This window comes from Melanerpes formicivorus, unplaced genomic scaffold, assembly GCF_026170545.1.
Source record: "Melanerpes formicivorus ecotype bairdi unplaced genomic scaffold, bMelFor1.0.p_v2 SCAF_9, whole genome shotgun sequence".
Lineage (NCBI taxonomy): Eukaryota > Metazoa > Chordata > Aves > Piciformes > Picidae > Melanerpes > Melanerpes formicivorus.
In genome coordinates, this window is record NW_027142361.1 from 6,296,297 (window position 1) to 6,440,475 (window position 144,179).

The following is a 144,179-nucleotide window of genomic DNA, read 5'->3' on the forward strand; positions in this document are numbered from 1 at the left end:
TATGGTAGCATACCATTTGGCCTCTTTGGATTCCAGCTCATACTGTAGCTCCATCATGTCTGGTACTGCTGCACTCATTGGTGGTGTCACTTCATTTAGGGCTCGGTAGTCTACCGTCAGACGCCAGTCTCCATTCTGCTTCCGCACAGGCCACACTGGACTGTTGAAAGGTGAATGAGTTTTGCTGACGACTTTCTGACTCTCCAACTGACGAATCAGATTCTGAATGGGCAACAAAGAGTCACGGTTGGTTCTGTATTGTCTGTGATGCACAGTCTGAGAAGGAACCGGCAATTTAATGTCCTGTATCTTATGTTGTCCCACAACTGCAGATTCATCAGAAAGTTCAGGTCTGGCAGATAGCTTCAATTTTTGTCCATCAGTTTCTATAGAAGCTACTCCAAAAGCCCATTTGTAACCTCTAGGGTCTTTGAAACGCCCTTCTCTCAGAAAATCAATTCCCAAAATACAAGGTGCATCAGGTCCGGTCACAACTGTATGCTTCCTCCATTGTTTACCAGTTAAACTTATATTAACCTCAACCTTACTTAACTCTTGAGATCCACCAGTGACTCCCAGAATGGTTATAGACTCTGATCCCTGATAATTTGATGGTATTATGGTGCACTGAGCTCCTCTGTCAACCAAGGCCCTGTACTTCCGAAATTGTGAAGTGCCAGGCCACTGGATGTACACATCCCAATAGATTCTATTATCTCTGTTATCCCTCTACTCCCCCTGGCGGGAGGCAGGGCACCCCTAGTTATGGGGAACATGCGCACATGTGCATTGCACATAGTGTGCAGGGTTATAACTTTGCATGTTATAACTGGAGCCACTGTTGGAGCCATAAGAGTCATTCTGGGGAACTGTGGAAGTAACAGCTACCCTTCTGGTATTGCTACCTCGGGTTCTGCCACTTTGCAATTCCCTCAGTCTCCTGAAAAGATTAGAAGTTGGTTGGCCATCCCAGCGGTTCATGTTCTCACCAAACTGATCACGCAGAGTTATCCAAATAGTTCTACGTGATTGCCTTAGTGGTCTGTTTTGGAATGACCTGTTTTGGAATGTCCTGTTTTGGAATGACCTCCTTGGAGGACGTGTATTCCTCACAGATGAAACTTGTACCCACCTGGGGGAAGAATTGAAATTATCCTTCTGTGCCAATTGGTATATGGAATCTTTCAGATCCTTCATGCAATTCTGAATATCACCAGACATAGTTTTAATGGCCGAAACCAAAGAACCACGTGTCATGCTATCCTCCAATTGTCTCATTTGATCACTGAATTGGCCAACCGTGGGAGAAGCTCCACCATAACTTCTTGACACAATTCTGCTTGCCAGAATGTTTGCATAATTGGAAGGAGCAAGTTTGATGGTGTTTTTAGCAAGACCAATACCCACAGGAATGTCATCAGGATTCAGAGTTTCATGTTCATCATAGGCAAATTCTCTCAAGCGCTTAATTCCCTCATCAATGGTAGTCCAGGGTTTAGGATTCCATGGAAGATCATCTCGGGAAGGGTATCTCAGGGCAACCGCCATTAAAAGGCGTATCCACAGATTAACCTTACCGAGAGCTTCGCCTAGATGTCTATCTATTCCATTGTCCCTTGAGAGAGTTCCTAACTGAGCTGCTGACTTGTCTCCAACTGTTAGAGCTGAAGCACCTGTATCATAACACCTACTAAGCCAAGCTAGAACTGGCTCCTTATCTGCCCTGGTGAAATCTTTACGGACATTTCGCAATTCCTCCCGTGGTGAAGAACAGTCTGAAATATCATCTTCCTCCTCGTCTCCCTGAATTCTTTGCCCATATAATCCTGCTGTCATTCTCCTAAGGATTTCTTTAAGCTGAGAACCACCTTTGCCAACTGCTTTCCTAACTTCATCTCTATCCTGCTTTGATCTCACTAGGTTAGCTAGATCTTTAAAACAAACCTTCTCTTCCTCCTGAGCAGGATCTTTTAGAGTAGAGGGCCCCTCACCAGGATCAGTCTCCAGCTCCTCTTCTTCTCCATCTTTGGCCTTTGCACCTCTAGTCTTTAAAGGAGCCACCTTAACTGGAGCTGTGTTTGAATTTACAGCCACCTTAATGGAAGCTGACAAGTCCTGAGATAAATCAGCTGCTGGGGCAGTGACTTCCAGTCCCACCGAGGGAGTGGGCGGAAGTGACGTTGCTCCGTTAATGGCCGACGGAGAAGAAGAAGAAGGAGAAGGAGTGGGAGAAGGAGTAGGTGCCATGTTGATACCAGCTGCCGCCTTTGGCAGCTTGCTGGAATCAGCAGAGTCATTTAGAGCTGCTTTACCAATTAACTTTTTAGCCTTCTTTCTGACTGACACAGGTTCTCCACAGTCCTCATCACTAGATGACTCTGGGACTGATCGAGAGCCACGGCGTTTTCTTTTTGATCTAGTTTTAATAACAAAACAAGCTCTGGACACCTTTCTCTCTCGCCGCAAAGAAATCAGGAGATAGACGTTAATTATCACCATCAGTAGAATTATACACATGAAATAAATCACCTTTGGATCCCAGGCATCACCTAAAGTTACTCTCTCCTCAGGCGGAATCCTAAAACCCTTTATCTCAATTGGGAGAGTGGTGGAGGTAACATTCCTGTATCTCACTGGCCATAGGAAATTAATACATTTTCCATACCATAAGTTAACTCTATACATAACCCACATATAAATTGTCCGCACCAAATATTTACCCAGGTAATCCAAAATCAAACCCAAACAATATCTGTAAACCAGAGCCCCAAAAATTGAAAAGAATAATTGCTCCACAAACCACAATACCTTCATGTTTGCTAATTCAGCTAGAAAACACTAAATCAGTCAAATAATAAATTAAACTAATTATCTGCCCCACGTTGGGCGCCAATAAAAAAAATGTGGTGGGTGGAAGGGTAAGGCCAAGAAGCCTCCTCCCTTCCCCCTTGTAAGGTAAAGGGAAAGAAACTTGAAGGGAAAGAAAAAAAAACTCACAAGCTGAATTAGCAAAGCAGTGGAGCTATATTTACAAAGCAATGTAGGGTATGCAGGGGAATATTTACAAATTTACAATATCTACAACATATACAAAGATATACAACAGAGTAACACAGAAATGAGAGTAACCCCCCTCGGCAGAGAGGGGGTTCCCCACCTCCGCTCTCCCCTCTCTCCCCCCCCTTTTCCCAGAGTGGGATAGAAAGAGAGAGAAAAGAGAGGAAAAATAAAATGTTAGAAGCAGTTTTGTGTTAATTGGAAAAGCAGTTAATACAGGCCTTATCAAGTTTGTCAGTTTGAAGGCCGAAGCCTTGGCAGAAAGCCCAGCACAGAAAGCTGCTGCACTGTGGAGAGGCGGAAGCAAGACTGACTGATAGAGTGCCAGAGTGCCCAGGATAGTCCTCCTGCACTCCCAGTTCAGAGGGTGCTTCCTCCCACTTTACCAATGAAATTAGTTTAGATTGTTCTTTCCGTTTACCAACTTCCGTCCACCATATTCCCTTTCTTAAGGGGGCAACGTCTACCGGCCACACATGACACTTGTTTCTTTGGTTTCAGCCATTGAAACTCTGTGTGGAAAAATTGAGAATTGCATAAGAGAGTTAAAAGATGAATTTAGAAATTCCATATCCCAATTGGCACAAAGGGATAGTTTCAATTCTCCCTCCAAGTGGATGCAACTTTCATCTGTGAGGAATACACGTCCTCCAAAGAGGTCATTCCAAAACAGATCAAATCAAAACAGACCACCAAGGCAATCACGTAGAACTATTTGGATAACTCTGCGTGATCAGTTTGGTGAGAACATGAACCGCTGGGATCGCCAACCAACTTCTAATCTTTTCAGGAGATTGAGGGAATTACAAAGTGGCAGAACCCGAGGTAGCAATACCAGAAGGGTAGCTGTTACTTCCACAGTTCCTCAGAACAACTCTAGTAGCTCCAACAGTGGCTCCAGTTATAACATGCAAAGTTATAACCCTGCAAACTTTGTGCAATGCACATGTGCGCATGTTCCCCATAACTAGGGGTGCCCTGCCTCCCGCCAGGGGGAGGAGAGGGATAACAGAGATAATAGAATCTATTGGGATGTGTACATCCAGTGGCCTGGCACTTCACAATTTTGGAAGTACAGGGCCTTGGTTGACACAGGAGCTCAGTGCACCATAATGCCATCAAATTATCAGGGATCAGACTCCATAACTATTCTGGGAGTCACTGGTGGATCTCAAGAGTTAAGTAAGGAGGAAGTTAATATAAGTTTAACTTATAAACAATGTATTTTGGGAATTGATTTTCTGAGAGAAGGGTGTTTCAAAGACCCTAGAGGTTACAAATGGGCTTTTGGAGTAGCTTCGATAGAAATTGATGGACAGAAATTGAAGCTATCTGCCAGACCTGAACTTTCTGATGAATCTGCAGTTGTGGGACAACATAAGATACAGGACATTAAATTACCGGTTGCTTCTCAGATTGTGCATCACAGACAATACAGAACCAACCGTGACTCTTTGTTGCCCATTCAGAATCTGATTCGTCAGTTGGAGAGTCAGAAAGTCATCAGCAAAACTCATTCACCTTACAACAGTCCAGTGTGGCCTGTGCGAAAGCAGAATGGAGACTGGCGTCTGACAGTAGACTACCGAGCCCTAAATGAAGTGACACCACCTATGAGTGCAGCGGTGCCAGACATGATGGAGCTTCAGTATGAGCTGGAATCCAAAGAGGCCAAATGGTATGCTACCATAGACATTGCTAATGCATTTTTCTCTATTCCCATAGCAGAGGAATGCAGGCCTCAGTTTGCTTTCACCTGGAGAGGAATCCAGTACACTTTCAACAGACTGCCAATGGGCTGGATCCACAGCTCAAGCATCTGTCATGCAGTGATCCATGATGCTCTGGAGAAAGGCGGTGCTCCAGAACACATCCAGTTCATCGACGGCTCAGTAGCTGATCAGGAACGCTCGTCCGGAACCGCTCTGCTTAAGCTGTGAGTTTCTCGGGGTTTTTCTTCTGCTTTCCTTTCGGGGCTTCGCGGGTCGGGAGGACTGCTGGTAGGGGGAGGACCCAGCAGGATCGTGATCACGAGAACCTGCACGGGGCACGGGAGCCTGACGTCAGCCGCGGCAGTTTTTAAAATCCGCCCGGGCTGTGCGCGCGGCGCCATTTTGGCTCAGTAGCTAGTCTAGCAGCTGGGTGACAAAAAAAAAAAAAAAAAAGACAAAAAAAAAAAAATCCCAAACAGAAAACCCAAACCTTAAACGTTGCATCATGGTCGTCACTCGGACGAAGTGTAAAAAAGCAGCGTCTGCCCAGACAGAGCTGTTTCACCAACATGCTGGAGTCCAGGCTGTCAGCTGCAGAGAATGCTTCAGCCTGGCACTTGGAATAGAGGGGGAGGGAGAGGACACCTGTGTCCGGTGTGAGCAGGTGAATTTTCTCCTCAGCATGGTGGCAGAGCTGAAGGAGGAGGTAGCTAGGCTAAGGACCATAAGGGAAAGTGAAAGGGAGTTAGACTTGTGGGAGAAGGCTCTGCAGATCTCCCCTGCTGAGGGAAGGGTTCCTGGAGGCGGAGAGGGATGGATACATGTCCCTGCCAGGGGTGGCAAGAGAAATCCACCCCGACCCTCTCCTCCTCCTCTGCTGCCCTTGCATAATAAGTATGAGGCCCTGCAGGCTGAGGGCAGTAAGGATGAGAGGGCTGAGGCTGAGGAGCAGCCATCCAGAGGGGAGCCTAAGGCTAAGCGGACCCCACCAGCTGTAACGGCCAGCTCTGGGGGGAAGCCTAAGCCCAAGCGGTCCCCACCTGCTATAATTACTAGCTCCACAAAGAAAAGGAGAAGGGTTATAGTTGTTGGGGACTCTCTCCTGGGGGGTACTGAGGGACCCATATGTCGTCCCGACCCGTCCCACAGGGAGGTCTGCTCCCTACCGGGGCAGGGGTTAGGGACATTGCGAAGAGATTCCCTAAATTAATCCAGCCCACTGACTATTACCCTCTGATGGTAATACAGGCTGGGAGTGATGAGATTGACAGGAAGGGCACCAGGGCAATTAAGAAGGAATTCAGGGCCCTTGGACAATTGATTGATGGGGCAGGAGCTCAAGTGGTGTTCTGCTCAATTCCTTCAGTGACGGGGGTGTACGCTGAGAGGAATGGGAGAACCCACACCATCAACAATTGGCTCAGGGGATGGTGCCAGAGGCAGAACTTTGGGTTCTATGACCACGGGGCAACTTTCACTTCACCTGACCTGCTGGGTCCTGATGGGGTGCATCTATCTAGAAGGGGTAAGAGAGTCCTGGCACTGGAGTTGGCAGGGCTCATTAGGAGGGCTTTAAACTAGGTCTGAAGGGGGTGGGTGAGGCAATCGGTCCCTCTGCAGAGGTAAGAGTAGGGCGCAAGGTAGGGTCAGTTGAGAAGTTAGGAACCCAGCTGCGATGCATGTACACCAATGCACGCAGCCTGGGCAACAAGCAAGAGGAGGTGGAGGTCCTAATCCATCAGGGCGACTATGATGTAGTCGCCATCTCAGAAACTTGGTGGGACAGCACCCATGATTGGAGTGCTACAATGGGGGGTTACAGGCTCTTTAGGAGAGACAGGCGAGGGAGAAGAGGAGGAGGGGTGGCTCTGTATATTAGAGAGTCAATCTCTGCCACACAACTTGAGGTGGAAGATGAGGTAGTTGAGAGCCTGTGGGTCAAAATCAGAGGACAACCTAACAAGTCTGACATCCTTATTGGAATCTGTTACAGACCACCCAACCAGGATGAGGCGGCTGATTAGTTGTTCTACAAGCAACTGGAGGCCGTCTCAAGATCATCAGATCTTGTCCTTGTTGGTGACTTCAACCTCCCAGATATCTGCTGGGAAATTAATTCAGCAGGGAGGAGGCAGTCCAGAAGATTCCTGGAGCGAATGGAGGACTGCTTCCTGACACAGCTGTTAAGCGAGCCTACCAGGGGACAGGCTCTGCTTGACCTGCTGTTCTGCAATAGGGAAGGGCTGGTGGGGGACGTGAACGTGGGAGGCTGCCTAGGGTGCAGTGACCACGAGATAGTGAAGTTTTCAATATGCAGGGAGATAGGGAGGAGCACCAACAGAACCTTCACCTTGGACTTCCGAAGGGCGAACTTCAGCCTATTTAAAAAACTTGTCTGCAAAGTCCCCTGGGTACCAGCCCTCATGAACCAAGGGGTTCAGGAGGGTTGGACCTACTTCAAACAGGAGCTCTTGAAGGCACAGGAATTGGCGGTTCCCACGTGCCGGAAGGCAAGCCAGCGGGGAAGGCGACCAGCCTGGATGAGCAAGCAGCTCCTGGAGGATTTAAGGGGGAAGAGGAGGCTGTATCACCTTTGGAAGGAGGGGAAGGCTTCTCGAGGTATGTTCAAGGAAGCTGTTAGATTATGTAGGAATAAAATTAGGGAGGCTAAGGCCCAGCGGGAACTGAAGCTGGCCACCTCAGTCAAAGACAATAAAAAGCATTTTTATAAATATATTAACAATAAGAAGAGGGGCAGGAAGAACCTGCACTCCCTAGTGGACCTGGAAGGGAACACAGTGACTGAGGATGAGTATAAAGCTGAGGTCCTGAACACCTTCTTTGCCTCAATTTTTAACAGCAAGGCAGGAGTTCAGGACGAGTGGTCTCCGGAGCTGGGCGTTGGGGTTGGGGAGCAGAGTAATACCCTGGAAATCCATGAGGAGTTAGTTTGGGACCTGCTGAGCCACTTGGATATCCACAAGTCCATGGGACCAGATGGGATCCATCATAGGGTGCTGAGAGAGCTGGTGGATGTGCTAGCTAGGCCACTCTCCATCATTTTCCTCCAGTCCTGGCTCACCGGTGAGGTCCCAGATGACTGGAAACTGGCCAACGTGGTCCCTATCCACAAGAAGGGTCGGATGGAGGAACCTGGAAACTACAGGCCGGTCAGCCTGACCTCAGTGCCAGGGAAAGTGATGGAGATGACTATCCTGGCGGCAATAACTGCGCACCTGAAGGATGGCCAAGGGCTCAGGTCCAGCCAACATGGATTCAGGAAGGGCAGATCCTGCCTCTCCAACCTGATCTCTTTCTATGGTCAGGTGACCCGCCTGGTGGATGTGGGGAGGCCTGTGGATGTGGTCTACCTAGACTTCAGCAAGGCCTTTGACACCGTCCCCCACAGCAAACTGCTGACTAAGCTGTCAGCCCGTGGATTGGACCATTACACTCTGTGCTGGGTTAGGAACTGGCTGGAGGGCCGGGCCCAGAGAGTGGTCGTGAACGGTGCCGCATCCAGCTGGAGGCCAGTCACCAGTGGTGTCCCCCAGGGATCAGTGCTGGGCCCTGTCCTCTTCAACATATTCGTTGATGATCTGGATGAAGGGGTAGAGTCAGTCATCAGCAAGTTTGCAGATGACACAAAGTTAGGGGCAGATGTTAGTCAGTTAGAGGGTAGAAAGGCTCTGCAGAGGGACCTCGACCGACTAGACAGATGGGCAGAGTCCAATGGGATGGCTTTCAACAAGTCCAAGTGCCGAGTGCTGCACTTTGGCTACGGCAATCCCATGCAGAGGTATAGGCTGGGGTCGGAGTGGCTGGAGAGCTCCCAAACAGAGAGGGACCTGGGTGTGCTGATCGACAGCCACCTGAAGGGGGCCTACAGGAAGGCTGGGGAAGGACTTCTCAGGATATCAGGTAGTGATAGGACTAGGGGGAATGGAATGAAGCTGGAGGTGGGGAGATTCAGGCTGGATGTGAGGAGGAGGTTCTTCACCATGAGAGTGGTGAAACCCTGGAATGGGTTGTCCAGGGAGGTGGTCGAGGCCCCGTCCCTGGGGGTGTTTAAGAGCAGGCTGGATGAGGCTCTGTCCAGCCTGATCTAGTGTGGGGTGTCCCTGCCCATGGCAGGGGGGTTGGAACTAGATGATCCTTGTGGTCCCTTCCAACCCTGAATGAAACTATGAAACTATGAAACTATGAATATGAGCCAGCAGTGTGCCCAGGTGGCCAGGAGGGCCAATAGCATCCTGGTCTGCATTAGGAATAGTGTGGCCAGCAGGAGCAGGGAGGTCATAGTGCCCCTGTACTCTGCTCTGGTTAGGCCGCACCTTGAGTACTGTGTCCAGTTCTGGGCCCCTCAGTTTAAGAAGGACATCGAAACACTTGAGCGTGTCCAGAGAAGGGCAACAAGGCTGGTGAGAGACCTTGAACACAAGCCCTATGAGGAGAGGCTGAGGGAGCTGGGATTGTTTAGCCTGGAGAAGAGGAGGCTCAGGGGTGACCTCATTGCCCTCTACAACTACCTGAAGGGTGGTTGTAGCCAGGAGGGGGTTGGCCTCTTCTCCCAGGCAACCAGCACCAGAACAAGGGGACACGGTCTCAAGCTGTGCCAGGGGAGGTTCAGACTCGAGGTGAGGAGGAAGTTCTTCACCGAGCGAGTCATTCGGCATTGCAACTGGTTGCCCAGGGAGGTGGTTGAGTCATCGACCCTGGAGGCGTTCAAGGGGAGATTGGACGTGGCACTTGGTGCCATGGTCTAGGCACGGGGTCTGTGTTGATAGGTTGGACTCGATGATCCTCGAGATCCTTTCCAACCTAAGTGATACTGTGATACTGTGATGATATCATCGTCTGGGGTAAAACTGCTGAGGAAGTCTTCGAGAAAGGTAACAAAATCATTGACGTTCTTCTGAATGCAGGTTTTGCCATCAAGAGAGAAAAGGTTAAAGGACCTACCACAGAGATTCAGTTTCTAAGAGTGCGGTGGCAGGATGGACGCCGACACATTCCAGTGGATGTCGTAAATAGAATCTCTACCATGGCAAATCCCACAAACAAGCAAGAGACCCCACGTTTCATGGGGATAGTGGGATTTTGGAGACTGCACATTCCTGGATACAGTCAGATTGTGAAACCTCTGTATGATGTGACTCGAAAGAGAAACCATTTCCACTGGGGACCTGAACAACAGGCAGCCTTTGACCAGATAAAGCTAGAGGTAATTCCAGCAGTGGGTCTGGGACCTGTCCGAGATGGTCCAGACATTAAGAACATTTTGTACATGGCTGCAAGTGACAATGGTCCAACCTGGTGCTTGTGGCAGAAAGCTCCAGGTGAGACACGTGGACGACCTCTTGGTTTCTGGAGTCGAGGTTACAGAGGTTCAGAGGCTAATTATACTCCAACAGAGAAAGAAATTTTAGCTGCCTATGAAGGAGTAAAGGAATCTTCTGAAGTGATTGGAACTGAATCACAACTTCTTCTAGCTCCCAGATTGCCAGTTTTGAATTGGATGTTCAAAGGCAAAGGCTCCACACCACATCATGCCACAGACTCAACATCGTCTAAGTGGATGGCTCTGATAACACAGAGAGCTCGGATGGGAAATCTTGAAAGACCTGGTCTAGTGGAGGTGATCTCAAGTTGGCCTGAAGGTACCAACTGTGCTAAACCTCCAGAGGAGAAAGAAACTCATGCTGAGGAAGCTCCTCCTTACAATGACCTTTCTGTTGTCTTGTTGGAAACAAGCGAAGGTGGAAGTCTGCAATGTGGAGTCCAACACACCAAGTTACAAAGGCGAAAGATGGAGAAGGAGAATCCAGTCAGTTCGCAGAGTTAAAAGCTGTCCAGCTAGCTCTCGACGTGGCTGAACGTGAGAGATGGCCAAAGCTTTATCTCTACACCGACTCATGGATGGTAGCCAATGCTCTGTGGGGTTGGCTAGAAAACTGGATAAAAGAATGGTTGGGAGAGGAAAGGAAAACCCATTTGGGCAGCAGACCTATGGCAGGACATTGCTGATCGAATCGAGAGAATTCCAGTGAAGGTGAGACACATTGATGCTCACATTCCTAAGAGCAAAGCTACTGAGGAACAGCAACACAACCATCAGGCAGATGTAGCTGCAAGAGTTTCTCAAGTAGACATGGACTCTAGTCTTGATCTCAACTGGAAACACCGAGGTGAGATATTCTTAGCTCGGTGGGCTCATGATTCGTCAGGACATCAAGGCAGAGATGCAACATACCAATGGGCTTGTGACAGATCCATAGACATTTCCATGGATGCTATCACACAAGTCATCCATGACTGTGACATTTGTGCTGCTATTAAGCAGGCAAAACGACTTAAGCCCTTGTGGTATGGTGACAGATGGTCCAAGTACAAGTATGGTGAAGCTTGGCAGATTGACTACATCACTCTACCACGTTCTCGTTCTGGTAAGCAATACGTGCTTACTATGGTAGAGGCAAACACTGGATGGTTGGAAACTTATCCAGTTCCACATGCAACTGCACGCAACACCATTCTCGGTTTAAGAGACAGATCCTGTGGAGACACGGAACTCCAGAGAGGATTGAGTCAGACAACGGAACTCATTTCAAGAACAGCCTTGTAAAGAACTGGGCAAAAGAGCACGGTATTGAGTGGATATTCCATATTCCCTACTATGCACCAGCGTCAGGGAAGATTGAATGCTACAATGGTTTGTTGAAGACCACTCTCAAAGCCATGGGAGGTGGATCTTTGAAAAACTGGGAAAAACATTTAGCACAAGCAACCTGGCTGGTAAATAGCCAAAGCAGAGTTTGAATTGAATCTAGCCAGGGAGATTAAAGGGAACACTAAGAACTTTTACAGGTATATTAATGGGAAGAAGAAGACTAGGGAAGGTGTGGGCCCCCTCAGAAAGGAAAATGATGACATGGTCACAAGTGATGAGGAAAAGGCTGTGGTACTTAATAACTTCTTTACCTCAGTCTTCACTGCAAGGGCCTCTAGCCACACTCCTGATGTTATGGAAGTCAAAGCCAGGGACGGGGAGGAAGAACTGCCCATTGTAAGTGCAGATCAGGTTCGTGATCATCTGAAGAACCTGAAAGTGTTCAAGTCCATGGGACCCGACGGGATACACCCAGGGGTGCTGAGAGAAATGGCAGATGATGTTGCTAAAGTCCTCTCTATTATATTTCAAAAGTCATGGCAATCTGGGGAAGTCCCCACAGACTGGAAAAGGGGAAACATTGCCCCCATCTTCAAAAAGGGTAAGAAGGAGGAACCAGGGAACTACAGGCCAGTCAGTCTCACCTCTGTGCCTGGAAAGATCATGGAGCAGATCCTCCTGGAGTCACTACTCGCTCAAAAGAATAGTGAAGAGGTGATTGGGAACAGTCAGCATGGCTTTGCCAAGGGCAAATCCTGCCTGACCAACCTGGTGGCCTTCTATGAGCAGGTGACAAAATTAATAGATGAGGGGCGAGCAACTGATGTCATTTACCTGGACCTGAGCAAAGCCTTCGACACTGTCCCGCACCACATCCTGGTCTCCAAACTGGTGACACATGGGTTTGATGGGTGGACCACTAGATGGATAAGGAACTGGCTTGATGGCCGCACCCAAAGAGTGGCTGTCAATGGGTCCATGTCCCAGTGGAGGCCAGTGACAAGCGGAGTCCCTCAGGGATCAGTCCTGGGACCCGTCTTGTTCAACATCTTTGCGAGTGACATGGACAGTGGCATTGAGTGCACCCTCAGCAAGTTTGCTGATGACACCAAGCTGTGTGGTGCAGCAGACACGCTGGAGGGAAGGGAGGCCATCCAGAGGGACCTTGACAGGCTGGAGAGGTGGGCACAAGCCAACCTCATGAGGTTCAATAAGAGCAAGTGCAGGGTCCTGCATCTGGGTCGAGGCAATCCCAGGCACAAATACAGGCTGGGCAGTGACTGGCTGGAAAGTAGCCCTGAGGAGAGAGACTTGGGGGTGCTGGTGGACAAAAAGCTCAACATGAGCTCTCAATGTGCTCTTGCAGCCCGCAAAGCCAATCAGATCCTGGGCTGCATCAGGAGAAGTGTGGCTAGCAGGTCGAGGGAGGTGATCCTCCCCCTCTACTCAGCCCTGGTGAGACCCCACCTGGAGTACTGTGTCCAGTTCTGGAGCCCCTATTACAAGAGGGATGTGGAGGTGCTGGAACGTGTCCAGAGAAGGGCCACGAGGATGATCAGAGGGCTGGAGCACCTCTCCTATGAGGACAGACTGAAGGAGTTGGGGCTGTTCGGTCTGCAGAAGAGAAGGCTCCGAGGTGACCTAATTGTGGCCTTCCAGTATCTGAAGGGGGCCTACAGGAAGGCTTGGGAAGGACTTCTCAGGATCTCAGGTAGTGACAGGACTAGGGGGAATGGAATGAAGCTGGAGGTGGGGAGAGTCAGGCTAGATGTGAGGAGGAGGTTCTTCACCATGAGTGGTGAAACCCTGGAATGGGTTGTCCAGGGAGGTGGTCGAGGCCCCGTCCCTGGGGGTGTTTAAGAGCAGGCTGGATGAGGCTCTGTCCAGCCAGGTCTTGCGTGGGGTGTCCCTGCCCATGGCAGGGGGGTTGAAACTATATGATCCGTGTGGTCCCTTCCAACCCTGAATGAAACTATGAAACTATGAAATAGTAGAGGTTCTGTGAACCGAGCTGGACCTGCACATTCAGATTTGCTGCGGAAAGTAGAAGGTGATAGAGTTCCTGTTGTTAGAGAAAAGAATCTGTTAGGTAAAACTGTTTGGGTATTTTCACCCTCAGGAGAGGCTAAACCTCTCCGAGGGGTGATTTCAGCTGAAGGTCCGGGTCACACTTATTGGGTAATGCAAGAGAATCGTGAAATTCAGTGTATTCCACAAAGAAATTTATCTTTAGCTGAAAGAGGTTAACTTCGAACTGCTGTACAGCTACATCGCGTCCAAAGGAAGAATCAACGAGACATCTACGGTGCACGAACCCTGAGATCCCTGAGAGGCCTGAGTCAACTAAGAGACCCTGAGAATCCCTGTTTCCCTTTTCTTTGCTTCGTCGGCGAAGAAATGAACTGTTTTCCATTTTTTTCTCATTTTCTGATTTTCTTGGACTTTTGAATCATCTACATCTGAGCATAGCCGGAATGGACTATGAACTTTACTCATGAACTGTAAATATCGTTTTGGATTGGATGGACAGTATGAACAGCCAATGAAATTGTTTAGAAGGGGTGGACTGTGACCGGTTGAGGCTGTGCCTTTAACAAAGGGAATATGGTGGACGTATGTTGGTAAACTAAAAGAAGGATCTAAACTAATTTCATTGGTAGAGTGGGAGGAAGCACCTGCTGAACAGGGAGTGCAGGAGGGTATCCTGGGCATTCCAGCACTTTTCTATCAGTCTTTCTTCCACTCCTCCGCCGAGCAGTAGCAGCTCTCTGTTCTGGGCTTTCTGCCAAGGCTTTGTCCTTGAAACTGATAAGGCCTGTATTAATTGCTTTCCAATTAACTCAACTGCTTCTAACTTTCTTTCTCTTTCTCTCTCTTTCTAACCCGCTCTGGGGAAAAGGGGGAGAGAAGGGGAGAGCGGAGGTGGGGAACCCCCTCAGCAGAGGGGGGAACTCTCATTTCTTCAGGTGACAGTATCACAGTATCACAGTATCACTTAGGTTGGAAAGGACCTCGAGGATGATCGAGTCCAACCTATCAACACAGACCACATGACTAGACCATGGCACCAAGTGCCACGTCCAATCTCCCCTTAAATGCCTCCGGGGTCGATGACTCAACCACCATAGGCCTGCACCATAGGCCTGCAATACTGGAACAATAAAGGAACAATACTCGATCATATTGGCCAGCTGTATTGACTCCAATCTCCATCCCATTAGCCAGGACTTAGAGACTAACAGGATAAATGTGCAGAATGTGCTTTCTTTACTGCTGACTCATCTCTGTATTTTCCTTTATCCTCTGTATATTTATTGCTCTGTGATGGTGTTTTCCAATACCTCTGTAACATTTCAATGTACAGGCCAGTGGGCCATAGTGTACAAATAAGAGACCAGTGAAGCCTATTCTTTTAATACTTCCGGATTTCTGGGTGTATCCCTCCATTGTTCATTTTTATAAGAATGCAGTACTGAGGACAGAAGGGAGCATGGGATAGCAGATGCCGAAGGGAAGTGTAGCCAACCCTTGGTCATTCAGTGCTAAATTACACTGCCAGTGTTGCTTTATGGGTTTACTGCAGGATTTACTGTGGCTGCTCCCCAAACAGTCTATTTGCAGAAACAGTGCAGGATGCACAGTATCACAGTATCGCCAAGGTTGGAAGAGACTGGAAGGATCATCGAGTCCAATCTGTAACCACAGGTCTCATGACTAGACCATGGTACCAAGTGCCACGTCCAATCTCCCCTTGAACACCTTGAGGGATGGTGACTCCACCACCTCCCCGGGCAGCCCATTACAATGACTAATGACTCTCTCGGTGAAGAACTTTCTCCTCACCTCAATCCTAAACCTCCCCTGGCGCAGCTTGAGACTGTGTCCCCTTGTTCTGGTGCTGGTTGCCTGGGAGAAGAGACCAACCCCTTCCCGGCTACAACCACCTTTCAGGTAGTTGTAGAGGGCAATGAGGTCACCCCTGAGCCTCCTCTTCTCCAGGCTAAACAATCCCAGCTCCCTCAGCCTCTCCTCATAGGGCTTGTGTTCAAGGCCTCTCACCAGCCTTGTTGCCCTTCTCTGGACACGTTCAAGTGTCTCGATGTCCTTCTGAAACTGAGGGGCCCAGAACTAGACAAAGTACTCAAGGTGCGGCCTAACCAAAGCAGAGTACAGGGGCACTATGACCTCCCTGCTCCTGCTGGCCACACTATTCCTAATGCAGGCCAGGATGCCATTGGCCCTCTTGGCCAGCTGGGCACACTGCTGGCTCATATTCAGGCGGCTGTCGATCAGCACCCCCAGGTCCCTCTCTGTTTGGGAGCTCTCCAGCCATTCTGACCCCAGCCTGTAGCTCTTTATGGGATTGCCGTAGCCAAAGTGCAGCACTTGGCACTTGGACTTGTTGAATGCCATCCCATTGGACACTGCCCATCTGTCCAGTCGGTCGAGGTCCCTCTGCAGAGCCCTTCTGTCGTAGGGTTGGGGGAAAGGCCGGGGCCTTCTCCCCCCCCGTAAGTAGAGGGAAGAAAATTGAAATGAAAAAAAAACGCACAGCCAGATTAGCAAAGGACTGTGGGCTGTATATTTACAAAGCAGTTTACGGAACACAGGGAAATATATACAGAATTTACAGTATTTACAATATATACAGAAATATACAACAAAGTCACACAGAAATGAGGGTTCCCTCCTCTGCTGAGGGGGGTTCCCCACCCCTGCTCGCCCTTCTCTCCCCCTTTCCCCAGAGAGGGTTAGAAAGAGAGAAAAAGAGAAACTGTTAATTAAAAAGCAGTTATGTGTTAGAATGTTAGAAGAGGCCTCACGCTTTATATGCTCCAAGGTCAAGCCTGGCCGAAAGCCCAGAAAGCTGTGAGCTGCAAAGGGGAGAAAGCAAGACTGACCAGAAAGCTGCTGTACTCCCAGTACAAAAGGTGCTTTCTCCCAATCTACCAATGAAATTAGTTTAGATCCGTCTTTCGTTTACAAACATTCAACCACAATATCCCCTTCCTTAAAGGCATAGCCTCAAACGGTCACACCTTCAAACCTCTAACTGACTAACATCTGCTCCTAACTTGGTGTCATCTGCAAACTTGCTGATGACTGACTCAATCCCTTCATGCAGGTCATCAATGAAGATGTTAAAAAGGACAGGGCCCAGCACTGATCCCAGGGGGGCGCCACAGGTGACTGGCCGCCAGCTGGATGTGGCACTATTCACCACCACTCTCTGGGCTGGACCCTCCAGCCAATTCCTAACCCAGCACAGTGTTGCGGTCCCAGCCTCGAGCTGACAGCTTAGTCAGCAGTTTGCTGTGGGGGACGGTGTCAAAGGCCTTGCTGAAGTCCAGGTAGACCACATCCACAGGCCTCCCCACGTCTACCAGACGGGTCACCTGATCATAGAAGGAGATCAGGTTGGAGAGGCAGGACCTGCCCCTCCTAAATCCATGCTGGCTGGACCTGAGCCCTTGGCCATCCTTCAGGTGCGCAGTTATTGCCGCCAGGATAATCTGCTCCATCACTTTCCCTGGCACTGAGGTCAGGCTGACTGGCCTGCAGTTTCCAGGTTCCTCCATCCGACCCTTCTAGTGGATGGGGCCCACATTGGTCAGTTTCCAGTCACCTGGGACCTCTCCAGTGAGCCAGGACTGGAAGAAAATGATGGAGAGCAGCTTGTCCAGCTCATCTGCTAGATCTCTAAGCACCCTAGGATGGATCCCATCCGGTCCCATGTACTTGTGAGTGTCTAAGTGGCTCAGCGTGTCCCGAACTAATTCCTCATGGACTTCTGGGGCATTACACTGCTCCCTGACCCCATCACCCAGATCAGGAGGCCACTCGTCCTGAACTCCTGCCTTGCTGTTAAAAATTGAGGCAAAGAAGGTGTTCAGGACCTCAGCCTTTTCCTCGTCTTCAGTCACAATGTTCCCCTCCAGGTCCCATGAATGGTTCTTCTTGCCCTTCTTTTTAGTGTTAATGTATTTGTAAAAATGTTTTTTATTATCTTTCACAGAGGTGACCAGCTTCAGTTCCTGCTGGGCCCTTGCCTTTCTGTAGGACGACGGAGATTGGGAATCAATACAGCTGACCAATGTGATCGAGTATTGTTCCTTTATTGTTCCAGTGTTGCAGGCCTATGGTGCAGGCCTGAGGTGCAGGCCTATGGAGCAGGCCTGTAGTGCAAGTATAGCACTGTAAAGTGTAGAAGAAACAGGAGACAGGAAAGGCAGAAGAAGAAGTGCGTAGCAAGGCAACTGCTACAACTTATACAAACTCGGAGAGCCTCGTTGGCATAGCTCCATTGGTTCCCTATGAGTGACCACACATTGCACAATTACAGATTATTGGTCCAACTAGTAATGACACAACGAGGTTGTTGATGCAGGTGCATGTCCTGTTGTCCCAAGATAACTGTCCATGTTTATAGCTACCAGTGTCTTGTTTTAGTTACATGCTGCAGGCACAGCACTGTTTTGCTCCACAGCTAGCTGATTCTGCATTTATGGCCTACCACCATGTCAGGCTCTAGGCCTGCACTGCCAGATTGCTCACACTGCTCGTCGCTGGCATTGCCACACCTTTCTAATGTTTTTCCTACATAATCTAACAGCTTCCTTGAACATACCTCGAGAAGCCTTCCCCTCCTTCCAAAGGTGATACAGCCTCTTTTTTCCCCTTAACTCCTCCAGGAGCTGCTTGCTCATCCAGGCCGGTCGCCTTCCCCGCCGGCTTGCCTTTCTGCACGTGGGAACCGCCAGTTCCTGTGCCTTCAAGACCTCCTCTTTGAAGTAGGTCCAACCATCCTGGACCCCTTGGTTCATGAGGGCTGGTACCCAGGGGACTTTACAAACAAGTTTCTTAAACAGGCTGAAGTTCGCCTGAAGTCCAAGGTGAAGGTTCTGTTGGTAGTCCTCCCTATCTCCCTGCATATTGAAAACTTCACTATCTCGTGGTCACTGCACCCTAGGCAGCCTCCCATGATCACGTCTCCCTCCAGCCCTTCCCTATTGCAGAACAGCAGGTCAAGCAGAGCCTGTCCCCTGGTAGGCTCGCTTAACAGCTGTGTCAGGAAGCAGTCCTCCATTCGCTCCAGGAATCTTCTGGACTGCCTCCTCCCTGCTGAATTAAGTTCCCAGCAGATATCTGGCAGGTTGAAGTCACCCACAAGGACAAGATCTGATGATCTTGAGACAGCCTCCAATTGCTTGTAGGATAATTCGTCACCCTCCTCATCCTGGTTGGGTGGTCTATAACAGACTCCAACCAGGATGTCAGGTTTGTTAGGCTGCCCTCGGATTTTAACCCACAGGCTCTCAATCCCTTCTTTCTCCACCTCAAATTGTGTGGCAGAGAGTGACTCCCTAATATACAGAGCCACCCCTCCTCCTCTTCTCCCTCGCCTGTCTCTCCTAAAGAGCCTGTAACCCCCCAGTGCAGCACTCCAATTGTGCGCGTTATCCCACTGTTTTTCGGAGATGGCGACTACATCATAGTCACTCTGGTGGACCAGGGCTTCCAGCTCCTCTTACTTATAGCTCAGGATGCGTGCATTGGTGTACATGCACTTCAGCTGGGCTCCTGGCTTCTCAATTGCCCCTAATTTGTGCCCTACTCTTTCCTCTGCAGAGGGACCAATTGTCTCACCCACCCCCTTCAGACCAAGTTTAAAGCCCTCCTAATGAGCCCTGCCAACTCTAGTGCTAGGACTCTCTTACCCTTTCCGTATAATTGCACCCTGTGACCGGTTGAGACTGTCCCCATAAGAAAGGGAATATGGTGGATGGAAGTTGGTAAACTAAAAGAAGGATCTAAAGTAATTTCATTGGTAGAGTGGGAGGAAGCACCTTCTGAATAGGGAGTGCAGGAGGGTAATCCTGGGCATTCCGGCACTTTATCTTCAGTCTTGCTTCCGCTCCTCCGCAGGGCAGCAGCTCTCTGTGCTGGTTTTGGCCAAGGCTTTGGCCTTGAAACCGATAAGCTACCAAGGCCTGTATTAACTGCTTTCCAATTAACACATAACTGTTTCTGATTTTTTTTCTCTTTTCTCTCTCTTTCTAACCCGCTCTGCGCAAAGGGGGGAGAGAGGGGAGAGCGGAGGTGGGGAACCCTCTCAGCAGAGGGGGGAACTCTCATTTCTGTGCTACTTTATTGTATATCTTTGTATATATTGCAAATATTGTAAATTTGTATATATTTCCCTGCATATCCTATATTGCTTTGTAAATATACAGCCCCACTGCTTTGCTAATTCAGCTGTGAGTTTTTTTTCCTTTCCCTTCAATTTTCTTTCCCTTTACTTTACAGGGGGGAGGGAGGAGGCTTCTTGGCCTTACCCTTACAACCCTACGACATTTTTTTTTCTTGCCTTACCCAACGTGCGGCAGATAATCAGTTTAATTTATTACTTGATTGATTTAGTGTTTTCTAGCTGAATTAGCAAACATGAAGGTGTTGTGGTTTGTGGAGCGATTATTCTTTTCAATTTCTGGGGCTCTGGTTTACAGATATTGTTTGGGTTTGATTTTGGATTACCTGGGTAAATATTTGGTGCGGACAATTTATTTGTGGGTTATGTATAGAGTTAGATTATGCTATGGAAAATGTATTGATTTATTATGGCCAGCGAGATACAGGAATGTTACCTCCACCACTCTCCCAATTGAGATAAAGGGTTTTAAGATTCCGCCAGAGGAGAGAGTAACTTTAGGTGATGCCTGGGATACAAAGGTGATTTATTTCATGTGTATAATTCTGCTGCTGGCGATAATTCACGTGTATCTCCTGATTTCTTTGCAGCAAGAGAGAAAGGTGTCCAGAGCTTGTTTTGTTATTAAAACTAGATCAAAAAGAAAACGCGGTGGCTCTGGATCAGTCCCAGAGTCATCTAGTGACGAGGAATGTGGAGAATCTGTGTCAGTCAAAAAGAGGGTTAAAAAGTTAATTGGTAAAGCAGCTCTAAATGATTTAGCTGCTGATTCTGGCAAGCTGCCAAGGGCGGAGGCCGGTATCAACATCACGCCTACTCCTTCTCCTACTCCTTCTCCTCCTTCTTCTTCTCCGTCGGCCATTAACGGAGCAACGTCACTTCCGCCCACTCCCTCGGTGGGACCCGAAGTCACTGCCCCAGCAGCTGATTTATCTCAGGACCTGTCAGCTTCTATTAAGGTGGCTGTAAATTCAAACACAGCTCCAGTTAAGGTGGCTCTTTTAAAGACTAGAGGTGGAAAGGCCAAAGATGGAGAAGAAGAGCTGGAGACTGATCCTGGTGAGGGGCCCTCTACTCTAAGAAATCCTGCTGAGGAGGAAGAGAAGGTTTCTTTTAAAGATCTAGCTAACGTAGTGAGATCAAAGCAGGAAAGATATGAAGTTAGGAAAGGAGCTGGCAAAGGTGGTTCTCAGCTTAAAGAGATCCTTGAGAAAATGACAGCAGGATTATTTGGACAAAAAGTTCAGGGAGAAGAAGAGGAAGATGATATTTCAGACTGTTCTTCACCACGTGAGGAATTGTGAAATGTCCATAAAGATTTCACCAGGGCAGATAAGGAGCCAGTTCTAGCTTGGCTTAGTAGGTGTTATGATACAGGTGCTCCAGCTCTAACAGTTGGAGACAAGTCAGCAGCTCAGTTATGAACTCTATCAAGGGATAATGGAATAGATAGACATCTAGGCAGAGCTCTCAGTAAGGTTAATCTGTGGATACGCCTTTTAATAGCGGTTGCCCTGAGATACCCTTCCCGAGATGATCTTCCATGGAATCCTAAACCCTGGACTACCATAGATGAGGGAATTAAGCACTTGAGACAATTTGCTGTTAGAGAGCTACTCTATGGTGAACATGAAAATCTGAATCCTGATGACATTCCTGTGGGTATTGGTCTTGCTAAAAAGATCATCAAACTTACTCCTTCTAATTATGCAAACATTCTGGCAAGCAGAATTGTGTCAAGAAATTATGGTGGAGCTTCTCCTACGGTTGGCCAATTCAGCAATCAAATGAGACAACTGGAGGATAGCACGACACGTGTTTCCTTGGTTTCGGCCATTGAAACTCTGTCCGGAAAAATTGAGAATTGCATGAGAGAGTTAAAGGATGAATTTAGAAATTCCATATCCCAATTGGCACAAAGGGATAATTTCAATTCTCCCTCCAGGTGAATACAAGTTTCATCTGTGAGGAATACACGTCCTCCATGGAGGTCATTCCAAAACAGGTCATTCCAAAACAGACCACCAAGGCAATCACGTAGAACTATTTGGATAACTCGGTGTGATCAGTTTGGTGAGAACATGAACCGCTGGGATGGCCAACTGTGGTGGGGTGGAAGGGTAAGGCCAAGAAGCCTCCTCCCTTCCCCCTTGTAAAGTAAAGGGAAAGAAAAATTGAAGGGAAAGGAAAAAAAACTCACAAGCTGAATTAGCAAGTCAGTGGAGCTATATTGACAAAGCAGTGTAGGATTTGCAGGGGAATATTTACAAATTTACAATATCTACAATATATAAAAAGATATACAATAGAGTAACACAGAAATGAGAGTAACCCCCCTCGGCAGAGGGGGTTCCCCACCTCCGCGCTCCCCTCTCTCCCCCCCTTTCCCCAGAATGGGATAGAAAGAGAAAGAAAAGAGAGGAAAAAAAATGTTAGAAGCAGTTCGTGTTAATTGGAAGGGAGTTAATACCGGCTTTTATCGGGTCTTTAAGGCCGAGGCCTTGGCAGAAAGTTGAGCAGAGAAAGAGAGCTGCTGCACCGTGGAGAGGCGGAAGCAAGACTGAAGATAGAAGTACCAGAGTGCCCAGTTCAGAAGGTGCTTCCTCCCACTTAACCAATGAAATAGTTTAGATTATTCTTTCCGTTTACCAACTTCCATCCATCATATTCCCTTTCTTAAGGGGGCAACGTCAACCGGCCACAGTCCACCCCTTCAAAACAATTTCATTGCCTGTTCACACTGTCCATCCAATCCAAAACGATATTTACAGTTCGTGAGTAAAGTTCATAGTCCATTCCGGCTATGCTCAGATGTAGATGATTCAAAAGTCCAAGAAAATCAGAAAATGGAAAAATGGAAAACAGTTCATTTCTTCACCGACGAAGCGAAGAAAAGGGAAACAGGGATTCTCAGGGTCTCTTAGTTGACTCAGGCCTCTCAGGGATCTCAGGGTTCGTGCACCGTAGATGTCTCGTTGATTCTTCCTTTGGACGCGATGTATCTGTACAACAGTTCGAAATTAATCTCTTTCAGCTAAAGTTACATATCTTTGTGGAATACACTGAATTTCACCATTCTCTTGCATTACCCAATAAGTGTGACCCGGACCTTCAGCTGAAACCACCCCTCGGACAGGTTTAGCCTCTCCTGAGGGCGAAAATACCCAAACAGTTTTACCTAACAGGTTCTTTTCTCTAACAACAGGAATTCTGTCACCTTCTACTTTCCATAGCAAATCTGAATGTGCAGGTCCAGCTCGGTTCACTGAACCTCTGCTATTCACCAGCCAGGTTGCTTGTGCTAAATGTTTTTCCCAGTTTTTCAAAGATCCACCTCCCATGGCTTTGAGAGTGGTCTTCAACAAACCATTGTAGCATTCAATCTTCCCTGACGCTGGTGCATAGTAGGGAATATGGAATATCCACTCAATACCGTGCTCTTTTGCCCAGTTCTTTACAAGGCTGTTCTTGAAATGAGTTCCGTTGTCTGACTCAATCCTCTCTGGAGTTCCGTGTCTCCACAGGATCTGTCTCTTAAACCGAGAATGGTGTTGCGTGCAGTTGCATGTGGAACTGGATAAGTTTCCAACCATCCAGTGTTTGCCTCTACCATAGTAAGCACGTATTGCTTACCAGAACGAGAACGTGGTAGAGTAATGTAGTCAATCTGCCAAGCTTCACCATACTTGTACTTGGACCATCTGTCACCATACCACAAGGGCTTAAGTCGTTTTGCCTGCTTAATAGCACCACAAATGTCACAGTCATGGATGACTTGTGTGATAGCATCCATGGAAATGTCTATGGATCTGTCACGAGCCCATTGGTATGTTGCATCTCTGCCGTGATGTCCTGACGAATCATGAGCCCACCGAGCTAAGAATCTCACCTCGGTGTTTCCAGTCGAGATCAAGATTAGAGCCCATGTCTACTTGAGAAACTCTTGCAGCTAGATCTGCCTGATGGTTGTGTTGCTGTTCCTCAGTAGCTTTGCTCTTAGGAATGTGAGCATCGATGTGTCTCACTTTCACTGGAATTCTCTCGATTCGATCAGCAATGTCCTGCCATAGGTTGGCTGCCCAAATGGGTTTTCCTTTCCTCTGCCAACCACTCTTCTTCCAGTTCTTTAGCCAACCCCACAGAGCGTTGGCTACCATCCATGAGTCGGTGTAGAGATAAAGCTTTGGCCATCTCTCACGTTCAGCCACGTCAAGAGCTACCTGGACAGCTTTTAACTCTGCGAACTGACTGGATTCTCCTTCTCCATCTTTCGCCTCTGCAACTCGGCGTGTTGGACTCCACACTGCAGACTTCCACCTTCGCTTGTTTCCAACAAGACGACAGGAACCGTCTGTGAACAAAGCATATTTCTTTTCATCATCAGAAAGGTCATTGTAAGGAGGAGCTTCCTCAGCACGAGCTACTTTCTCCTCTGGAGGTTTGGCACAGTTGATACCTTCAGGCCAACTTGAGATCACCTCCACTAGACCAGGTCTTTCAAGATTTCCCATTCGAGCTCTCTGTGTTATCAGAGCCATCCACTTGGACCAGGTTGAGTCTGTGGCATGATGAGGTGTGGAGCCTTTGCCTTTGAACATCCAATTCAAAACTGGTAATCTGGGAGCTAGAAGAAGTTGTGATTCAGTTCCAATTACTTCAGAAGATGCTTTTACTCCTTCATAGGCAGCTAAGATTTCTTTCTCTGTTGGAGTATAATTAGCCTCTGAACCTCTGTAACCTCGACTCCAGAAACCAAGAGGTCGTCCACGTGTCTCGCCTGGAGCTTTTTGCCACAAGCACCAGGTTGGACCATTGTCACTTGCAGCTGTGTACAAAATGTTCTTAATGTCTGGACCATCTCGGACAGGTCCCAGACCCATTGCTTGAACTACTTCTTGCTTTATCTGGTCAAAGGCTGCTTGCTGCTCAGGTCCCCAGTGGAAATGGTTACTCTTTCGAGTCACATCATACAGAGGTTTCACAATCTGACTGTATCCAGGAATGTGCAGTCTCCAAAATCCCACTATCCCCAAGAAACATAGGGTCTCTTGCTTGTTTGTGGGATTTGCCATGGTAGAGACTCTATTTACCACATCCACTGGAATGTGTCGGCGTCCATCCTGCCATCGCACTCCCAGAAACTGAATCTCTGTGGTAGGTCCTTTCACCTACCACAAAACCTGCATTCAGAAGAATGTCAATGATTTTGTTACCTTTCTTGAAGACTTCCTCAGCAGTTTTACCCCAGACGATGATATCATCGATGAACTGGATGTGTTCTGGAGCACCGCCTTTCTCCAGAGCATCGTGGATCACTGCATGACAGATGCTTGAGCTGTGGATCCAGCCCATTGGCAGCCCGTTGAAAGTGTACTGGATTCCTCTCCAGGTGAAAGCAAACTGAGGCCTGCATTCCTCTGCTATGGGAATAGAGAAAAATGCATTAGCAATGTCTATGGTAGCATACCATTTGGCCTCTTTGGATTCCAGCTCATACTGTAGCTCCATCATGTCTGGCACCGCTGCACTCATAGGTGGTGTTACTTCATTTAGGGCTCGGTAGTCTACCGTCAGACGCCAGTCTCCATTCTGCTTCCGCACAGGCCACACTGGACTGTTGAAAGGTGAATGAGTTTTGCTGACGACTTTCTGACTCTCCAACTGACGAATCAGATTCTGAATGGGCAACAAAGAGTCACGGTTGGTTCTGTATTGTCTGCGATGCACAGTCTGAGAAGCAACCGGCAATTTAATGTCCTGTATCTTATGTTGTCCCACAACTGCAGATTCATCAGAAAGTTCAGGTCTGGCAGATAGCTTCAATTTTTGTCCATCAGTTTCTATAGAAGCAACTCCAAAAGCACATTTGTAACCTCTAGGGTCTTTGAAACGCCCTTCTGTCGGAAAATCAGTTCCCAAGATACAAGGTGCGTCAGGTCCGGTCACAACTGTATGCTTCCTCCATTGTTTACCAGTTAGACTTATATTAACGTCAACCTTACTTAACTCTTGAGATCCACCAGTGACTCCCAGAATAGTTATGGAGTCTGATCCCTGATAATTTGATGGCATTATGGTGCACTGAGCTCCTGTGTCAACCAAGGCCCTGTACTTCCGAAATTGTGAAGTGCCAGGCCAATGGATGTACACATCCCAATAGATTCTGTTATCTCTGTTATCCCTCTCCTCCCCCTGGCGGGAGGCAGGGCACCCCTACTTATGGGGAACATGCGCACATGTGCATTGCACATTGTTTGCAGGGTTATAACTTTGCATGTTATAACTGGAGCCACTGTTGGAGCCATAAGAGTCATTCTGGGGAACTGTGGAAGTAACAGCTACCCTCCTGGTATTGCTACCTCGGGTTCTGCCACTTTGCAATTCCCTCAGTCTCCTGAAAAGATTAGAAGTTGGTTGGCCATCCCAGCGGTTCATGTTCTCACCAAACTGATCACGCAGAGTTATCCAAATAGTTCTACGTGATTGCCTTGGTGGTCTGTTTTGGAATGACCTGTTTTGGAATGACCTGTTTTGGAATGACCTCCTTGGAGGATGTGTATTCCTCACAGATGAAACTTGTATCCATCTGGAGGGCAGAGGGGGTTCCCCAGCTCCGCTCTCCCCTCTCTCCCCCCCTTTCCCCAGAATGGGATAGAAAGAGAAAGAAAGGAGAGGGAAAAAAATGTTAGAAGCAGTTCGTGTTAATTGGAAGGGAGTTAATACCGGCTTTTATCTGGTCTTCAAGGCCGAGGCCTTGGCAGAAAGTCGAGCAGAGAAAGAGAGCTGCTGCACCGTGGAGAGGCGGAAGCAAGTCTGAAGATAGAAGTACCAGAGTGCCCAGTTCAGAAGGTGCTTCCTCCCACTTCACCAATGAAATAGTTTAGATTACTCTTTCCGTTTACCAACTTCCGTCCACCATATTCCCTTTCTTAAGGGGGCAACGTCAACCGGCCACACCAACCAACTTCTAATCTTTTCAGGAGATTGAGGGAATTGCAAAGTGGCAGAACCCGAGGTAGCAATACCAGGAGGGTAGCTGTTACTTCCACAGTTCCTCAGAACAACTCTTGTAGCTCCAACAGTGGCTCCAGTTATAACATGCAAAGTTATAACCCTGCACACTATGTGCAATGCACATGTGCGCATGTTCCCCATAAGTAGGGGTGCCCTGCCTCCCGCCAGGGGGAGGAGAGGGATAACAGAGATAACAGAATCTATTGGGATGTGTACATCCATTGGCCTGGCACTTCACAATTTCGGAAGTACAGGGCCTTGGTTGACACAGGAGCTCAGTGCACCATAATGCCATCAAATTATCAGGGATCAGACTCCATAACTATTCTGGGAGTCACTGGTGGATCTCAAGAGTTAAGTAACGAGGAAGTTAATATAAGTTTAACTGGTAAACAATGGAGGAAGCATACAGTTGTGACTGGACCTGATGCACCTTGTATCTTGGGAATTGATTTTCTGAGAGGAGGGCGTTTCAAAGACCCTAGAGGTTACAAATGGGCTTTTGGAGTAGCTTCTGTAGAAATTGATGGACAAAAATTGAAGCTGTCTGCTACACCTGAACTTTCCGATGAATCTGCAGTTGTGGGACAACATAAGATACAGGACATTAAATTGCCGGTTGCTTCTCAGACTGTGCGTCACAGACAATACAGAACCAACCATGACTCTTTGTTGCCCATTCAGAATCTGATTCGTCAGTTCGAGAGTCAGAAAGTCAATCGCAAAATTCATTCACCTTTTGTGGCCGGTTGACGTTGCCCCCTTAAGAAAGGGAATATGGTGGACGGAAGTTGGTAAACGGAAGGAATAATCTTAACTAATTTCATTGGGAGAGTGGGAGGAAGCACCTTCGGAACTGGGAGTGAACTGGACATTTCCAGTACTTTTCTATCAGTCTTGCTTCCGCTCCTCCACAGAGCAGCTCTGTCTGTGCTGGGCTTTCTGCCAAGGCCTCGGCCTTGAAGACAGATAAAGGCCGGTATATTAACTCCTTTCCAATTAGCACAAACTGCTTCTAACATTTTTTTTTCCTCTCTCTTCTTTCTCCTTCTATCCCATTCTGGGGAAAGGGGGGGGAGAGAGGGGAGAGCGGAGGTGCGGAACCCCCTCTCTGCTGAGGGGGGTTACTCTCATTTCTGTGTTACTCTGTTGTATATCTTTGAATATATTGTAGATATTGTAAATTTGTAAATATTCCCCTGCATACCTTACATTGCTTTGTAAATACAGCTCCACTGCTATGCTAATTCAGCTTGTGAGTTTTTTTTCCTTTCCCTTCAATTTTTTATTTTTTTTCCTTTTACCTTACAAAGGGGGAAGGGAGGAGGCTTCTCGGCCTTACCCTTCCAAACCCACCACACCTTTCAACAGTCCAGTGTGGCCTGTGCGGAAGCAGAATGGAGACTGGCGTCTGACGGTAGACTACCGAGCCCTAAATGAAGTGACACCACCTATGAGTGCAGCAGTACCAGACATGATGGAGCTACAGTATGAGCTGGAATCCAAAGATGCCAAATGGTATGCTACCATAGACATTGCTAATGCATTTTTCTCTATTCCTATAGCAGAGGAATGCAGGCCTCAGTTTGCTTTCACCTGGAGAGGAATCCAGTACACTTTCAACAGATTGCCAGTGGGCTGGATCCACAGTAAATCGAGTCTCCACCATGGCAAGTCCCACAAACAAGCAAGAGACCCTACGTTTCTTGGGGATAGTGGGATTTTGGAGACTACACGTTCCTGGATACTGTCAGATTGTGTGTGGTGGGTTTGGAATTGTGAAACCTCTATATGACGTGACTCGAAAGAGAAACCATTTTCACTGGGGACCTGAACAACAAGCAGCCTTTGACCAGATAAAGCAAGAGGTCTGGGACCTGTCCGAGATGGTCCAGACATTAAGATCATTTTGTACACGGCTGCAAGTGACAATGGTCCAACCTGGTGATTGTGGCAGAAAGCTCCAGGTGAGACACGTGGACGACCTCTTGGTTTCTGGAGTCGAGGTTACAGAGGTTCAGAGTCTGGTTATTCTCCAACGGAGAAAGAAATTTTAGCTGCCTATGAAGGAGTAAAGGAATCTTCTGAAGTGATTGGAACTGAATCACAACTTCTCCTAGCTTCCAGATTACCAGTTTTGAATTGGATGTTCAAAGGCAAAGGCTCCACACCACATCATGCCACAGACTCAACGTGGTCTAAGTGGATGGCTCTGATAACACAGAGAGCTCGAATGGGAAATCTTGAAAGACCTGGTCTAGTGAAGGTGATCTCAAGTTGGCCTGAAGGTGTCAACTGCGCTAAACCGCCAGAGGAGAAACTAACTCGTGCTGAGGAAGCTCCTCCTCACAATGACCTGTCTGACGATGAAAAGAAATGTGCTTTGTTCACAGACCGTTCCTGTCGTCTTGTTGGAAACAAGCGAAGGTGGAAGTCTGCAGTGTGGAGTCCAACACGCCGAGTTGCAGAGGCGAAAGATGGAGGAGGAGAATCCAGTCAGTTCGCAGAGGTAAATGCTGTCCAGCTAGCTCTCGACGTGGCTGAACGTGAGAGATGGCCAAAGCTTTATCTCTACACCGACTCATGGATGGTAGCCAATGCTCTATGGGGTTGGCTAAAGAACTGGAAGAAGAATGGTTGGCAAAGGAAAGGAAATCCCATTTGGGCAGCAGACCTGTGGCAGGACATTGCTGATCGAATCGAGAGAATTCCAGTGAAAGTGAGACACATCGATGCTCACATTCCTAAGAGCAAAGCTACTGAGGAACAGCAACACAACCATCAGGCAGATCTAGCTGCAAGAGTTTCTCAAGTAGACATGGACTCTAATCTTGATCTCGACTGGAAACACCGAGGTGAGATATTCTTAGCTCGGTGGGCTCACGATTCGTCAGGACATCAAGGTAGAGATGCAACATACCAATGGGCTCGTGACAGATCCATAGACATTTCCATGGATGCTATCACACAAGTCATCCATGACTGTGACATTTGTGCTGCTATTAAGCAGGCAAAACGAATTAAGCCCTTGTGGTATGGTGACAGATGGTCCAAGTACAAGTATGGTGAAGCTTGGCAGATTGACTACATCACTCTACCACGTTCTCGTTCTGGTAAGCAGTACGTGCTTACTATGGTAGAGGCAAATACTGGATGGTTAGAAACCTATCCAGTTCCACATGCAACTGCACGCAATACCATTCTCGGTCTGGAGAGACAGATCCTGTGGAGACACGGAACTCCAGAGAGGATCGAGTCAGACAACGGAACTCATTTCAAGAACAACCTTGTAAAGAGCTGGGCAAAAGAGCACGGTATTGAGTGGATATTCCATATTTCCTACTATGCACCAGCTGCAGGGAAGATTGAACGTTACAACGGTTTGTTGAAGACCACTCTCAAAGCCATGGGAGGTGGATCTTTGAAAAACTGGGAAAAACATTTAGCACAAGGAACCTGGCTGGTAAATAGTAGAGGTTCTGTGAACCGAGCTGGACCTGCACATTCAGATTTGCTATGGAAAGTAGAAGGTGATAGAGTTCCTGTTGTTAGAGAAAAGAATCTGTTAGGTAAAACTGTTTGAGCATTTTCACCCTCAGGAGAGGCTAAACCTATCCGAGGAGTGGTTTCAGCTGAAGGTCCGGGTCACACTTATTGGGTAATGCAGGAGAATGGTGAAGTTCAGTGCATTCCACAAAGAAATTTAACTCTAGCTGAAAGAGGCTAATTTCAAACTATTGTACAGCTACATCACGTCCAAAGGAAGAATCAACGAGGAAATCTACGGTGCACGAACCCTGAGATCCCTGAGAGCCCTGAGTCAACTAAGAGACCCTGAGAATCCCTGTTTCCTTTTTCTTTGCTTTGTCGGCGAAGAAATGAACTGTTTTCCATTTTTCTCATTTTCTGATTTTCTTGGACTTTTGAATCATCTACATCTGAGCATAGCCGGAATGGACTATGAACTTTACTCATGAGCTGTAAATGTCATCCTGGATTGGATGGACAGTATGAACGGCCAATGAAATTGTTTAGAAGGGGTGGACTGTGACTGGTTCAGACTGTCCCCTTATGAAAGGGAATATGGTAGACGGAAGTTGGTAAACTAAAAGAAGGATCTAAACTAATTTCATTGGTAGAGTGGGAGGAAGCACCTTCTGAACAGGGAGTGGAGGAGGGTATCCTGGGTATTCCGGCACTTTATCTGCAGTCTTGCTTTCACTCCTCCGCAGGGCAGCAGCTTTCTGTGCTGGGCTTTCGTCCAAGGCTTTGGCCTTGAAACCGATAAGCTACCAAGGCCGGTATTAGCTGCTTTCCAATTAACACATAACTGTTTCTGATTTTTTTTCTCTTTTCTCTCTCTTTCTAACCTGCTCTGGGCAAAGGGGGGGAGAGAGGGGAGAGCGGAGGTGGGGAACCCTCTCAGCAGAGGGGGGAACTCTCATTTCTGTGATACTTTATTGTATATCTTTGTATATATTGTAAATATTGTAAATTTGTATATATTTCCCTGCATATCCTATATTGCTTTGTCAATATACAGCCCCACTGCTTTACTAATTCAGCTGTGAGTTTTTTTTTCCCTTTCCCTTCAATTTTCTTTCCCTTTACTTTACAGGGGGGAGGGAGGAGGCTTCTCGGCCTTACCCTTCCAACCCTACGACACACCCCATCAGGACCCAGCAGGTCAGGTGCAGTAGAAGTTGCCCCATGATCAACAAAACCAAAATTCCAGTGCTGGCACCATCCCTTGAGCCTATTGTTGATGGTATGGGTTCTCCCTTTCCTCTCAGTGTACACCCCTGCCACTGAGGGAACTGAGCGGAACACCACTTGAGATCCTGCCCCATCAATCAATTGTCTGAGGGCCTTGAATTTTCGTTTTTAATTGCCTTGGTGCCCTTCTTGTCAATTTCATCACTCCCAGCTTGTACTACCATCAGAGGGTAATAGTCAGAGGGCTGGATTAATTTAGGGTGTCTCCTTGCGATGTCCCTTACCCGCGCCCTGGGTAGGGAGCAGACCTCCCTGTGGGATGGGTCAGGACGACATATGGGTCCCTCAGTACCCCCCAGGAGAGAGTCCCCAACAACTATAACCCTTCTCCTTTTCTTTGTGGAGCTGTTCGTTATAGTTGGTGGGGACCGCTTGGCCTCAGGCTCCACTCCACATTGCTGCTCCTCAGCCCTCTCATCCCCACTGCCCTCGGCCTGCAGGGCCTCATATTTATTATGCAAGGGCAGCGGAGGAGGAGGAGAGGGCCAGGGTGGATTTCTCTTGCCACCCCTGGCAGGGACCTGTATCCATCCGTCCCCATTTCCGGGGACTCTTCCCTCCGCAGGGGAGATCTGCAGAGCCTTCTCCCAAAAGTCTAACTCCCTTTCGCTTTCCCTTATTTACCTCAGCCTAGACACCTCCTCTTTCAGGTCGGCCACTTCGCCCTTCAGCTCTGCCACCAGACTGAGGAGAAAGTTCACCTGGTCACACCTGACACAAGTGTTCTCTCCTTCCCCCTCTATTCCAAATGCCAGGCTGAAGCACTCTCTGCAGCTGGCAGCCTGGACTCCATCATGCTGATGAAGCAAGTCTGTCTGGGTAGATGCTGTTTTTCTACCGTTTGTCCGAGTGACTATCATAGTTCAAAGTTTGGTTGTTTTTTTTTTTTGGTTTTGGTTTTTTTGCGCAACCAGCAGAAAGGCTAGCTCCTGAACTCCTGAACCAAAATGGCGCCGCGCACACAGCCCGGGCGGGATTTGAACCTCCCGCGGCTGACATCAAGCTCCCATTCCCGCGCAGGCTCACGAGAGCATGATCCTGCCGGACCCCCCCCTATCAGGAGTCTTCCCGACCCACGAAACCCAGAAAGGAAGGCGAAAAGCCAAGCAGAAAACTCAAAATTCAAGCGGGGTCCGATCGGCTCCCAAACCAAAATGGCCAGTGTATGAACATCTCCATGACTCTGTGCTTGACAGGGCTGAGGATGACAGCTTTCCTCTCTGGTAATGTGCCATATTTATATTTTTGCCTGTTAGAGGATTGTCTTTGTTACAGGAGTCTTGCAGCCCTAAAAGCTGCCTCATGGCTCACCTACCCTGAAGAGGGTAAATATAAACTAGGGGTTTAACCCTTTCTTAAAATTGGCAAAGGTGTTACTGGCTACTTTAACTTCCTGCAGTCGCCACAATTTTTACCTTAACTTTAGCTGTTAAAGAATAACCACTGATACTTGCTTCACCTGGCTTTTGCTGCTGTACTCTCAGCTTGAGCACTGTGGTTCATTAAGATTTTTCAGTGTATTCTAGAGCATAACTTCTTTCCCTGTTTGGCAGGAAAGCTGTAGTTGGAGGCATGTCTGCAGGTGCCATCGGACAGTTTTTCACCAGTTCGACTGATCTGGTGAAGGTGCAGATGCAGATGGAAGGAAAAAGGAAGTTGGAGAGAAAGCCATTACGGTCAGTTCCTCTCAAAACTGGCAGGTTTTTTCCTGTCATTGATTACTCTTAGGTTGAGGGTGTGGCTCCTTCTGTATTCTACCATCTCCGCAGCTGCTTGGAGCCCTTTTGGGGGGAAAGCAGTACCTGGGAAGCACACAATGGTTCTGGGTAGTGGAGAAAGTGGGGAATTCTAGACTTCCTCCTTAGTCCATGTGACCGTTTGAGGCTGTGCCTTTAAGAAGAGGGACATTGTGGCTGAATGTTTTATAAACAAAAGACAGGTCTAAACTAATTTCATTGGTGAAGTGGCAGAGTACTGCCTTAAGTTTTGATTCCCAGAGAGACTTGGGGCAGTCATGTACTTCTTCCCCCTCCTTTCGCATCTTGCAGCTTCTGGGCTTTCGGCCAGACTGACCTTGGAACCGATAACCGCAAGGCCTGTACTAAACTTACTAACACATTTGCTCTAATTATAACTGCTTTTAATTAACAATTATTCCTTTTCTCTCTTTTTAACCCTCTCTGGGGAAAAGAGGGAGAGAATGGGGGTACAGGGGGGAAAACCCTTCCTCCTGGCGGGGGAGGGGAATGTCATTCCTGTGTTACTTTGTTGTATATTTCTGTATATATATTGTAAATACTGTAAATTGTGTATATATTCCCCTGCATATACTAAACTGCTTTGAAAATATAACACATTGTTTTGCTCATCCGGCTGTGCTTAGCTGTGGTTTTTTTCCGTTCACTTACGGGGGGGGAAGAAGTCTTGAGGCCTTCCCCTCAACCCTCGACATTTTTTTCTTGGCGCCTAATGTGGGGCAGATAATTAGCTTGATTTATTTCTTTATTGATTTATTCCTTTATAACCGGATTAGCAAAACATGAAGGTGCTGTGGATCTTGGAGCACATTTTCTTTTCAATTTTTGGGGCTCTGGTTTACAGATATTCTTTGGGTTTGATTCTGGATTACCTGGGGAAATATTTGATGCAGACAATTTATTTGTGGTTTACGTATCGGGTCAGACTCTGGTATGGAAGATGTGTGGATTTTTTCTGGCCAGCGAGATACAGGAATGTGAACTCTAGCACTCTCCCAATTGACATAAAAGAGTTTAAGATCCCAGTAGGAGAAAGGGTAACTTTAAGTGATGGCAGGGATCTGAAGGTGATTTGTTTGATGTGTATAAATCTCCTGCTGGTGATGGTGATTGCATATTTGCTGTTTTCCTTCCGTCGGGAGAGAAGGGTATAGAAAAAGTGTTTTCTTATTAAAAATAGAACAAAGAGAAAGCAGCGTGGCTCTGGGTCAGTCCCAGAGACATCTAGTGATGAGGAGCGTGGAGAATCTGTGTCAGTTAAAAAGAAAGCTAAAAAGTTAATTGGAAAAGCTGCTCTGAATGGTTTTGCCGCTGATTCTGGCAAGCTGCCAGGGGTGGCGGCAACTGCCAACAAGGCGTCTCCTCCCTCTCCTCTTCCCGCACCTTCTTCGGCCATTAACGGAGCTGGGTCATTTCGGTCTTCTTGTACGGTGGGACCGGAAGCCACTGCCCCAGCAGCTCATTTGCCTGGAAACTTGACAGCTTCTGTTAAGGTGGCTGTAAATTAAAACACAGCTCCAGATAAAGTGGCTGTTTTAAAGACTAGAAGTGGAAAGACCAAAGATGTTCCAGGAGCTAATGGAGAAGAAGAGGTGGAGACTGATCCTGGTGAGGGACCCTCTACTAGAAAAGATCCCGCTGAGGAGGAGGAAAAGATTTGTTTTAAAGATCTAGCTGACTTAGTGAGAGCAAAACAGGATAGAGATGCAGCTAGGACATGAGCTGGCAGTGGCGGTTCTCAGCTTAAAGAGATCCTTGAGAGAATGGCAGCAGGATAATTAGGACAACAAGTTGAGGAAGAGGAGGATGACATTTCCAACTGTTCTTCACCAAGGGAAGAATTACAAAATGTCTGAAAAGATTATACCAGAGCAGATAAGGAGCCAGTTCTAGCTTGGCTTAGTAGGTGTTATGATACAGGAGCTCCAGCACTAACGGTTGGAGACAAGTCAGCAGCTCAGTTAGGAACTCTCTCAAGGGATAATGGAATAGATAGACATCTAGGCAAGGTTCTCGGTAAGGTTAATCTGTGGATACGCCTTTTAATGGCAGTTGCCCTGAGATACCCTTCCCGAGATGATCTTCCATGGAATCCTAAACCCTGGACTACCATAGATGAGGGAATTAAGCGCTTGAGAGAATTTGCTGTTAGAGAGCCACTCTATGGTGAACATGAAACTCTGAATCCTGATGACATTCCTGGGGGGATTGGTCTTGCTAAAAAAATTATCAAACTTGCCCCTACTAATTATGCAACCATTCTGGCAAGCAGGATTGTGTCAAGAAATTATGGTGGAGCTCCTCCTACGGTCGGCCAATTCACTGATCAAATGAGACAATTGAAGGATAGCATGACACACGTTTATTTGGTTTCAGTCATTGAAACTATGTCTGGAAAAATTGAGAATTGCATGAAGGATCTGAAAGATTCCATATACCAATTGGCACAAAAAGATAATTCTAATTCTTCCTCCAGGTGGATACAAGTTTCATCTGTGAGGAATACATGTCCTCCAAGGAGGTCATTCCAAAACAGATCAAACCAAAACACGAATGCAGTCACGTAGGACTATTTGGATAACTCTGTGTGATCAGTTTTGTGAGAACATGAACAGGTGGGATGGCCAACCAATTTCTAATCTTTTCAGGTGACTGAGAGATCTGCAAAGTGGCAGAACCCGAGGTAGCAATACCAGAAGGGTAGCTGTTACTTCCACAGTTCCTCAGAACAACTCTAGCAGCTCCAACAGTGGCTCCAGCTACAGCACTGCACACTGTGCTCAATGCACATGTGGGGCATGTTCCCCATAACTAGGGGTGCCCTGCCTCCCGCCAGGGGGAGGAGAGGGATAACAAAGATAATGGAATCTACTGGGATGTGTACATCCAGTGGCCTGGCACTTCACAATTTCGGAAGTACAGGGCCTTGGTTGATACAGGAGCTCAGTGCACCATAATACCATCCAACTATCAGGGATCAGAGTCTATAACTATTTTGGGAGTCACAGGTGGATCTCAAGAGCTAAGTTAGGTGGAAGTTAATATAAGTTTAACTGGTAAACAATGGAGGAAGCATACAGTTGTGACCGGACCTGACGCACCTTGTATCTTGGGAACTGATTTTCCGACAGAAGGGCGTTTCAAAGACCCAAGAGGTTTCAAATGGGCTTTGAGAGTAGCTTCTGTAGAAATTCATGGACAAAAACTAAAGCTGTCTCCCAGACCTGAGCTTTCTGATGAATCTGCAGTTGTGGGACAACACAGGAAACAGGACATTCAACTGCCGGTTGCTTCTCAGACTGTGCATCACAGACAATACAGAACCAACCATGACTCTTTGTTGCCCATTCAGAATCTGATTCGTCAGTTCGAGAGTCAGAAAGTCAATCGCAAAATTCATTCACCTTTCAACAGTCCAGTGTGGCCTGTGCGAAAGCAGAATGGAGACTGGCGTCTGACAGTAGACTACCGAGCCCTAAATGAAGTGACACCACCTATGAGTGCAGCGGTGCCAGACATGATGGAGCTACAGTGTGAGCTGGAATCCAAAGAGGCCAAATGGTATGCTACCATAGACATTGCTAATGCATTTTTCTCTATTCCCATAGCAGAGGAATGCAGGCCTCAGTTTGCTTTCACCTGGAGAGGAATCCAGTACACTTTCAACAGACTGCCAATGGGCTGGATCCACAGCTCAAGCATCTGTCATGCAGTGATCCACGATGCTCTGGAGGAAGGCGGTGCTCCAGAAGACATCCAGTTCATCGATGATATCATCGTCTGGAGTAAAACTGCTGAGGAAGTCTTCGAGAAAGGTAACAAAATCATTGACATTCTTCTGAATGTAGGTTTTGCCATCAAGCGAGACAAGGTGAAAGGACCTACCACAGAGATTCAGTTTCTGGGAGTGCGGTGGCAGGATGGACGCCGACACATTCCAGCGGATGTTGTAAATAAAGTCTCTACCATGCAAATCCCACAAAGAAGCAAGAGACCTTACGTTTCTTGGGGATAGTGCGATTTTGGAGACTGCACATTCCTGGATACAGTCAGATTGTGAAACCTCTGTGTGATGTGACTCGAAAGAGAAACAGTTTCCACTGGGGACCTGAACAACAAGCAGCCTTTGACCAGATAAAGCAAGAGGTAGTTCAAGCAATGTGTCTGGGACCTGTCCGAGATGGTCCAGACATTAAGAACATTCTGTAGACATCTCCAAGTGACAATGGTCCAACCTGGTGCTTGTGGCAAAAAGCTCCAGGTGAGACACGTGGACAACCTCTTGATTTCTGGAGTCGAGGTTACAGAGGTTCAGAGGCTAATTATACTCCAACAGAGAAAGAAATTTTAGCTACCTATGAAGGAGTAAAAGCATCTTCTGAAGTAATTGGAACTGAATCACAACTTCTTCTAGCTCCCAGATTACCAGTTTTGAATTGGATGTTCAAAGGCAAAGGCTCCACACCTCATCATGCCACAGACTCAACGTGGTCTAAGTGGATGGCTCTGATAACACAGAGAGCTCGAATGGGAAATCTTGAAAGACCTGGTCTCGTGGAGGTGATCTCAAGTTGGCCTGAAGGTATCAACTGTGCTAAACCACCAGAGGGGAAAGTAACTCGTGCTGAGGAAGCTCCTCTTTGCAATGACCTTGCTGATGATGAAAAGATATATGCTTTGTTCAGAGACGGTTCCTGTCGTCTTGTTGGAAACAAGTGAAGGTGGAAGTCTGCAGTGTGGAGTCCGACACGCCGAGTTGCAGAGGCGAAAGATGGAGAAGGAGAATCCAGTCAGTTCGCAGAGGTAAAAGCTGTCCAGCTAGCTCTCAACGTAGCTGAATGTCAGAGATGGCCAAAGCTTTATCTCTACACCGACTCATGGATGGTAGCCAATGCTCTATGGGGTTGGCTAGAGAACTGGAAGAAGAATGGTTGGCAAAGGAAAGGAAATCCCATTTGGGCAGCAGACCTGTGGCAGGACATTGCTGATCGAATCGAGAGAATTCCAGTGAAAGTGAGACACATCGATGCTCACATTCCTAAGAGCAAAGCTACTGAGGAACAGCAACACAACCATCAGGTAGATCTAGCTGCAAGAGTTTCTCAAGTAGACATGGACTCTAATCTTGATCTCAACTGGAAACACCGAGGTGAGATATTCTTAGCTCGGTGGGCTCATGATTCATCAGGACATCAAGGCAGAGATGCAACATACCAATGGGCTCGTGACAGATCCATAGACATTTCCATGGATGCTATGACACAAGTCATCCATGACTGTGACATTTGTGCTGCTATTAAGCAGGCAAAGCGAATTAAGCCCTTGAGGTATGGTGACAGATGGTCCAAGTACAAGTATGGTGAAGCTTGGCCGATTGACTATATCACTCAACCACATTGTCATTCTGGTAAGCAATACGTGCTTACTATGGTAGAGGCAAACACTGGATGGTTGGAAATTGATCCAGTTCCACATGCAACTGCACGCAACACCATTCTCGGTCTGGAGAGACAAATCCTGTGGAGACACGGAACTCCAGAGAGGATCGAGTCAGACAATGGAACTCATTTCAAGAACAGCCTTGTAAGGAACTGGGCAAAAGAGCACAGTATTGAGTGGATATTCCATATTCCCTACTATGCACCAGCTTCAGGGAAGATTGAATGCTACAACAGTTTGTTGAAGACCACTCTTAAAGCCATGGGGGGTGGATCTTGGAAAAACCTGGAAAAACATTTAGCACAAGCAACCTGGCTGGTAAATAGTAGAGGTTCAGTGAACCGAGCTGGACCTGCACATTCAGACCTGCTACAGAAAGTAGAAGGTGATAGAGTTCCTGTTGTTAGATAAAAGAATCTGTTAGGTAAAATTGTTTGGGTATTTTCGCCCTCAGGAGAGGCTAAACCTGTCTGAGGGCTTGTTTCAGCTGAAGGTCCGGGTCACACTTATTGGGTAATGCAAGAGAATGGTGAAATTCAGTGTATTCCACAAAGAATTTTAACTTTAGCTGAAAGAGTTTAATTTAATCTGTTGTACAGGTACACCGCATCCAAAGAAAGAATCAACGAGGAATCTACTGTGCACAAAGCCTGAGAGCCCTGAGTCAACTAAGAGACCCTGAGAATCCCTGTTTCCCTTTTCTTTGCTTTGTCGGCGAAGAAATAAAATCTTTTCCATTTTTCTCATTTTCTTATTTTCTTGGACTTTTGAATCATCTCTATCTGAGTATAGGCAGAATGGAGTACGATCTGTAAATATTGTCGTGGATTGGATGGACAGTATGAACAGCCAATGAAATTTTTTAGAAGGTGTGGACTGTGATCGTTTGAGGCTGTGCCTTTAAGAAGAGGGACATTGTGACTGAATGTTTTATAAACAAAAGACAGGTCTAAACTAATTTCATTGGTGGAGTGGCAGAGTATTGCCTTAAGTTTTGATTCCCAGAGAGACTTGGGGAAGTCTTGCACTTCTTCCCCCTCCTTTCACATCTTGCAGCTTCTGGGCTTTCGGCCAGACTGACCTTGGAACCGATAACCGCAAGGCCTGTACTAAACTTACTAACACATTTGCTCTAATTATAACTGCTTTTAATTCACAATTATTCTTTTTCTCTCTTTTTAACCCTCTCTGGGGAAAAGGGGGAGAGAAGGGGGGTACAGTGGGGAAAACCCTTCCTCCTGGCGGGGGAGGGGAATCTCATTCCGGTGTTACTTTGTTGTATATTTCTGTATATATATTGTAATTGTGTATATATTCCCCTGCATATCCTAAATTGCTTTGTAAATATAGCACATTCTCTTGCACATCCAGCTGTGCTTAGATGTGGTTTTTTTTTCCCTTCACTTACAGCGGGGGGGAAATAATGCTTGAGGTCTTCCCCTCGACCCTTGACAGTCCATTTATATTTGCCTTCTTATTCTGATGTATTGGTCCCAGAGGCCACAAACACTCCCCCACTCTGCGTGTGCAGCGTGTTCATGCCAGTATTCTGCTGGGAGGAAGGAAGGATGTTTTCTGGAGAACGGAAGCTGGAAGAATGGATGGGGGAAATGGCTTGTGAGGGTTGCCTGAAGATGGCAGGGCTCAAGACCTTCCTGCAGGTACCAGGACATGCTGCTCTTTGCATCCAAAACCACAGGAATCATTTGGTGTCTCATATATTTAGCACTGAAACCCAGCTGTGGGGTTAAAGAGTCATCTGTCATTAGCAACCAGACTGCTGCTTACCAGGGCTTGTCAAGCACTGGAACAGGCTGCCCAGGAAATTGGTTAAGTCATCATTTCTGGAGGTATTTAAAAGACTTGTACATATGGTGCTGAGGAACATGGTTTACTGGTGACATGGCAATGCTGAGTTGACAGTTGGACTCAATGATCTAAAGGTCTTTTCCAACCAAAATGATTCTATGGTTCTGTAAAAAAATCAAAGATGGGTCAAAAAATGGGCCTGGAGAGCCAGATCCTTGTAGGTATAAATTGCCTTTCCTATATGAGGACCTGGTACAACAAAACACTGGAATATGCAAAGATTTTTCCATACCTTGGCTCTCTACTTGATACTTGCACATTGATTTCAGGTTTCGAGGAGTGTACCACGCATTTATGGAGATCCTGTCTGAACGAGGAATACGGGGCCTTTAGGCTGGATGGGTTCCAAACATCCAGAGAGCTGCTTTGGTGAACATGGGAGGTAAATTTCATAATCTGGTCTGCAGCATGTAGGGCCACATCTAAGATTCAGAAAGGAGAGGTCAGCTACTCTTCTGTTTTTGTCTCTTTGTTATCTACACTGGGGACCTGTTTGAAATACACTGCAGGTGACCTCTGCCTTGAGTGTTTTGTTCCTGTGGAAATCAAGTTGCTTCAAAAATAACAGTTTGTGCCTGAGCCTGTGGGATGGTAAACTGGGAGCCGAGAGCATTCCACAGGCAGCAGAGCAGGGACCTTGTCAGCCACAACTCAGCTCCCTACCGCCCAAGCAAGGTGAGCAGGGCAAAGCCAGCACAGGCAGCCAGGTTCCACCATGATCTAGATCCTCAGAAAGTGGAGGAGCAGGATCAGAATAAGCTCAAGCAGGAGCATCGCCTGTCTTCAGCAACCTTCCCCCTTTATACTCGCTGTGAGGTTTATGGTCTGGAACACACCTGTGAGCCAGCTTGGGTCACCTGCCCCAGCTGACTCAAACCTGGTAACAGCCCGCAGCCCATGGCTGGCTTCTGGTGAAACCAGGACAGGTTAATGAGTTATTTTGCAGAATTTTCCATTTGGGATCCATTTTATCATTTGTAGAGTAAATCAGAGAAGAAAGTAGTGAAAAGACCACATACTCACTTGTCTAACTACAGGACCTAGGTGCCACAACCATCACTAGAAACTGGGGGGTGAGTGCTAACTGTACCAATGGGAGGAACTGCACTGGAAGCTTAGGTCTTGCCAAGCCTCCACCCTGCATCAGTAATGAAGAGCACAGATTCCACTGCCTCCTGACAATACTGGGTTTTCTCATTATCCTCTTTCTAGATCTCACCACTTATGACTCAGTGAAACACTTTTTACTTCTGAACACACCACTTGTGGACAACAGCCTGACTCACAGTGTTGCCAGGTGCCATATTCCAAATTACCTCTTCCACTGTGGAGTATTTCTAGCCTTCCTCTATGATCTGCCTCTCTGTGCTAGACTCTAGTCTTTGGTCATGATACTGTTAATCAAATCTACCTTTGTAACTACTTGAGAACATCTTTGTACAAAAGACACAAGACAAAGGAGGCAGCCATTGCTACAAAACTGCCCTCCATAGAAGTGCCTTGCTAATGCATTTAAAAACCTCACATAGTCTGTGAGAGCACAGGGGCTTTTACTTCGCCAGAACTGACACTATTTTATCTAACCTATTTTTAATGTTTTCAAAAATGTAAGAATAAGCAATATAAACTCTACAGAACAACTTCTTTTCCTCCCTTAAATTATGAAGAAATCTTCTTTATATAAACAATGTAGTAAATTGCAGGTGGGTCCTGCCTCATAACCGGACACAGAGTGAGGGAACCAATACCAGCAAACCTCCTCCCAAATCAAATTTGTGTTAAGCTATGAGGTATTACATGATTTTGTGATACAGCATCCTGGTTTGTATCAGAAACAGTGTGGCCAGCAGAACTAGGGAAGTGCAATTGTCCTCCTGTACTTGGCACTGGTAGGGCTACACCTCAAATACTGTGTTCAGTTTTTGGCCACTCACTACAAGAAGGGCATTGAGGATGGTGAAAGGTCTGGAGAACAGATCTTATGAGTACTGGCTGAAGGAACCAGGGTTGGTTAGCCTGGGAAAAAGGAGAGACAGGTGGAAGATCATCTTTTCTCTCTACAACTACCTGAAAGGAGGTTGCAGCAAAGCAATAGAACAAAAGGAAATGGCCTCAAGTTGCACAAGGGGAAGTTTAGGGTGGATATTAGGAAAAATTTCTTCCCTGCAAGGGTCATCAACCACTGAAACAGGCTGTCCAGAGAGGTGGTGGAGTCACCATCCCTGACGGTATTTTAAACACGTAAATGTGGAACTGAGGGACATGGTTTAGTGGTTGACTGTCAGTACTAGTTTAACAGTGGGACTTAATGGTTTTAAAGGTCTATTCCAACCAAAACAATTTCATACCTGTTTTAATATATATTAATAGAATTGCAATCATGATGCTTCAATTATCATGATAAATCCTAGTTTGTTCTTTAAGTATCTGTCACTGTTGGCAGTTGCTGTTCTGGCCTGGTAGCTGCTGTTCTGGGAACTCAAGATGATGTGGTCAAAACCTGGGTAATGAACCAGCTGAGAGATTGTCACGGTCCGGAGACATTAGATGTCTCGGTCCGGAGACACAGTTCTTTTAAATATTCCCGTGTTGTGAAATTAAAGGCACAAACGAGGCCAAAGTATCAACAGCTAGACTATTTATTACATAAAGTGGACATAAGAAAGGAAGAGGGAGAAAATAAAGAGGGAGAGAGAGACGAGAGATAGAAGAGGAAGAGAAGAGGAAAGGAATTATATTACCACACCCCTCATCCCCCCCAAGACAGTTAAAGTCTGTGGAGGAAAGGTGCTGCAGGAGATGTTGGGTTTGTAGAGAAACCGTGGTGAGGCTTTTGCTGGAGAACAGCTGTGGTACTCTGGGGAGATGTTGGGTTGATACAGGAACAGTGCTGAGGCTCCTCTGGGCAGCCTGGGTCTGTAGAGAAAGGGTGCTGAGGATTTGGCTGGAGCTGTGGTCCTCCGGGCAGCTTCTTTTCTCTGGAGCAGCATTGTCCCGGCTTTCTCTTCTCAGCGGCCTGGCCCGTCTCCTGTGTTTTCCTTCATCTCCGTTTTTCTCCCCGTTTTTCTCCTCTGTTTCTCTCCTCTGTTTCTCTCTCCAAACCAGTAGTTGCTCGAGTCTTTTATACAGTTTTTTAGTCCTCAGGCAGGTGTTGGTATGTCAGGTATTCCAGAGGCAAGGAAATAATCCAGGTATCTTTCTGTGTATTGCTGTGTATGTGGGCAAGATTTTTGGATGGAGGCGAGGGGGTAATCTCCGTCTACCCCATCTCCATCCAGACAAGTCCTCCCACATTCCTTTACACAGGTGGTGGGAACCATCGTATCACCCTGCCCAAGGTACTTGATGGGCAGAAACCACCCTGCCCAGAAAGCGTGATGGCTGGGTCCTTGGGTCCATTGTTGTAGTCCCGTGTTATCACGATGCAATCACAAGCTGATTTGCATCCAGGATTGGTGGACAGGATTCTTTCCACCTTCTTTCCAGTGGCTCTGCTATCACTTTATCTTTGTTGACTCACATAGAGAGAGACAAACTTATTAGACTCTCACAGAGATAAGCAGGGAAGGTAGGGACACTTTGGAGACCAATTTTTCAGTGGAAGAACACCTAAGTCTCATTAATTTCAATTGGAGTGAAGTGCTAAGTCTCTAATTTGCCCTTCCTCTTTCTGATGATCATTTTATTGTTTTAGTTGTCTGGGGAGGTTTAATTTCTGATGATACTCCAGTGAGCTTACTGAAGAGCTCTTGCTTGTACAGATTTAACAGATACAGATTAATTTTCAGAGCCAGGGGTTATAGCAGGTTTTTTAATTGCATATTTGTAATCCTAACACTATTTGTTCTCCTTGCACATTGCTAGAGGTCTGCTGTATAAATCTTCCATGGATTGCTTGATTCAAAGTGTACAGGGTGAAGGGTTTATGTCTCTGTACAAAGGCTTTATACCAACCTGGATGCGAATGGTAAGTGCCTTTTAACTCTATAAGATAGCTGAACAATGTGGCATTAAAATGTAAAGAGTTCTTTCTGTGTCAGCACTTTCCCAAAACTTTTTGGGTCTCTTGATTAACTGCAGTTAGCATAGTTGAATGCAGTGGATGACACAACCTCCTCCACATTGCATACTGCACCCCTTCAATTTGGAAAATGCTGTTCTGATTAATTACTAGTGATTTTCCTTGCTTTTTAAATAATTTTAGGCTCCCTGCTTTTTCCCTTCCCCAAACTCTCCATTATTCCCTTCTTACTCCTCACTGTGGACTTGTTGTGGGTTTGCATCCTTTGTAATTTCATTCCTCCTTCTCTCCTGATCCCAAAATTACTTTATTACTGCATTATGCCCAGGTCTCTGTTTTCCTCCTCTTGTATTCAGGATGGTGCTTTCTCCTGCATACTTCTGGGGCATTAAAGCAATGTCTTGGGGAAGAAGAGGCTGTATCACCTTTGGAAGGAGGGGAGGGCTTCTCGAGGTATGTTCAAGGAAGCTGTTAGATTATGTAGGAATAAAATTAGGGAGGCTAAGGCCCAGCTGGAACTGAAGCTGGCCACCTCAGTCAAAGACAATAAAAAGCATTTTTATAAATATATTAACAATAAGAAGAAGGGCAGGAGGAACCTGCACTCCCTGGTGGACCTGGAGGGGAACACGGTGACTGAAGATGAGGAGAAGGCTGAGGTCCTGAACACCTTCTTTGCCTCAATTTTTAACAGCAAGGCAGGTTTCGGAAAGCATGCACGGACTCCCATGTTGGTGAGGCAGGAATCGTTTATTGGTACAGAACAAGCAGCTTATATAGGAAAAATCGAGCAGGGTAAGCAATTCCCTGACATTCTTGCACCACTGCTGCTAATTGGGTTTTCTCCTTTGATATGCAGCTGTCCATTGTTATCTTCATCCCATATCAGGTTGGTCTTCTCCAGCATGGAGACAAGCGTCCTCTTGTCTGGCACGTCAGGTTGTTTACCATGGTCAGCTCTTCTTTATCATCAAGCCATCCTTCCAGTATCAGTGGCCTGTTGTTCTTTCTTGTCCTGAAACCTTCCATAGATACTTTCTGCTTTCCTACAACTCCCCATTTTTATATTGTTTAAAACAGCAACCATCACTTGTGTTCTGACCATCCTTTATTCCTAAAAGCTATGATTACAAATACCATTAACACTACAATTACAATACCAATCACTACCAGGATTCCACCTATAACCCACACTCGTAGATTCAGACCTGAGAACCAATTTTTTGGATTCAACCAGCTAAGATCTTTGTTCAGTGCTTGCCATGTTGAATCAATCCGCACCTGTTGTATATTTGCTAATTGCAGTTCCAGCTGATGCTTCAATGTTTGGACATTATATTTCAAGGAGCTATCGAAGGCCCCTTGTAAGTGTGATCTTACTGAGTTCCAATCATGCTGAGAGTCATTCCAAGACAAGGATGTTACACACATGTCCTTCTTATGATATTCCCAATCACACTGCAGCATCATATGGGTCTGCAAGGCAGATTGTTGGTCTCCTAACCAAACAACGCTGGCCTCAAGTGCATATAGCCTTGCCATTATTTCCTCATCTATAGCTTCCTGCATCTGCAAATCATTTGTCACATTGGTTAATAAAGTTCTCACTGTGTCTGCAGTTTGTATACCCTTTGTCAAAGCTGTAACTGAAGCAGCAGCAGATGCTAATATTATCACAGCTGATATTATAGCAAAAATTAACCATCCCACAAATCTTTTTGCCCTTTTTCTAGAATCTTTTAGTCCCTGGTCTAATAGCCTGATGACATGGTCCAATCCATTCTCACTCTCCCATCCTCTTGTCATATTCACTGGAATCCATACCTCTGCCCTTCTTCAGAAGGGAATAATCATGCTCCGCTGATCAATGTCTTTATCAATAATACAAGTCTTAAAAGTAATATTGCTACAACTAAGATGATATATGCTTGATTTGTTATAGACTATAAAATCAATGCCTATTCCTAATACATATGGGTGGGTAGTACACACAGTAGCAAAGGAACTACGTAGTACATGTTCTACTAAAATGCCTTTACATGAGAGGTCTTTTATTTTGTGACAAGGCAAGTCCTTCTGACAATGCATCAAGGAATCTTCAACATTAGAGTTTAAATGAGAAACACAACCTCAAAACATACAAAACTGCTACTGCCAGGTTTCACACACACACACCTTTTTTTTTTTTTTTTTTTTTTTTTTTTTGTGTGTGATTTCATCTTTATCCTTTTACAATTTTTTGGTGAGCTACTGGATCATGCTTCACCCCCTGCTCACCACTTAGGGGAGAAGCCCTTAGCTGCTCTGGGAGGCACACCACTCCCCTCACCTAATGGTCCTACCAAGAGGAGAGCAGTGGGTTCAGCCCTCTCCTTGGGCTCATGCCAGCAACTCACAACCACTTCTAATTGCCTCGTGGCTAGTCCATCTATCGCTTCTGTTTGAATACCTTTCTTCTGACCCATCAGGAGACAAAGGGGGGATTCAAAATGATGTTTTAGTTCTGTTAAGATATCATATGATAGAGAGTGATACACGGGAACAGTCCCACCTCCTGGTCTGTTTTCCACCACTACTGGCAGCACACGCATCTGTAACATTTCTGTATTTATAAAACCCTTATCATCTTTAACCATCAAAACATCAGAAATTGAAATCTGCAATCGTGTAGCTACACTTGGAACATGTTCATAAATCAACAATCCATTAGACATTTTAACACCATCCTGCACATTGCCTCCTTGATAAAGCATCCCGTTATCCCTCACCCCCATATTACTCATAATAGCGGCAGGAGGTACACAAACACCTCCATAAGGTGGTGGGGGGGTAGACAAAGCCCCCGCCTGCTGGGGTATAGGAACCGAATGAGGCTGAGAGTAAAAACCTGCTGGAAAAGGAAAGGGATAGGGAACAGAGTTAAGAACTTCAGTAGTGGTATTTAAGGGAAGAGAGGAAGATAAACTTGGTGCTGTGGGTTGGAAAAGTGGCTGGTTTGATTTGTCGAGCGATTCTTGAGTAACAGAGCTGTCAGAATCAAAAGAAATTAGTTTTTCATCAGTTACTTGAGTTGGTGGTTTTAACTTTGCATCTGGTTTTCTTTGTTTCTTCTGCTCCGCTTGAGGATTTGTTTCTTCTGTAGCTGCGACGGCTGCCTTAAGCAGACGTACCTGTGGATATAAACCTGGCTCCTTTTCTGTAGCGGTGGAGCCCTGATCAAAAGGATCATGTGGCTCTGGGTCTGACTCAGAGCCGCTGTCCCCGTATTTTGTATTTGCATCAGGCAGTGTCTTAGACTTCTTAAGGGGCACGTCAAACGGCCTCTTTCGCTGTTGAACTAGGAGCTTTTGTGACCGTGTTCCCATTAGCGGGTCATCAGTGCCTATTCTTTCCTCCCCCGTGTGCCCTGCGGCCACTCCTCTTGTTTCTGTCTGTGTTGTGTTGTTTGTAGGAAGCTCATCCTGCTTCTGAGGGCCCGCACGGGTAATGGGAGTGTTTAGAGTCCCCGAGGGTGAAGTGCTGTTGGATTTACTCATTAGCGTGGTCAGCGCTAGCCACAGTATGCGCCACGTTATTAAAATGTCCGGTGAAAAATCATCCCCGGATTTTTGTGCTTCTGAGAGAGTTTCTCCAACCCTGTTCCACTCTGTTAATTCGTATGTCCCTGATTCAGGATACCAGGGACAATTGCGATTTATCCACAGCAAAAGAAGGGTAAGTTTTTGAGAGCTCAGTCTGTACCCTTGCTCTTTGATAATTCGCATAAGCACATCATGGTGCAATTGCTGTGATTTTGTGGCTCCCTGGCCCATATTCTTCCCCGGCCGCAGTCCCCGTACCTGACCTGCAAGTGTAGGGGATGGACGCGTCGTTTGCTCACTTCTCCCGTTCGGCTCACTGGGGGTGCAATCCGAGGGTGAGTCTGGACAAAGACCTCACTGAAATTCCCAATACGGGCGCCAGTATTTCGGAAAGCATGCACGGACTCCCATGTTGGTGAGGCAGGAATCGTTTATTGGTACAGAACAAGCAGCTTATATAGGAAAAATCGGGCAGGGTAAGCAATTCCCTGACATTCTTGCACCACTGCTGCTAATTGGGTTTTCTCCTTTGATATGCAGCTGTCCATTGCTATCTTCATCTCATATCAGGTTGGTCTTCTCCAGCATGGAGACAAGCGTCCTCTTGTCTGGCACGTCAGGTTGTTTACCATGGTCAGCTCTTCTTTATCATCAAGCCATCCTTCCAGTATCAGTGGCCTGTTGTTCTTTCTTGTCCTGAAACCTTCCATAGATACTTTCTGCTTTCCTACAGGCAAAAGTTCAGGACGAGTGGCCTCCGGAGCTGGGCGATGGGGTCGGGGAGCAGTGTAATGCCCCGGAAATCCATGAGGAATTAGTTCGGGACCTGCTGAGCCACTTGGATATTCACAAGTCCATGGGACCGGATGGGATCCATCCTAGGGTGCTGAGAGAGCTGGCGGATGTGCTGGCTAGGCCACTCTCCATCATTTTCCTCCAGTCCTGGCTCACAGGTGAGGTCCCAGATGACTGGAAACTGGCCAATGTGGTCCCCATCCACTAGAAGGGTCGGATGGAGGAACCTGGAAACTACAGGCCAGTCAGCCTGACCTCAGTGCCAGGGAAAATGATGGAGCAGATTATCCTGGCAGCAATAACTGCGCACCTGAAGGATGGCCAAGGGCTCAGGTCCAGCCAGCATGGATTTAGGAAGGGCAGATCCTGCCTCTCCAACCTGATCTCTTTCTATGATCAGGTGACCCGTCTGGTGGACGTGGGGAGGCCTGTGGATGTGGTCTACCTGGACTTCAGCAAGGCCTTTGACACCGTCCCCCACAGCAAACTGCTGACTAAGCTGTCAGCCTGTGGATTGGACCATTACACTCTGTGCTGGGTTAGGAACTGGCTGGAGGGCTGGGCCCAGAGAGTGGTAGTGAACGGTGCCACATCCAGCTGGAGGCCGGTCACCAGTGGTGTCCCCCAGGGATCAGTGCTGGGCCCTGTCCTCTTCAACATATTCATCGATGATCTGGATGAAGGGGTAGAGTCAGTCATCAGCAAGTTTGCAGATGACACAAAGTTAGGGGCAGATGTTAGTCAGTTAGAGGGTAGAAAGGCTCTGCAGAGGGACCTCGACCGACTGGACAGATGGGCAGAGTCCAATGGGATGGCATTCAACAAGTCCAAGTGCCGAGTGCTGCACTTTGGCTACGGCAATCCCATGCAGAGCTATAGGCTGGGGTCGGAGTGGCTGGAGAGCTCCCAAACAGAGAGGGACCTGGGTGTGCTGATCGACAGCCACCTGAATATGAGCCAGCAGTGTGCCCAGGTGGCCAGGAGGGCCAATGGCATCCTGGCCTGCATTAGTAATAAGTGTGGCCAGCAGGAGCAGGGAGGTCATAGTGCCCCTGTACTCTGCTTTGGTTAGGCCGCACCTTGAGTACTGTGTCCAGTTCTGGGCCCCTCAGTTTAAGAAGGACATCGAAACACTTGAGCGTGTCCAGAGAAGGGCAACAAGGCTGGTGAGAGGCCTTGAATACAAGCCCTATGAGGAGAGGCTGAGGGAGCTGGGATTGTTTAGCCTGGAGAAGAGGAGGCTCAGTGGTGACCTCATTGCCCTCTACAACTACCTGAAGGGTGGTTGTAGCCAGGAGGGGGTTGGCCTCTTCTCCCAGGCAACCAGCACCAGAACAAGAGGACACAGTCTCAAGCTGCGCCAGGGGAGGTTTAGGCTCGAGGTGAGGAGGAAGTTCTTCAGCGAGCAAGTCATTCGTCATTGGAACTGGTTGCCCAGGGAGGCGGTTGAGTCATTGTGGTGGGGTGGAAGGGTAAGGCCAAGAAGCCTCCTCCCTTCCCCCTTGTAAGGTAAAAGGGAAAGAAAAAAAAATTGAAGGGAAAGGAAAAAAAACTCACAAGCTGAATTAGCAAAGCAGTGGAGCTTTATATTTACAAAGCAATGAAGGGTATGCAGGGGAATATTTACAAATTTACAATATCTACAATATATATAAAGATATACAACAGAGTAACACAGAAATGAGAGTAACCCCACTCGGCAGAGGGGGTTCCCCACCTCCGCTCTCCCCTCTCTCCCCCCCCTTTCCACAGAATGGGATAGAAAGAGAAAGAAAAGAGAGGGAAAAAAGTTAGAAGCAGTTCGTGTTAATTGGAAAGGAGTCAATACAGGCCTTCTATCTTATCGGTTTCAAGGCCGAAGTCTTGGCAGAAAGCCCAGCAGAGAAAGAGCTGCTACCCAAAGAAGAGGCGGAAGCAAGACTGAAAATAAAGTGCTGGAAAAACCCAGTATACCCTCCTGCTGTCCCAGTTCAGAAGATGCTTCCTCCCACTCTTCCAATGAAATTAGTTTGGATTATTCCTTCCGTTTACCAACTTCCGTCCACCATATTCCCTTTCTTAAGGGTACAGCCTCAAACGGTCACAGTCATCGACCCTGGAGGCGTTCAAGGGGAGATTGGACGTGGCACTTGGTGCCATGGTCTAGGCACGGGGTCTGTGTTGATAGGTTGGACTCGATGATCCTCGAGGTCCTTTCCAACCTAAGTGATACTGTGAAATACTGTGAAATACTGTCTGTACAGTAAAGCCAAGGGAGCCTGGGAACCAGAATGTTAGTTTGGGCAAGGGACAATTCTCAGGATTAAATTTAGAAGTCTGTAAGAATTTAACAGTGTGACTGTGTCTAGACTCTGCCAGTGGGCTTCAAGGTCCTGACACTGTTTAAATTACCAGTTTATGAACAAACCTCCTTCTCTAATTTAGCTCAGTGCAACAGTGGCCAGCAACTTCTGGTAAGAGCAATTACAGGAAAGTGCTGCTCAGTCCCCTGAACCAGAGCACATTCAGTATTGATGGGCTCTTTGTGAGTTTACTACTCAAAATTTCCATGGAACATCAGCCAATGGAGATTTCCCAAAGGCTTGGAATTTTGGGAATGTTTAATGAGTGTTGCAGAGGAGCAGGAAAAGGTCTTTTCTAGGCACAAGGCAACATTTTGCCAAACATTAATTACTCTAACAAAATAATAAAACTTGAAAAAAAGAGCATCTCAACTAAATGGGTGGAGAATATAGATTTTATGCAAGGAGAATGATGTATGTGACCATTTGAGGCTGTGCCTTTAAGAAAGGGACATTTGCTGGAAAACTCTGGCTGAATATTTTGAAAACAAAGATAGGTCTAAACGAATTTCATTGGTAGATTGGTAGAATGCAACTTTAAGTTTTAGTTCAGTTGGAATTTTTTCTCAGTTCCACTCTGTTCTGCCTTTCCAGCCTGTCTGCTTATGAGCAAGTAGCCGGAACAACCTTGGATAACAGATAAGAACTAATCCCTGCATGCGCTTTGAGGCCTAACAAAATTTCATCCTTATTAATTACCTTTTCTCTCTCTAGCCCTTTTTGGAAAAAAGGGAGGTAGGGGGATAGAGGGGGTACAGAGGGGGAACCCTCCTCTGTCCGGAGGAGGGAATTTTGTCCTGTATTATTTTCTTTGCTGTGTATTTCTGTATATATTGTAAATACTGTATATATTGTGTATATACAACCTGCATTCCATATTGCTTGTAAATATAGAATATCCTTTGCTTCTTCATCTGAGCTAGCTGTGGTTTCTTTCTTTGTGGGGGAGGGAGATCTAGGCCTTCTCTCAACCACCACATTTTAAATTGGCCGCCCAACTTGGGGCTTGGGGATAAACTATCTTGATTTATTGTCTGCTTGAGTCGGAGTAGCAAACATGAAGGTGTTTTGGATTTTAAAGCATCTGTTTTTTTCAATGTTTGGGGTCCTGATCTACAAGTATTTTTTAGGTTTGATTCTTGATCAAATAGGGAAATAGCTAATGCATAAATTTTATTTATGGTTTAAATATAAGATTCAGCTTCTCTATGACCAGTGCATGGCATTCTTTCGGCTTAATAGATATGGAAATATAACATCTAGCACTCCGCCAATTGAGATAAAGGAGTTTAAGATTCCAGTAGGTAAAAGAGTAATTTTAAGTGATGGCTGGGATCCAAAGTTGATTTTTTCGATGTATGTAATCCTGTTATCGGTGATAATTAATGTGTGCTTGTTAGTAGCTTTGTACCAGGAGAAGAAGGTATCTAAGGCCTGTTTCATTATAAAGCGTAGATCAAAGAGAAGGAAGCATAGCTCTGGCTCTGCTCCAGAGACTTCTAGTGATGAGGAGAGTGGAGAATCTGTATCAGTTAAAGGTAAAGCTAAAAAGTCTATCAGAAAGGCTGCTTTGAACGGTGCTGTTGCTGATTCTGGCAAGCAGCCAGGGGCGGCAGCAGCTCCCAACATGGTGGCTCCCCCGTCTTCAGCAGCCATTAACAAAGCAAAGACATTTCCTCCTTCTTCCACAGCAGGACCGGAAGTGCCCTCCAAAGTAGCTGATCTGTCTCAAAACCTGTCAGCTTCTACTAAGGCAGCTGTAAATTCAAACACAGCTCCAATTAAGCAAGTAGCAGTTTTAACAACAAGGAGTGGAAAGGCCAAAGCTGATTCAGGAGCTGATGGGGTAGGACAGCAAGGTACTTCTGCAGGGGAGGAAGAGAAAATTTGTCTTAAAGATATAGCTGAGTGTGGTGGGTTTGGAAGGGTAAGGCCGAGAAGCCTCCTCCCTTCCCCCTTGTAAGGTAAAAGGGAAAAAAAATTGAAGGGAAAGGAAAAAAAAACTCACAAGCTGAATTAGCAAAGCAGTGGAGCTATATTTACAAAGCAATGTAGGGAATGCAGGGGAATATTTACAAATTTACAATATCTACAATACATACAAAGATATACAACAGAGTAACACAGAAATGAGAGTAGCCCCCCTTGCCGAGGGGTTCCCCACCTCCGCTCTCCCCTCTCTCCCCCCCCCCTTTCCCCAGAGTAGTTCGGAAAAGAGGGAGAAAGTAAAGAGAAAGAAGTTAAAAGCAGTTTTGTGTTAATTGGAAAGGAGTCAATACAGGCCTTCTATCTTATCTTCAAGGCCGAGGCCTTGGCAGAAAGCCCAGCACAGAAAAAAAGCTGCAGCATGAAGAAGAGGCGGAAGCAAGACTGACAGAGAAGTGCTGGAAATGTCCAGTTCACTCCCAGTTCCGAAGGTGCTTCCTCCCACTTCACCAATGAAATAGTTTAGATTATTCCTTCCGTTTACCAACTTCCGTCCACCATATTCCCTTTCTTAAGGGGGCAACGTCAACCGGCCACAGTCCACCCCTTCTAAACAATTTCATTGGCTGTTCATACTGTCCATCCAATCCAAAACGATATTTACAGTTCGTGAGTAAAGTTCATAGTCCATTCCGGCTATGCTCAGATGTAGATGATTCAAAAGTCCAAGAAAATCAGAAAATGAGAAAAAAGGAAAACAGTTCATTTCTTCGCCAACGAAGCGAAGAAAAGGGAAACAGGGATTCTCAGGGTCTCTTAGTTGACTCAGGGCTCTCAGGGATCACAGGGTTCGTGCACCGTAGATTCTTCGTTGGTTCTTCCTTTGGACGCGATGTAGCTGTACAGCAGTTTGAAATTAACCTCTTTCAGCTAAAGTTAAATTTCTTTGTGGAATACACTGAATTTCACCATTCTCTTGCATTACCCAATAAGTGTGACCCGGACCTTCAGCTGAAACCACCCCTCGGACAGGTTTAGCCTCTCCTGAGGGTGAAAATACCCAAACAGTTTTACCTAACAGATTCTTTTCTCTAACAACAGGAACTCTATCACCTTCTACTTTCCGTAGTAAATCTGAATGTGCAGGTCCAGCTCTGTTCACTGAACCTCTACTATTTACCAGCCAGGTTGCTTGTGCTAAATGCTTTTCCCAGTTTTTCAAAGATCCACCTCCCATGGCTTTGAGAGTGGTCTTCAACAAACCCTTGTAGCGTTCAATCTTCCCTGAAGCTGGTGCATAGTAGGGAATATGGAATATTCACTCAATACCGTGCTCTTTTGCCCAGTTCTTTACAAGGTTGTTCTTGAAATGAGTTCCGTTGTCTGACTCAATCCTCTCCGGAGTCCCGTGTCTCCACAGGATTTGTCTCTCCAGACCGAGAATGGTGTTGCGTGCAGTTGCATGTGGAACTGGATAAGTTTCCAACCATCCAGTGTTTGCCTCTACCATAGTAAGCACGTATTGCTTACCAGAACGAGAACGTGGTAGAGTGATGTAGTCAATCTGCCAAGCTTCACCATACTTGTACTTGGACCACCTGTCACCATACCACAAGGGCTTAAGTCGTTTTGCCTGCTTAATAGCAGCACAAATGTCACAGTCATGGATGACTTGTGTGATAGCATCCATGGAAATGTCTATGGATCTGTCACGAGCCCATTGGTATGTTGCACCTCTGCCTTGATGTCCTGACGAATCATGAGCCCACCGAGCTAAGAATATCTCACCTCGGTGTTTCCAGTCGAGATCAAGATTAGAGTCCATGTCTACTTGAGAAACTCTTGCAGCTAGATCTGCCTGATGGTTGTGTTGTTGTTCCTCAGTAGCTTTGCTCTTAGGAATGTGAGCATCGATGTGTCTCACTTTCACTGGAATTCTCTCGATTCGATCAGCAATGTCCTGCCACAGGTTGGCTGCCCAAATGGGTTTTCCTTTTCTCTGCCAACCACTCTTCTTCCAGTTCTTTAGCCAACCCCATAGAGCATTGGCTACCATCCATGAGTCGGTGTAGAGATAAATCTTTGGCCATCTCTCACGTTCAGCCACGTCGAGAGCTACCTGGACAGCTTTTACCTCTGCGAACTGACTGGATTCTCCTTCTCCATCTTTCGCCTCTGCAACTCGGCGTGTTGGACTCCACACTGCAGACTTCCACCTTCGCTTGTTTCCAACAAGACGACAGGAACCGTCTGTGAACAAAGCATATTTCTTTTCATCATCAGAAAGGTCATTGTAAGGAGGAGCTTCCTCAGCACGAGTCACTTTCTCCTCTGGAGGTTTGGCACAGTTGATGCCTTCAGGCCAACTTGAGATCACCTCCACTAGACCAGGTCTTTCAAGATTTCCCATTCGAGCTCTCTGTGTTATCAGAGCCATCCATTTAGACCAGGTTGAGTCTGTGGCATGATGTGGTGTGGAGCCTTTGCCTTTGAACATCCAATTCAAAACTGGTAATCTGGGAGCTAGAAGAAGTTGTGATTCAGTTCCAATCACTTCAGAAGATGCTTTCACTCCTTCATAGGCAGCTAGAATTTCTTTCTCTGTTGGAGTATAATTAGCCTCTGAACCTCTGTAACCTTGACTCCAGAAACCAAGAGGTCGTCCACGTGTCTCACCTGGAGCTTTTTGCCACAAGCACCAGGTTGGACCATTGTCACTTGCAGCCGTGTACAAAATGTTCTTAATGTCTGGACCATCTCGGACAGGTCCCAGACCCATTGCTTGAATTACTTCTTGCTTTATCTGGTCAAAGGCTGCTTGTTGTTCAGGTCCCCAGTGGAAATGGTTTCTCTTTCGAGACACATCATACAGAGGTTTCACAATCTGACTGTATCCAGGAATGTGTAGTCTCCAAAATCCCACTATTCCCAAGAAACGTAGGGTCTCTTGCTTGTTTGTGGGACTTGCCATGGTAGAGACTCTATTTACCACATCCACTGGAATGTGTCGGCGTCCATCTTGCCACCGCACTCCCAGAAACTGAATCTCTGTGGTAGGTCCTTTCACCTTGTCTCGCTTGATGGCAAAACCTGCATTCAGAAGAATGTCAATGATTTTGTTACCTTTCTCGAAGACTTCCTCAGCAGTTTTACCCCAGACGATGATATCATCGATGAACTGGATGTGTTCTGGAGCACCGCCTTTCTCCAGAGCATCGTGGATCACTGCATGACAGATGCTTGAGCTGTGGATCCAGCCCATTGGCAGCCTGTTGAAAGTGTACTGGATTCCTCTCCAGGTGAAAGCAAACTGAGGCCTGCATTCCTCTGCTATGGGAATAGAGAAAAATGCATTAGCAATGTCTATGGTAGCATACCATTTGGCCTCTTTGGATTCCAGCTCATACTGTAGCTCCATCATGTCTGGTACTGCTGCACTCATAGGTGGTGTTACTTCATTTAGGGCTCGGTAGTCTACTGTCAGACGCCAGTCTCCATTCTGCTTCCGCACAGGCCACACTGGACTGTTGAAAGGTGAATGAGTTTTGCTGACGACTTTCTGACTCTCCAACTGACGAATCAGATTCTGAATGGGCAACAAAGAGTCACGGTTGGTTCTGTATTGTCTGTGATGCACACTCTGAGAAGCAACCGGCAATTTAATGTCCTGTATCTTATGTTGTCCCACAACTGCAGATTCATCAGAAAGCTCAGGTCTGGCAGATAGCTTCAATTTTTGTCCATCAATTTCTTTTGAAGCTACTCCAAAAGCCCATTTGTAACCTCTAGAGTCCTTGAAACGCCCTTCTCTCAGAAAATCAGTTCCCAAGATACAAGGTGCGTCAGGTCCGGTCACAACTGTATGCTTCCTCCATTGTTTACCAGTTAAACTTATATTAACCTCTACCTTACTTAACTCTTGAGATCCACCAGTGACTCCCAGAATAGTTATAGACTCTGATCCCTGATAATTTGATGGTATTATGGTGCACTGAGCTCCTCTGTCAACCAAGGCCCTGTACTTCCGAAATTGTGAAGTGCCAGGCCACTGGATATACACATCCCAATAGATTCTATTATCTCTGTTATCCCTCTCCTCCCCCTGGCGGGAGGCAGGGCACCCCTAGTTATGGGGAACATGCGCACATGTGCATTGCACATAGATTGCAGGGTTATTACTTTGAATGTTATAACTGGAGCCACTGTTGGAGCCATAAGAGTCGTTCTGGGGAACTGTGGAAGTAACAGCTACCCTTCTGGTATTGCTACCTCGGGTTCTGCCACTTTGCAATTCCCTCAGTCTCCTGAAAAGATTAGCAGTTGGTTGGCCATCCCAGCGGTTCATATTCTCACCAAACTGATCACGCAGAGTTATCCAAATAGTTCTACGTGATTGTCTTGGTGGTCTGTTTTGGAATGACCTGTTTTGGAATGTCCTGTTTTGGAATGACCTCCTTGGAGGACGTGTATTCCTCACAGATGAAACTTGTACCCACCTGGAGGAAGAGTTGAAATTATCCTTCTGTACCAATTGGTATATGGAATCTTTTAACTCTCTTATGCAATTCTGAATATCACCAGACATAGTTTTAATGGCCGAAACCAAAGAACCACGTGTCATGCTATCCTCCAATTGTCTCATTTGATCACTGAATTGGCCAACCGTGGGAGAAGCTCCACCATAACTTCTTGACACAATTCTGCTTGCCAGACTGTTTGCATAATTAGAAGGAGCAAGTTTGATGATCTTTTTAGCAAGACCAATACCCTCAGGAATGTCATCAGGATTCAGAGTTTCATGTTCACCATAGAGTAGCTCTCTAACAGGAAATTCTCTCAAGCGCTTAATTCCCTCATCTATGGTAGTCCAGGGTTTAGGATTCCAGGGAAGATCATCTCGGGAAGGGTATCTCAGGGCAACCGCTATTAAAAGGCGTATCCACAAATTAACCTTACCGAGAGCTTCGCCTAGATGTCTATCTATTCCATTGTCCCTTGAGAGAGTTCCTAACTGAGCTGCTGACTTGTCTCCAACTGTTAGAGCTGAAGCACCTGTATCATAACACCTACTAAGCCAAGCTAGAGCTGCCCTGGTGAAATCTTTACGGACATTTCGCAATTCCTCCCGGGGTGAAGAACAGTCTGTAATATCATCTTGATCTTCATCTCCCTGAATTCTTTGCCCATAAAATCCTGCTGTCATTCTCCTAAGAATCTCTTTAAGCTGAGAACCACCTTTGCCAGCTGCCTTCCTAACTTCATCTCTATCCTGCTTTGATCTCACTAGGTTAGCTAGATCTTTAAAACAAACCTTCTCTTCCTCCTGAGCAGGATCTTTTAGAGTAGAGGGCCCCTCACCAGGATCAGTCTCCTCCTCTTCTCCTCCATCTTTGGCCTTTCCACCTCTAGTCTTTAAAGGAGCCACCTTAACTGGAGCTGTGTTTGAATTTACAGCCACCTTAATGGAAGCTGACAGGTCCTGAGATAAATCAGCTGCTGGGGCAGTGACTTCCGGTCCCACTGAGGGAGTGGGTGGAAGTGACGTTGCTCCATTACTGGCCGACGGAGAAGAAGAAGAAGGAGAAGGAGTGGGAGAAGGAGTAGGTGCCATGTTGATACCAGCCGATGCCCTTGGCTGCTTGCTAGAATCAGCAAAGTCATTTAGAGCTGCTTTACCAATTAACTTTTTAGCCTTCTTTTTAACTGACACGGGTTCTCCACACTCCTCATCACTAGATGACTCTGGGACTGATCGAGAGCCATGGCGTTTTCTTTTTGATCTAGTTTTAATAACAAAACACGCCCTGGACACCTTTTTCTCTCGCCGTAAAGAGAACAGTAAATATGCAATTACCATCACAAGCAACAGATTTATACACATCAAATAAATCACTTTTGGATCCCAGGCATCACCTAAAGTTACTGTCTCCTCAGGCGGAATCTTAAAACCCTTTATCTCAATTGGGAGAGTGGTGGAGGTAACATTTCTGTATCTCACTGGCCATAAGATATTAATACATTTTCCATACCATAATTTAACTCTATATATAACCCACATATAAATTGTCCGCACCAAATATTTGCCCAGGTAATCCAAAATCAAACCCAAACAATATCTGTAAACCAGAGCCCCAAAAATTGAAAAGAATAATCGCTCCACAAACCACAATACCTTCATGTTTGCTAATTCAGCTGGAAAACACTAAATCAATCAAATAATAAATTAAACTAATTATCTGCCCCACGTTGGGCGCCAATAAAAAAAATGTGGTGGGTTTGGAAGGGTAAGGCCGAGAAGCCTCCTCCCTTCCCCCTTGTAAGGTAAAAGGGAAAAAAAAATTGAAGGGAAAGGTAAAAAAAACTCACAAGCTGAATTAGCAAAGCAGTGGAGCTATATTTACAAAGCAATGTAGGGAATGCAGGGGAATATTTACAAATTTACAATATCTACAATATATACAAAGATATACAACAGAGTAACACATAAATGAGAGTAGCCCCCCTTGCCGAGGGGTTCCCCACCTCCGCTCTCCCCTCTCTCCCCCCCCCCCTTTCCCCAGAGTAGTTCGGAAAAGAGGGAGAAAGAAAAGAGAAAGAAGTTAAAAGCAGTTTTGTGTTAATTGGAAAGGAGTCAATACAGGCCTTCTATCTTATCTTCAAGGCCGAGGCCTTGGCAGAAAGCCCAGCACAGAAAAAAAGCTGCAGCATGAAGAAGAGGCGGAAGCAAGACTGACAGAGAAGTGCTGGAAATGTCCAGTTCACTCCCAGTTCCGAAGGTGCTTCCTCCCACTTCACCAATGAAATAGTTTAGATTATTCCTTCCGTTTACCAACTTCTGTCCACCATATTCCCTTTCTTAAGGGGGCAACGTCAACCGGCCACACTGAGTTATTGAGATCATCAGAGGATCAAGATGAAGCTCTTGGTAGGACAGCAGCTAGTGGTGGTGCTTCTCAGCTTAAAGAGATCCTTGAGAGAGTGACAGAAAGATCATTTGGACAACAAGTTGAGGAAGAAAAGGCAAAGGAGGAAGAAGATGACCTTCAGGGATGTTCGTCACCTCGGGAAGAGATTAGAAACGTCCGTAAGGATTACATCAGAGCAGATAAGGAGCCAGTTCTAGCTCGACTTAGTAGATGTTATGATACAGGTGCTCCAGCTCTAATGGTTGGAGACAAGTCAGCAGCTCAGCTTGGAACTCTTTCAAAGGATAATGGAATAGAGAGACATCTAGGCAAGGTTCTTGGTAAGGTTAATCTGTGGGTACACCTTTTAATGGCGGTTGCCCTGAGATACCCTTCCCGAGATGATATTCCATGGAATCCTAAGCCCTGGACTACCATAGATGAGGGAATTAAGTGTTTGAGAGAATTTGCTGTTAGAGAGATACTCTATGGTGAACATGAAACTCGGAATCCTGATGACATTCCTGTAGGAACTGGTCTTGCTAAAAAGCTCATCAAAATTGCTCCTTCTGATTATGCAACCATTCTGGCAAGCAGAATTGTGTCAAGAAATTATGGTGGAGCTCCTCCTACGGTTGGCCAATTCACTGATCAAATGAGACAATTGGAGGATAGCATGACACGTGTTTCTTTGGTTTCAGCCTTTGAAACTCTGTCTGGTGAAATAAAGAATTGCATGAAAGAGCTGGAGGATGAATTTAAAAACACCATATCCCAATTGGCACAAAGAGATAATTCCAATTCTTCCTCCAGGTGGATACAGGTTTCATCTGTGAGGAGCAGATGTCCTCCAAGGAGGTCATTCCAAAACAGATCAAACCAAAACAGACCACCAAGGCAATCACGTGGAACTATTTGCCCTTTTATGCAACCAGCAGAAAGGCTAGCTCCCGAACCAAAATGGCGCCGCGCGCACAGCCCAGGCGGGATTTAAACCTCCCATGGCTGACGTCAAGCTCCCGTTCCTGTGCAGGCTCACGAGAGCATGATCCTGCTGGACCCCCCCTACTAGGAGTCCTCCCGACCTGCGAAATCCCAAAAGGAAGGCGAAAATTCAATCAGAAAACTCACAATTCAAGCAGAGCGGTCCCAAGCACCAGGTCCAATCGGTTCCCGAACCAAAATGCAAAATTACTTTATATTCTACTGACTATATTTTGGCTTCCATGGGATTAAAGACTGTAAAAAAAAATAGCATAAGTCATCCTATTAGTCTGTGAGCAGAAAAAAAATATATAACAGAAATATATAATATTCCTATGAAGATATCTGAAATTTGCATTCCAATAGTATAAACCAGCCAAAGTTGAGGTCAAAGTCTGATGATCATGGAGAATATAGTGCTTCCTAAGGAGCAGAAATTCCATAGAAATGTTTCAGTATCACAGTATCATAGTATAACTAAGGTTGGAAGAGACCTCAAGGATCATCGAGTCCAACCTATCAACACAGACCTCAAGACTAGACCATGGCACCAAGTGCCACGTCCAATCTCCTCTTGAACACCTCGAGGGATGGTGACTCCACCACCTCCCGGGGCAGCCCATTCCAATGACGAACGACTCGCTCAGTGGAGAACTTTCTCCTCACCTCGAGTCTAAACCTCCCCTGGTGCAGCTTGAGACTGTGTCCCCTTCTTCTGGTGCTAGTTGCCTGGGAGAAGAGACCAACCCCTTCCCGGCTACAACCACCTTTCAGGTAGTTGTAGAGGGCAATGAGGTCACCCCTGAGCCTCCTCTTCTCCAGGCTAAACAATCCCAGCTCCCTCAGCCTCTCCCCATAGGGCTTGTGCTCAAGGCCTCTCACCAGCCTTGTTGCCCTTCTCTGGACACGTTCAAGTGTTTCGATGTCCTTCTTAAACTGAGGGGCCCAGAACTGGACACAGGACTCAAGGTGCGGCCTAACCAACGTTCCTTGTCCTCAAAGATTTTAAAATCAGACAAAAAAGACATGAAAAAGCAGAAGTGTCACTAGGCCTCTGAACCAACAGAGGTACCTACCACAAAGAGTTTATGTGACTTCCAAGGACTTTCCAGGAAGGTGAGGTTAATTGATGAGGTGAATCTCTGTGTACTGTGTTTTAATCTTGGGTTCGAGATGTCCTTTGGCACTGTCCATAAAGAGTATGATACCAACTATGTATTTCACAGATATGTCATAAGTGATTTTTGTAGTGCTTTCAGATGATTACAGAAGAGAATCACAGTATCACAGTATCACAGTATAATTTAGGTTGGAAAGGACCTTGAGGATCATCGAGTCCAACCTATCAACACAGACTTCATGACTAGACCATGGCACCAAGTGCCACACTCAATCTCCTCTTGAACACCTCCAGGGATGATGACTCAACCACCTCACTGGGCAACCCGTTCCAATGACAAACAACTCGCTCGGTGAAGAACATCCTCCTCACCTCGAGCCTAAACCTCCCCTGGCGCAGCTTGAGACTGTGTCCCCTTGTTCTGGTGCTGGTTGCCTGGGAGAAGAGACCAACCCCTTCCCGGCTACAACCACCTTTCAGGTAGTTGTAGAGGGTAATGAGGTCACCACTGAGCCTCCTCTTCTGCAGGCTAAACAATCCCAGCTCCCTCAGCCTCTCCTCATAGGGCTTGTGTTCAAGGCCTCTCACCAGCCTTGTTGCCCTTCTCTGGACACGTTCAAGTGTCTCAATGTCCTTCTTAAACTGAGGAGCCCAGAACTGGACACAGTACTCAAGGTGCGGCCTAACCAAAGCAGAGTACAGGGGCACAATGACTTCCCTGCTCCTGCTGGCCACACTATTCCTAATGCAGGCCAGGATGCCATTGGCCCTCTTGGCCATCTGGGCACACTGCTGGCTCATATTCAGGTGGCTGTCGATCAGCACCCCCAGGTCCCTCTCTGTTTGGGAGCTCTCCAGCCACTCTGACCCCAGCCTGTAGCTCTTCATGGGATTCCCGTAGCCAAAGTGCAGCACTCGGCACTTGGACTTGTTGAATGACATCCCATTGGACACTGCCCATCTGTCCAGTCGGTCGAGGTCCCTCTGCAGAGCCTTTCTACCCTCTAACTGACTAACATCTGCTCCTAACTTGGTGTCATCTGCGAACGTGCTGATGACTGACTCAACCCCCTTATCCAGATCATCAATGAAGATGTTGAAGAGGACGGGGCCCAGCACTGCTCCCTGTGGGACGCCACTGGTGACTGGCCGCCAGCTGGATGTGGCACCGTTCACTACCACTCTCTGGGCCCGGCCATCCAGCCAATTCCTAACCCAGCACATAGTGTAGTGGTCCAAGCCACGGGCTGACAGCTTAGCCTGGAATTTGCTGTGGGGGATGGTGTCAAAGGCCTTGCTGAAGTCCAGGCAGACCACATCCACAGGCCTCCCCACATCCACCAGATGGGTCACCTGATCATAGAAGGAGATCAGGTTGGAGAGGCAGGACCTGCCCTTCCGAAATCCATGCTGGCTTGACCTGAGCCCTTGGCCATCCTTCAGGTGCGCAGTTATTGCCACCAGGATAATCTGCTCCATCACTTTCCCTGGCACTGAGGTCAGGCTGACTGGCCTGTAGTTTCCAGGTTCCTCCATCCGACCTTTCTTATGGATGGGGACCACATTGGCCAGTTTCCAGTCATCTGGGACCTCACCGGTGAGCCAGGACTGGAGGAAAATGATGGAGAGTGGCCTGGCCAGCACATCTGCCAGCTCTCTCAGCACCCTAGGACGGATCCCATCTGGTCCCATGGACTTGTGAGTGTCCAAGTGGCTCAGCAGGTCCTGAACAAATTCCTCATGGATTACCGGAGCACCACTCTGCTCCCCGACCCCATCGCCCAGCTCAGGAGGCCACTCGTCCTGAACTCCTGCCTTGCTGTTAAACATTGAGGCAAAGAAGGCGTTCAGGACCTCACCCTTTTCCTCATCTTCGGTCACCATGTTCCCCTCCAGGTCCAATAGGGAGTGCAGGTTCTTCCTGCCCTTCTTCTTATTGTTAATATATTTATAAAAATGCTTTTTATTATCTTTGACTGTGGTGGCCAGCTTCAGTTCCAGCTGGGCCTTTGCCTCCCTAATTTTATTCCTACATAATCTATCACCTTCCTTGAACATACCTCAAGAAGCCTTCCCCTCCTTCCAAAGGTTATACAGCCTCTTCTTCCCCCTTAAATCCTCCAGGAGCTGCTTGCTCATCCAGGCCGGTCACCTTCCCCGCCGGCTTGCCTTCCGGCACGTGGGAACCGCCAGTTCCTGCGCCTTCAAGAGCTCCTGTTTGAAGTAGGTCAAACCCTCCTGAACCCCTTGGTTCATGAGGGCTGGTACCCAGGGGACTTTACAAACAAGTTTCTTAAACAGGCTGAAGTTCGCCTGAAGTCCAAGGTGAAGGTTCTGTTGGTAGTCCTCCCTATCTCCCTGCATATTGAAAACTTCACTATCTCGTGGTCACTGCACCCTAGGCAGCCTCCCATGATCACGTCTCCCTCCAGCCCTTCCCTATTGCAGAACAGCAGGTCAAGCAGAGCCTGTCCCCTGGTAGGCTCGCTTAACAGCTGTGTCAGGAAGCAGTCCTCCATTCGCTCCAGGAATCTTCTGGACTGCCTCCTTTCTGCTGAATTAAGTTCCCAGCAGATATCTGGGAGGTTGAAGTCACCAACAAGGACAAGATCTGATGATCTTGAGACGGCCTCCAGTTGCTTGTAGAACAATTCATCAGCCTCCTCATCCTGGTTGGGTGGTCTGTAACAGATTCCAATCAGGATGTCAGATTTGTTGGGCTGTCCTCTGATTTTGACCCACAGGCTCTCAACTCCCTCATCTTCCACCTCAAGTTGTGTGGCAGAGAGTGACTCCCTAATATACAGAGCCACCCCTCCTCCTCTTCTCCCTTGCCTGTCTCTCCTAAAGAGCCTGTAACCCCCCATTGTAGCACTCCAATCGTGGGTGCTGTCCCACCAAGTTTCTGAGATGGCAACTACATCATAGTCGCCCTGATGGATCAGGACCTCCAGCTCCTCTTGCTTATTGCCCAGGCTGCATGCATTGGTGTACATGCATCGCAGCTGGGTTCCTGACTTCTCAACTGACCCTACCTTGTGCCCTACTCTTACCTCTGCAGAGGGACCGATTGCCTCACCCACCCCCTTCAGACCTAGTTTAAAGCCATCCTAATGAGCCCTGCCAACTCCAGTGCCAGGACTCTCTTACCCCTTCTAGATAGATGCACCCCATCGGGACCCAGCAGGTCAGGTGCGGTGAAAGTTGTCCCATGGTTGAAGAACCCAAAGTTCTGCCTCTGGCACCATCCCCTGAGCCAATTGTTGATGGTGTGGGTTCTCCCATTCCTCCCAGTGTACACCCCTGCCACTGAGGGAACTGAGCAGAACACCACTTGAGCTCCTGCCCCATCAATCAATTGTCCAAGGTCCCTGAACTCCTTCTTAATTGCCTTGGTGCCCTTCCTGTCAATCTCATCGCTTCCAGCCTGTATTACCATCAGAGGGTAATAGTCAGTGGGCTGGATTAATTTAGGGATTCTCTTTGCAATGTCCCTAACCCCTGCCCCTGGTAGGGAGCAGACCTCCCTGTGGGATGGGTCAGGACGACATATGGGTCCCTCAGTACCCCCCAGGAGAGAGTCCCCAACAACTATAACCCTTCTCCTTTTCTTAGTGGAGCTGGTCGTTATAGCTGCTGGGGACCGCTTGGGCTTAGGCTCCTCTCTGGAGCTGGTCGTTACAGCTGGTGGGGACCGCTAAATATAAAAGACCAGAGAATCAACAGCATGCTAGGATGTTTGGCCTCAAAGGGCCATGACTGATAAAACTATGCATTGTGATAAAGAAAGTCCATTTTTTATTAAAGACAGGCTGACAGTGTCCAGAGCTAGGTTAGGGTTGTAACTTAGGTTTGAGGGCAAATTGGACAAATGCTCAGACATATTAATAGTAATATCCTGAGGCTGATTTCATGAGATTCAGGAATGTCTGAAACAGAGAATAGGCCCCTTACAGTATTAGATCCATCTGCTGTTTTGATGCTAAACACATACATAAAACTATCAGAGAGGTAGAATTCAACATTCTATTCAGGTCATCTTTACTTTTCAGGTTTAATTAAAATAAAGCAATTCCAGCTAATAACAGGTTAGGTGCTCTTCAGTGATTCAAATAAATTCTGGAACCTTAATGATATCTCATTAGGGAGCAGTGTTGAGCATGTTGAATGTTGGACTGTCTGGGGTGAAGTCTTCAAAAATAAACCCTATTATTTTCATTGAGATTCTGCTATTGCTGAACAGTAAAATAAACCTCATTGACTCAGGCTGGATAATCATGAGGTCAGCATTAAACTCTTTGTAAAATCCCTAAATCCTCTATTCCTTTGCAAAGAATTATTTTGTATAATTGACTTACTAGGCCTCATCATTCTGGGCACAAGCCCATCGTCCTAGTTTAGAGAGGGACAGATTGCTCTGTTGCTCCAAAAGGGGCAAAAGAATAATGCTCACACAAATGGATTGGATAGTAATGGAAAGTTTACATGGAAAAGCAATTCAACTACAAAGCATAGCAGTGAGCATGGCAAAACATATAAAGTTCAAAGAAACTCCTAGTCTAATATTAACACACAAGTTCCTTTACACCAAATAAAAAACCCAACACTCCCCATCTCCCTACCTGGGGTTCACCAAAATCCCAGGGCTCTTTGTGCCCCTGACCCCCCCACTCTTGCTAGGCTGATTTCAGGCTGGCCAGGCCTGAATTGCCCCCCACTTTTTACCCTAAACAGGCCAAGATTGCTCAGGGGGAAAAAAATTACTCAGGCCAAAGAGACCTGTGGTACTCCCCCATAGTTACCAGATAAGGGAGTGTCTCCCACAGGAGCAGAGAGGGAAGAAAGAGAAAGATGATAACTTTGCAGCCAGATTTATAAGGGTGCAAGATTTATGGGTAGAAATACACTGTTTCCTGTGTCCATCCACTGGGCTGGACACTGGAGGTCTCAACTCTGTGGCTTCTTTTTTTGAGGTGCCCAGGCTCCTAGTAGGTAAGATACTACTCTTTGCTTCACAAAACTCACCAAGGCCCTCCTATAAATGGAATCCTCTTTCCCATTTATGAGAGTGAATCCTCTTTCCCCAAGCAGCTGAATGAATTAAAGCAGTTGTTCTTGAGAAAGCTTTTATTTTATATACACATATATCTAAAACCAAATCAACTGGTAGCATCATTCTCAGGAACCTATTCAATCAGTTCCTGATCTGTGATGAGCCCACTGAAGAAGTAAATTTCACTTCAGGAGGTTTTTTTTCAGTGAAAATGTCATGTGAAGCTTGAGAGATGAAGAGAATAAGGTTCAAAACAGACCACATAATAGTTAAATTATTTTTATATATTTTTAATGTAATAGCCCTCAAAGCAACAAAGCTAATTCAATCTGATTTCCTATGCCTTGGGATATCAGAGATAGATTATCTAGTATCTCAGAAAGGGTAAACAATGACTGACACTCTCTTTCGTCATGTGTTTACTCATAAGACAAATCCTTTGATAATCACATTTCAGCCTTCTCCTCAGAGAGGACTCTCAAACAGCCCCAACCTGAAACCTTTGATGATTCAATATCTTTAGCTGTCTATCTGAAATTAGCAAAAAGAAAGAAAAAATTAAAAGGCAAACAATAAATTTTCAAAGAAGTTCCTGAGTTTTGGGTTGGGTTTAGTGATGTTTGGTAGAGAAAGGACTCATAGTCAATGTAAATCCAGTACAAGTGATGTCCTTTTGACTGCTTGTAGAAACCATAATACACTAACCTTAAAGTCCCAATTTTGCATTCTTCAGAGCTGTAAGCAGTTTTTACTCATGGTCAGACCAGGTCTGGCTGCAACCACTACATTTGCTTCCAATTAAGTAAATTGAAACTTTTGTGCAAGCATGCTTCTACAGAGTTCCTGAATTATGTGCATTAGCGATCAGTGCTTCCTCAGTTGGGACAATAATTAGAAGTGGGGGTTGAACCAAGATTCTTGGAAGCAAATAATCCCATTCTTGCATTAATTTTCAACCCAAACCCAGATGCAGCTCTGAATTTCACAAATGAGGTCCCCCTCAACAATGAGCAGAACTAAAGAATAAACCTTTATTAGAATAAACCAAACAAGGTTGGAAGAGACCTTCAAGATCATCATGTCCAACCCATCAACCAATCCAACCCACCCAAACAGCTAACCCATGGCACCAAGCACCCCATCAAGTCTCCTTCTGAATACCTTCAATGACGGCGACTCCACCACCTCCCCGGGCAACCCATTCCATAGCGCAATCACTCTTTCTGTATAGAACTTCTTCCTAACATCCAACCTGAACCTCCCCTGGCGCAGCCTGAGACTGTGTCCTCTTGTTCTGGTACTGGGTGCCTGGGAGAAGAGACCATCATCAGCCTGTCTACAACCTCCCTTCAGGTAGTTGTAGAGAGTGATAAGGTCACCCCTGAGTCTCCTCTTCTCCAGGCTAAGCAGCCCCAGCTCCCTCAGCCTCTCCTCATAGGGCTTGTGTTCCAAACCCCTCACCAACTTTGTTGCTCTTCTCTGGACTCGTTCCAGCAAGTCAACATCCTTCCTAAACTGAGGGGTCCAGAACTGGACACAGTACTCGAGGTGTGGCCTAACCAGTGCAGTGTACAGGGGCAGAATGACCTCCCTGCTCCTGCTGGCCACACTGTTCCTGATGCAGGCCAGGATGCCATTGGCCCTCTTGGCTGCCTGGGCACACTGCAGGCTCATGTTAAGCCTACCATCAACCAGCACCCCCAGGTCCCTCTCTGCCTGGCTGCTCTCTAGCCACTCTGACCCCAGCCTGTAGCACTGCATGGGGTTGTTGTGGCCAATGTGCAGAACCCGGCATTTGGATGTGTTAAATCTCATGCCGTTGGATTCTGCCCATCTGTCCAGCCTGTCGAGGTCCCTCTGCAGAGCCTCTCTACCCTCCAGCAGATCAACTCTTGCCCCCAGCTTGGTGTCGTCAGCAAATTTACTGATGATGGACTCAATGCCCTCATCCAGATCATCAATAAAGATGTTAAAGAGCACAGGGCCCAGCACTGATCCTTGGGGCACACCACTAGTGACTGGCCGCCAGCTGGATGTGGCACCATTCACCACCACTCTCTGGGCTCGGCCCTCCAGCCAGTTCCTAACCCAATGCAGTGTGCTCCCATCCAAGCCATGGGCTGACAGCTTGGCCAGCAGTTTGCTTTGGGGGACGGTGTCAAAGGCCTTGCTGAGGTCCAGGTAGACTACATCAACAGGCCTCCCCACATCCACCAGGCGGGTCACCTGATCATAGAAGGAGATCAGGTTGGTCAGGCAGGACCTGCCCTTCCTAAATCCATGCTGGCTAGGCCTGATCCCTTGGCCATCCTCTAAGTGTTGTGTTATTGCACTCAGGATGACCTGTTCCATGATCTTGCCTGGCACTGAGGTCAGGCTGACAGGCCTGTAATTCCCTGGCTCATCCAACCGGCCCTTCTTATGGATGGGCACCACGTTGGCCAGCTTCCAGTCCTCTGGGACCTTGCCAGTGAGCCAGGACTGCTGGAAAATTATGGAGAGTGGCTTGGCCAGCTCATCTGCCAGCTCTCTCAGCACCCTAGGATGAATCCCATCTGGTCCCATGGACTTGTGGGGATCCAAGCTGCTAAGGAGAGTTCCAACCACCTCCTCATGGAACACAGGGAAACTGTGCAGCTCCCTGGCTCCTTCTGCTAGCTCTGCAGGCCAGCTGACAAGAAGACGTTCTGCCCTTCTAGTAAAAATTGAGGCAAAGAAGGTGTTAAGTATCTCTGCCTTTTCCTCATCCTTTGTTACAATGTTCCCCTCCGTATCCACCAAGGAGTGGAGGTTGTCCTTCCCCTTCCTCTTACTATTAATGTATTTATAGAAGGACTTTTTTTTGTCCTTCACAGTAGAGGCCAGTTTAAGCTCCAAGTGTGCTTTTGCCTCCATAATTCTCTTCCTACGAGACCTAGCAACATCCTTAAACATTCCATGGGTTGCCTCCCCTCTCTTCCAAAGGTGATACATCCTCTTTTTTTCCCTCAGTTCCATTAAAAGTTCATGAACCATCCAGGCTGGCCATCTGCCCCGGCGGCTCATCTTCTGGCACATTGGCACAGCCTGTCCCTGAGCCTTCAACAATTCTTCCTTGAAGCAGGTCCAGCCCTCCTGGACCCCTTTATTTTTAAGGGCTTTATCCCAAGGAACCCTCTGAATTAGTTCCTTGAGTAACCTGAAGTCTGCCCTCTGGAAGTCCAGAGTGGAGGTCTTGCTACCTCTCTTAGCTTGACCGAATACCGAGAATTCAATTATCTCGTGGTCACTGGACCCCAAACACCCTCCAACCACCACATCGCCCACCAGTCCTTCCCTGTTGGTGAAGAGGAGGTCAAGCATAGCCTTGCCCCTGGTAGGCTCTCGCAGCACCTGGGATAAGAAGCTTTCCTCCATGCATTCTAAAAACCTTCTAGACTGTCTCCTCTCTGCCATGTTGAGTTCCCAGCAGATGTCAGGCAGGTTGAAGTCGCCCATGAGAACAAGGTCCGGAGATCTTGAGACAGCCCTAAGCTGCCTATACAATGCTTTGTCAACATCTTCCTCCTGGTTGGGTGGTCTATAACAGACTCCAATCAAGGTGTCTGCCCTGCTGGTCTTCCCTCTAATTCTTATCCACAAGCATTCAACCCGATCGTCCCTAATCTCCATCTCAATGGCATCTAGTGCCTTCCTGATGTAAAGGGCCACCCCTCCACCCCTTCTTCCTCGCCTGTCTATCCTGAAGAGCTTGTAACCGTCAATTGCAGCGCTCCAGTCATGTGAGTCGTCCCACCACGTCTCTGTGATGGCAACTACATCATAATTTTCCTGCTGCATCAAGGCTTCCAGCTCCTCCTGTTTGTTACCCATGCTTCGTGCATTAGTGTACATGCACTTCAGCTGGGCTGCTGGTTTCACCTCCGACTCTAGCTTGTCGCCTCCAGACTCTTGTCTGAGGGGACTATTTTCAGCCCCTTTCCCCTTCGAAACTAGTTTAAAGCCCTGTCGATGAGACCCGCCAATTCCCTACCCAGGATCTTTTTATCTTTGGGGGACAGTCCGTTCTCATATACAGTGATCTTTCCCCTTCTCTGGGACAGATGTACTCTATCTGTTGCCAGCTGGCCTGGTGCAGTAGAAAGTTTCCCAATATCAAAAAACCCCAAATTCTTTTGACTGCACCAGCCTCTAAGCCACTTGTTAACTATAGCTGCTGACCTGTTCCTTACTGTATTCCCTCCTGCAGTTAAGGGTATTGATGAAAAAATTATTTGTGCCCCTGACCCCTCAACCAGGTCTCCCAGGGCCCAGAAGTCATCTTTGATAGCCCTGGGAGTTCTGGTTGCAACATCATCATTCCCTAACTGCATAACTAGTAAGGGGTAGTAGTCAGAGGGCTGTACCAGTTTAGGCAGCCTACTGGTAACATCATTAACTTGGGCTCCTGGCAGACAACAGAGTTCCCTATGAGATGGGTCAGGCTGACATATAGGGCCCTCCATTCCCCTCAGAAGAGCAACAAAGTTGGTGAGGGGTTTGGAACACAAGCCCTATGAGGAGAGGCTGAGGGAGCTGGGGCTGCTTAGCCTGGAGAAGAGGAGACTCAGGGGTGACCTTATCACTCTCTACAACTACCTGAAGGGAGGTTGTAGACAGGCTGATGATGGTCTCTTCTCCCAGGCACCCAGTACCAGAACAAGAGGACACAGTCTCAGGCTGCGCCAGGGGAGGTTCAGGTTGGATGTTAGGAAGAAGTTCTATACAGAAAGAGTGATTGCGCTATGGAATGGGTTGCCCGGGGAGGTGGTGGAGTCGCCGTCATTGAAGGTGTTCAGAAGGAGACTTGATGGGGTGCTTGATGCCATGGGTTAGCTGTTTGGGTGGGTTGGATTGGTTGATGGGTTGGACACGATGATCTTGAAGGTCTCTTCCAACCTGGTTTGGTTTATTCTAATAAAGAAGGGAATCACCAATAACAATTACCCTCCTCTTTTTATTGAGGGAACAGGTCCTGATGCCAGCAGAAGACTGTTTAACCTTAGGCTGCTTAGCCTTAGGGAGAACCCCAGATGGTGTGTCCTCCAGCATCAGGACCACCTCACCCTCAATTTCCAGTGCTCCATATCTGTTTTCTAAGAGCAGCGGGGAAGGTGAGGGGAGGCAAGGAGGTTTAACTTTGCGTCTTTTGAGAGTAACCTGCGTCCATTCACCTCTGCTTTTTGAACAACCAGCCTCTGCTGGGGGAGCCTGCAGAGCCTGCTTACTCCGATTCAACTCTTTCCTCTTCTGATTCACCTCTTTCCTCCTTTGGTCCATCTCCTTCCTCCTCTGGTTCATCTCTTTCCTACATTTCCTTACATTTCTAAGGCTAGCAAACTTATCCCTCAGTCTGGCCACCATATTAAGCAGATAGTCAACCTGCTCACACCTTATACAAGAGTTGCCCCCACTACCCTGCGTCTCAAGTGCCAGGCTCCAGCATTCTCTACAGCCAGATACCTGGACAGCTACCTGCTTCTGTTCTACCTCGGTCTGGGTCGACACTGACTTTTTTAGGGAGATTTTGCTGCGAGTTACAACCATGGCTGTCCCTGGCCACAGCACCTACGGCCAATTTAAAAACAAAAAATGGGCGGCGCGTGAGCGTGCAAGAGAATACGGGAGAGCTGCCCGACGAAGTGAACCCCCCGAACCGCAGCAGAGCCTTTTAAATTCAGCCGCTCCCGCCACTGGGATCACGAGTCTGACCACGTGAAAGAGCGGCTGCTCCTTCCCCGCGGCAAAACTCGGCAGCGATGGCGATTCCCGCAGCCCGAAAAGGAGAGCAGCGGCTGGTCCCCGGCGGTTGCTGGTCTGGGTGCTGTCTCGAGGAAGCTGCCCGACGAAGTGAGCTTCAGATCAGATCCCCCAAATTCAAGGTTTTTAAAATCCAGCTCTTTATTTTGTGGTTTGGACCCCAGTTTCTTCTTAGAGATATTTTTGAAGTTGAAACCTATTAACAGGAAATAAGTTTCTGGTGTTTTTCTCCTCCAAAAATATTTCTATATATCTTTCAGCTGGTCGAATTACCCTATTTGAAATGAATTTGTAATTTGCTGCAACTGAGTGGCCTGCATTAGGAATAGTGTGGCCAGCAGGAGCAGGGAAGTCATTGTGCCCCTGTACTCTGCTTTGGTTAGGCTGCACCTTGAGTACTGTGTCCAGTTCTGGGCCCCTCAGTTTAAGAAGGACATTGAGACACTTGAACGTGTCCAGAGAAGGGCAACAAGGCTGGTGAGAGGCCTTGAACACAAGCCCTATTAGGAGAGGCTGAGGGAGCTGGGATTGTTTAGCCTGGAGAAGAGGAGGCTCAGGGGTGACCTCATTGCCCTCTACAACTACCTGAAAGGTGGTTGTAGCCGGGAAGGGGTTGGTCTCTTCTCCCAGGCAACCAGCACCAGAACAAGGGGACACAGTCTCAAGCTGCGCCAGGGGAGGTTTAGACTCGAGGTGAGGAGGAAGTTCTTCACCGAGTGAGTCGTTTGTCATTGGAACGGGTTGCTAGGGAGGTGGTTGAGTCACCGTCCCTGGAGGCGTTCAAGAGGAGATTGGATGTGGCACTTGGTGCCATGGTCTAGTCATGGGGTCTGTGTTGATAGGTTGGACTCGATGATCCTCGAGGTCCTTTCCAACCTAAGTTATACTGTGATACTGTGATACTGTGAGTGACCTGCTTGTGAGGCTGTATCTGATCATTTGCAGACCCTGTTAAATAACAGCTTGTGCATGGCTTTAGCAGATGTTTTAGCTAACATAATTTCTACAGGTATATAAAATAACATTTGGAATAAGAAAACATAATGGCCTCAAGATTCTCTGTTCATTTTTGCAAAGTCATTTGCTTCTAGATGTTACAGTACAGCAGCAAAGGACCATACAGTGAAAAATTATGATAGGTGTAAACTAAGCTCAATAATAATATTTAAATAATATTCCAGTAACTCTACTAATGTATGTATAAAATAAACTGGATATATAAAAATGGACTGGATATTAGAAAGAAATTTTTTACAGTGAGGATGGTGAAACACTGGAACTCGGTGACTGGGGAGACTGTGGGGGGGCCTCCATGGAAGTGTCAAGGCCAAGTTGGATGAGGCCTTCAGCAACCTGTTCTAGTGAAAGGTATCCTTGCTCATGGAGTGGGGGTTGGAACTAGATGATCTTTAAGGTCCCTTCCAACCCAAACCACTTGATGATTCTATGATAGCTACAAAGGGGGAGATCTAATATTTCCTGATAAAGAAAAACAGTTTGATCAGCACTGATTTGGTCATACAGAATAGAATACAGAATACAGAATTAACCAGATTGGAAAAGACCTTGGAGATCATCAAGTCCAACCTATCACCCAGCTCCATCTAATCAACTAAACCATGGCACCAAGTTCCTCACCCAGGCTCTTTTTAAACACTTCCAGTGATGGTGACTCCACCACCTCCCTGGGCAGCATATTCCAATGGCCAATCTCTTTCTGGGAAGAGCTTCTTCCTAACATCCAGCCTCCAGAGAATATTTTATATAGTCATCAATAAAGCTGTTCTTCAAAAGGCAACAAACAATTCCATAATGTACTTTCAGGAGATAATATATTTTAAAGGATATGCATTGTCAGAACTAAGAGGCAAAACTTTGCTCAACAACACTTGTATTTCATTCCAGATGATAAAGAAATAGTAACTGGGTTCACAGCTTATGTTTTTCGATTCTGAAGGAGTGAAATTTCAGAGCATAACTTCATAAATAAGCAGTTATTCACCTTACACTTCATCTGTAGCTGATTGAGGGAGTTAGAAAACCTGGAAAGCAAGGGGCTGCTCTGCAATAGCACAAGGGCACTCCACAGTGTCCCTTGCAATCCTGATCCCAGGATGTGCACCTCAGGTGCATTCATACAACAGGAAAGATATGCTCCACAGGTTTTCCCACAATTTTTACTATCAGGGAATAAACTGGAATGTTACTTGATGCTCTCTCTACCCGTGGACCTGCATTTCCTTTGAAAGGAAATCCTGATGCACAAGTGAAACACAACCCCATCTACTCCCCTCATGAAGCTGGAATGAGGCCATGGTGTCTCGTGAACTCATGCGCCTGCAGGGTTTTGCTGTAGGACCTGTCAGTGTTATCATGTTGGCCCAGCCAAAGAGCTCCTATGGGAAGCTTCTGCTTTGAATCATCCTCTACAAGAAACTACTGCTTTCTGCCAACCATGGAGGAAACCTAAGACCATTTTTTTGTGCCCAGAGTTAGCCTTTGTTATCACAGTGTTAGTCTTTGTTATCACGATTGTTAATAATTTATCCTCTGTAAATTACATGACACTTTGCTCAGCTAGCATTAATTCTGCTGTGAACATCAGCAAATACCTTTGCATGCAGACTTGTGAGTGTTCTGCATGTGTATTAGAGAGGAAATACAGCATCATCCAGACCAAAATTAATATATATCAGAAAGTTGTGCCAAAATTCTTCATCAGATATGTTTTTCTTAAATATTGCAAACCACAAAAAGAGGATACAAGCTTCACAAATGTTTACAGTTCTCACTCCAGTTTTAATTTCCAATCTATTATCCTACCTCCCTATATTCCTTCTCCTAGTATTTAGGATAGTGCAGTTTTCCAGTTCAAACTAAAGCCGATTCAAAATCATTATTAAGTAGTGGGAATAAGCTCTGCTCATTGACTTCTGTGAGTACTGTAGAAAGAATCCCCAGTGCTATAAGAAAATATATATTTAAAAAAAAAAAGTCCAGAAAATTAAGAGAGAGCTTATAAAACCCTCAAAACATACAAAACTATCACTGCCAGTCCTGCAGCACCCACATACAGGAGTCTAATTTATATTAATTGTTCCAAGCATCATTTACCAAGGAAAATTGCAGTCATTACAGATACATCAATGAGTTGGTCAGGAACACTTTTGTTCTACTTTTCAAATTAAAACATATTGATTACTTCATACAATTTTATTTTATTTTTTCCATGAGGAAATGTTAGGTTTTGGGGAAATGCAAATGTTTTTTGAAGTAATTCAGACTTTATGTCCAGGAATTATAATTTGATGGCTCAAAATTAATTTTCATAGAGAAAGAATAGCAACCTAAATCACAAAGTATATATTGAAAACAACAAAAACATCTCTAAATTGCCAAAACAGGATATTGCAGCTGATCTGAATCAAACCCTTACCTTCAGGATTTACATCCCATGATGTTTTTAGATTTTGACTTCTTTGTTCTGATTCAGGACATAAACATTTTTCCATACTGTTACATTTGGCCAGAATGTCAAACCTATTTCCTGCCTGCTTCTTTTTTACTACCAGACTGATGGCAGTTCTCCTAGCACAGTCACAGCTGCAAGATATTGGCTCTACTGCAACTGTAAGACTGCTTTTGTGAAGATACTTTATGTCAGTTCCACAGACTCAAATGATAACTGTTCTGCAAAACCAATGTTTTACTTGCTAGGATAATTGTAGATATATAGTTTCATACACACACACACACACAAATCCCTCAGATCTAGCTTGTATTATAGTATTAGTCATAAATTTAGAGTAGATTTTCCTCTCTTTGCATCAATGAAACCACTGAAAGCATTCCTGTAATTCACCAAAGTGCAAAGGGTCTCTCAAGTCCCACGCGGGCAATTTTAAGGTTAGCTATAATCCATATTTTAATGCTTGAACATAATGATGGGAGATGTACTAATACCATGGAAATGGTCTTAAATATTCCCTGTTCCAAAAAAAGGCAGAATTATTAGATGTTAATAGATTTGCTGTATTCACTCTACTAATTTTGTGTCCTATTCCTAATCCTTTCATGATATCTTTGTTCCTGCTCCAGTTGCTGACTCAGAGCACATATAAGACTGCTTGAATTCCTTCTCTGCTCCAGAACTTTGATGTGGGAAGAGCTGGAGGCACCATGTACTGTATTCCTTTCCCTCAGATGGATGTGCTCCTCTCTGTCCCAAGCATGATGCTACAGCACAGAATAGTAGGTTTCAGTGAGATTTTATGGCATATCTGCAATAAAAATCAGTTTACCGGCTAAACTTATATTCTAAGGAAATCTGGCATGCCACAACTCACGTCCACAAGGGTAAAACATCTCTGCAAAAGCAGAGTGGCTGTGTTGAAATCATGTACTGTAAGCCACATCTGCCACACAAAAGCCTCATAGCATATCTGGGTATGGTTAGGAAGAGCCCTGCCTGGCAGGACTCCATCATGCCCAGGAGCACACTGACAGCAAAATACTACTGGCAGCCATGGGATGTTGCCAAAGTCCTTCTGTGGCCGGTTGACGTTGCCCCCTTAAGAAAGGGAATATGGTGGACGGAAGTTGGTAAACGGAAGGAATAGTCTAAACTAATTTCATTGGACGAGTGGGAGGAAGCACCTTCTGAGCTGGGACTATACTGGGTTTTTCCAGCACCTTATCTTCAGTCTTGCTTCCGTCTTTGCTTCGTGCAGCAGCTCTGCCTGTGCTGGGCTTTCTGCCAAGGCCTCGGCCTTGAAGACCAGATAACAGCCGGTATTAACTCCTTTCCAATTAACACAAACTGCTTCTAACTTTTTTTTCCCTCTCTTTCTCTTTCTATCCCATTCTGGGGAAAGGGGGGGAAGAGAGGGAAGAGCGGAGGTGGGGGACCCCTCTGCCGAGGGGGCTTACTCTCATTTCTGTGTTACTCTGTTGTATATCTTTGTATATATTGTAGATATTGTAAATTTGTAAATATTTCCCTGCAAATCCTACATTGCTTTGTAAATATAGCTCCACTGCTTTGCTAATTCAGCTTGTGAGTTTTTTTTTTTTTTCCCTTTCCCTTCAATTTTTTTTTTTTTCCCCCTTTTACTTTACAAGGGGGAAGGGAGGAGGCTTCTTGGCCTTACCCCTTCCATCCCACGACATTTTTTTTTATTGGCGCCCAACGTGGGGCAGATAATTAGTTTAATTTACTGTTTGATTGATTTGGTGTTTTCCAGCTGAATTAGCAAGCATGAAGGTATTGTGGTTTGTGGAGCAATTGTTCTTTTCAATTTTTGGGGCTCTGGTTTACAGATATTGTCTGGGTTTGATTTTGGATTACCTGGGTAAATATTTGGTGCGGACAATTTATATGTGGGTTATGTATAGAGTTAAATTATGGTATGGAAAATGTATTAATTTATTATGGCCAGTGAGATACAGGAATGTTACCTCCACCACTCTCCCAATTGAGATAAAGGGTTTTAAGATTCCACCTGAGGAGACAGTAACTTTAGGTGATGCCTGGGATCCAAAGGTGATTTATTTCATGTCTCTAATTCTGCTGATGGTGATAATTAACGTGTATCTCCTGATTTCTTTGCGGCGAGAGAAAAAGGCGTCCAGAGCTTGTTTTGTTATTAAAACTAGATTAAAAAGAAAACGCCGTGGCTCTAGATCAGTCCCAGAGTCATCTAGTGACGAGGACTGTGGAGAACCCGTGTCAGTCAAAAAGAAGGCTAAAAAGTTAATTGGTAAGGCAGCTCTAAATGACTTGCTGATTCTAGCAAGCAGCCAAGGGCATCGGCTGGTATCAACATGGCACCTACTCCTTCTCCCACTACTTCTCCTTCTTCTTCTTCTCCATCGGCCATTAACGGAGCAACGTCACTTCCACCCACTCCCTCAGTGGGACCAGAAGTCACTGCCCCAGCAGCTGATTTATCTCAGGGCTTGTCAGCTTCTATTAAGGTGGCTGTAAATTCAAACACAGCTCCAGTTAAGGTGGCTCCTTTAAAGACTAGAGCTGGAAAGGCCAAAGATGGAGAAGTAGAGGAGGAGACTGATCCTGGTGAGGGGCCCTCTACTCTAAAAGATCCTGCTCAGGAGGAAGAGAAGGTTTGTTTTAAAGATCTAGCTAACCTAGTGAGATCAAAGCAGGATAGAGATGAAGCTAGGAAAGCAGCTGGCAAAGGTGGTTCTCAGCTTAAAGAGATCCTTAGGAGAATGACAGCAGGATTTTACGGGCAAAGAATTCAGGGAGATGAAGATCAAGATGATATTACAGACTGTTCGTCACCACGGGAGGAATTGAGAAATGTCCGTAAAGATTTCACCAGGGCAGATAAGGAGCCAGTTCTAGCTTGGCTTAGTAGGTGTTATGATACAGGTGCTTCAGCTCTAACAGTTGGAGACAAGTCAGCAGCTCAGTTAGGAACTCTCTCAAGGGATAATGGAATAGATAGGCATCTAGGCGAAGCTCTCGGTAAGGTTAATCTGTGGATACGCCTTTTAATAGCGGTTGCCCTGAGATACCCTTCCCGAGATGATCTTCCATGGAATCCTAAACCCTGGACTACCATAGATGAGGGAATTAAGCGCTTGAGAGAATTTGCTGTTAGAGAGCTACTCTATGGTGAACATGAAACTCTGAATCCTGATGACATTCCTGTGGGTATTGGTCTTGCTAAAAAGATCATCAAACTTGCTCCTTCTAATTATGCAAACATTCTGGCAAGCAGAATTGTGTCAAGAAGTTATGGTGGAGCTTCTCCCGCGGTTGGCCAATTCAGTGATCAAATGAGACAATTGGAGGATAGCATGACACGTGGTTCTTTGGTTTCAGCCATTAAAACTATGTCTGGTGATATACAGAATTGCATAAGAGAGTTAAAAGATGAATTTAGAAATTCCATATCCCAATTAGCACAAAGGGATAATTTCAATTCTTCCTCCAGGTGGATACAAGTTTCATCTGTGAGGAATACACGTCCTCCAAGGAGGTCATTCCAAAACAGATCATTCCAAAACAGGTCATTTCAAAACAGACCACCAAGGCAATCACGTAGAACTATTTGGATAACTCTGCGTGATCAGTTTGGCGAGAACATGAACCGCTGGGATGGCCAACCAACTTCTAATCTTTTCAGGAGACTGAGGGAATTGCAAAGTGGCAGAACCCGAGGTAGCAATACCAGAAGGGTAGCTGTTACTTCCACAGTTCCCCAGAACGACTCTTATGGCTCCAACAGTGGCTCCAGTTATAACATGCAAAGTTATAACCCTGCACAATATGTGCAATGCACATGTGCGCATGTTCCCCATAACTAGGGGTGCCCTGCCTCCCGCCAGGGGGAGGAGAGGGATAACAGAGATAACAGAATCTATTGGGATGTGTATATCCAGTGGCCTGGCACTTCACAATTTCGGAAGTACAGGGCCTTGGTTGACACAGGAGCTCAGTGCACCATAATACCATCAAATTATCAGGGATCAGAGTCTATAACTATTCTGGGAGTCACTGGTGGATCTCAAGAGTTAAGTAAGGTAGAGGTTAATATAAGTCTAACTGGTAAACAATGGAGGAAGCATACAGTTGTGACCGGACCTGATGCACCTTGTATTTTGGGAATTGATTTTCTGAGAGAAGGGCGTTTCAAAGACCCTAGAGGTTACAAATGGGCTTTTGGAGTAGCTTCAATAGAAATTGATGGACAAAAATGGAAGCTGTCTGCCAGACCTGAACTTTCTGATGAATCTGCAGTTGTGGGACAACATAAGATACAGGACATTAAATTGCCGGTTGCTTCTCAGACTGTGCACCATAGACAATACAGAACCAACCGTGACTCTTTGTTGCCCATTCAGAATCCGATTCGTCAGTTCGAGAGTCAGAAAGTCGTCAGCAAAACTCATTCACCTTTCAACAGTCCAGTGTGGCCTGTGCGGAAGCAGAATGGAGACTGGCGTCTGACGGTAGACTACCGAGCCCTAAATGAAGTGACACCAACTATGAGTGCAGCAGTACCAGACATGATGGAGCTACAGTATGAACTGGAATCCAAAGAGGCCAAATGGTATGCTACCATAGACATTGCTAATGCATTTTTCTCTATTCCCATAGCAGAGGAATGCAGGCCTCAGTTTGCTTTCACCTGGAGAGGAATCCAGTACACTTTCAACAGGCTGCCAATGGGCTGGATCCACAGCTCAAGCATCTGTCATGCAGTGATCCACGATGCTCTGGAGAAAGGCAGTGCTCCAGAACACATCCAGTTCATCGATGATATCATCGTCTGGGGTAAAACTGCTGAGGAAGTCTTCGAGAAAGGTAACAAAATCATTGACATTCTTCTGAATGCAGGTTTTGCCATCAAACGAGGCAAGGTGAAAGGACCTACCACAGAGATTCAGTTTCTGGGAGTGCGGTGGCAAGATGGACGCCGACACATTCCAGTGGATGTGGTAAATAGAGTCTCTCCCATGGCAAGTCCCACAAACAAGCAAGAGACCCTACGTTTCTTGGGGATAGTGGGATTTTGGAGACTGCACATTCCTGGATACAGTCAGATTGTGAAACCTCTGTATGATGTGACTCAAAAGAGAAACCATTTCCACTGGGGACCTGAACAACAAGCAGCCTTTGACCAGATAAAACAAGAAGTAATTCAAGCAATGGGTCTGGGACCTGTCTGAGATGGTCCAGACATTAAGAACATTTTGTACACGGCTGCAAGTGACAATGGTCCAACCTGGTGCTTGTGGCAAAAAGCTCCAGGTGAGACACGTGGACGACCTCTTGGTTTCTGGAGTCAAGGTTACAGAGGTTCAGAGGCTAATTATACTCCAACAGAGAAAGAAATTCTAGCTGCCTATGAAGGAGTGAAAGCATCTTCTGAAGTGATTGGAACTGAATCACAACTTCTTCTAGCTCCCAGATTACCAGTTTTGAATTGGATGTTCAAAGGCAAAGGCTCCACACCACATCATGCCACAGACTCAACCTGGTCTAAGTGGATGGCTCTGATAACACAGAGAGCTCGAATGGGAAATCTTGAAAGACCTGGTCTAGTGGAGGTGATCTCAAGTTGGCCTGAAGGCATCAACTGTGCTAAACCTCCAGAGGAGAAAGTAACTCGTGCTGAGGAAGCTCCTCCTTACAATGACCTTTCTGATGATGAAAAGAAATATGCTTTGTTCACAGACGGTTCCTGTCGTCTTGTTGGGAACAAGCGAAGGTGGAAGTCTGCAGTGTGGAGTCCAATACGCCGAGTTGCAGAGGCGAGAGATGGAGAAGGAGAATCCAGTCAGTTCGCAGAGGTAAAAGCTGTCCAGCTAGCTCTCGACGTAGCTGAACGTGAGAGATGGCCAAAGCTTTATCTCTACACCGACTCATGGATGGTAGCCAATGCTCTATGGGGTTGGCTAAAGAACTGGAAGAAGAGTGGTTTGCAGAGAAAAGGAAAACCCATTTGGGCAGCCAACCTATGGCAGGACATTGCTGATCGAATCGAGAGAATTCCAGTGAAAGTGAGACACATCGATGCTCACATTCCTAAGAGCAAAGCTACTGAGGAACAGCAACACAACCATCAGGCAGATCTAGCTGCAAGAGTTTCTCAAGTAGACATGGACTCTAATCTTGATCTCGACTGGAAACACCGAGGTGAGATATTCTTAGCTCGGTGGGCTCATGATTCATCAGGACATCAAGGCAGAGATGCAACATACCAATGGGCTCGTGACAGATCCATAGACATTTCCATGGATGCTATCACACAAGTCATCCATGACTGTGATATTTGTGCTGCTATTAAGCAGGCAAAACGACTTAAGCCCTTGTGGTATGGTGACAGATGGTCCAAGTACAAGTATGGTGAAGCTTGGCAGATTGACTACATCACTCTACCACGTTCTCGTTCTGGTAAGCAATACGTGCTTACTATGGTAGAGGCAAACACTGGATGGTTGGAAACTTATCCAGTTCCACATGCAACTGCACGCAACACCATTCTTGGTCTGGAGAGACAGATCCTGTGGAGACACGGAACTGCAGAGAGGATTGAGTCAGACAACGGCACTCATTTCAAGAACAACCTTGTAAAGAACTGGGCAAAAGAGCACGGTATTGAGTGGATATTCCACATTCCCTACTATGCACCAGCTTCAGGGAAGATTGAACGCTACAACGGTTTGTTGAAGACCACTCTCAAAGCCATGGGAGGTGGATCTTTGAAAAACTGGGAAAAACATTTAGCACAAGCAACCTGGCTGGTAAATAGTAGAGGTTCAGTGAACAGAGCTGGACCTGCACATTCAGATTTGCTACGGAAAGTAGAAGGTGATAGAGTTCCTATTGTTAGAGAAAAGAATCTGTTAGGTAAAACTGTTTGGGTATTTTCACCCTCAGGAGAGGCTAAACCTGTCCGAGGGGTGGTTTCAGCTGAAGGTCCGGGTCACACTTATTGGGTAATGCAAGAGAACGGTGAAATTCAGTGTATTCCACAACGAAATTTAACTTTAGCTGAAAGAGGTTAATTTCGAACTGCTGTACAGCTACATCCCGTCCAAAGGAAGAATCAATGAAGAATCTACGGTGCACGAACCCTGAGATCCCTGAGAGCCCTGAGTCAACTAAGAGACCCTGAGAATCCCTGTTTCCCTTTTCTTCGCTTCGTCGGTGAAGAAATGAACTGTTTTCCATTTTTTTCCATTTTCTGATTTTCTTGGACTTTTGAATCATCTACATCTGAGCATAGCCGGAATGGACTATGAACTTTACTTACGAACTGTAAATATCGTTTTGGATTGGATGGACAGTATGAACAGCCAATGAAATTGTTTAGAAGGGGTGGACTGTGGCCGGTTGACGTTGCCCCCTTAAGAAAGGGAATATGGTGGACGGAAGTTGGTAAACGGAAGGAATAGTCTAAACTAATTTCATTGGACGAGTGGGAGGAAGCACCTTCTGAGCTGGGACTATACTGGGTTTTTCCAGCACCTTATCTTCAGTCTTGCTTCCGTCTTTGCTTCGTGCAGCAGCTCTGCCTGTGCTGGGCTTTCTGCCAAGGCCTCGGCCTTGAAGACCAGATAACAGCCGGTATTAACTCCTTTCCAATTAACACAAACTGCTTCTAACTTTTTTTTCCCTCTCTTTCTCTTTCTATCCCATTCTGGGGAAAGGGGGGGAAGAGAGGGAAGAGCGGAGGTGGGGGACCCCTCTGCCGAGGGGGCTTACTCTCATTTCTGTGTTACTCTGTTGTATATCTTTGTATATATTGTAGATATTGTAAATTTGTAAATATTTCCCTGCAAATCCTACATTGCTTTGTAAATATAGCTCCACTGCTTTGCTAATTCAGCTTGTGAGTTTTTTTTTTTTTTTCCCTTTCCCTTCAATTTTTTTTTTTTTCCCCCTTTTACTTTACAAGGGGGAAGGGAGGAGGCTTCTTGGCCTTACCCCTTCCATCCCACGACATTTTTTTTTATTGGCGCCCAACGTGGGGCAGATAATTAGTTTAATTTACTGTTTGATTGATTTGGTGTTTTCCAGCTGAATTAGCAAGCATGAAGGTATTGTGGTTTGTGGAGCAATTGTTCTTTTCAATTTTTGGGGCTCTGGTTTACAGATATTGTCTGGGTTTGATTTTGGATTACCTGGGTAAATATTTGGTGCGGACAATTTATATGTGGGTTATGTATAGAGTTAAATTATGGTATGGAAAATGTATTAATTTATTATGGCCAGTGAGATACAGGAATGTTACCTCCACCACTCTCCCAATTGAGATAAAGGGTTTTAAGATTCCACCTGAGGAGACAGTAACTTTAGGTGATGCCTGGGATCCAAAGGTGATTTATTTCATGTCTCTAATTCTGCTGATGGTGATAATTAACGTGTATCTCCTGATTTCTTTGCGGCGAGAGAAAAAGGCGTCCAGAGCTTGTTTTGTTATTAAAACTAGATTAAAAAGAAAACGCCGTGGCTCTAGATCAGTCCCAGAGTCATCTAGTGACGAGGACTGTGGAGAACCCGTGTCAGTCAAAAAGAAGGCTAAAAAGTTAATTGGTAAGGCAGCTCTAAATGACTTGCTGATTCTAGCAAGCAGCCAAGGGCATCGGCTGGTATCAACATGGCACCTACTCCTTCTCCCACTACTTCTCCTTCTTCTTCTTCTCCATCGGCCATTAACGGAGCAACGTCACTTCCACCCACTCCCTCAGTGGGACCGGAAGTCACTGCCCCAGCAGCTGATTTATCTCAGGGCTTGTCAGCTTCTATTAAGGTGGCTGTAAATTCAAACACAGCTCCAGTTAAGGTGGCTCCTTTAAAGACTAGAGCTGGAAAGGCCAAAGATGGAGAAGTAGAGGAGGAGACTGATCCTGGTGAGGGGCCCTCTACTCTAAAAGATCCTGCTCAGGAGGAAGAGAAGGTTTGTTTTAAAGATCTAGCTAACCTAGTGAGATCAAAGCAGGATAGAGATGAAGCTAGGAAAGCAGCTGGCAAAGGTGGTTCTCAGCTTAAAGAGATCCTTAGGAGAATGACAGCAGGATTTTACGGGCAAAGAATTCAGGGAGATGAAGATCAAGATGATATTACAGACTGTTCGTCACCACGGGAGGAATTGAGAAATGTCCGTAAAGATTTCACCAGGGCAGATAAGGAGCCAGTTCTAGCTTGGCTTAGTAGGTGTTATGATACAGGTGCTTCAGCTCTAACAGTTGGAGACAAGTCAGCAGCTCAGTTAGGAACTCTCTCAAGGGATAATGGAATAGATAGGCATCTAGGCGAAGCTCTCGGTAAGGTTAATCTGTGGATACGCCTTTTAATAGCGGTTGCCCTGAGATACCCTTCCCGAGATGATCTTCCATGGAATCCTAAACCCTGGACTACCATAGACGAGGGAATTAAGCGCTTGAGAGAATTTGCTGTTAGAGAGCTACTCTATGGTGAACATGAAACTCTGAATCCTGATGACATTCCTGTGGGTATTGGTCTTGCTAAAAAGATCATCAAACTTGCTCCTTCTAATTATGCAAACATTCTGGCAAGCAGAATTGTGTCAAGAAGTTATGGTGGAGCTTCTCCCGCGGTTGGCCAATTCAGTGATCAAATGAGACAATTGGAGGATAGCATGACACGTGGTTCTTTGGTTTCAGCCATTAAAACTATGTCTGGTGATATACAGAATTGCATAAGAGAGTTAAAAGATGAATTTAGAAATTCCATATCCCAATTAGCACAAAGGGATAATTTCAATTCTTCCTCCAGGTGGATACAAGTTTCATCTGTGAGGAATACACGTCCTCCAAGGAGCTCATTCCAAAACAGATCATTCCAAAACAGGTCATTTCAAAACAGACCACCAAGGCAATCACGTAGAACTATTTGGATAACTCTGCGTGATCAGTTTGGCGAGAACATGAACCGCTGGGATGGCCAACCAACTTCTAATCTTTTCAGGAGACTGAGGGAATTGCAAAGTGGCAGAACCCGAGGTAGCAATACCAGAAGGGTAGCTGTTACTTCCACAGTTCCCCAGAACGACTCTTATGGCTCCAACAGTGGCTCCAGTTATAACATGCAAAGTTATAACCCTGCACAATATGTGCAATGCACATGTGCGCATGTTCCCCATAACTAGGGGTGCCCTGCCTCCCGCCAGGGGGAGGAGAGGGATAACAGAGATAACAGAATCTATTGGGATGTGTATATCCAGTGGCCTGGCACTTCACAATTTCGGAAGTACAGGGCCTTGGTTGACACAGGAGCTCAGTGCACCATAATACCATCAAATTATCAGGGATCAGAGTCTATAACTATTCTGGGAGTCACTGGTGGATCTCAAGAGTTAAGTAAGGTAGAGGTTAATATAAGTCTAACTGGTAAACAATGGAGGAAGCATACAGTTGTGACCGGACCTGATGCACCTTGTATTTTGGGAATTGATTTTCTGAGAGAAGGGCGTTTCAAAGACCCTAGAGGTTACAAATGGGCTTTTGGAGTAGCTTCAATAGAAATTGATGGACAAAAATGGAAGCTGTCTGCCAGACCTGAACTTTCTGATGAATCTGCAGTTGTGGGACAACATAAGATACAGGACATTAAATTGCCGGTTGCTTCTCAGACTGTGCACCATAGACAATACAGAACCAACCGTGACTCTTTGTTGCCCATTCAGAATCCGATTCGTCAGTTCGAGAGTCAGAAAGTCGTCAGCAAAACTCATTCACCTTTCAACAGTCCAGTGTGGCCTGTGCGGAAGCAGAATGGAGACTGGCGTCTGACGGTAGACTACCGAGCCCTAAATGAAGTGACACCAACTATGAGTGCAGCAGTACCAGACATGATGGAGCTACAGTATGAACTGGAATCCAAAGAGGCCAAATGGTATGCTACCATAGACATTGCTAATGCATTTTTCTCTATTCCCATAGCAGAGGAATGCAGGCCTCAGTTTGCTTTCACCTGGAGAGGAATCCAGTACACTTTCAACAGGCTGCCAATGGGCTGGATCCACAGCTCAAGCATCTGTCATGCAGTGATCCACGATGCTCTGGAGAAAGGCAGTGCTCCAGAACACATCCAGTTCATCGATGATATCATCGTCTGGGGTAAAACTGCTGAGGAAGTCTTCGAGAAAGGTAACAAAATCATTGACATTCTTCTGAATGCAGGTTTTGCCATCAAACGAGGCAAGGTGAAAGGACCTACCACAGAGATTCAGTTTCTGGGAGTGCGGTGGCAAGATGGACGCCGACACATTCCAGTGGATGTGGTAAATAGAGTCTCTCCCATGGCAAGTCCCACAAACAAGCAAGAGACCCTACGTTTCTTGGGGATAGTGGGATTTTGGAGACTGCACATTCCTGGATACAGTCAGATTGTGAAACCTCTGTATGATGTGACTCGAAAGAGAAACCATTTCCACTGGGGACCTGAACAACAAGCAGCCTTTGACCAGATAAAACAAGAAGTAATTCAAGCAATGGGTCTGGGACCTGTCTGAGATGGTCCAGACATTAAGAACATTTTGTACACGGCTGCAAGTGACAATGGTCCAACCTGGTGCTTGTGGCAAAAAGCTCCAGGTGAGACACGTGGACGACCTCTTGGTTTCTGGAGTCAAGGTTACAGAGGTTCAGAGGCTAATTATACTCCAACAGAGAAAGAAATTCTAGCTGCCTATGAAGGAGTGAAAGCATCTTCTGAAGTGATTGGAACTGAATCACAACTTCTTCTAGCTCCCAGATTACCAGTTTTGAATTGGATGTTCAAAGGCAAAGGCTCCACACCACATCATGCCACAGACTCAACCTGGTCTAAGTGGATGGCTCTGATAACACAGAGAGCTCGAATGGGAAATCTTGAAAGACCTGGTCTAGTGGAGGTGATCTCAAGTTGGCCTGAAGGCATCAACTGTGCTAAACCTCCAGAGGAGAAAGTAACTCGTGCTGAGGAAGCTCCTCCTTACAATGACCTTTCTGATGATGAAAAGAAATATGCTTTGTTCACAGACGGTTCCTGTCGTCTTGTTGGGAACAAGCGAAGGTGGAAGTCTGCAGTGTGGAGTCCAATACGCCGAGTTGCAGAGGCGAGAGATGGAGAAGGAGAATCCAGTCAGTTCGCAGAGGTAAAAGCTGTCCAGCTAGCTCTCGACGTAGCTGAACGTGAGAGATGGCCAAAGCTTTATCTCTACACCGACTCATGGATGGTAGCCAATGCTCTATGGGGTTGGCTAAAGAACTGGAAGAAGAGTGGTTTGCAGAGAAAAGGAAAACCCATTTGGGCAGCCAACCTATGGCAGGACATTGCTGATCGAATCGAGAGAATTCCAGTGAAAGTGAGACACATCGATGCTCACATTCCTAAGAGCAAAGCTACTGAGGAACAGCAACACAACCATCAGGCAGATCTAGCTGCAAGAGTTTCTCAAGTAGACATGGACTCTAATCTTGATCTCGACTGGAAACACCGAGGTGAGATATTCTTAGCTCGGTGGGCTCATGATTCATCAGGACATCAAGGCAGAGATGCAACATACCAATGGGCTCGTGACAGATCCATAGACATTTCCATGGATGCTATCACACAAGTCATCCATGACTGTGATATTTGTGCTGCTATTAAGCAGGCAAAACGACTTAAGCCCTTGTGGTATGGTGACAGATGGTCCAAGTACAAGTATGGTGAAGCTTGGCAGATTGACTACATCACTCTACCACGTTCTCGTTCTGGTAAGCAATACGTGCTTACTATGGTAGAGGCAAACACTGGATGGTTGGAAACTTATCCAGTTCCACATGCAACTGCACGCAACACCATTCTTGGTCTGGAGAGACAGATCCTGTGGAGACACGGAACTGCAGAGAGGATTGAGTCAGACAACGGCACTCATTTCAAGAACAACCTTGTAAAGAACTGGGCAAAAGAGCACGGTATTGAGTGGATATTCCACATTCCCTACTATGCACCAGCTTCAGGGAAGATTGAACGCTACAACGGTTTGTTGAAGACCACTCTCAAAGCCATGGGAGGTGGATCTTTGAAAAACTGGGAAAAACATTTAGCACAAGCAACCTGGCTGGTAAATAGTAGAGGTTCAGTGAACAGAGCTGGACCTGCACATTCAGATTTGCTACGGAAAGTAGAAGGTGATAGAGTTCCTATTGTTAGAGAAAAGAATCTGTTAGGTAAAACTGTTTGGGTATTTTCACCCTCAGGAGAGGCTAAACCTGTCCGAGGGGTGGTTTCAGCTGAAGGTCCGGGTCACACTTATTGGGTAATGCAAGAGAACGGTGAAATTCAGTGTATTCCACAACGAAATTTAACTTTAGCTGAAAGAGGTTAATTTCGAACTGCTGTACAGCTACATCCCGTCCAAAGGAAGAATCAATGAAGAATCTACGGTGCACGAACCCTGAGATCCCTGAGAGCCCTGAGTCAACTAAGAGACCCTGAGAATCCCTGTTTCCCTTTTCTTCGCTTCGTCGGTGAAGAAATGAACTGTTTTCCATTTTTTTCCATTTTCTGATTTTCTTGGACTTTTGAATCATCTACATCTGAGCATAGCCGGAATGGACTATGAACTTTACTTACGAACTGTAAATATCGTTTTGGATTGGATGGACAGTATGAACAGCCAATGAAATTGTTTAGAAGGGGTGGACTGTGGCCGGTTGACGTTGCCCCCTTAAGAAAGGGAATATGGTGGACGGAAGTTGGTAAACGGAAGGAATAGTCTAAACTAATTTCATTGGACGAGTGGGAGGAAGCACCTTCTGAGCTGGGACTATACTGGGTTTTTCCAGCACCTTATCTTCAGTCTTGCTTCCGTCTTTGCTTCGTGCAGCAGCTCTGCCTGTGCTGGGCTTTCTGCCAAGGCCTCGGCCTTGAAGACCAGATAACAGCCGGTATTAACTCCTTTCCAATTAACACAAACTGCTTCTAACTTTTTTTTCCCTCTCTTTCTCTTTCTATCCCATTCTGGGGAAAGGGGAGGAAGAGAGGGAAGAGCGGAGGTGGGGGACCCCTCTGCCGAGGGGGCTTACTCTCATTTCTGTGTTACTCTGTTGTATATCTTTGTATATATTGTAGATATTGTAAATTTGTAAATATCTCCCTGCAAATCCTACATTGCTTTGTAAATATAGCTCCACTGCTTTGCTAATTCAGCTTGTGAGGTTTTTTTTTTTTTTTTTCCCTTCAATTTTTTTTTTTTTCCCCCTTTTACTTTACAAGGGGGAAGGGAGGAGGCTTCTTGGCCTTACCCCTTCCATCCCACGACACCTTCTCAAACATATTTACTAGTGTGGACCTACTTGTTCAGCACAGAATCCTAGCAAAAATGGGAAGAAATAAAATCTTTGCTGAAAAAGGTTTCCAGGACCCTCAGCCAGTAGAGAAAATCTTACTGACACAAATATAGCAGATGCCAACCTAGAGGTTAAGCCTCAGACTAGTCCCTGACCAACTGGAAGGTGGAAAAATCTGTCAGTGGTGAACCACTCCTACCCTTATCAGCAGCCCTCATGAAAGACCTTTTTTATAACGTATAGCAAAGCTTAATGGTGATAGGCCATTTTGTTAGTATTGGTAGCACAGAAGAATCAAATGTAGTTATAGCACATGCTTCCTAAAATATTAGCACTGTAATGAATTTCAGTCTGCCTGAATGAATATTTGGATTTTTTTTTCTACTGGGTGAGACTTTTCCTCAAGTCTATAAATACCTAAGAGTAAAAAATATTTATTCATTTATTACAGAGAACTTGCTAATAAAGAGATGACAGGGAGCATGGAAGAGAGAGGTTCAGCATTTTAAATTTCGACCTTAGCATTGCCCCTGAACAAACCACTAACCAGCTGAGTTTGCACATAATATAAGTTTCTTAGCCCCTTCTAGCTAATGAGAGCTGCAGGATAATGAATCACATAATCACCTCAAAAGATAACACGTACAACCTTAATATTTTCAAATTTCATAAAGATGACATGAGAGCAGTTGGAAACCTGCCAAACCTGAGAACAGTTATTCAGTTATATGCATGGTATCAAGGCACAACATGCATGGAGGAAAAAAAAATCAATGTTTTGCAGAAAGAGACAGAAACTGGAAAATAATATGTTAATGGATAAACAGACATAGAGAGGTCCCCTTTTTTGTTCTGTGATAATTCACAGGCTGGCTGTGTCTTATGCATTATTAATTAGTCTCCTGCATGTTATGACCCCTACAATGTTTCTGAGATGGTAGACAATTCCATTCTATTTACTTTTCCTTTTTGCTTTGCTGTGAGGCCTTGACCACCATGGAGGAGTCCAAAATGGCATCAGTGGCAAACATGGTAGTTACAAGGAAAGAAAACTGTAGTAAGACTTTTCTTTTTCTGACTAATGCTAAAAGACATGGAGTTTCTATTTGGTTTTGTGTTAATACTACACAATTCTACTTGTGCAACAATCAACAGTATTTTAGGACTTTATTTCAAATGAACCATGGGGAATGAGATTGGCCAGCTCCAGCAGCCATTAGAGGCCCTATTTTTCTATATCCCAGTTATTTCTCTTCACTCAAGAAAAAACCTATGACCATATCTGGAAAATAAATTGCTAGGTTTGAACTGCAGAAAGGGACAGGCTTCTTTTTCAGAGCTGATGCCAGAATCAGTCCCAGGTATGGCCAGAAATTTGGAGCCTGCAACCCTGGGATTTGATTCTGTTCTTCCTCATTTACCATTAAAATGATGAAGGATTCAGAAATTGCTTTGCAGTAGAGGTAGCAATGATGATTGCAAGCACACTTTTAAATATAAAATCCACTTCATGAAAAAAAAAAGAAAAATGTGCAAAGAATGTAGGGCTTTTTTCAACCTGCCCTTACTTCATCACCACTCTGAAGAGGTGCTCATAATTACTGTTTATCATAGTATCATAGTATCATTCAGGGTTGGAAGGGACCACAAGGATCAATCTCCATTTTGTAATACCCTTTGGGCATGCTCTTTGTGGGTCATTCATTTTATTACAGTATCACAGTATCACAGTATCACTTAGGTTGGAAAGGACCTCGAGGATCATCGAGTCCAACCTGACACCGCAGACCCCATGACTAGACCATGGCACCAAGTGCCACGTCCAATCTCCCCTTGAACGCCTCCAGGGTCGATGACTCAACCACCTCCCTGGGCAACCCATTCCAATGCCGAATGACTCGCTCGGTGAAGAACTTCCTCCTCACTTCGAGTCTGAACCTCCCCTGGCACAGCTTGAGACTGTGTCCCCTTGTTCTGGTGCTGGTTGCCTGGGAGAAGAGGCCAACTCCCTCCTGGCTACAACCACCCTTCAGGTAGTTGTAGAGGGCAATAAGGTCACCCCTGAGCCTCCTCTTCTCCAGGCTAAACAATCCCAGCTCCCTCAGCCTCTCCTCATAGGGCTTGTGTTCAAGGCCTCTCACCAGCCTTGTTGCCCTTCTCTGGACACGCTCAAGTGTCTCAATGTCCTTCTTAAACTGAGGAGCCCAGAACTGGACACAGTACTCAAGGTGCGGCCTAACCAGAGCAGAGTACAGGGGCACTATGACCTCCCTGCTCCTGCTGGCCACACTATTCCTAATGCAGGCCAGAATGCTATTGGCCCTCCTGGCCACCTGAGCACACTGCTGGCTCATATTCAGGTGGCTGTCGATCAGCACACCCAGGTCCCTCTCTGTCTGGGAGCTCTCCAGCCACTCCGACCCCAGCCTATAGCTCTGCATGGGATTGCCATAGCCAAAGTGCAGCACTCGGCACTTGGACTTGTATTAGATGTTATCCCTTTTTATCACAGGCACAATAATAAAACTGTTAAGCTGAAAGAAACCTGTTAATGAGGACATGCACTTTTAATTTGTCCTCCACAAGTCAGCAAAATCTTTTTCAAGTAGCAAAGGCCTTAGGTATTATTAAACTAAAGAGAAATGTAAGTGACTGTAAGACCAGAGTGGTGAAGTGGGAACACTATAAGTGCTTATTTTAGGTTTGGAGGATTTGCAGACCACAGCAATTCTAGAAACACCCATAATTATTCTCTGTATCAGAAGACCAAGTCACCACACAGTAGATTGAGGTGAATGGCTTTGCTTAAACTATTTGCATCAAAGAGATTTACTTTGGCAGGTCCTCCAGGAGAAGTTTTCACTTGATAAAATTTGGACTCTTTTGCTGAAAAAAATTATGTTTCGTGAAAATGGATTATCATCTTCTCTTTAATATCTCTGTGACCGTTTGAGGCTGTGCCTTTAAGAAAAGGATACAATGGCTGAATGTTTTGGAAACAAAGGACAGGTCTAAACTAATTTCATCAGTGGATAGGCAGAGTACTGCCTTAAGTTTTGATTCCCAGTGAGACTAGTCTCAGTCTTGCACTTTAACCCCCTCCTTTCGCAGCTTACAGCTTCTGGGATTTCGGCCAGACTGACCTTGGACAGATAAGGCCTCTACTAACATATTCTGCTTTAATTAACAATTTTTCCTTTTCTCTCTTTTTAACCCTCTCTGGGGAAAAGGGGGAGAGAAGGGGGTACAGGGGGGAAAACCCTTCCTCCTGGTGGGGGAGGGGAATCTCATTCCGGTGTTACTTTGTTGTATATTTCTGTATATATATTGTAAATACTGTAAATTGTGTATATATATATATATATAAAACTATATATATCTTGCAGCCCTGCTCGTAAATACAGCACATTTTCCTTTTGCTTATCCGGCTGTGGTTTTCTTTCGGTTTTTTTCTTCCTTTCACTTAAAGGGGGGGGAGAAAGCTGAGGCCTCCCCTTCAACCCTCGACATTTTTTTTCTTGGCTTCCCAACGTGCGGCAGATAATTAGCTTGATTTATTTCTTTATTGCTTTATTAATTTATTGCTTTATGGCCAGATTAGCAAAACATGAAGGTGCTGTGGGTAGTGGAGAGCTTGTTTTTTTCAATTTTTGGGGCTCTGGTTTACAGATATTCTTTGGGTTTGATTCTGGATTACCTGGGTAAATATTTGATGCGGACAATTTATTTGTGGTTTACGTATCGGGTCAGACTCTGGTATGGAAGATGTGTGGATTTTTTCTGGCCAGCGAGATACAGGAATGTGAACTCTAGCACTCTCCCAACTGAGATCAAAGAGTTTAAGGTCCCAGTAGGAGAAAGAGTAACTTTAAGTGATGGCTGGGATCCGAAGGTGATTTATTTGATGTGTGTGATACTGCTCTTGGTGATAATTAAGGTGTATCTGATGTTTTCTTTGCGTCGGGAGAGGAAGGTATCAAGAGCATGTTTTGTTATAAAAACTAGATCAAAGAAAAGGTGGCGTGGCTCTGCGTCAGTCCCAGAGACATCTAGCAATGAGGAGTGTGGAGAATCTGTGTCAGTTAAAAAGAAAGCTAAAAAGTTAATAGGAAAAGCTGCTCTGAACAGTTTTCCCGCTGATTCTGGCAAGCCGCCAGGGGTGGCGGCAATTGCCAACATGGCATCTCCTCCCTCTCCTCTTCCCGCTCTTTCTTCGGCCATTAACGGAGCCAGGTCATTTCGGTCTTCTTGTACGGTGGGACCGGAAGCCACTGCCCCAGGAGCTGATTTATCTCAGAACCTGTCAGCTTCTGTTTAGGTGGCTGTAAATTCAAACACAGCTCCAGATAAAGTGGCTGTTTTAAAGACTAGAAGTGGAAAGACCAAAGATGATCCAGGAGCTAATGGAGGAGAAGAGCAGGAGACTGATCCTGGTGAGGGACCCTCTACTAGAAAAGATCCTGCTGAGGAGGAAGAAAAGATTTGTTTTAAAGATCTAGCTGACTTAGTGAGAGTAAAACAGGATAGAGATGCAGCTAGGACAGGAGCTGGCAGTGGTGGTTCTCAGCTTAAAGAGATACTTGAGAGAATGGCAACATGATTATTAGGACAATACTGCAAAAAGGGGGCTGCTTATTCGACCAATGTGATCAGCGGATTCCAACTTTATTGAGCATCAGACACATCTTATATACAGTTTGCTATAATTATGCCCACTTGGCAACATACTATTGATTGCTCTCTAAAAGGTTACATCATTGTTTTCACAACTCTGTGGAATTCTTCTATCCGGCCTAATTGCTCTCTTTCCCAGATCTCGCCTCCTCCTTATCTTGCTTGCCTCCCATCTCAGGGGCAGCTGGACTTCAGCATACCAAGCAATCAGCACTTACTCACATCTCCTACTCCACCACTATATTATCAACAGAGAATTCTTCAAGGCCTGAATTGCACAGGTGTTCCTGGGACCTATGTCCCCTCTTGCCCGACAACAGGACAACAAGTTGAGGAAGAGGAGGATGACATTTCCAACTGTTCTTCACCAAGGGAAGAATTACAAAATGTCTGAAAAGATTATACCAGAGCAGATAAGGAGCCAGTTCTAGCTTGGCTTAGTAGGTGTTATGATACAGGTGCTCCAGCTCTAACAGTTGGGGACAAGTCAGCAGCTCAGTTAGGAACTCTCTCGAGGGATAATGGAATAGATAGACATCTAGGCAAGGTTCTCGGTAAGGTTAATCTGTGGATACGCCATTTAATAGCGGTTGCCCTGAGATACCCTACCCGAGATGATTTCCATGAAATACTAAGCCCTGGACTACCATGGAAGAGGGAATTAAGCGCTTGAGAGAATTTGCTGTTAGAGAGATAATCCATGGTGAACATGAAACTCTGAATTCTGAAGACATTCCTGTAGGTACTGGCCTTGCTAAAAAGATCATCAAAATTGCTCCTTCTAATTATGCAACCATTCTGGCAAGCAGAATTGTGTCAAGAAATTATGGTGGAGCTCCTCCTACGGTTGGCCAATTCACTGATCAAATGTGACAATTTGAGAACAGCATGACACGTGTTTCTTTGGTTTCAGCCATTGAAACTCTGTCTGGAAAAATTGAGAAATGCATGAAGGATCTGAAGGATTCCATATACCAATTGGCACAAAAAGATAATTCTAATTCTTCCTCCAGGTGGATACATGTTTCATCTGTGAGGAATAGACGCCCTCCAAGGAGGTCATTCCAAAACAGATCAAACCAAAACACCAAGGCAGTCACGTAGGACTATTTGGATAACTCTGCGTGATCAGTTTTGTGAGAACATGAACAGGTGGGATGGCCAACCAACTACCAAACTTTTCAGGAGACTGAGAGATCTGCAAAGTGGCAGAACCCGAGGTAGCAATACCAGAAGGGTAGCTGTTACTTCCACAGTTCCCCAGAACAACTCTAGTAGCTCCAACAGTGGCTCCAGCTACAGCACTGCACACTGTGCTCAATGCACGTGTGGGCATGTTCCCCATAACTAGGGGTGCCCTGCCTCCCGCCAGGGGGAGGAGAGGGATAACAGAGATAACAGAATCTATTGGGATGTGTACATCCAGTGGCCTGGCACTTCACAATCTCGGAAGTACAGGGCCTTGGTTGACACAGGAGCTCAGTGCACCATAATGCCATCAAATTATCAGGGATCAGACTCCATAACTATTCTGGGAGTCACTGGTGGATCTCAAGAGTTAAGTAAGGTGGAGGTTAATATAAGTTTAACTGGCAAACAATGGAGGAAGCATACAGTTGTGACCGGACCTGATGCACCTTGTATCTTGGGAATTGATTTTCTGAGAGGAGGGCGTTTCAAAGACCCTAGAGGTTACAAATGGGCATTGGGAGTAGCTTCTGTAGAGATTGATGGACAAAAACTAAAGCTGTCTGCTAGACCTGAGCTTTCTGATGAATCTGCAGTTGTGGGACAACATAAGATACAGGACATTAAATTGCCGGTTGCTTCTCAGACTGTGCATCACAGACAATACAGAACCAACCGTGACTCTTTGTTGCCCATTCAGAATCTGATTGGTCAGTTGGAGAGTCAGAAAGTCATCAGCAAAACTCCTTCACCTTTCAACAGTCCAGTGTGGCCTGTGCGGAAGCAGAATGGAGACTGGCATCTGACGGTCAACTACCGAGCCCTCAATGAAATAACGCCACCTATGAGTGCAGCAGTACCAGACATGATGGAACTTCAGTGTGAACTGGAATCCTAAGAGGCCAAATGGTATGCTACCATAGACATTGCTAATGCATTTTTCTCTATTCACCTGGAGAGGAATCCAGCACACTTTCAACAGACTGCCAATGGGCTGGATCCACAGCTCAAGCATCTGTCATGCAGTAATCCACGATGCTCTGGAGAAAGGTGGTGCTCCAGAACACATCCAGTCCACCGATGATATCATCGTCTGGGGTAAAACTGCTGAGGAAGTCTTTGAGAAAGGTAACAAAATCATTGACATTCTTCTGAATGCAGGTTTTGCCATCAGGGAAGACAAGGTGAAAGGACCTTTAAACTAGGTCTGAAGGGGGTGAGTGAGGCAATCGGTCCCTTTGCAGAGGAAAGAGTAGGGCACAAGGTAGGGTCAGTTGAGAAGTCAGGAACCCAGCTGCGATGCATGTACACCAATGCACGCAGCCTGGGCAAATAAGCAAGAGGAGTTGGAGGTCCTGATCCATCAGGGTGACTATGACATAGTCGCCATCTCAGAAACATGGTGGGACAACACCCACAATTGGAGTGCTACACTGGGGGGCTACAGACTCTTTAGGAGAGACAGGAGAGGGAGACGAGGAGGAGGGGGGGTGGCTCTGTATATTAGGGAGTCACTCTCTGCCACACAACTTGAGGTGGAAGATGAGGGAGTTGAGAGCCTGTGGGTTAGAATCAGAGGGCAGCCTAGCAAATCTGACATCCTGGTTGGAATCTGTTACAGACCACCCAACCAGGATGAGGAGGCTGATGAATTGTTCTACAAGCAACTGGAGGCCATCTCAAGATCTGTGGTGAAGAGGTTATTAAATTTATGAATATGAAATATGAATTATGAAAAATAATTTTTATTAATTATCAAAATATTAATAACTGATGAATAACCAACTTATATACATGTTCTAGTGCACGTTCGTGAAATAGATTCCACAACTGGCTTAGTGTTATGATTACAACGTGATTGAACTATCTATAAACCCTTTCTATATTTATATAACGAAGGGTGCAGTTCTGCCGCTTGGCCACTAGATGGCCAAGGGCCACTAGACTAGGTGGTACTAGATGCCACTTGTCCCACTCGGCGGGACACAGGCGGCTTCTGGCTATACACAGCAATATTACAATCTTTCTATGCGTCAACGCATACTCTGCTAGACGCGGATACTTTGGAATGAGTGCTAGTGGATGGAAAGCACGTGGAAGATATTCGATTCCCTTCAGACAACAGGGATTGGTCCTGGTCGGGGTCGGTCCATGGGATCGGCCCTCAAAAGTCGGCTCGCACGGCAGGGTGGGACGACGGTGGCCGGCAGGTGGGCTTGGATGATGCGTGGCAGCAGACAAAGCTACGAGGGTCGGCCCACCCACAGCGGTCCTCGGGCTGATGCAAACAGCCTCGGGGAGAGAATGCGGCTGCGTTAGGCAGCGGATTCTTGTTTACCGAGCTTAAAGGAGCAACGGGACTCTCGTAGTGGTCCCGGGTCCGGTGCAGTATAGGCACGAACAATGCTTGAGTCTTCCCTGGGATTCACAGGGCTGAGAGCAGCACTCGCGGCTCCTCAGAGCGGCACTCGGCGGCGTCTCTCCCGCTACGGCGGGGCTAAGCATACCTGGACTCGGTTATCAATCAAGTCCCTTCTCCCCGGTAACTGGGCAGATCTTACCCGCGGGGGTCAGTCCAGTCCTCCGGTGGCACGATGGGCTCTCCCAGACGCCACGGCTGGCTGCAGCAACGCTGAGCTCCTCAGGCTCAGCGAAGGTCCTCCCTCTGGGCTTCTCAACGATGCAGACGCTTCCAGTATGCGTGCATGTATAACAGAATCTAACAACAATAAGCTAAATGGCAAAGGCTGCAGCTTGAGAGTCACTCTCTTGAGCAAGCACGTGTTTACCAACTGGGGTGATACTTATAGATTCCTCGAGGCTGGGCTTGACCAATGGGCACTCTCATAAACAACTGGCTTCAGGCTATAGAAAGCGTGAAGCTAGAATTCTGCCCATACTTGGTGTCAGCACGAGCACTGCATGCGCTGGGTGCGTGCAAGCCTGGCTAATGCCTTGGCTTTTGTCTTCCTCCAGGAGGGGGAACTTGCACACATGCTGGAACAAGATTCAGTATCTGGGCATAATTTGCCTTCACCACAAGATCATGAGATCTTTTCCTTGTCGGCGACTTCAACCTGCCAGATATCTGCTGGGAACTTAATTCAGCAGGGAGGAGGAAGTCCAGTAGATTCCTGGAGCGAATGGAGGACTGCTTCCTGACACAGCTGTTAAGCGAGCCTACCAGGGGACAGGCTCTGCTTGACCTGCTGTTCTGCAATAGGGAAGGGCTGGTGGGAGACGTGATCGTGGGAGGCTGCCTAGGGTGCAGTGACCACGAGATAGTGAAGTTTTCAATATGCAGGGAGATAGGGAGGACTACCAACAGAACCTTCACCTTGGACTTCCGAAGGGCGAACTTCAGCCTGTTTAAGAAACTTATTTGTAAAGTCCCCTGGGCACCAGCCCTCATGAACCAAGGGGTTCAGGAAGGTTGGACCTACTTCAAACAGGAGCTCTTGAAGGCACAGGAGCTGGCAGTTCCCACGTGCCGAAAGGCGAGCCGGTGGGGAAGGTGACCGTCCTGGGTGAGCAAGCAGCTCCTGGAGGATTTAAGGGGGAAAAAGAGGCTGTATCACCTTTTGAAGGAGGGGAAGGCTTCTTGAGGTATGTTCAAGGAAGTTGTTAGGGAGGCAAGGGCCCAGCTGGAACTGAAGCTGGCTACCTCAGTCAAAGACAATAAAAAGCATTTTTATAAATATATTAACAATAAGAAGAAGGGCAGGAAGAACCTGCACTCCTCATTGGACCTGGAGGGGAACAAGGTAACTGAAGACTAGGAAAAGGCTGAGGTCCTGAACGCTTTCTTTGCCTCAATGTTTAACAGCAAGGCAGGAGTTTAGGACGAGTGGCCTCCTGAGCTGGGCGATGGGGTCAGGGAGCAGTGTAATGCCCCGGTAATCCATGAGGAATTAGTTCAGGACACGCTGAGCCACTTGGATGCTCACAAGTCCATAGGACAGGATGGGATCCATCCTAGGGTGCTGAGAGAGCTTGCAGAAGAGCTGGCCAAGAGGCTGTCCATCATTTTCCTCCAGTCCTGGCTCACCAGTGAGGTTCCAGATGCCTGGAAACTGGCCAACGTGGTCCCCATCCATAAGAAAGGTCGGATGGAGGAACCTGGAAACTGCAGGCCAGTCAGCCTGACCTCAGTGCCAGGGAAAATGATGGAGCAGATTATCCTGGCGGCAATAACTGCACACCTGAAGAATGGCCAAGGGCTCAGGTCCAGCCAACATGGATTTAGGAAGAGCAGATCCTGCCTCTCCAACCCGATCTCCTTCTATGATCAGGTGACCCATCTGGTGGATGTGGGGAGGCCTGTGGATGTGGTCTACCTGGACTTCAGCAAGGCCTTTGACACCGTCCCCCACAGCAAACTGCTGGCTAAGCTGTCAGCTCGTGGCTTGGACCACTACACTTTGTGCTGGGTTAGGAACTGGCTGGAGGGCCGAGCCCAGAGAGTGGTGGTGAATAGTGCCACATCCAGCTGGCAGCCAGTCACCTGTGGCATCCCCCAGGGATCAGTGCTGGGCCCCATGCTCTTTAACATCTTCATTGATGATCTGGATGAGGGAGTCGAGTCAGTCATCAGCAAGTTTGCAGGTGACACCAAGTTAGGAGCAGATGTTAGTCAGTTAGAGGGTGGAAAGGCTCTGCAGAGGGACCTTGACCGACTGGACAGATGGGCAGAATCCAATGGGATGGCATTTAACACATCCAAGTGCTGCACTTTGGCTACGGCAATCCCATGCAGAGCTGCAGGCTGGGGTCGGAGTAGCTGGAGAGCTCCCAAACAGAAAGGGACCTGGGGGTACAGATCGACAGCCACCTGAATATGAGCCAGCAGTGTGCGCAGGTGGCCAAGAGTGCCAATGGCATCCTGGCCTGCATTAGGAATAATGTGGCCAGCAGGAGCAGGGAAGTCATAGTGCCCATGTACTCTGCTTTGGTTAGGCCGCACCTTGAGTACTGTGTCCAGTTCTAGGCCCCTCAGTTTACGAAGGACATCGAGACACTTGAACATATCCAGAGAAGGGCAACAAGGCTGGTGAGAGGCCTTGAACGCAAGCCCTATGAGGAGAGGCTGAGGGAGCTGGGATTGTTTAGCCTGGAGAAGAGGAGGCTCAGGGGTGACCTCATTGCCCTCTACAACTACCTGAAAGGTGGTTGTAGCTGGGAAGGGGTTGGTCTCTTCTCCCACGCAACCAGCACCAGAACAAGGGGACACAGTCTCAAGCTGCGCCAGGGGAAGTTTAGACTTGTGGTGAGGAGGAAGTTCTTCACCGAGTGAGTCATTCGTCATTGGAATGGGCTGCCCACGGAGGTGGTTGAGTCACTGTCCCTGGAGGCCTTGAAGAGGGGATTAGATGTGGCATTTAGTGCCATTGTCTAGTCGTGGGGGTCTGTGTTGATAGGTTCGACTCGATGATCCTCGAGGTCCATTCCAACCTGAGTTATACTGTGACACTGTGATACTGTGACCTACCACAGAGATTCAGTTTCTGGGAGTGCGGTGGCAGGATGGACGCCGACACATTCCAGTGGATGTGGTAAATAGAGTCTCTACCATGGCAAGTCCCACAAACAAGCAAGAGACCCTACGTTTCTTGGGGATAGTGGGATTTTGGAGACTGCACATTCCTGGATACAGTCAGATTGTGAAACCTCTGTATGATGTGACTCGAAAGAGAAGCCACTTTCACTGGGGACCTGAACAACAAGCAGCCTTTGACCAGATAAAGCAAGACGTAGTTCAAGCAATGGTTCTATGACCTGTCCGAGATGGTCCAGACATTAAGAACATTTTGTACACGGCTGCAAGTGACAATGGTCCAACCTGGTGCTTGTGGCAAAAAGCTCCAGGTGAGACACGTGGACGACCTCTTGGTTTCTGGAGTCGAGGTTACAGAGGTTCAGAGGCTAATTATACTCCAACAGAGAAAGAAATTCTAGCTGCCTATTGTGGTGAAGGCCCAATACTGAATCTTGTCCCAGCATGTGGGCAAGTTCCCCCTCCCTCTAGGAGGGAGACAAAAGCCAAGGCATTAGCCAGGCTTGCACGCACCCAGCGCATGCAGTGCTTGTGCTTACACCAAATATGGGCATAATTCTAGCTTCACGCTTTCTATAGGCTGAAGCCAGTTGCTTATGAGAGTGCCCATTGGTCAAGCCCAGCCTCGAGGAATCTATAAGTATCACCCCAGTTGGTGAACACGTTGCCCCCTCATTTACTTTGCCTCTGTGCTTGCTCGAGAGAGTAACTCTCGAGCTGCAGCCTTCGCCATTGAGCTTGTTGTTAGCTTCTGTTATACATGCACGCATACTGGAAGCCTCTGCATCGTTGAAGAAGCCCAGAGGGAGGACCTTCGCTGAGCCTGAGGAGCTCAGCATTGCTACAACCAGTCGTGCCGATCGGAAGAGCCCATCGTGCCACCGGAGGACTGGACCAACCTCCGCGGGTAAGATCTGCCCAGTTGCCGGGGAGAAGGGACTTAATTAATACCGAGTCCACGTATGCCTAGCCCCGCCGTAGCGGGAGAGGAGCCGCCAAGTGCCGCTCTGAGGAGCCGCCGAGTGCCGCTCTGAGCCCTGTGAATTCCAGGGAAAACCAGAGCATTGTTCGTGCTTGTATTGCACCGGACCCGGGACCACTGCGAGAGTCCTGTTGCTCCTTTAACCTCATTAAAGAGAATCCGTCGCCTAACGCAGCCGCATTCTCTCCCCGAGGCTGTTTGCATCAGCCCTGAGAACCGCCGTGGTTGGGCCGACCCCCGTAGCTTCGCCTGCTTCCGTCGTTCGAGCCCACCTACCGGCCACCGTCGTCCCGCCCTGCCGTGCGAGCCGACTTCTGAGGGCCGACCCCACGGGCCGACCCCGACCAGGACTGATCCCTGTTGTCTGAAGGGGATTGAATATCGTCCACGTGCTTTCCACCCACTAGCATTCAGTTCAAAGTATCCGCGTCTAGCAGAGTAAGCGCTGACGCATAGCAAGGTTATAATATTGCCGTGTATAGCCAGAAGCCGCCCGCATCCTGCCGAGTCTCCATCTAGTGGCCAAGCGGCAGAACTGCACCCTTCGATATATAAATACAGAAAGGGTTTATAGATAGTTCAATTACGTTATAACCATAACACTAAGCCAGTTGTGGAGTCTATTTCACGAACGTGCACTAGAACATGTATATAAGTTGGTGATTCATCGGTTATTGTTGGATAATTAATAAAAATTATATTTTTCATAATTAATATTTCATATTCATAAATTTAATAACCTCTTCACCACACCTATGAAGGAGTAAAAGCAGCTTCTGAAGTGATTGGAACTGAATCACAATTTCTCCTAGCTCCCAGATTACCAGTTTTGAATTGGATGTTCAAAGGCAAAGGCTCCACACCACATCATGCCACAGACTCAACCTGGTCTAAGTGGATGGCTCTGATAACACAGAGAGCTCAAATGGGAAATCTTGAAAGACCTGGTCTCGTGGAAGTGATCTCAAGTTGGCCTGAAGGTACCAACTGTGCTAAACCACCAGAGGAGAAAGTAACTCGTGCTGAGGAAGCTCCTCCTTACAATGACCTTTCTGATGATGAAAAGAAATATGCTTTGTTCACAGACGGTTCCTGTCGTCTTGTTGGAAACAAGCAAAGGTGGAAGTCTGGAGTGTGGAGTCCAACACGCCGAGTTGCAGAGGCGAAGGATGGAGAAGGAGAATCCAGTCAGTTAGCAGAGTTAAAAGCTGTCCAGCTAGCTCTCGACGTGGCTGAACGTGATAGATGGCCAAAGCTTTATCTCTACACCGAATCATGGATGGTAGCCAATGCTCTATGGGGTTGGCTAAAGAACTGGAAGAAGAGTGGTTGGCAGAGGAAAGGAAAACCTATTTGGGCAGCCAACCTGTGGCAGGACATTGCTGATCGAGTCGAGAGAATTCCAGTGAAAGTGAGACACATTAATGCTCACATTCCTAAGAGCAAAGCTACTGAGGAACAGCAACACAACCATCAGGCAGATCTAGCTGCAAGAGTTTCTCAAGTAGGTATGGACTCTAATCTTGATCTGAACTGGAAACACTGAGGTGAGATATTCTTAGCTTGGTGGGCTCATGATTTGTCCGCACATCAAGGCAGAGATGCAACATACCAATGGGCTCGTGACAGATCCATAGATATTTCCATGGATGCTATCATACAAGTCATCCATGACTGTGACATTTGTTCTGCTATTAAGCAGGCAAAGCGAATTAAGCCCTTGAGGTATGGTGACAGATGGTCCAAGTACAAGTGTGGTGAAGCTTGGCAGATTGACTACATCACTCTACCACGTTCTTGTTCTGGTAAGCAATACGTGCTTACAGAAAGTGGAAGGTGATAGAGTTCCTGTTCTTAGAGAAAGGAATCTGTTAGGTAAAACTGTTTGGGTATTTTCTCCCTCAGGAGAGGCTAAACCAAGGCTTGTTTCAGGTGAAGGGCCGGGTCACACTTATTGGGTAATGCAAGAGAACGGTGAAATTCAGTGTGTTCCACAAAGAAATTTAACTTTAGCTGAAAGAGGTTAATTTCAAACTGTTGCACAGCTACACCACGTCCAAAGGAAGAATCAACGAGGAATCTACGGTGCACGAACCCTGAGAGCCCTGAGTCAACTAAGAGACCCTGAGAATCCCTGTTTCCCTTTTCTTTGCTTCGTTGGCAAAGGAATAAACTGTTTTCCATTTTTCTCATTTTCTGATTTTCTTGGACTTTTGAATCATCTGCATCTGAGCATAGCTGGAATGGACTATGAACTTTACTTACGAACTATAAATATCGTCCTGGATTGGATGGACAGTATGAACAGCCAATGAAATTGTTTAGAGGGGTGGGCTGTGACTGTTTCAGGCTGTGCCTTTAAGAGAAGGATACTATGGCTGAATATTTTGTAAACAAAAGACAGGTCTAAACTAATTTTATTGGTGGGAAGGCAGAGTACTGCCTTAAGTTTTGATTCCCAGTGAGACTAGTCTCAGTCTTGCACTTTTCCCCCCTCCTTTCGCAGCTTACAGCTTCTGGGCTTTCGGCCAGACTGACCTGGGACAGATAAGGCCTCTACTAACATATTCTGCTTTAATTAACAATTTTTCCTTTTCTCTCTTTTTAACCCTTTCTGGGGAAAAGGGGGAGAGAAGGGGGTACAGGGGGGAAAACCCTTCCTCCTGGTGGGGGAGGGGAATCTCATTCCGGTGTTACTTTGCTGTATATTTCTGTATATATATTGTAAATACTGTAAATTTTGTATATATCATAGTGTCATAGTATCATAGTATCATTCAGGGTTGGAAGGGACCACAAGGATCATCTAGTTCCAACCCCCCTGCCATGGGCAGGGACACCCCACACTAGATCAGGCTGGACAGAGCCTCATCCAGCCTGCTCTTAAACACCCCCAGGGACGGGGCCTCGACCACCTCCCTGGACAACACATTCCAGGGCTTCACCACTCTCATGGTGAAGAACCTCCTCCTCACATCTAGCCTGAATCTCCCCACCTCCAGCTTCATTCCATTCCCCCTAGTCCTATCACTACCTGACATCCTGAGAAGTCCTTCCCCAGCCTTCCTGTAGGCCCCCTTCAGATACTGGAAGGCCACAATTAGGTCACCTCGGAGCCTTCTCTTCTGCAGACTGAACAGCCCCAACTCCTTCAGTCTGTCCTCATAGGAGAGGTGCTCCAGCCCTCTGATCATCCTTGTGGCCCTTCTCTGGACACGTTCCAGCACCTCCACATCCCTCTTGTAATAGGGGCTCCAGAACTGGACACAGTATTCCAGGTGGGGTCTCACCAGGGCTGAGTAGAGGAGGAGGATCACCTCCCTCGACCTGATGGCCGCACTTCTCCTGATGCAGCCCAGGATCTGATTGGCTTTGCGGGCTGCAAGTGCACATTGAGAGCTCATGTTGAGCTTTTTGTCCACCAGCACCCCCAAGTCTCTCTCCTCAGGGCTGCTTTCCAGCCAGTCACTGCCCAGCCTGGATTTGTGCCTGGGATTGCCTCGACCCAGATGCAGGACCCTGCACTTGCTCTTATTGAACTTCATGAGGTTGGCTTGTGCCCACCTCTCCAGCCTGTCAAGGTCCCTCTGGATGGCCTCCCTTCCCTCCAGCGTGTCTGCTGCACCACACAGTTTGGTGTCATCAGCAAACTTGCTGAGGGTGCACTCAATGCCACTGTCCATGTCACCCACAAAGATGTTGAACAAGACAGGTCCCAGGACTGATCCCTGAGGGACTCCGCTTGTCACTGGCCTCCACTGGGACATGGAGCCATTGACAGCCACTCTTTGGGTGCGACCATCAAGCCAGTTCCTTATCCATCTAGTGGTCCACCCATCAAACCCATGTGTCACCAGTTTGGAGACCAGGATGTGGTGTGGGACAGTGTCAAAGGCTTTGCTCAGGTCCAGGTAAACGACATCAGTTGCTCGCCCCTCATCTATTAATTTTGTCACCTGCTCATAGAAGGCAGCCAGGTTGGTCAGGCAGGATTTGCCCTTGGCAAAGCCATGCTGACTGTTCCCAATCACCTCTTCACTATTCTTTTGAGCGAGTAGTGACTCCAGGAGGATCTGTTCCATGATCTTTCCAGGCACAGAGGTGAGACTGACTGGCCTGTAGTTCCCTGGTTCCTCCTTCTTGCCCTTTTTGAAGATGGGGGCAATGTTTCCCCTTTTCCAGTCTGTGGGGATTTCACCAGACTGCCAGGACTTTTGAAATATAATAGAGAGGGGTTTAGCAACCTCATCTGCCAGTTCTCTCAGTACCCGTGGGTGCAACCCGTCGGGTCCCATGGACTTGAACACTTTCAGGTTCTTCAGATGATCACGAACCTGATCTGCACTTACAATGGGCAGTTCTTCCTCCCCGTCCCTGGCTTTGACTTCCATAACATCAGGAGTGTGGCTAGAGGCCCTTGCAGTGAAGACTGAGGTAAAGAAGTTATTAAGTACCTCAGCCTTTTCCTCATCACATGTGACCATGTCACCATTTTCCTTTCTGAGGGGGCCCACACCTTCCCTAGTCTTCTTCTTCCCATTAATATACCTGTAAAACTTCTTAGTATTCCCTTTAATCTCCCTGGCTAGATTCAACTCAAACTCTGCTTTGGCTTTCCTGACCAGGACTCTTGCTGCTCGGGCAGCTTCCTTGTATTCCCCCTGTTCTACCTGTCCTTCCCTCCACTTCCTGTAGAGTTTCCTTTTAAGTAATAGTGTGTCCAGTAGCTCCTTGCCCATCCAGGCAGGCCTCCTAGCATTCTTACCTGCTTTTCTCTTTGTTGGTACACAGAGCTCCTGGACACAGAGGAGGTGGTCCTTGAAGACTGACCAGCTGTCCTGGGTCCCTCTTCCCTCCAGGGCTTTGTCCCACGACACTTTGGCTAGCAGATCCCTGAAGCGATCAAAATCTGCATGCCTAAAGTCTAGGGTCGTGAGCTTGGAATACTTCCTCCTGATTGCCCTGAGGATGTTAAATTCAACTGCTTCATGGTCACTGCAGCCAAGGCCGTCTATGAGCCTCACATTGCTTACCAGCCCTTCCCTGTTGGTGAGAACAAGGTCCAGCATAGCACCATTTCTTGTTGGTTCCTCCACCATTTGGAGGAGGAAGTTGTCTTCTATGCAGTCCAGGAACATCCTGGATTGTTGGTGCCTTGCTGTGTTGTCCCTCCAGCAGATGTCCGGGTGGTTGAAATCACCCATGAGGACCAGGGCTTGTGACCTGGAAGCTGCTTCTATTTGCCTATGGAGGGCCTCATCTGCTTGGATCTGCTGGTCAGGTGGCCTGTAGGAGACCCCCACAGTAATATCTTCTTCCCCTGTCCTGCCTTTAATTTTGACCCATACACTCTCAACTAGCTTATCATCCCTCCCCAGTTGGAGCTCCACTGATTCCAACTGGCTATTGACATAGAGGGCAACACCTCCTCCTCTCCTTCCCTGCCTATCCTTCCTAAAGAGTTTATACCCATCTATGCCTACATCCCAGTCATGGGATTCATCCCACCAAGTTTCAGTAACAGCCACTATGTCATGGCATCCCAGCAGCACAGTGGCCCTTAACTCATCCTGTTTGTTGCCCAAGCTGTGCGCATTCGCATAGAAGCACTTCAGCTGGGCTGGCCCTGTCCTCCTCTTGTGCCAAATCCCCTCGGTTTCCACAGAATGTCCTGGTGGATCATTCGTGGCTTGCCTCAGGGTAGCAAGTTGAGAGCCCTTACCAGCTCTCCATCTCTCTACTGCTGGTGAGCTGCCCCTCTGTTTGTCACCAGCCAGCAGGAGACTATTAACCCCTTCCCCCTTCAAATCTAGTTTAAAGCCCTATCAATGAGCCCTGCCAATTCCTGCCCCAGGATTCTTATCCCACTCTCGGACAAGTGTGTCCCATGAGTTGTTTTCAGCTCAGGTGCCTTGAAAACCAATCCATGATTGTGGAACCCAAAGCCCTGTCGATGGCACCAGCCCCTGAGCCATGAATTGATCTGTTGGCCCTTCCTCAGTGTGTCCTCATCCATTGCTGACGTTAGAGGGATGGCAGAGAACACGACTTGAGCCCCTGATCCCTTTAGCATTTGCCCTAAGGTTCTGAAGTCTTTTTTAATAGATTGTGAGCCACTCATTGTTACATCGTCACTGCCCACCTGAAAGACCAGCAGTGGGTAGTAGTCTGAAGGACTCACGAGGTTGGGAATTCTATCTACAACATCTTTTACTTGGGCACCAGGGAGGCAGCTGACCGCTCTATGAAATGGGTCTGGTCTGCATATTGGGCCCTCTGTTCCCCTCAGTAGGGAGTCTCCTATGATGATGACCCTGCGAGGTTTATTTTCTGGGTAAGTTTTGATGGCTGGCCTGAGGCAACCTGTCATTGGTGCAGCTTCTGACCTTCTTGGGTCCTCGACCTTACCAATGACCTGTTCCTCCTGCAGAGCCTCATACCTGTTCTGTAACTGCACTGGAGGCAGCGTGCTGCTCACAGGAGCAGACTTCCTTTGTTTGCATTTCTTCCGTCGGGCAGAGACCTGTTCCCATTGGCCCTGCTCATGGGGGTTACTACAGGGAGGTTGAGAATCTTGCTTCTGGGAAGGTATCAAACTCCCTGTTCCCCTAAGTGTTACCCCCTGTTCTGGTTTAGAAGAGATTACATTATGGGAATTGTCAATTTTCTGCTCGCCATCTCTTCTAGCTCTTAGCCTTTCCACCTCTTCTTTTAGTTTGACCACCATGCTCATCAGATCACTGACCTGCTCACACCTGAAACAGGAGCTGCTCCCTCCAGCCTCCATGTCGAGTGCCAGGCTCCAGCACTCACTGCAGCCACCTGCCTGAACATCTGCATGCTTGTGTGTGGTCTCTGTTTGGGTGCCCACTGTCCTTCTGTTAGCCTTTGCTCTAGTGGTGACCGTCTTGCAGTAACCACCCTCTCCACACGGCTTTTTTTTTTTTTTTTTTTTTTTTTTTTCCCTGTCAGTGAGAAGGCGAGCTGCGCTGCTCAAGCTGCCTCTCTCCTCAGCCACGCGCTGGGGTCTGTTTGGTTTGCGCGCGGTCTCCGCGGCAACCCCTCCCCCAGCTACGTCACTGCCCTCCGGCAGGTAGGCAATCTGAGCCCGCTGCCCCTCCTCCTCTCTTTGGAAAGTCCCAAGCCACCAGCCCCTTACCGCCTGAAAAGCAAGGGAATCAAAGCCAAAAGCCAAACTCCCAGAGCTGCGCTTCTCAAGCTGCCTCTCTCCTCAGCCACGCGCTGGGGTCTGATCATATCAATGTTATGGAGATGTTATGATCATCTCAATGTTATGGAGAAGTAAAACACCCTGTTGGAAAAAAATGTTTCTGTTGAAGTAGAAAACTCAGATGATATATTTCATTTTCAGGAGATTAGGAAGAAATATAGCAAAAAGTCACATAAAACCACCTTGTTATCTCCATATTTTTTCCAGGGGTACATACTGAGTAGATGTTATTGGACATCTTGGGAAAGGGGATATATGTCAAAGAGTATGAGGTTACCTTTGCTAAATGATGGAGATATCCCTAAGAATAAATTAATATTGCTTCTGTTCCTTATCCATCCTGATATTGTTAGCTACTGAGGCTGCATAGACAAAGATTTCTCCAGACACCTGAATGCAAAAATCTTCTGCCCAAAAGACTTAATCCTGCCATGAGTAGGCTATTCAAATTAAGCTTTTTAGCAAACAGCAGTAAGTGAGCATTCCTGTGGCCATCAGCAGTAAATATATAAGCATCAAAAAATGCAGCACCTCCAAACTGTTCAGCTTGGGCTTTATCATCCAGTCAGTGTAAGCAGAAGTATCATGGTTTGTACTGTATCTCATGTACTACAAGAACATTTCTTGATGGACAGGTTTGAAAAGGCTAGTTTTTTCCTCTCTTTTCCTATTAGCAGCAGCTGTAAGACCATGTTCTCAATATATTTAACATGGCCATGGCCTTGCAGACTTGCATGCAGCTCTGTGGTGGATCTTTTTCACCAATTCCTTTTACAGTTGTATTCCAACTATTTTACATGTCTACATTTAAAAAGCAATGGGAAAAACAACAACCCAAAGACAGAATTCTACATTAGTGATCCAGCTTGTGCATTTTTATTTTTTTTTTCTGAATGTGAGTGAGATTTTTATATGCCTTCCTTAACAGATTTCTTTGTAAATAACTTCATTTTTTTTCTGGAGGAACAATAATAATTCATCTAATATTCATGACTTATATCACATATATTATATTTGATACATTTATTATTTTATAATATGTTTTTTTTTTCTTTAAGTATGTTGCAAACTTTCAAAATAAATACATAGTAAAAGGCCAAGGCAAGCCCTTAATTAGTCTGTTTGTGACAGGAAGAGATATTTATCTTTTTTCTTTTCTTTATGATGACCTCAGTGCAATTATACAAGCTGAAGTATATGGTAACAGGATTTTTACTTTCTACTGATGCAACATGACAGGAGACCATTTCACAAAGAACACTTCAGAGTGGTTAATAGCAAATCATGTGTCTATGGATTTTATTTTTTAATTATTTTTTTTTGTAAGATATCAGAATGGTTAGCATGACAAACTTTGTGATTGCTGTTTTCACATCTTTTTTGCAATATCATCTATCTTTAATAGGACATACTATGAAAATGGTGGCCAAACCCTCTGAAAGCTTCATTTTGTCGATGCTTCTGTGCTATAATTTAATTGACTACTTACCTTTTTACTTCCCCAGAATCCTATGTGGTGCACATTTTGCTATTTACAGTCTTTTTCCTGGCACTAAATAAAACCCAAAAATGTGGCTACCGGTTATTTCACAGCTTTTTCTTCATCTGAAAAGACTGCTCCCATTTTGGAGTGGATACATTGTTGGCAGAATACGTATTAACAGCTCCAATTAAAGCTGACTAATATTTTTCACTTTGTCAAACTCTAATGCTTTGCAATTTAAAAAAAAAGATATTATTAATTCAGTCTGTATTGAAAAAAGTTATTTCAGCAAAATTTATTTTTCTGCCTCTGTTGCAGTTTGAGCTGGGTGTCCCCTGCTGTGTTTACTTCCTGTGTCCAGAAGTCCAACCCAGAGGGGTGGACAGAGGAAGTTATGTATTTCTTACCACAATTCTTTGCTCCACTATAATATCCAGTGCGGAGTCTAGCACTTCCTCTTTTCTTCCTCCTCCGTCAGCCGGTATCTGGGGGAGATGCCTCCTGGCTTTGGGCCTGGCTAGGCCCAAGGCCATGGGGGGATGGGCAGTCTCAGATCTGGCCAGCTGAGACTAGCCTAGCAGTGGGAGGGGGAAGAAGGAGCCCTGGGGGTCTTGGGTGGGGATGGGATCTCTCTGGGTCTGTTTTGGGATCTTTCTTTGTCACTGCACTTTTGGTTTTCTGTAAAAGTTCACTGCTTTCTATTTAAACTTTCCATCACTTTTGCAATCCGTTTGTCTGAGTGTTTATTGTTGCCAGTGGTGGGGGAAGGGGGCTGCCTCAACCCAGCACAGCCTCCTAGAAGGCAATTTGAGAAAAATGTATTGTTTGGATCACATTAATATTTTAAAGTAACTTTTGCTGTACTTCTTAAAATCAAATTTGTCAAGTTCTGAGGTTTTGGAAAATCTGTTTATACATGTTCAAAAGAAATATACTTGAGTCAGCAAGAATCTGCTGAACATATAATCTACACTGAGTATATTCCATTCTCACCCTCCTGGCAATATGCTGTAACTCACAGATGAAAATAACCAAATTCTAGAGCATTAAAAGGTTTTTGATCAGTGTTCAGGTTTTACTCCCTAGAAACTATTATGATGAGGGAAAGTACAATAAAATAGAAGGTTTGTTTTTTTTTTCTTCCCTTCCTTTTTTGACTTCATGACAGGCCTACTGAAACTGAGGAGCTCTCCTGAAGTTCAGGGTAGTGAGATTGCTGTGCACCCTGTCCACCATTTCATGATCACTGCAGCCAAGGCTGCCCTAGAATTTCACATTCCCCATCAGACCCTTGTTGGTGGTGAGAACGAGGTCCAGTACAGCCCCATTCCTTGTTGGCTCCTCTGTCAACACATTCCAGGAACCTCCTGGACTGTTGTCTCTCCAACAGATACTGGGGTGGTTGAAATCTCAGGGCTTGTGAAAGTGAGGCTGCTCCTATCTATTTATAGAGGGCCTCATCCACTTGGTCTTCTTGATATGGTGGCTTGTAGCAGGCCTCCACTATAACATCACCTGACCCTGCCCTCCATTTAATCCTTAGCCATAAGCTCTCAGCTAGCTCCTCATCCATCACCAGGTGGAGCATTATGGACTCCACCTGACCATTGGCACAGAGGGTGATACACCCACCTCACCTTCCCTATCTGTCCTTCCTAAAGAGCCTGTGTCACTTCATTTCAACACACCAGTCTTAGGAGCCATCTCATCCCATTTCCATGATGCCAATCATATCATAGCCCTGCAGGCATGCGCACATCCAGTTTCTCTTGTTTATTCTCTATGCTATGTATGTTGGCACAGAGGCATCAAGTTGGCTTTAATGTACACATTATTAAATATATTCACATTATTGTCAATTCAAGGAGCTAGACTCAGGAAGCCTTTTCTTGCTTTTTTTTCCCCCTACTTCCTATGCAGTACATTTAATATGTACTTATCCAAATCAAAATTTGTCCAGGCACCAGACTTTCAGCTTGAATTTTGTGATTAGCAGTGGGTCTTGCAACAGTGTTGTTAGAGGATGAGCTCAGGACTAGCTCAGCCTTTTAACTCACCAGTTGCACCCCACCATCACATAAATCCTGATTTAAAATAATCTTTTCAGCCTCTGCAAACAGATGGGGCCGTATAAAAGGACATGGCTGCAGGTCACAAAACACTCAATGTACTTTAATTAAAACCAACCACAGGCAGTGGCACGCAGTGGCACGCACTGTCACCAGAGCACTGGCAAATCTGAACAGGCCATTTGGAACTGTCAGAGCCCTTCTCTCCTCATGTTCACTCCAAACAGTCCACTCAATTCCATCCTACAGTGATTTACTGAGTTTTAACACATGAACAAAACTCTTATTAACTTGTATAACCTCCTACATGCTACAGACCATCAAGTTTCACACAGTAATATACATACAAGGTCAACAAAACAATCAAATCTGTACTTCAGAAGAACAGAAACTACTTGTTGAAGTATGCTCACATGGCAGGAATCAAGGTTGTGACTACAGCCCACAAAGACAAATCTGAGTTATCCAGTGCTGATAGGGACTGGCACAGAAGCATTGGGTCAACCTAGGTTGTAAAAACACTTTCTAGCTGTTCTGTGCTCTCTGCTGCTGCCGTGTTGATATACCAATACCCAATGTGGCTGCTTTGAAGGTCCTTTAATAAAGATCTTTGAGTTAACTTTGAGTGAAGTTCTCACGGACTCTCCATGTTTTGGAAGAAGCCTGTATCTTTTGAGTTCTACACAGGGTTTGCCTACAGGACCTTTGGAGAGACTCAGCATTAACTTTGTTTAAACATCTTGGATTCAAAGGTCTGGACTAATTCCCACACATGTGCCAGCATTACACACACATTTACCCAAGCCATTGACTTCAGCAATATGGTCAAATCAGGTTCTCCCTATGAAAGTGTGTCCAGGGTGCAACTTAAATGTCCAGTGGAATGAAATATCTTATACATACCTTTCTCTCTACAGACAAAAATGATAATGACTCCATGCAAGCTGGAAAATTCTGTAAAGAAAATTCTGTGATTCTGTGAAGAGGATGAAAGCAGGGCAGTTTATGTGTTTAGTTCAAAGTCAGGAGCTGAAGCTGATAATATAACTCAGATCACCTAGTTACATGATCCCTGCCCTACTGAAATACAATTGAGTTTATCTTTTTGGTCTGTGATTTTATAGCACCATGTAAAATGAGAGTTGGATTTTGTGATGTAGACACTTATGGAGCTATATATCATAAAAGCCTCCTACTGGAAACATTGCTTTTATGTTATTACTGTTGTTACTCTTGTCATTGCTGCTCATATTGTTATCTTTTCATGTCCTCAAGAAAAATATTGAAAACAGAGAAACTTAAATACTGCTTTGTTGTAAATAATACAACTTAAAAGACACTTTCAAGAGAACTAGAAGCAGGCTGTGGAGCATTTTCTACCCTGATACATGCATGGTATGCTGTTGAACAAGTCTGAGGACTGTTTTAGCTTACACAACACAGCAGAAGCCATAGCTCAAGAAGCTTTTGAGTGTGTCTCTCATCTTCAATTGCAGCTGAGTCCCATAACCTTGTCTCATGAATCCCTGCAGCAGGCAATTCCCATTAGTGGTCACACTGGCTAGGTCAGCTCAGTTTTCTCGGCTGAGTTGGGGGTCAAGTGCAGGACAGGGATTAAAGCACTGCTTTGAAAATACATGAAATGGCAGCCTGGCTGTGGGAAAGCACACAAGGCAGGACAACTGTGCAAACCTCACACTTAATGCTTGGGCTTGGACAGGTCTGCAAAAATAATCTTCCTTCTGGTGAGAGGACTATAGAAGTAAGGAGGGATGTTGTATGAGGAGCAGCTTCTTGTGTGTTCCTACAGCATCAAACATAACAGCTTCCTGATGCTTTTTGAAGCTCTTGGAAACTAGCGTAACAAAAATTATAATAGATTTTCTTCACTTTTATTCTCTATCTCTTTTCTCCCAAATGCTTAACTCACCAAGAGGAGGGAGAGAAACTTAACCAGAAATGGGATACACATTTCCTGCAATCCAGAATCACATTGTAACTTAAATAACAGAGATGTTGTGTGCAGGTTGCTGACAGGTTTGAAGCCATAGCTTAGAGAAGCCCTAAATCAGCTCTTGTATTTACACTTCTCTTTCCCCCTCAGGAGCACTGCACTAATCGCTTACAATCCTCTTCTTGGAACTGGGTGGTAACTTCGTGCAGTCAAAACTACTGTTTGCTACAGTTAAAACTTGTCTCCTTTATTAATAGATGTAATTACAAGGTCACACAGCCCTTGCTTGAAGAAATGTGTACATTTTTCTGACTATAATCCTAGCTTTTATTATCTAGGAGCATGTAGAAAGTGTTGTGGTGTGGTTTTTTTTCCACATGTTCTTAAGAAACAAGAGAAAAAGCATTGTCCTCAAAAAGAGCATCAGAAGGGCTGGCTATGTAAACAACAATTCTGCCTCACAGTCTGCTGCACAGGTCTCAGTATTTGTGACTTACACCCCGGGGGTAAGGGCAGACTGAAACTTACTAGGTATGCAAAGAGGAAAGGAGATGTTCTGTTTCACATAAACAGTGAATCTGGTTTTGCTAATGTATGTGTGAAAGGCAGCCAATGGATATTTTTGCTCTTATGGGTCTGCTTTGCCATTGCTCTTGCTTCTCAAAGTCCATGGTGCTACTCAGCAGTTGCAGTAGGGGCCAAGCAGTAACCTCCATCAGTGTCACTCCAGCGCATACATTGTTTGATACCTTGTTCTATTCAGGAAACGGGTGGGAAACTGCTCTGGGCTGGAATGGGTTTTCTATGTATGCCTCAGAGAGCAGGGAGGATAGACAGTTTTGCTTATTCTTGCACTTTTTAAAACCATAACTAACATACTACAACAGGGAGTAATTAATATATCTATGGTATTTTTGTACAAGCACACAAAAATATGATGTAAGAATCTTTTTCAATATGATTTTCTCATTAAAGATTTTAACCTAATTTAATACTTAACTTGAACCCTTATGGAAGGTAGTGCAACCTAAGAGCTCAACCATGGGTATTTAATGCAGAATAGAACGTGTAATTGCTAAAGTGAATCTTAGCATATCTTTTGTTATGGTAAAATGAATCAACAACCTTTCAACATTTCAGTCTGGTTTTGCACAGACATGTCCCTTTGTGGAGTTGTTTGCATGACTGGAGCCTCCATTTACTTCTATTATTATAGAGATAATTAGTGCATAATGAAAAATATTTGAACAACCATCTCTATTATAGAGAACTGAATTTAAAATTATTCATGATACTGTACTTTTTACTCAGCAGGAGCTAGGAACACCATAGGGTTTGCATGTATAATCTGTCCACCTTCCATCTTATGCATGGCTGTTTTGTAATGCAAATATTATTCTGTTTAAGGTTGGAACAGGGACAAAGCTTCTTGTTCCACATATTTTTTTCTTTTTTTTTTTTTCTTTTCACCTCTGTGTTCTGTAACTGTCTACAAAGCAATTCCAGTACTGTCAAGTCAAATCCTGACCTCCTGGGTTTCATTTCTTTTTTCCTTCCTTCCTTCCTTCCTTCCTTCCTTCCTTCCTTCCTTCCTTCCTTCCTTCCTTCCTTCCTTCCTTCCTTCCTTCCTTCCTTCCTTCCTTCCTTCCTTCCTTCCTTCCTTCCTTCCTTCCTTCCTTCCTTCCTTCCTTCCTTCCTTCCTTCCTTCCTTCCTTCCTTCCTCTCTTTCTTCCTCTCTTTCTTCCTCTCTTTCTCTCTCTTTCTTTCTTTCTCTTTCTCTCTTTCTTTCTCTCTTTCTCTCTTTCTCTTTCTTTCTTTTTCTTTCTTTCTTTTTCTTTCTTTCTCTCTTTCTTTCTCTCTTTCTCTCTTTCTTTCTCTCTTTCTTTCTTTCTTTCTTTCTTTCTTTCTTTCTTTCTTTCTTTCTTTCTTTCTTTCTTTCTTTCTTTCTTTCTTTTTCTTTCTTCTTTATTTTTAACTTTTTCTTTCTTTCTCTTTTTCTTTCATTTCTCCCTTTCTTTCTCCCTTTCTTTCATTTTTATTTTTCCTTTCTCTCTCTCTTCCTTTCTCTCTAATACAGAAGTTATGCCTTTATTACTGATTCATAACTAACTCATAAAACACCAATGCAATTATTTTGTGATAGCATGTATGCCTTTTGTTGGGTTTTTTTGCTGACCATAGATTTTCAACAAGAAGGTATTCTTATTTGTTGTATTCCATGCTTTTGATCTTGATGAAATGGTCAAGCACTGCTTGAAGCTGAACTCCTGTTCTATCATATGAGAAGTCACCGAGTGCTTCTTAATTTTCCCTGTGGTTAACTATGAGATGGGGCAGGCATATTCAGCATTGGAGCTGAGGCAATGTTTTCCTATGTTTTTAGTTAATATTTAGGCAAAAACAGTATTTTGTCTGAATGTCAGGATTCTTTTGGATTGAAACTACATAATGAGATTTTCTCAGGGTATAGTAAGGTAATAATTTGGTTCTCAGCTCAGAAGCCTTAGGAAGACAGTTCAGTTCTATAGATATGCTATAGAAAAAAAATTTTGTATATATATATGAAGGCCTCTAGAGAGAAGAAATCTCCTTAAAGCTAGACACAACTCAGCTGTAGCATTCATCCTCACAAGATTAAGGGATAGAGAACTTTAGTAGAAGAAACAAAACTTCCATTGCAATAATTAAACAGGTTGGCTTAAGGAAAAGAGATCACAAATCAGTGAACCTTATGCCTCCTCTGTACTTGTACTACATTCAGCTTTGCTTGTCACCTCACATGATATGAACGTTGAAATGAGTTCATGCTCAAAGTGAAGGAAATGGAATAAATCACTTTAGAAGACCATAAGATCTATGTTACTAGGTAATTCATATGGGTGTTGCAAAGAAACATTAAAGACCACCAGCAAGCTAATCAAAGCCAGGAAAAGACACGAGGTGGTTGCCATAGATTGCAATGTGATGACACAGGTTTTTGAATTCTTGTTTCCCTGCACAAATCCAGAGGGAGGGGAGAAGAGGGAAGAGAGAGAGAATGGGAAGCCCTGTTGAGGATGGACCAAAACAATTTCAATGACTGTTAGATGAATTAAGAAGGCATCACGACGGAACAGAAAGATTTCTTTAGTATGAATGCCTATACCTTCAAGGCATGGTGCAGCTTCACCATGCATATCTTCCTTCTTGGACAAAAACACATCAATACTTCTTAGTGGTTGCTCTTCACAGGGCAAAAATACTAGCAGTTTAGGCAGAGGAACTTTCTTTTAATTTGACTGCTTATAACCGACTATGGGCATTACTTAAATTTGCTGCATATTTACCAACAAAAATACATACAAAGATAGCAATATACTTTTTTATTATTTAAATATAAATACCCTACAAATGAATGGTTATAGCAGAACATTCCTTTCCCTTCTAGCTTAGCTCAGAAACCACAAGGTCACTGAATTTTTAATCCATTCCTATTTCTCACTCAGATTTAGTAAAAGAATGATATAGCTCTTTCATTGGCTGTTCATACTGTCCATCCAATCCAAGACGATATTTACACTTTGTGAGTAAAGTTCATAGTCCATTCCGGCTATACTCAGATGTAGATGATTCAAAAGTCCAAGAAAATCAGGAAATGAGAAAAATGGAAAACAGTTTATTTCTTCACCGACAAAGCGAAGAAAAGGGAAACAGGGATTCTCAGGGTCTCTTAGTTGACTCAGGGCTCTCAGGGTTCTCAGGGTTCGTGCACTGTAGATTCCTCGTTGATTCTTCCTTTGGACGCAGTGTAGCTGTACAACAGGTTGAAATTAAACTCTTTCAGCTAAAGTTAAAATTCTTTGTGGAATACACTGAATTTTACCATTCTCTTGCATTACCCAATAAGTGTGACCCGGACCTTCAGCTGAAACCACCACTCGTACAGGTTTAGCCTCTCCTGAGGGAGAAAATACCCAAACAGTTTTACCTAACAGATTCTTTTCTCTAAGAACAGGAACTCTATCACCTTCCAGTTTCTGTAGCAGATCTTAATGTGCAGGTCCAGCTCGGTTCACTGAACCTCTACTATTTACCAGCCAGGTTGCTTGTGCTAAATGTTTTTCCCAGTTTTTCAAAGATCCACCCCCCATGGCTTTAAGAGTGGTCTCCAACAAACCGTTGTAGCATTCAATCTTCCCTGCAGCTGGTGCATAGTAAGGAATATGGAATATCCACTCAATACCGTGCTCATTTGCTCAGTTCTTTACAAGGCTGTTCTTGAAATGAATTCCGTTGTCTGACTCAATCCTCTCTGGAGTTCCGTGTCTCCACAGGATCTGTCTCTCCAGACCGCGAATGGTGTTGCGTGCAGTTGCATGTGGAACTGGATAAGTTTCCAACCATCCAGTGTTTGCCTCTACCATAGTAAGCACGTATTGCTTACCAGAACGAGAACGTGGTAGAGTGATGTAGTCAATCTGCCAAGCTTCACCATACTTGTACTTGGACCATCTGTCACCATACCACAAGGGCTAAAGTCGTTTTGCCTGCTTAATAGCAGCACAAATGTCACAGTCATGGATGACTTGTGTGATAGCATCCATGGAAATGTCTATGGATCTGTCACGAGCCCATTGGTATGTTGCATCTCTGACTTGATGTCCTGACAAATCATGAGCCCACCGAGCTAAGAATATCCCCCCTCGTGTTTCCAGTCAAGATCAAGATCAGTGTCCATGTCTACTTGAGAAACTCTTGCAGCTAGATCTGCCTGATGGTTGTGTTGCTCTTCCTCAGTAGCTTTGCTCTTAGGAATGTGAGCATCGATGTGTCTCACTTTCACTGGAATTCTCTCGATTCGATCAGCAATGTCCTGCCACAGGTCAGCTGCCCAAATGGGTTTTCCTTTCCTCTGCCAACCACTCTTCTTCCAGTTCTTTAGCCAACCCCATAGAGCATTGGCTACCATCCATGAGTCGGTGTAGAGATAAAGCTTTGGCGATCTCTCACGTTCAGCTACGTCGAGAGCTAGCTGGACAGCTTTTACCTCGGCGAACTGACTGGATTCTCCTTCTCCATCCTTTGCTTATGCAACAATCTGTTCCAGTTTTCTCTTTTGGATTTCTAGGGCTAATAAGGTAATAGGCATATCGGTGGAACCCAAGCCTTCTTGCCCTTGGATCCTGTTAGAAGTTTTAGGCACTCAGGACTCAGATGGTATTAGCTGAGCAATTTCTGTCCCAACAAGAGTGCTAACAGGAGGGGTAATGGTATAGAGCATAATTTTCATAGCCCAGTCATAATCAGAATGAATTGAACCAGGAATTATAAGGATGCCCTGTCTAGAGGTAGACAATCTGCCAATTAACAGAGCACAGGGTCTGTGACCCAAAGGACCATGCCAATTGAACTCGACAACGCTTTGTGGATTCAAAAGTGATATGCGGCTGTTGTAAGGTCCACTATGTGCTGCCAGAGGGGGCTGCGGGGGGGGGGGGGGGGAAGGTGGCGCGGTCCAAGCACCCTGGTTTGGTGTCATTGCGTACTTGTGCTGCGAGAGCAGCTTCTGCAACGATCTCGAGTAAAATGATTAGGTCTGTTACACTTTCGAGTCTGTCCAGCAGTCAGGCACTTTGATTTAAGGTACCTAGGTTTCTCAGAGGCACAATAATTTCCACCCAGGTTGTTTCCCTTGTGCGGTGGTGGTACTGGTGGTTTCAGGACTGCGTCTATGGCCGTGGCTAGATACATTGCTTCTTGTCGATGCTTCATTCATTGTTGCGTCCTGCAGTTATGAGGCAGCGGCACCTGTTGATAAAATGCTGAGAACCTGTTTAGTTTCTTCATTAGCATTGTCAAATGCCAAAATATCCAGCATTTTTACCTTCATATCATGAGTCAGGTCTGAATTAGTATTGAATGCCGTATGTAAGGGATGGTATTGACAAAGGAACCAAGTGTCCCTGTTAGACCCTGCTCAGTAATAAGAAACACAGGATCAGAGTTATTGTCCTGGATTTTGGACCACCCTTTGATCACTAAATCTTGACTTAATTGCAAAGCCTTCTCAGGAAGCTGCAATTGCTGATAAGATCTGCCAAAGATCTCGCTCGCCCCAACGAGATGGCTAATGGTGACACCTCGTAGAGTCTGCTGGCTGTCGGGGCATGGCTTCTCAGGCATTTGGAAGTGAATCGCCACTTAATTGAGAAGTTGCAAGGCCTGAGGCGGTGTGACATTCAAGTCTCTGCTTGCTGACAGGGGCTGAAACTCAGAGAGCACTGTCTTAGGATGTAATGTTTTGTTGCAATCAGAATATCATCCATAGACTTATAGATGAGAAAGTCACAATGGGTCTATCTAAGTGGGAAGAGAGTGCCAGAGAATTCTGGCATGCCTTGAGGCTACCCATTGATATTGGTGGGTGGAGTCTGCCTTAATCGATGACTCAGTAGATGCAGACTTTGTTGAATCCTCTGGGTGTAAGCAAATTGTAAAGAAAACTATCCTTCAGACGAATAATAATCAGGTCCCAATTTGTGGGGACTGGGACTTGGGAAGCCAGGTTGTAAGGCACCCATCTCCTCCATGATCGCTCTCAGACCACGTAATAAACACCATTTGCTGACATACGTGTGTCAAAAGGGATTAACAAATGTGTTGAAAAGAACTGATTGATTACAGCAGTTGTGTATCCTGACTGTAGCCCATAGGTAGCTATAGCTTGTCTACCTTCCATTAACATTATCAGTCCAGAGATTAGTCATTGTTAACCTTCTACAGATTCTCCATCTATAACTACATTTCCCACAATACCTTTCCACCAGCGCAGCGGGACAATTCCCTGTCCCTCCCACCTCCCAATCGCCCTATCGGGACTCAATTGGAACCTCCGTTGGAGTGCTATACTCTGCTGATAATGTCTGGAATGTAGGAGGTGACGGGGGGGGGTGTAGCGCAGCTGAAACCTCTGGAGGGACGGGGCCGTTTCTGCCGACGCCATGGGGGTGGCCACTGCCAGTGTCAGTGGTGGTATCGGCGTTGTGTCGGTTGATGCCACCTTGATCGAAGCCGCCGGTACTCATGGGGGCCACGGGGGGTCGCCGGAGGTGTCGCCAGGAGAACTGCCAGGGTGTGGGGCGCCACTGGTGTGGGCGCCACTGGGCTGAGGGCTGCCAGGCTGAGCGCTGCTGGGGTGGGAACCATGGGAGTGGTGCGGCTGCAAGAATGCCACAATCGTGAGCCTGCAAGCGCTCCATTTTTTAATTTATTTTTTTTCTAAGAGGAGTTGTAGGGCAGAGTCGGCAATGTCCAGCCTCGCAGCGTCGGTCCTCTCGTCTTCCAAGTCCAAGCCGTCACTGGCGGTCTCGAAGGAAGATGTTGATGAAGGGGATCGAAAAGGCCGAGCCACAGGTTTCGCTGCTTTTTTATGGGTTTCTCTGCTGGGTGCGGATGGCTGTGGTGGTGTCTAATAAACACAGTGTGCTTGCCAAGATGGCATACGTGGCGTCTTATTTGTGCAATTCTTAATGCGTGGTGACCTCCATTTTGATTTTGCACGCCTTATCAGTTCGATCGGGATTCGCTTCTGCTGCTATTGGCGTGGCAGGAGCAGATTTTTCCGCGCAAAAGGACGGTAATAGGAGAGCTGCGATTCGTGTAGAAGGAGTAGCGGGCAATTGAAATTGTGAGGAGGATGCTGACGGAGCAGCAGACGATGTGCAAGGAGAGAGGAGGGGGGCGGGGGGCGGAGGGTGGTGGGGGCCTTCCGAGTCTCCCTTTTTCGTCTCGGTTAGAACCAAACGCCACAGCAGCTGAATCGGGAGTAGAATGCTCTGCTTTTTTTTTTATTGCAATGTATGTGATGATCCGTCACACGGTGCTATAGCGAAAAGCTTCTTTGTTAAGTATGTAGCACCTCATCCCACAGCTGGGCTGCAATTTTGTCCCGTGCTTTGGAAGTAAAAGCTTATTGCCGTGGGGATGACTCTGGGCACAGGCTAATAGCCCTTTTAAGATCCCAGAATCGCCAGTAATACCTCTCATGGAGAGGATAGGTGGAGGGCGTTTAGCACAGCCTCTTCTGTTTCGTGGCGTGCTTCCCCTTGCCTGTCCCCGGTTGCTCACCGGGCCAGGGTGAGATTCACTTCCTTTTTGAGTGCACGCTGCTAATTTTTCCAGCACCGGGGCAGTGCTATTTTGACCGGCTTTCCGTATCGCTCAGACGTACCTCTTTGTGCTGAGTTGAGCAGTATCGTAGTCCAAGGATCCTGAGAATCCATGTATGTTCGGGTGCCAGATATGGGCGACGAAGATTGGAATCAATACAGCTGACCAATATGATCGAGTATTGTTCCTTTATTGTTCCAGTGTTGCAGGCCGATGGTGCAGGCCTATAGTGCGAGTATAGCACAGTAAAGTGTAGAAGAAGAAGAGACAGGAAAGGCAGAAGTGCGTAGCAAGGGAACTTCTACAATTTATATAAACTCAGAGTGTCTTGTTGGCATGGCTTCATTGGTTCCCTATGAGTGACCACACATCGCACTATTATAGATTATTGGTCCAACTACTAATGACACAACGAGGTTGTTGATGCAGGTGCATGTCCTGTTGTCCCAAGATAACTGTCCATGTTTACAGCTACCAGTGTCTTGTTTTAGTTACATGCTGCAGGCACAGCACTGTTTTGCTACACTGCTAGCTGGCTCTGCATTTATGCTGAGAATGGCCTACCACCATGTCAGGCTCTAGGCCTGCACTGCCAGATTGCTCACACTGCTCATCGCTGGCATTGCCACACCCAGCCTATAGCACTGCATGGGGTTGTTGTGGCCAATGTGCAGAACCTGGCACTTAGATGCGTTACATCTCATTCTGCTGGACTCTGCCCATCTGTCCAGCCTGTCAAGGTCCCTCTGCAGAGCTCTGCTGCCCTCTAACAGATCAACACCTGACCTCAGCTTGGATGCCACACAACTAATTTATCACGTGTCTTTTAAAAGGTAGGATCCTCTGGTCAATTTCAGCCTACCTTGCTAAAGACATTATTACTATGCTGTGTATGAAATCTGGAAATGTGACGCAGTTAATGTGAAATGAATGAAGCCATTGCATCTAAACAACAAATCCGTAGTGTTGTAATCGAATCAGTGCTGGTGGCCACTGCCTACATCAGCTATGTGCACCACTGCTCCAAGAACAGCAGCCGGTGTCACAGAGGGTGCTGGGATAGGGCCGCTGAAGATCTGTGCCTGCTGAAGATCTGTGTCCACTGTCACTTACAGCATGTTCTTCATAGTTCTGGTGCCTGCTGTGACCGTTTGAGGCTGTGCCTTTAAGAAAAGAGACAGTGCTGGGACACTATGGCTGAATGTTATGGAATATTAATGAAAACAATCAGATATTCTAAACTAATTTCATTGGTAGATTGGTAAAAATGCAGTTTTAAGTTTAGGTGCAGCTGGGACTTTCCTCAGTTCGCTCCTTTCCCTCTCCCTTTCCAGCTCGTCTGCTTCTGGGCTCCCTGCCAGACTGACCTTGGACAGATAAGCAACTAAGGCCTACTAATATACTTTGCTTTAATTAATAACTGCTCTTTTTCTCTCTCTCTAACCCTCTTTGGGGAAAAAGGGGTGAGAAGGGGGTACAGGGGGGAACCCTCCTCTAGAGGAGGGAATTTCGTTCCTGTATTATTGTTGTTTTTTTTTACTTTGCTGTATATTTCTGTGTATATATTGTAAATACTGTAAATTGTGTATATATCCTGCATTCCCCAAAATTGCTTGTAAATATAGCATTTTCCCTTTTGCTCCCTCCTCTGGCTGGCTAGCTGTGGTTTCTTTCTTCCTCTTTGTGGGGGAGAGGAGGCTAAGCCTTCTCTCTCAAACCCACCACATTTCTATTTTGGCCGCCCAACTCGGGGCTTGAGGATAATTAGCTTGATTTATTGCTTGCTTGACTTGGAGAAGCAAACATGAAGGCGCTTTGGATTTTTAAGCAATTGCTATTTTCAGTGTGTTCGGCTCTGATCTACAAGTAATGTCCGGGCCTCCTTATCGATCATCTAGGTAAATATTTGACGCACAAAATTTATTTGTGGTTTTTGTATAAAATCTGGCTGCTGAGCGCTCTCTGGGATTCTTCTGGACTGCCAGATACAGGAATGTGACCTCTAGCACTCTCCCGATTGAGATAAGGGAGTTTAAGATCCCAGTAGGAGAAAGAGTAACTTTAAGTGATGGCTGGGATCCAAAGGTAATTTATTTGATGTCTGTAATCCTGCTGCTGGTGATAACTAATGTGTATTCGCTATATTCTTGGCGTCGGGAGAAAAAGGTGTCCAGAGCATGTTTCATTATTAAGCATAGATCAAAGAGAAGGAGGCATACCTCTGGGTCAGCCCCAGAGACGTCCAGTGATGAGGAGAATGGAGAATCTGTGTCAGTTAATGATAAAAGTTAAAAAAGTCTATTGGAAAAGCTGCTTTGAACGGTTCTGTTGCTGATTCTGGCAAGCTGCCAGGGGCGGCAGCAGCTCCCAACATGGTGGCTCCCTCGGCTCCGGCTGTAGCCACCATTAACGAGACAAAGTCATTTCTGCCTCCTTGCATGGGAGGATCGGAAGCCACTTCCACAGCAGCTGATCTGTCTCAAAACCTGTCAGCTTCTGTCAAGGCGGCTGTAAACTCAAACACAACTCCAATTAAGCAAGTAGCAGTTTTAAAGACTAGAAGTGGAAAGGCCAAAGCTGATCCAGGAGCTAATGGGGAAGAAGAGCAGGAGACTGATTCTGGTGAGGGACCCTCTACTAGAAAAGATCCTGCTGAGGAGAAAGAGAAGATTTGTTTTAAAGATCTAGCTGAATTATTGAGATCAACACCAGATAAAGATGCAGCTAGGACAGCAGCTAAGGGTGCTTCTCAGCTTAGAGAGATCCTTAGGAGAGTGACAGCAGGGTTATGGGGACAACATGATCAGGAAGATGTGATAGATGGAGAGGAAGATGACCTTTCTGGATGTTCTCCTGCTCGCGGAGAGATTAGAAACGTCTGTAAAGATTACACCAGAGCACAAAAGGAGCCAATTCTAACTTGGCTTAGTAGATGTTATGATACAGGCGCTCCAGCTCTAATGGTTGGAGACAAGTTAGCAGCTCAGCTAGGAAGTCTCTCGAAGGATAAAGGAATAGATAGACATCTAGCCAAGATTCTCGGTAAGGTTAATCTGTGGGTACACCTTTTATTTGCAGTTGCCCTGAGATACCCTTCCCAACATGATCTTCCATGGAATCCTAAATCCTGGACTACCATAGATGAGGGAATTAAGCACCTGAGAGAATTTGCTGTTAGAGAGATAACTCTGTGGAGAACATGAAAGTTTGAATCCTGATGACATTCCTGTAGGAACAGGTCTTGCTAAAAAGCTCATCAAACTTGATCGTTCTAACTATGCAAACATTCTGGCAAGCTGAATAGTGTCAAGAAATTATGGTGGAGCTCCTCCTACAGTTGGCCAATTCAGTGATCAAATGAGACAATTGGAGGATAGCAAGACACGTGTTTCCTTGGTTTCAGCCATTGAAACTATGTCTGGAAAAATTGAGAATTACATGAAAGAGCTGAAGGATGAATTTAAAAATTCCATATACCAATTGGCACAAAGAGACAATTCCAATTCTTCCTCCAGGTGGATACAAGTTTCATCTGTGAGGAATAGACGCCCTCCAAGGAGGTCATTCCAAAACAGATCAAATCAAAACAGACCACCAAGGCAGTCACGTAGGACCATTTGGATAACTCTGCGTGATCAGTTTGGTGAGAACATGAACAGGTGGGATGGCCAACCAACTACCAAACTTTTCAGGAGACTGAGAGATCTGCAAAGTGGCAGAACCCGAGGTAGCAATACCAGAAGGGTAGCTGTTACTTCCACAGTTCCCCAGAACAACTCTAGTAGCTCCAACAGTGGCTCCAGCTATAAGACTGCACACTGTGCTCAATGCACATGTGGGCATGTTCCCCATAACTAGGGGTGCCCTGCCTCCCACCAGGGGGAGGAGAGGGATAACAGAGATAACAGAATCTATTGGGATGTGTACATCCAGTGGCCTGGCACTTCACAATCTCGGAAGTACAGGGCCTTGGTTGACACAGGAGCTCAGTGCACCATAATACCATCAAATTATGAGGCATCAGAGTCTATAACTATTTTGGGAGTCACTGGTCGATCTCAAGAGTAAAGTAAGGTGGAGGTTAATATAAGTTTAACTGGTAAACAATGGAGGAAGCATACAATTGTGACTGGACCTGACGCGCCTTGCATTTTGGGAATTGATTTTCTGAGAGAAGGGCGTTTCAAAGACCCTAGAGGCTACAAATGGGCTTTTGGAGTAGCTTCTGTAGAAATTGATGGACAAAACCTGAATCTGTCTGTCAGACCTGAGCTTTCTGATGAATCTGCAGTTGTGGGACAACATAAGATACAGGACATTAAATTGCCGGTTGCTTCTCAGACTGTGCATCACAGACAATACAGAACCAACCGTGACTCTTTCTTGCCCATTCAGAATCTGATTCGTCAGTTGGAGAGTCAGAAAGTCATCAGCAAAACTCATTCACCTTTCAAAAGTCCAGTGTGGTCTGTACGAAAGCAGAATGGAGACTGGCATCTGACAGTCGGCTACCGAGCCCTGAATGAAGTGACTCCACCTATGAGTGCAGCAGTACCAGACATGATGGAACTACAGTATGAGCTGGAATCCAAAGAGGCCAAATGGTATGCTACCATAGACATTGCTAATGCATTTTTCTCTATTCCCATAGCAGAGGAATGCAGGCCTCAGTTTGCTTTCACCTGGAGAGGAATCCAGTACACTTTCAACACAGTATCACAGTATCACAGTATCACTTAGGTTGGAAAGGACCTCGAGGATCATCGAGTCCAACCTATCAACACAGACCTGTCGTGGATATGCCCTCAGAAATGCACGGCAGATCCATCAACGAAAAATACAAGTTTATTTTTATATATACAAACTCTGTAACGGGGTATTTACAATCGCCCTTCACAGGTATCAATATTCGGTTAGTGGAACTATCTTTACAGAATGTTATGTATGGGCATTTAAACCAAAATGATTCACAGAACTTAGAACCTAAACTGAGTCAGAGAGTGGCGGGGGAGGGGTTGGTCAGTGACCGGCAACCCTCCACCAGGAGCAATATAAATGCTATCCTAACCGAAGCTCTACAAAGGGCTTGGCTTACTCACAAGCTGAGAACTTCGTGGAGTCTTTCCTCAGTAATATTTATAATCCAGACAACGTGGCACGGATGTGCCGTAATAAGGAGGCAGGAAATGGCGCTGGCAGCGTGGCCGCACCGCGTGGCTCTGCTGTTCTCTCCCAGGATACAAAATTCCTGGCTCAGAGAGGGGGTAGTGGCAGGTCAGCAATGCTGGTTCACACGGTCTACCAGGTTTTCTCCTACGATGGATCACGCAGCGGTTGATCCCACGGAGTGCTGTCCACGGCACCGCACACAGCTGGGTGACCGTGGCAAAAGGACCACGAGGCCTCCCGAAGCACTGGCTGGCACGCACGCACACACAGGCTTCAACACCGAGGTGGGGGGGCTCATTTGCCAAACGACCCCTATTTACCATTTGCCCCAGTGAATACTGGCCCAATAAGCATCTGTTGCCAACACAAACATTAACCAATGAACTACCAGCTACCAAATATGGCCTGAGTATATGCTATACTCGGCGAAACAAATATATAGCCTGCCTCTAGTACTGCAGGGGTGAGACCACGCCCAGGTAGGCTGTTTACCTGGACTCAGTGGCGCCAGGATCCCCCCTGCTGCCCCCAGAAAGGAGGGGGGGACAAAGGAGGATTAACACATACAGAAATATATCCTACCCAAATGTTTGGGGCACAATCCTGATCATAAGCATCCTTCACTACATTCCACCCCCTGCTTATGGGCAAGTATATGTGGGCAAATATTATTCTATAATTAAATTCTACCAAAGATGAATTAAACATTATATAGAAATATCACAAGAACATCATGCATATATACATATATATATCTCAGAAGTGTACAACTGTACTCTAAACAAAGCATGCTACAACACAGTATAGAATTCCTTAAGTCTAAGGTCAGTATCGGTGACCTTAGTGTTTTCTAGTCTCCACCCCCTGACCGGTGGTGGATCCCTGTTACTCCCGAGACGGGTCTTCCTTTCCAGGATAATCTGTCCACTGGAACCGTTGTCATTCTGTGGAGAAACAAAACTGGCCACGGTGTTTAAAGCCGGGCTTGACAGTTAGTAATTTGGAACGACCCACCGAGCACTTATGCGATGAGTTTTCCCATTGATGTCAGTAGCCTCCCAAGCGTATAGACCCCTGGGCTTAGCCAGTGTCATGGGTACAATCCCGATAGAAGGCAGTTTCACTAACACTGGTTGGCCCACCTGCATCTGTGTTACGGAATGTGGGCGTTCATCCTTTGCCTCCCCTGGCATGTGGCTGACATCCCTAACTGGGTCAGCAGGGCAAAATGCCTTGACTTTGGGGCTGCCATAATTCCCCCATCGGTTGTTTACAATGAAAACTGCAGAAGGCAGGCGTTTATCCCAATTACTCCTTGAAACATTTGCATGTTTCTTAATGAGGCCATTTGCCCTCTCCACTATGCCATTTGCCTGGGGATAATATGGAGTATGAAATGTCCATTTGACTCCTTCCCCTCGGGCCCAGTCTTGGACTGAGGTTGAGGTGAAATGTGAACCATTATCACTCTGAATATGTTCAGGCATAGGCAGAATGCTGAACCAATCCTTTAGAGTTTCAATGGTTTGAGCTCCTGAAGCAGTGCTAGTAGCAGTGGCCATGACTAAGCCTGAAACCACTTCTACCCCTACCAGTATGTATTTTTTCCCATGTGAGGGTCGGAGGGGACCAACATAATCAATCTGCCATGTGCTCCATAGCACTTTGTCTTTCTTGATATGCTGGGCTGGAGCCAGACCGGGATGGTTAGCTTTTAATCTGATCTGGCACTGAGGGCAGGCTGAAACAATGGTTTCGCATGTGGTCAAAGAAACTGGCCACCCCCTGGATCTGCATTCGTAGTAAAGGTCTGACTTACCTGAGTGACCTCTTTTAATATGTAGCCACTCAGCCAATCGCTCCCACTCCTTTTCCTCACAATCAACTACACTGATTTTTGCTAAGTGATCTACTTGTTGATTCCAAGTAGCAGCAGGGGTTTGCTTCCTGCAGTGTCCCTTTACCCATCCTACTTTGATGGTCCTGGCTCGACTTATCTCTAGTAGTCTTTGCCAGTCGGTTGCCCTCCAAACTGGGGTATTGCCAACGATCCACTGGTTTGCTTCCCACTGGCAAATCCATTCTGTGGCACCTTTGAAAGCAGCATATGAATCAGTGTATATGGTCTCTGCACCATTTTCCACAGCTAGCATAAGGGCACGCAGTTCTCCCACTTGGGCACTGCCTTCGCCCTCTTCAATGACAGTCCTGTCTGTGCCAATCTCCAGTGCTGCAGCCTTGTAATGCCACTGTGATTCTACCCTTTGGGCAGATGCATCTGTGAACCACATGTGGTGAAGAGGTTATTAAATTTATTAATATGAAATATGAATTATGAAAAATATTATTTTATTAATTATCAAACTATTAATAACCGATGAATCACCAACTTATATACATGTTCTAGTGCACGTTCGTGAAATACATTCCACAACTGGCTTAGTGTTATGATTATAACGTAATTGAACTATCTATAAACCCTTTCTATATTTATATAACGAAGGGTGCAGTTCCGCCGCTTGGCCACTAGATGGAAACTCGGCGGGACGCGGGCGGCTTCTGGCTATACACAGCAGTATTATAATCTTTCTATGCGTCAGCGCTTACTCTGCTAGACGCGGATACTTTGAACTGAGTGCTAGTGGGTGGAAAGCACGTGGACAATATTCAATCCCCTTCAGACAACAGGGATCGGTCCTGGTCGGGGTCGGTCCGTGGGATCGGCCCTCAGAAGTCGGCTCGCACGGCAGGGCGGGACGACGGTGGCCGGTAGGTGGGCTCGAACGACGGAAGCAGGCGAAGCTACGGGGGTCGGCCCAACCACGGCGGTTCTCGGGGCTGATGCAAACAGCCTCAGGGGGAGAATGCGGCTGCGTTAGGCGGCGGATTCTCTTTACCGAGGTTAAAGGAGCAACAGGACTCTCGTAGTGGTCCCGGGTCCGGTGCAATACAAGCACGAACAATGCTCTGGTTTTCCCTGGAATTCACAGGGCTCAGAGCGGCACTCGGCGGCTCCTCAGAGCGGCACTCGGTATTGATCAAGTCCCTTCTCCCCGGCAACTGGGCAGATCTTACCCGCGGGGGTTGGTCCAGTCCTCCGGTGGCACGATGGGCTCTTCCGATCGGCACGACTGGTTGTAGCAATGCTGAGCTCCTCAGGCTCAGCGAAGGTCCTCCCTCTGGGCTTCTTCAACAATGCAGAGGCTTCCAGTATGCATGCATGTATAACAGAAGCTAACAACAATAAGCTCAATGGCAAAGGCTGCAGCTCGAGAGTTACTCTCTCGAGCAAGCACAGAGACAAAGTAAATGAGGGGGCAACGTGTTCACCAACTGGGGTGACACTTATAGATTCCTCGAGGCTGGGCTTGACCAATGGGCACTCTCATAAGCAACTGGCTTCAGCCTATAGAAAGCGTGAAGCTAGAATTATGCCCATACTTGGTGTAAGCACAAGCACTGCATGCGCTGGGTGCGTGCAAGCCTGGCTAATGCCTTGGCTTTTGTCTCCCTCCTAGAGGGAGGGGGAACTTGCCCACATGCTGGGACAAGATTCAGTATCGGGGCATAATGTGCCTTCACCACACCACACTCCCTCAGTATTGGCATCGGCAGTCAGTTCAGGTGCTACCTGAATAGGAGATGGCTTGTAGGGCTGGCACAGTGGGATAGTATGTGGGTTGATGGGCTGCTGCAATTTGGATACTTTTGTGGGCCCTTCTCTTAGAGGCATAAGCTGAGCCATCCCTTCCAGATAGGCATACCATTTTCTTACGGTAGCCTTCTGAGCAATTCCTTCTGGTGGTGGGGTTCCATTGAGGATTGCTTTGAGCAGAGAGAATGGACCTTGCACTACGATATCCTGCGTAGTGCGCAGCTTCTCTGCCTCTTTGACAGCTCGGGTCAGAGACAGGAGTCCCTTCTCCCATTCAGAGTATCTCCTTTCAGCATCTTTGAATGCTGTTGAAGAGAATAAAAGGGCTCTGTTTGGGCCTTTAGGTCCCCTTTGAAAAATCCCACAGTAGGAAGCATGTTCAGAGAAGCCCCATTCTGCCCTTAAGGGGTCATGTGGGTGCAAAGGACCCAATTTCTGGTAAGCCTTTAATTCGTCCTTCAAGACCTTTAGGCTTTCAGTATGCCTTGGGGTCCAGTCCCAGACTCTGCTCTTTTTAAGCAGGTCATAGAGGGGACGAGCAATTACTGAGAAACCTGGAATATGTTTCCTCCAGTAACCCAAGGTACCCAAGAGCCACTGATGCTCCCTTTTGTTATTGGGAAGTTGGCCCTTTTCAATAGCCTCAAGAGCATCCTCTGGCACTGATATTGCTCCTGCTACCCACCAGGATCCAAGAAATTTAATTTCTTGGCTCGGGCCTTGACATTTAGCTTGTGGAACCTGTAACCCATTTTTGGTCAAAAGGTCCCAGATCGCTGCAGCTACTGAACCCACCTTACCTTCGTCGTTTCCCCCAACAAAGATGTCGTCTATGTACTGGTAGACACTTATATCTTTTGGGACTTCAATGGTGTCTAACAGTGCTGCTAAGGAGTTGTGTGCAATGGTTCCTGAGTGCTTGTACCCCTGGGGAAGACGATTGAAGGTGTATTGGGAACCTTGCCATGTGAAAGCAAACTGTGGTTTATCCTCCTCACGTAGAGGGATCATAAAGTACATGTCCTTAATGTCCAGTGAAGCCATCCAAGTATGTGATGCAGCTTGGATTGCTGTCACGATGGATGTCAGGCTTGGGACTGCAGCGGTGAGAGGGGGCGTGTTGCTATTGAGCCTCCTGTAGTCAATGGTGAGTCTCCATCGTCCATCAGGTTTACGCACTGGCCACACTGGTGAGTTATAGGGTGAGTGTGTCCTGGTAATGATTTGTCTCTTTTCCAGGTCTGCAATCACCTCAGTGATGCCTTGTCTGGCTGCTGCTGGTAGGGAATACTGTGCAACACATGTGATACTTGATTTGGGTAAGGGTGGAGCAATTTGGAGAGTGCCTACCCGAGCGGTTTCAGTCCCTTTTGCTCCTACTCCATAGGAGCCAAAGCACCACAGGGTACCGTTAGGGAGATGCCACCGTTTGCCAGCTAAAACATCAAATCCAAGGATGTTCTCGGGGTACGGACTCAGGGCAACTTCTACCAGGGTACTCCACTTGTCACCAGGAAGCCACAACCTTGTTTTGGCTAAATGGTACGTATGAGGCATTCCTGTAACACCCTGTATCTTAATCCTTTTCCAGGATGGCAGGATCTTCAAGCGTTTAGCTTGTTGCACATTCAAAACACTGATTTGCGCCCCAGTGTCAATAAGGAATTTTACAGCAGTTCGAGTAGGTCCAGTGGGAATCAAAATGAAAGGCTCTGGATCCTCAGACCATTGACAAGTATTAACAAAGCGATGAGTGAGGCCTGGAACAGTCACCGCTGTGTCTAGTTTTTTGGCTTTTTATCTGGGCTCTGGCGGCGAGGTATGAAGGGGTTAGCATCCTTGCTGGGTGAAACAGTTTTAGGACTGCTGCTTCCAGCTTCATTCTTCCCCTTGCCGCGGCGGTCACTTCGGTAGTCGTCCTCTTCCCAGCTGCCAGATTTATTTTGTATGCTCAGCACTACGCCTTTTAACAGTCTCGTTGGTAATGTCGCTATTAAGGATTCAGGTACATTCAAAGACAGTGCTAGCCGATACCATTTCTCTCTGGGTGAAAATGATCTATTAGAAGTACGCCGTTTATCTCTCCAGCGGTCGGAATTTCTCCCTCTGGGACTTCCCGAGTGACGGCGATCTGACTCCGGGCTGCTGCTTGAACCCGAAGAAGTTGCAGTAGGGGATGTCTTAGTGTGGCGCACTTCCTGCTTTTTCCCCCGCGGTGTCGCCGCGTGGTTGCCTTTGAAACCAGTATGGGGTCTGTCGCTGGGAGTCTTGGCCATGAGCGTATGATCAGAGTAGCCCAAGTCTCGGCCCTTGTGGGATAATGCCATCAGAAGCTCTTCCCAAGTTAATTGGTGTTCCCGGGAATTAGTAGAGGCCATATTCCTTTCGACTACTCGTTCAATTTCCTCCTTTTTGGCATCACATACATTTTTCAGACCCGGCGGCAGACCACGGATTAGGATTTTGAGTCGCACTGGGTTAATTGGGGCATCTAGTGGGGAAGGATATGCCCCGCGATCGTACATTGCTTGAACGCACGCCAACTTTTTAATCGCGGCAGTGAGTTCGGCCGAACTGGTAACCCTCACTTCTGTGGGTTCGTCTCTATCTATAGGATCTAAACTTCCAGCCCAGTGAGCGACACGGGAAGTTAACGAGTGGTATCCCTCTGGACCCATGCCCAAAAATACTTCATGACCCCATGAACAGCCTTTTGCTTCATTACGGTCCAAAATAATTGTATCCCCACCCAATTCCATAACGCGATACAAAAAGTCTGTTACCGACTCGTCCGGTTCTCGTGCAAACGTCTCCTGCAGGTCCCGAAGCTTTGCTCCGCTGTACGGGCGAACAGAGGTAGTTGTTGTCCCTCGGCCACGGCGGCCGTCCGTGTATTGCTCTTTAAGAATGGGACGTAAATGCACGGCTTTCCTCCGTATGGGTTCATCTTCCGAACTGTAATCCGTATCATCCCGGTCAGATGGGTTTCTCTCCGTTCGGTAGCTATGGGATTTTTTCCGGGCTTCGCTTCTCGGAGCACTATTGTCAGGCGAATTTAATTCACGCGCTGCTGCTGACGTGCTGGGCTGAGCGAGTGAATCGGGACTTGGGCTTTGCAGTGTTCGGAGTCTCAGCAGGTCCAAGGGGACCGTGGGTCTAAAGTCTTGCGCTACGGTGGGATTCGCTACCTTTCTGTCCTTTCCGCGAGACTGCGGTGGGGGTAATTCGTAAAAGGACTGTACGGGAGAGCTGGCTCTGGGCGCGACATCGTGGTCGCGGGGCTGCTCGGGGCTAGGCGGTTGGGAGATCCCAGGAAGGCTCGAAACAGAGTCTCTGTCTGATCCCGCTAATACCTTCATAGTAGCGTTGCTTTCTTTAATTTGCAACGTTAACAAGTCATGAAGTTTATCATTTTGTGCCTCAGACTTTCCTAACTCTCTTTCCAGGAAGTTATTTTTTTCCTCAAGTTTTTTAATCTTTTCCTCTAATGCTGTAAATTCGTCTTGTGCTCGCATTATGCAAGCCCCGATGGCACTAACTCTCTCCTCGGTTATTGCGGTTGGATCAGCGCATAGCTCGACCACGTATTCGGATAATTTCGTGGTGATTTGGTCCGGATTTGTCAGGTTTTCTATAGCCCATTGCATATCGGATCGTTTTATTACGTATCCCATTCTGTAGAGATAGTCACTTATCGGATAACCCTTGCACTGCGCCATTAATGTCGTGGATATGCCCTCAGAAATGCACGGCAGATCCATCAACGAAAAATACAAGTTTATTTATATATATACAAACTCTGTAACGGGGTATTTACAATCACCCTTCACAGGTATCAATATTCGGTTAGTGGAACTATCTTTACAGAATGTTATGTATGGGCATTTAAACCAAAATGATTCACAGAACTTAGAACCTAAACTGAGTCAGAGAGTGGCGGGGGAGGGGTTGGTCAGTGACCGGCAACCCTCCACCAGGAGCAATATAAATGCTATCCTAACCGAAGCTCTACAAAGGGCTTGGCTTACTCACAAGCTGAGAACTTCGTGGAGTCTTTCCTCAGTAATATTTATAATCCAGACAACGTGGCACGGATGTGCCGTAATAAGGAGGCAGGAAATGGCGCTGGCCGCGTGGCTGCACCGCGTGGCTCTGCTGTTCTCTCCCAGGATACAAAATTCCTGGCTCAGAGAGGGGGTAGTGGCAGGTCAGCAACGCTGGTTCACACGGTCTACCAGGTTTTCTCCTACGATGGATCACGCAGCGGTTGATCCCACGGAGTGCTGTCCACGGCACCGCACACAGCTGGGTGACCGTGGCAAAAGGACCACGAGGCCTCCCGAAGCACTGGCTGGCACGCACGCACACACAGGCTTCAACACCGAGGTGGGGGGGCTCATTTGCCAAACGACCCCTATTTACCATTTGCCCCAGTGAATACTGGCCCAATAAGCATCTGTTGCCAACACAAACATTAACCAATGAACTACCAGCTACCAAATATGGCCTGAGTATATGCTATACTCGGCGAAACAAATATATAGCCTGCCTCTAGTACTGCAGGGGTGAGACCACGCCCAGGTAGGCTGTTTACCTGGACTCAGTGGCGCCAGGATCCCCCCTGCTGCCCCCAGAAAGGAGGGGGGGACAAAGGAGGATTAACACATACAGAAATATATCCTACCCAAATGTTTGGGGCACAATCCTGATCATAAGCATCCTTCACTACAAGACCCCATGACTAGACCATGGCACCAAGTGCCACGTCCAATCTCCCCTTGAACGCCTCCAGGGTCGATGACTCAACCACCTCCCTGGGCAACCGGTTCCAATGCCGAATGACTCGCTCGGTGAAGAACTTCCTCCTCACCTCGAGTCTGAACCTCCCCTGGCGCAGCTTGAGACTGTGTCCCCTTGTTCTGGTGCTGGTTGCCTGGGAGAAGAGGCCAACTCCCTCCTGGCTACAACCACCTTTCAGGTAGTTGTAGAGGGCAATGAGGTCACCCCTGAGCCTCCTCTTCTCCAGGCTAAACAATCCCAGCTCCCTCAGCCTCTCCTCATAGGGCTTGTGTTCAAGGCCTCTCACCAGCCTTGTTGCCCTTCTCTGGACACACTCAAGTGTTTCAATGTCCTTCTTAAACTGAGGAGCCCAGAACTGGACACAGTACTCAAGGTGCGGCCTAACCAGAGCAGAGTACAGGGGCACTATGACCTCCCTGCTCCTGCTGGCCACACTATTCCTAATGCAGGCCAGTATGCTATTGGCCCTCCTGGCCACCTGGGCACACTGCTGGCTCATATTCAGGTGGCTGTCGATCAGCACACCCAGGTCCCTCTCTGTTTGGGAGCTCTCCAGCCACTCCGACCCCAGCCTATAGCTCTGCATGGGATTGCCATAGCCAAAGTGCAGCACTCGGCACTTGGACTTGTTGAAAGCCATCCCATTGGACTCTGCCCATCTTTCCAGTCGGTCGAGGTCCCTCTGCAGAGCCTTTCTACCCTCTAACTGACTAACATCTGCCCCTAACTTTGTGTCATCTGCAAACTTGCTGATGACTGACTCTACCCCTTCATCCAGATCATCAACGAATATGTTGCGGAGGACAGGGCCCAGCACTGATCCCTGGGGGACACCACTGGTGACTGGCCTCCAGCTGGAAGTGGCACCATTCACGACCACTCTCTGGGCCCGGCCCTCCAGCCAGTTCCTAACCCAGCACAGAGTGTAATGGTCCAATCCACGGGCTGACAGCTTAGTCAGCAGTTTGCTGTGGGGGACGGTGTCAAAGGCCTTGCTGAAGTCTAGGTAGACCACATCCACAGGCCCCCCCACATCCACCAGGCAAAAAACAGACTGCCAATGGGCTGGATCCACAGCTCAAGCATCTGTCATGCAGTGATCCACGATGCTCTGGAGAAAGGTGGTGCTCGAGAACACATCCAGTTCATCGATGATATCATCGTCTGGGATAGAACTGCTGAAGGAGTCTTCGAGAAAGGTAACAAAATCATTGATGTTCTTCTGGATGCAGGTTTTGCCATCAAACGAGACAAGGTGAAAGGACCTACCACAGAGATTCAGTTTCTGGGAGTGCGGTGGCAGGATGGACGCCGACACATTCCAGTGGATGTGGTAAATAGAGTCTCTACCATGGCAAATCCCACGAGCAAGCAGGAAACCCTACGTTTCTTGGGGATAGTGGGATTTTGGAGACTGCACATTCCTGGATACAGTCAGATTGTGAAACCTCTGTATGATGTGACTCGAAAGAGAAACAGTTTCCACTGGGGAATTGAACAACAAGCAGCATTTGACCAGATAAAGCAATAGGTAGTTCAAGCAATGGGTCGCGGCTGCAAGTGACAATGGTCCAACCAGGTTCCTGTGGCAAAAAGCTCCAGGTGAGACACGTGGACGACCTCTTGGTTTCTGGAGTCGAGGTTACAGAGGTTCAGGGGCAAATTATACTCCAACAGAGAAAGAAATTTTAGCTGCCTATGAAGGAGTAAAAGCATCTTCTGAAGTAATTGGAACTGAATCACAACTTCTCTTAGTTCCCAGATTACCAGTTTTGAATTGGATGTTCAAAGGCAAAGGCTCCACACCACATCATGCCACAGACTCAACCTGGTCCAAGTGGATGGCTCTGATAACAGAGAGAGCTTGAATGGGAAATCTTGAGAGACCTGTTCTAGTGGAGGTAATCGCAAGTTGGCCTGAAGGTACCAACTGTGCTAAACCTCCAGAGGAGAAAGTAACTCGTGCTGAGGAAGCTCCTCCTTACAATGACCTTTCTGATGATGAAAAGAAATATGCTTTGTTCACAGACAGTTCCTGTCGTCTTTTTGGAAACAAGTGAAGGTGGAAGTCTGCAGTGTGGAGTCCAACACGCCGAGTTGCAGTGGCGAAGGATGGAAAAGGAGAATCCAGTCAGTTCGCAGAGGTAAAAGCTGTCCAGCTAGCTCTCGACGTAGCTGAACGTGAGAGATGGCCAAAGCTTTATCTCTACACCGACTCATGGATGGTAGCCAATGCTCTATGGGGTTGGCTAAAGAACTGGAAGAAGAGTGGTTGGCAGAGGAAAGGAAAACCCATTTGGGCAGCAGACCTGTGGCAGGACATTGCTGATCGAATCGAGAGAATTCCAGTGAAAGTGAGACACATCGATGCTCACATTCCTAAGAGCAAAGCTACTGAGGAGCAACAATACAACCATCAGGCAGATCTAGCTGCAAGAGTTTCTCAAGTAGACATGGACTCTAATCTTGATCTCGACTGGAAACACCGAGGTGAGATATTCTTAGCTCGGTGGGCTCATGATTTGTCAGGACATCAAGTCAGAGATGCAACATAGGAATGGGCTCGTGACAGATCCATAGACATTTCCATGGATGCTATCACACAAGTCATCCATGACTGTGACATTTGTGCTGCTATTAAGCAGGCAATACGACTTAAGCCCTTGTGGTGTGGTGACAGATGGTCCAAGTACAAGTATGGTGAAGCTTGGCAGATTGACTATATTACTCTACCGTGTTCTCATTCTGGTAAGCAATACGTGCTTACTATGGTAGAGGCAAACACTGGATGGTTGGAAACTTATCCAGTTCCACATGCAACTGCACGCAACACCATTCTCGGTATGGAGAGACATATCCTGTGGAGACATGGAACTCTGGTGAGGATTGAATCAGACAACGGATGCCGCGGCCAGGTAGAGGGGAGCAAATATACCGACACGATATACTATCAAAAGACTCCGTTTATTGCACACACGGTGACTACTTTTATACAGTTTTCTTCTTTCTTACATGCAATCAGGCACTGTTCATGCATCATAGGATTGGACGGCTCGCTTTGTCCACGCGACGAGCACGCATCAAGGCTTTTCTTCTATTGGCTCACAGCTACTTGCGTGTTCTTGCTTTGAACTCCAGTTCTGTGGTTAACATCATCCTGATTTACACCTCTCTGTGTCCAAGTTCATTATCTCACCTCCTTGTTATCTCAGTTCAGTTTCAGGTCAAAACAGGGTGTATTTCATATTCTGGTATAAACATGTTCTATTGCCCAAGGGCTGGCCCCAACATCTCCCCCTCTTTTTTCAAATAAGGAGGAAGAAATGCTCTGCAAGCGGTACATCAAACATTGCAAAAGACAAGGAATAATTAAAAACAAAAGAATTAAAAACACACCCGCATAACACAAAATTTTTACAAAACTGCGAAACCAACCAGTTAGACCCCATCCGGAAAAGAGTTGGTCTAACCAATCAAACCTATCATCTACCTTTAATTTATTAACTCCATCTTTAAGCATTTGTATACTAGCATGGACAGATTCAGAATGATCAGACAAATTCATGCAACACATTCCTTCAAAGTCTTCACAACCATGTCCTTGAGCTAACAGCAAAAAATCAATTGCAGCACGGTTCTGTAAAGTAGCATGTCTAACACTATCAACATCTAATAACAAACCTGACAAAGCCAAGCTAGTAGCATTATTCTGTTTAGCAAGCCAGCATCCTAACTTCCTTAAGGTACTTAATGCTTTGCTAGAAGCGATCCCTGGCACAAGAATAGATGCAGCAAACACTTCTCCTTTATTCCAAAAGTCAAGGTTATCATCACAGCTTTGCTCAAAGGCATGAAAAGCACGTTTATATCGCCAATGGTTACGATACTGCTTTCGCCATTGCAACAAGGTGGTATTATTGGGTGTAAGCATTGTGAGCCTAGCGAGTGTACACATAATGTAGGGCTTTACCCAAGCTTGCCTTTTTTCCTTAACATCTTCAACACACACAAATTGAGTGCTTTGTTTTGTTCGAGAGTCACCACCAATGCCACTTACTATTGTATGAGTGTTGTGAATTGGCCAGTGTTTAGGACATGCCGACACAGGGATTATTGTGACATCTGAACCTGTATCCAGCATCATTTCTACCCCTTGATTTGTGTGGTGGTTTGGCTCTGGCCTGGAGGCCAGATACCCACCAAGCCGCTCTATCACTCCCCCTCTTAAGTGAACAGGGGAAGAAGGGAAAGAAAATATAACAGAAGCTGGGGATAAGATAGGAACAATTTAATAACACTAATAAGCAAACAGCAAATATACTGTGCGGAAGCAAAGAAAGCAGAGAGAGAGATGTTAGTCTCTACTTCCCATCAGCAGGACAGTGGTCGGTCTCGGGAAGCAGGGCTCTCTAAGCTTGGTGGTTCCTTGGGAGGATAAACGCCATGGACGAATCCCCAACACTTCCTTCTTTCACGTCCTTCTTATACCTGAGCTGATGTCATATGGTATGGAATACCTCTTTGGCCAGTCTGAGTCAGCTGGCTCAGTTGTGTCCCCTCCCAAGATCCTGCCCACCCCTCAATGTACTCCTGGGGCAGGGAAATGTTGAAAGGACACAGCTCGGATACTGAAATCAGCCGTAGCCAAAACACTGCTGTGTTATCAACTGCTGCTGCAAAAAAAACACAGCACTAAAACGATGCTGTGAGGAGAATTAACTCCACCTCAGTTCAACCCAATACAATCTCCACCCCTTATTCCATACCATTTGCATCAAGCTCAGGTTTTACACATTTCAATACATTTAACCGTCTCATTTGATTCTTACACCAAAATAACAAAAGAACACAAAAATAACTTCTTGCTTACATTCACAACCTGATCTACATACTTAAACTATCTCAATACTTCAACCTATAGAGACTTATATCAATGTCTCAGTCCTCTCTTAAAGTTTTCTTTCTGCTCCTGTAGATGTCATTTGGGAATATTCAAGACAGAAGCAGGATATTCTGTTCTTGGGCACCAACTCCAGATGGTCTCAACCACTGTGTCATTCTTGATCCTTGGAAAACTTCATCAGTCCGTGTTCTTCTTGCTTCATTACTTTCTGCAACATGCAATTCACATTATTCACATTCTAAATTACCTTTCCCCCAGTGTTAGGTCCCTTTGTGGCACACACTGAGTCTCCCCATTTCTTTTCATTACCCACCATGTACATCCAGGCCCCTGAGCAAAGACAATCCCACGAATGGGTTTGCCTTTCCCCATGGGAGGAGCAACCCACACTGCCTTTCCTAGCCACTTTCCCATGTGTACTACAGGGACTTTATCTCCCCCCACAGTGTGCAAGGGTTCTGTTTGGGCAGGACCAGGACGGTTAGCAGATCCTCGAGAATTAACCAGCCAAGTGGCTTCTGCTAAATTTACATCCCAGTGCCTCCATGCTCCATTACCCAATGCTTTCAGCATAGTCTTTAACAGTCCATTATATCTTTCAACCTTCCCAGAGGCTTGTGGGTGATAGGGAATGTGATACACCCATTCGATGCCATGTTTCTTGGCCCAGGAGATGATGGCATTGTTCCTGAAGTGAGTCCCGTTGTCAGACTCGATCCGTTCAGGGGTACCGTGCCGCCACAGGATTTGGCTTTCAAGGCCTAAGATAGTGTTCCGGGCAGTAGCATGATTTACAGGGTATGTTTCTAACCAGCCTGTAGTTGCTTCCACCATGGTGAGGATGTAGCGCTCGCCTTGGTGTGTTCGTGGCAGTGGTCCAATATAGTCAATCTGCCAGGCCTTGCCATAGCGAAAACCCAGCCACCGCCCTCTGTTCCAGGGAGACTTGGCTCTGGTGGCCCTCTTGATGGCAGCACAGGTTTCACAGTCATGTGTGACCTGTGCGATGGCTTCCATAGTCAAGTCCACCCCTCGGTCACGAGCCCACCTGTATGTAGCATCTCTCCCTAGATGTCCTGATGTTTCATGGGCCCATCGAGCCACAAACAGTTCACCTTTTCGCTCCCAGTCTAGATCCACTTGAGCTATATCAATCCTGGCAGCCTTGTCTGCATGCTCATTGTTTTGATGTTCTTCATTAGCATAACTCTTAGGTACATGAGCATCAACATGATGTACCCTCAGAGGCATGTTCTCCACCTGAGCAGCAATGTCCTGCCACAGTGAGGCAGCCCAAATAGGATTACCCCTGCGTTGCCAATTGGTCTTCTTCCACTGCTGTAGCCATCCCCACAAGGCATTAGCCACCATCCAAGAATCTGTGTAAAGATAAAGTACTGGCCACTTTTCTCTTTCAGCAATTTCTAGAGCAAGTTGGATGGCTTTCACGTCTGCATATTGACTTGATTCACCTTCTCCTTCAGTAGTCTCAACAACTTGTCGTGTAGGACTCCATACAGCAGCTTTCCACTTCTGATGGC

General features: G+C 46.4%; 1 protein-coding gene across 1 annotated transcript; it reads left to right on the forward strand.

The window, feature by feature from the left end:
* The first annotated feature begins 32,470 nt into the window (after nt 1-32,470).
* Nucleotides 32,471-97,588, forward strand: SLC25A27 (solute carrier family 25 member 27). The gene is given in 10 exon segments (XM_068143266.1): nt 32,471-32,661; nt 32,992-33,114; nt 40,773-40,885; nt 41,716-41,800; nt 42,947-43,035; nt 43,648-43,651; nt 44,368-44,470; nt 45,384-45,413; nt 45,830-45,888; nt 97,453-97,588. Coding segments are annotated over 10 exon segments (933 nt in total).
* The last annotated feature ends 46,591 nt before the right edge of the window (nt 97,589-144,179 follow it).